Here is a 144,179-nt window from a genome sequence, read left to right as displayed (position 1 = left end):
TATCATACAATGATTACAGGCCATCTGGCCCTCTGTTTCTGACTATCAACCTTAGGGTATGTGTCCACGGGCCGTATTACATCCGGAATAGCTGCGTATTGAACACTGCGTAGAGCCGCAGCGTTCAATCCGCAGCGTCCAGATGTTACAGCATAGTGGATTTTATGAAATTCCGTCTCCACAATGCGTGCGAACACGCAAACGGCGGCCCTGCGTTTCCGGACATGCGGCGCGTCTTTTTAGAATGCAGGATGTCCGTTTACCTAGCGGCGCCGCTGCAAGGTAAAGCACAGGGCTTTATGTGTGGGGTGCGATGATTCGCGTCTACAGAAGGGGGCGGCGCTTTGGGCGGAGCTAATACTGCTAATGTGACACCGGCCTTATAGGGTCTTTATAGGAGTTCAGGTACAGCCATCGTACGAGTGGGGGCGCCAACCTCCGCATCTAGGTAGGTGCTCAGATAGAAGTGGTATCTAGGGAGAGTTCACTCATTTCTTCACATTGGTTTAGTGAGTTTGTTATGACATAGTTGCACTAATATTATTGTTAACCATTTAGGTGCTGGCAGTTCTGCTTGTTGAGATTTTTTGACTGCGCATACTTCTATCATATTAGAGGGATCTTTTTCCTAACATTTTTTCTAGTCTTTTCCGGTATATCATTATTCACATTGACTAGTCAGGTAGAGAACTTATATTTTTTGCTCTCTCGTATTTTTACAAGCCCATTTTTTCCTAGGCAATTCAATTATAAGGAACAAATCCCGCTGTTGGGATTCTTTTATCATGTTCACTTAATAAAGGTTATATTTTAATAGGGGTAGTTTTTCTTTAGTAAGCCGTTATTTACCCTTGCATATACTGAGTTGCAGTAACACAACAGGCATAGAGTTAGTTGAGGGTTAACAGCCAACCCAGTTTGAGAGGGGGAACTGAGTGTAAGGCCGGCGTCACACTAGAGAGTTTGACGGACGTATGAAAGGCGCAAAAACTACGCATTGCACACGGAGCAATGATTCTCTATGGGGCAGCTCCTATCTGCCGTATATTTCGCAGCTGTATTTTACGTGTGTAGAAAATCGCAGCACGCTGCGTTTGTCAGCGTATTGTGCAAAAAATCTGCCAATGAAAGTCTATGGGGGAGAGAAAAATACGGATTACACACGAGCGATCAGTGTTACTTGCGAGAAATACGCAGCGGTGTTCTATAGAAAAGCTGGTAATTCAGTGCGGTGTACAGTAAAATCACACTGACAGGTTAGAATAGATCAAATAAATGTCTACGTGGAAATGAACTCTATCGTGGGAATTTTTCTGAATATTTTCTCACGCTCGAGTTCATATGAGTTTATGCCAGCAGGGGGCGCAGCACCACAAGTCTAGGTAGCTACGTTCCCCTGCTTACCATTCATTCCCCAGTTTTTACAAGCAGGAGCAACAGCTGCATTAGCAGAGCTCCTGGTTGTAAAATTATTTAACCCCTTCAGATGGATTTACAGCGTGGGACATGACTGAGCGCCGGAGAGGTATGGGATATTGTTGCTTTTTTTTTTCTTTTACAGAACGAGGGTCTTCAGGTGGATTAAGGGTACAATAAAGATTTTACAACCCCATGTGTGTATTTATTTCATTAAAATACTTTATTCTTTGTGTGTGTGTATTAATAACCCTTTACTACTATTGGATTAATAATGGATAGGTGTCTTGTTGACATCTCTCCATTATTAACCAGGCTTAATGTCACCTTACATTAGCAAGGTGACATTAACCCTTCATTACCCCATATCCCACCGCTACTCGGGAATGGGAAGAGAGGCTAAGTGCCAGAATAGGGGCATCTTACAGATGCGCCTTTTCTGGGGTGGCCGGGGGCAGATGTTTTTAGCCAGGGGGCCCAATAACCATGGACCCTCTCTAGGCTATTAATATCTGCCCTCAGTCACTGGCTTTCCCACTCTGGCGGAGAAAATTGCGCGGGAGCCCACACCAGTTTTTTCTCGTGATTTAGCCCTTTATTTTAACAGCTAGAGCCCCAAAATTTTGCACACACACTCTACTAACATCATTAGTGAGGAATATGTAAAAAAAAAAAAAAAGAAAAGGGGTATGAAATGGTTTACTGTATGTAATTGAATAACCAGCTTTTAAGCTATCTAGCACTGTATGAAATATAAATACAGTACAGACCAGAAGTTTGGACACACCTTCTCATTTAAAGATTTTTCTGTATTTTCATGACTATGAAAATTGTACATTCACACTGAAGGCATCAAAACTATGAATTAACACATGTGAAATTATATACTTAAAAAAAGTGTGAAACAACCGAAATTATGTCTTATATTCTAGGTTCTTCAAAGTAGCCACCTTTTGCTTTGATGACTGCTTTGCACACTCTTGATGAGCTTCAGGAGGTAGTCACCGGGAATGGTTTTCACTTCACAGGTGTGCCCTGTCAGGTTTAATAAGTGGGATTTCTTGCCTTATAAATGGGGTTGGGACCATCAGTTGTGTTGTGCAGAAATCTGGTGGCTACACAGCTGACAGTCGTACTGAATAGACTGTTAGAATTTGTATTATGGCAAGAAAAAAAGCAGCTAAGTAAAGAAAAAATGAGTGGCCATCATTACTTTAAAAAATGAAGGTCAGTCAGTTCGAAAAATTGGGAAAACTTTGAAAGTGTCCCCAAGTGCAGTGTCAAAAACTATCAAGCGCTACAAAGAAACTGGCTCACATGAGGACTGCCCCAGGAAAGGAAGACCAAGAGTCATCTCTGCTTCTGAGGATAAGCTTATCCGAGTCACCAGCCTCAGAAATCGCAGGTTAACAGCAGCTCAGATTAGAGACCAGGTCAATGCCACACAGAGTTCTAGCAGCAGACACATCTCTACAACAATTGTTAAGGAGACTTTGTGCAGCAGGCCTTCATGGTAAAATAGCTGCTAGGAAACCACTGCTAAGGACAGGCAACAAGCAGAAGAGACTTGTTTGGGCTAAAGAACACAAGGAATGGACATTAGACCAGTGGAAATCAGTGCTTTGGTCTGATGAGTCCAAATTTGAGATCTTTGGTTCCAACCACCGTGTCTTTGTGCGACGCAGAAAAGGTGAATGGATGGACTCTACATGCCTGGTTCCCACCGTGAAGCACGGAGGAGGTGTGATGGTGTGGGGGTGCTTTGCTGGTGACACTGTTGGGGATTTATTGAAAATTGAAGGCATACTGAACCAGCATGGCTACCACAGCATCTTGCAGCAGCATTCTATTCCATCCGGTTTGCGTTTAGTTGGACGATCATTTTTCTACAGGACAATGACCCCAAACACACCTCCAGGCTGTGTAAGAGCTATTTGACTAAGGAGAGTGATGGGGTGCTACGCCAGATGACCTGGCCTCCACAATCACCAGACCTGAACCCAATCGAGATGGTTTGGGGTGAGCTGGGCCGCAGAGTGAAGGCGAAAGGGCCAACAAGTGCTAAGAATCTCTGGGAACTCCTTCAAGATTGTTGGAAGACCATTCCCGGTGACTACCTCTTGAAGCTCATCAAGAGAATGCCAAGAGTGCAAAGCAGTCATCAAAGCAAAAGGTGGCTACTTTGAAGAACATAGAATATAAGGCATATTTTCAGTTGTTTCACACTTTTTTGTTAAGTATGATTCCACATGTTAATTCATAGTTTTGATGCCTTCAGTGTGAATGTAGAATTTTCATAGTCATGAAAATACAGAAACATCTTTAAATGAGGTGTATCCAAACTTTTGGTCTATACTGTATATATACCGTGTCTCACTGACATATATATATATATATATATTGTAGCATGGCTAAAGGGTGTGTAGTCGATGGGAGGTATGTGCCACATAAGTGCCTTGTTGCTGTAATGTAGCCCGGACTATTTCTTTGTTGTATATAACCATGTATATATGTGTGTTCAGGACCTGTGGTGATGTCAGACCACATGGCTAATCATGTGATGGGTTACTGGGTGTGGTTAGCTTTATATAAGACAGGCTAATGCTTAACACAGGGGGATAGGTGTGGAGGTGAAACCCTCCTGAGTGTGTTAAGGCTATAGGACTAGCCTGAAGGACTGGAAACGTTATTTTTCTTTTCCTGAACTAAAGGCTATTTTGTTTGCTGTTATTTTTGCCATGTGGTTTATGAGGTAATAAACCTTTGAACTTTTGTTGGAACCTGCCTCCTACGTGTCAGCCGTCGCACCTGAGTGAGTGAAATCCCTACAATTGGTGGTAGACGTGCGGGCAGCGTTCCCAGCGGAGACGAAAGTCTGTGTTGAATGTCCTGGGTCAAGTCTGTTGTAAGCCAGCCGGGGAAAATGGAGGACCTGCTGAAACACTTGGTCCAGTTGCAGTCACAGCAGGAGCAACGGCAGCAAGAGACCAACAGGCTGTTGATGCAGCAGATACAACAGAGCCAGCAGCAGATACAACAGAGCCAGCAGGAGCAACGGCAGAGCCAGCAGGAGCAACGGCAGCAGATGCAACAGAGCCAGCAGGAGCAATGGGAGCAGATGCAGCTTCTGGCAACCGCCATCCAGGGCAAGACGAGTGCCCCAACCCCAGGTCTGGCTGATGACACCCACGTCCGGAAGACGGTAAGACGCGCATTGCAGAAAATGACCCCCGGGGATGATGTTGAGGCCTTCCTGACGGTATTTGAGAGGGTCGCTGAGAGGGAAAAACTCCCGCCAGAGCAGTGGGCAGAGGTACTGGCGCCATACCTGACGGGAGAGCCCCAGAAGGCGTACTATGATTTGACCTTGCAGGATGCCAAAGAGTATCACAAATTGAAAGTCGAGATTCTCGCACGTTTGGGGGTGACACTGACTGTCAGGGCACAGCGAGTTCACAGCTGGGCCTATCACCGGGACAAACCGCCTTGCTCTCAAATGTTTGATCTGTTGCACCTGGTCCAGAAATGGCTGCAGCCAGAGTCATGTACACCTGCACAGATGGTGGAATGAGTGATGATGGATCGGTTTGTGCATTCCCTCCCGAGGTCCATACAGACTTGGGTTGCCCAGGGTGATCCCCAGAATGCCGACGAACTGATCGGACTGGTCGAGAGATACCAAGGGATGGAAGGCTCCTTTGGGAGGCAGCCCGTGCCGTACTGGGGGTCAAGGAAACCTGCTGAGTCCCAAAAAGGGGTGGCGCGTCCAAGGTCACAAAGGGTGGGGGAGGTGGTGCCCAAGATCCCTACGGGTGATATTATTTGCTGGAGGTGCCACGGGCCAGGACATATAGCTGCCCGTTGTTCCCAGACCACTGAGCAGATGGACTGCAGCATGGGACGCCGTTGTTCATACTATGCGTATCCAGCCTGCAGTGTGAACTCTCCGCCCAACGAGGGACCTCAAGCGTGTCCCGTAAGGGTGAACGGTCGAGCAGCAACGGCGCTGTTGGACTCAGGGAGCTTAGTGACCCTGGTGAGCGCCACTTTCCCTCTCCACCTGCTCCCGGGAAAGAAGGTCGGCGTGCGGTGCATACATGGTGATGCCAAGGACTACCCTTTGGCCAGGGTGGACATTGAAACGGCATGTGGCACTGAGTCCCACATAGTCGGCGTCGTGCAGGACTTGTTGCACCCTATAATTATTGGCCGGGATTTCTGTCTGTTTTGGGATTTGTGGGGAAAAGGTTCTGAGCTCCCTAGCAAGTGTAGGGAACCAGTGAACCCTGGAAGGGTGTCACCACACCCAGAGACAGACAGGTTTCCTTTTTGTGTGCTGGTTGGGGATGAGGAGGAAGTATCCCCTGCATCTGACATTCTGGAGTTAGAGGTCACCGGTGAAAATTTTGGGACTGCCCAACATAAGGACCCCACTCTGAGGGAAGCTTTTAATAATGTCACAGTTATTGACGGGGTGGTACAGGAGCCGGGGGCAGACACAAGATTTCCCCATTTTCTGATGAGGGGGGAGTTGTTGTACCGGGTCACGAAAATAAGGGAGGAGTTGGTAGAGCAGTTGGTAGTGCCGGGTCCATATAGACGGAAGGTGTTGGACATGGCCCATTCACACATCTTGGGTGGACACCTAGGGGTGGAAAAAATGCAGGAAAGGGTTGTGCAGAGGTTCTATTGGCCTGGGTGTCACCGGGAAATAGTGAACTACTGCAGGTCCTGCCCTACATGTCAGCTAACTGCTCCCACTCCTCATTTCCGGAACCCCCTTGTGCCCCTGCCCATTATTGAGGTGCCGTTCGAGAGAATTGCCATGGACTTGGTCGGTCCCTTAGTTAAATCAGCCCGGGGCCATCAGTATATATTAGTCATCCTGGACTATGCCACACGCTATCCTGAGGCAATTCCTCTGAGAAATTCTTCCTCAAAGAGTATAGCCCACGATTTGGTCCATGTCTTTTCCCGGACAGGTCTGCCGAAGGAGATCCTGACTGACCAGGGGACACCTTTCATGAGCAAAGTGATGAGGGAGTTGTGCAAAGCCCTGAAAATCTCCCAGTTGAGGACCTCGGTGTACCATCCCCAGTCAGATGGCCTTGTTGAGAGATTTAACAAGACACTGAAGAGCATGCTGAGAAAAGCTATAGAGAAAGATGGTAGAGACTGGGATTGTCTCTTACCCTACCTGATGTTTTCCATTCGTGAAGTTCCACAGGCCTCCACAGGATTCTCACCGTTTGAGCTTCTATATGGCCGACATCCGCGAGGACTCCTGGATATAGCCAAGGAAACCTGGGAAGCCGAAGTCACGCCCCACAGAAGCGTCATTGAGCATGTGGCCCTGATGCAGCAGAGGATTGCAAAGGTGATGCCTATTGTGAAAGAACACCTACTCCAGGCACAAGAAGCTCAGGCCAGAGTCTACAACCGGTCTGCAAGAGTGAGGCAGTTCAATCCGGGAGACCGAGTTCTTGTGTTAGTTCCGACGGTGGAGAGCAAGTTCTTGGCCAAATGGCAAGAGCCATATGAGGTTGTCGAGAAACTTGGTGAAGTAAATTATAAAATTCACCAACCAGGAAGACGGAAACCATTCCAAGTATACCATGTCAACCTTATCAAGCCGTGGCAAGATAGAGAGCCGACAGTATCTCCATCGTTGTTAAGCAACCCAGGTGAGGTTGGAGCGGTTACTATAGCGGAGACGCTATCGAAGTCCCAGAAACAGCAGTGCCGGGAGTTACTCCAGAAAAACAGGGACCTGTTTTCAGAGTTGCCAGGACACACGAAGGTCATAGAGCACGAGGTCCTAACAGAGCCACATGTGCGGGTGAATGTGAAGCCCTATCGTATTCCTGAGGCTCGTCAAGAAGTTATCTCCAAGGAAGTGGAGCGTATGTTGAAGCTTGGAGTCATCGAGGAATCCAAGAGCGGTTGGTCGAGCCCAATTGTCCTGGTCCCAAAACCTGATGGAGAATGGAGGTTTTGCAACGACTATCGGAAGTTGAATGAGGTCTCCAAGTTTGACGCTTATCCCATGCCCCGCGTTGATGAGCTCATCGAAAGGCTTGGGCACGCCAGATATACAGGTCCTTCTCAAAAAATTAGCATATAGTGTTAAATTTCATTATTTACCATAATGTAATGATTACAATTAAACTTTCATATATTATAGATTCATTATCCACCAACTGAAATTTGTCAGGTCTTTTATTGTTTTAATACTGATGATTTTGGCCTACAACTCCTGATAACCCAAAAAACCTGTCTCAATAAATTAGCATATCAAGAAAAGGTTCTCTAAACGACCTATTACCCTAATCTTCTGAATCAACTAATTAACTCTAAACACATGCAAAAGATACCTGAGGCTTTTAAAAACTCCCTGCCTGGTTCATTACTCAAAACCCCCATCATGGGTAAGACTAGCGACCTGACAGATGTCAAGAAGGCCATCATTGACACCCTCAAGCAAGAGGGTAAGACCCAGAAAGAAATTTCTCAACAAATAGGCTGTTCCCAGAGTGCTGTATCAAGGCACCTCAATGGTAAGTCTGTTGGAAGGAAACAATGTGGCAGAAAACGCTGTACAACGAGAAGAGGTGACCGGACCCTGAGGAAGATTGTGGAGAAGGACCGATTCCAGACCTTGGGGAACCTGAGGAAGCAGTGGACTGAGTCTGGTGTGGAAACATCCAGAGCCACCGTGCACAGGCATGTGCAGGAAATGGGCTACAGGTGCCGCATTCCCCAGGTAAAGCCACTTTTGAACCATAAACAGCGGCAGAAGCGCCTGACCTGGGCTACAGAGAAGCAGCACTGGACTGTTGCTAAGTGGTCCCAAGTACTTTTTTCTGATGAAAGCAAATTTTGCATGTCATTCGGAAATCAAGGTGCCAGAGTCTGGAGGAAGACTGGGGAGAAGGAAATGCCAAAATGCCTGAAGTCCAGTGTCAAGTACCCACAGTCAGTGATGGTGTGGGGTGCCATGTCAGCTGCTGGTGTTGGTCCACTGTGTTTCATCAAGGGCAGGGTCCATGCAGCTAGCTATCAGGAGATTTTGGAGCACTTCATTCTTCCATCGGCTGAAATGCTTTATGGAGATGAAGATTTCATTTTTCAGCACGACCTGGCACCTGCTCACAGTGCCAAAACCACTGGTAAATGGTTTACTGACCATGGTATTACTGTGCTCAATTGGCCTGCCAACTCTCCTGACCTGAACCCCATAGAGAATCTGTGGGATATTGTGAAGAGAAAGTTGAGAGACGCAAGACCCAACACTCTGGATGAGCTTAAGGCCGCTATTGAAGCATCCTGGGCCTCCATAACATCTCAGCAGTGTCACAGGCTGATTGCCTCCATGCCACGCCGCATTGAAGCAGTCATTTCTGCAAAAGGATTCCCGACCAAGTATTGAGTGCATAACTGAACATTATTATTTGATGGTTTTTTTGTTTGGTATTAAAAAACACTTTTATTTGATTGGCCGGGTGAAATATGCTAATTTATTGAGACAGGTTTTTTGGGTTATCAGGAGTTGTAGGCCAAAATCATCAGTATTAAAACAATAAAAGACCTGACAAATTTCAGTTGGTGGATAATGAATCTATAATATATGAAAGTTTAATTGTAATCATTACATTATGGTAAATAATGAAATTTAACACTATATGCTAATTTTTTGAGAAGGACCTGTATATCCACCTTGGACTTGACAAAGGGGTATTGGCAGATCCCCATGGCACAGGAAGCCAAGGAGAAGACGGCCTTTTCGACACCTGATGGATGCTTCCAGTATGTCCGGATGCCGTTTGGTCTACAGGGAGCTCCGGCGACCTTCCAGAGGGCTATGGATAGAGTCCTTGCACCCCATAAGGCCTACGCTGCTGCATACCTAGATGATATCGTCATCTTTAGCCCAGACTGGGAGAGTCATCTGGAGAAAGTCCAAGCGGTGTTTGATGCTCTGAGAGAGGCGGGGTTTACAATAAACCCGAAGAAGAGTGCCTTGGGTAAGGAAGAAGCTAAATACCTAGGCTATATAGTGGGTCGTGGAGAAATAAAGCCCCAAATCAGGAAAGTGGAGGCAATCCAAACATGGCCGAAACCACTCTCCAAGAAGCAAGTTAAAGCCTTTCTGGGAATCGTGGGATATTACAGAAGGTTCATCCCGAACTTCGCCACAGTGGCTGCGCCTCTGACTGATCTGTTAAAGGGGACAAAATCGGTGATGGTTAAATGGTCCGAAGAGACAGATTCAGCCTTCCAAGAGTTGAAAGGGGCTCTATGTAAGCAGCCCGTTCTGATGGCTCCAGACTTTAATAAAGAATTTATTCTTCAGACAGATGCCTCAGATGTTGGGGTAGGAGCAGTTCTTTCCCAAGAGCTACATGGGGAGGAGCATCCTGTGCTCTATCTGAGTAGAAAGCTGTCCTCATCTGAGAAGAACTACTCAGTCGTGGAAAAAGAGTGTTTGGCCATAAAGTGGGCGGTGGACACGTTACGGCACTATCTGCTGGGTCGTAAATTCAGACTGATATCTGACCATGCCCCACTAAGATGGATGAGGGAAACAAAGGGTAGAAATGCTAGGGTCACCCATTGGTTCTTAGCCCTGCAGGACTTCAGTTTCCATGTGGAACATAGGGCCGGAAAGCTGCACGGTAATGCGGATGCCCTATCAAGAATCCCTTGTTTAGTGGGGAAAAGTGCCAAGCCCCACGGCTTTAGGCAGAGGGGGGAGGTATGTAGCATGGCTAAAGGGTGTGTAGTCGATGGGAGGTATGTGCCACATAAGTGCCTTGTTGCTGTAATGTAGCCCGGACTATTTCTTTGTTGTATATAACCATGTATATATGTGTGTTCAGGACCTGTGGTGATGTCAGACCACATGGCTAATCATGTGATGGGTTACTGGGTGTGGTTAGCTTTATATAAGACAGGCTAATGCTTAACACAGGGGGATAGGTGTGGAGGTGAAACCCTCCTGAGTGTGTTAAGGCTACAGGACTGAGCCTGAAGGACTGGACACGTTGTTTTTCTTTTCCTGAACTAAAGGCTATTTTGTTTGCTGTTATTTTTGCCATGTGGTTTATGAGGTAATAAACCTTTGAACTTTTGTTGGAACCTGCCTCCTACGTGTCAGCCGTCGCACCTGAGTGAGTGAAATCCCTACTATATATATAGACTCTATATGTTTTCAAGAATATTTGACCCCATGGATCCATTCTATGTCCATTTTGCAAGCCTGCGAGAAAATCTCGCTGTACGGATGCCATACAGAGGTTTACATGCGAAAAATACGCAGACACACCCTGCCTAACGATGACATAAGGATCACTGTTTTGGGATCATTTCTGCGTATTACGCCTGTAAAAAACAGACCGTATTTCCCTACGCTGAGTGTGACCCCGGCCTTAGTGGCCAGTCCAGGATGTGACAGAGCCAGTGAGTGAGTGGGCAGCAGTGAGTAAAGTCGCAGGTCTAGGAGGCTGCTAGGGACAGCATGAGCCTAATACTTGGGGTAGTGAAGCCGCAAAGGGGGCAAATTCGGTGTGTCTCTCTCTGAGGCACCTATCCACCCGGATAGAAGGGGCCATGGTGGCCTCCAGCAACCTAATAGTAGCATACTGCACCAAAATATCCTGAAGCCTAGCTGACAGACCCTGACAAAAATGGCTCCTAATTGCAGGGTCGTTCCACTGTGTGTCAGTGGCCCATCTCCTAAACTCTGAGCATTACTAATACCAGAATAGTAGCCAACGAAAGGAAGATGTATTAATGAAATAGCTTCACAGACCGGTGCTGAGTGACAAGGAAACTGTGCCTGACTGTGTGTCCTCACTGAGCCTGCATACACTGAGCCCAGTCCTCACTGAGCCCGCATACACCGAGCTCCTCTCTGAGCCCACATACACTGAGCTCCTCTCTGAGCCCGCATACACTGAGCTCCTCTCTGAGCCCACATACACTGAGCTCCTCTCTGAGCCCGCATACACTGAGCTCCTCTCTGAGCCCGCATACACTGAGCTCCTCTCTGAGCCCGCATACACTGAGCTCCTCTCTGAGCCCGCATACACTGAGCTCCTCTCTGAGCCCGCATACACTGAGCTCCTCACTGAGCCCGCATACACTGAGCTCCTCACTGAGCCCGCATACACTGAGCTCCTCACTGAGCCCGCATACACTGAGCTCCTCACTGAGCCCGCATACACTGAGCTCCTCACTGAGCCCGCATACACTGAGCTCCTCTCTTGAGCCAGCATACACTGAGCTCCTCACTGAGCCCGCATACACTGAGCTCCTCTCTGAGCCCGCATACACTGAGCTCCTCACTGAGCCCACATACACTGAGCCCGCATACACTGAGCTCCTCACTGAGCCCGCATACACTGAGCTCCTCTCTTGAGCCCGCATACACTGAGCTCCTCTCTGAGCCCGCATACACTGAGCTCCTCTCTGAGCCCACATACACTGAGCTCCTCTCTGAGCCCACATACACTGAGCTCCTCTCTGAGCCTGCATACACTGAGCCAGTCCTCACTGAGCCCACATACACTGAGCCTGCATACACTGAGCCAGTCCTCACTGAGCCCACATACACTGAGCTCCTCACTGAGCCCGCATACACTGAGCCAGTCCTCACTGAGCCCACATACACTGAGCTCCTCACTGAGCCCGCATACACTGAGTCTGTCCTCACTGTGCCCGCACACAATTAGCTCGCCCTCAGAGCCTGAATAAACTGAGCTCGTCCTCACTGAGCCTGCAAACACTGAGCCCCTCACTGAGCCCGCACAAGCTGAGCGCATTCCCACTGAGCCCGCACAAGCTGAGCTCATCCTTACTGAGCTTGCATACACTGAGCTCATCCTCACTGAGCCGCCTAGCCCTACACTGACTCAGCTCGTCCTCACTGCGCCCGTCCTATGGCAGTGGCACTGGTCTGGCACACACTGCTGCGCATCCCGCCCAGTCGCCCACTACAACGGCACACCACGTGACCACTCCCGCCTCAAGACGCGGAGTCACGACTTTCTTCCATAGAGGGCGCCGATTGAGATCACGTGACTCATTACAAGGCTCCTCCCTAGAAGGTCGGAAGTGCGCTCGCCCTATCAGGTCTTGACTTCCGGGAAGCGGAACTAGTACTCTCCGCGAGGCGGTTATCTGTAGTGACGCGTCCCGTCATGTCTGGTTACGGGGTGTCCAGCTTTTTCTCAGGGCCGGAGCTGCTGGAGGACCCGGCTCACGCCTCGGCCTTACTGGCCCAGCTAAAGTCATTTTACGACTCGAGTGTCCTGTGTGACGTTACCATCCGCGTCCTGGGCGGGAGCCCTGAGGAGCCGAGCGGCGCACAGGACCCGGACAACAGCCGCAGCTTCCAGTGTAACCGCAACGTGCTGTCCGCCGCCTGCCCGTACTTCCGGAGCATGTTCACCGGCGGCCTGTACGAGAGCAAGCAGCAGCAGGTGACGCTGCACGACATGAGCCCGGAGTCCATGGCGCTTATCATCGAGTACTGCTACACGGGGAAGGTGACGGTGACCGAGGCCAATGTGCAGCGCCTGTATGCGGCCGCCGACATGCTGCAGCTGGAGTACGTGCGCCAGGCCTGCGCCGGGTACCTGGCCCGGAGGCTGGACCTGCACAACTGCGCCGCCATCCTGCGCTTCGCCGACACGTTCGATCACTGCGAGCTGCGGAGCCGCGCTCTGGCCTTCATGGCTCGCCACTTCGAGCAGTTTGTGGCCAGTGAGGAGTTCAGTGAGATGAGCCTGGCCCAGCTGAGGATGGTGCTGAGCATGGACAACCTGGACGTGGGCAGCGAGCGGATGGTGTGCGGGGCCGCGCTGCGCTGGCTGGAGGCCAACCACAAGGACAGGGCGGACATGTGCCAGGAGGTGCTGAGCTGTGTGCGCTGGCAGCACTTCACCGACAAGGACCAGGCCTATGTGGAGAGCCTCCGTGCCAGGCCGTGGGTGCGCAGGCATTGCTTACCGTACCTGGACGCTGCGCTGCAGGACAAGGACGGGAAATCGAGTGTCGCCGTACAGGAGACGAGCCCCATGCGCAGGATTGGCATGCTCGCCAAGGAAATGGTCATCTTCTTTGGTCACCGCAAAGAGCCGTTCTTGTGCTATGACCCTTACTCTGGGGATATCTACACCATGCCTTCCCCTCTCAGTAACCTCGCCCATGGCAAGGCGGTGACCTCCTCGGCCGTATGTGTCTCTCCGGAGAATGACTTGTATTTGGCTACCCAACCTCTGAAACAGCTATGGGTGTATAGTCCGGTGCAAAACAGCTGGCAGCTCCTAGCTGAAAGGTTGTTGTGTCGTGAGGGCATGGACGTAGCTTACCTGAATGGTTATGTGTACATTGTAGGCGGCCATGACCCTTCTTCTGGTGCCAAGATCAAAGACGTGGAGTGTTATAGTGTGCAGAGGAATCAGTGGACGCTGGTGGCCCCATTGCCCCACTCCTTGTACTCCTTTGAGTTGGTCACAGTAAATGACCGGCTCTATGCCATCAGTAATAAACGGATGCTGTGTTATGACCCGGCCTGCAACCAGTGGCTCAACTGTGCCTCTATGAAGCGCTGTGACTTCCATGAAGCCTGTGTATACAACGATGAAATCTACTGTATATGCGACATTCCTATAGTGAAAGTCTACAATCCTGCCAGGGGAGAATGGCGGCGAATCAGTCCGATACCCTCTGAGGTCAATACGAACAACTACCAGATTGTGCTATATGGCTCCAAACTCCTCCTCATCTCCTGCACCATTGTACAGTGGAAGAAGAACCGTGTGACTGTTCACGAGTACGATGTGACTAATGACCGCTGGCTTAATATTGGCACTATGTTGGGCCTGCTGCATTATGACTGTGGATTCATGTGCCTGTCTGCCCGAGTGTACCCATCTTGCTTGGAGTCGGGGCAGAGCTATATCACAGAGGAGGATGATGTACGGAGCGAGTCCAGTACTGACTGGATGGATGGCTTCAGTGAGCTGGACTCTGAGTCGGACAGTCTAAGCTCATTTTCAGAGGATGAATGGCCAAGGGTATCTGCGGCAATACCACGGATATATCTAGAAGGCTCTTTCTAACCTACAGAAACGTTATTTGTATTTCCCTTTGAGCCAAACCATCTGCCTCTAAAACTGAAACGCTGCACTACTTGAAACCTAGTCTGGAGCATCGCCTCTTCAGCCACTTGTCACAAATCTAGCCCCGAGCTGTTTCCTTCTGTACATAGGCTCACTTTGTTGTGCAGAGAACTACCTTGGTGTTTTTTTTTTTTTTAGGCTAGGAATTTGTGTTTTTGTAATAGCAGCCATTGTATTGGTCAGGCAAAGAAAGCATTTTTTGTTTTTTGGGGCACAAGAAGACAATGTTTGTATTTTCATATTTTTTTTTTTTTTATGTTGCTTATAAAGATGAACAACTTTCAGTTTGTTTTTTAGGTATACCGTTTTGTTCCTTACTCTGCAAATGGGACTGGGAATTTTACATGAGTCAAAGGGGTTTAATTTAAAATTAAAATACTGGAACAGTTTGGGTTACATTCTGTCAAAATTTGTGATCAGATTTGAAAGATTTTGGATGTATGGGCATGATGTTTTACTACTGTCTGTAAACAGCAGGTTCCATAGATTTATTGTATACACCGGCTGTTGTAGGAGCTCCTTTAAGCAAGACTGGTCTGTCCTCCAGTCTCGGACGACATGCAGGTTTGTTGTAACAAGCTTATGCAATCAGTCATACAATTTGTGCATTAGAGGTGTGATGGCGTATGTTTGTGTGATTTACATGCAACTTTTTTTGTGTATTTGTACTGCAACAGTTGCATGTACACTGTTTACTCCTATGGACGGCCAAAGTGGCATTACTGAGCCTGTGTTCCAGATGCTTCTCCAGACATGTCTGATTTAGTAAATACCTATTTTCCTCATGAAATAACAATTCAGAATAATCTTTACGAAGAGAGGTCTCAAAAATGTGACCGCTGGGTGTATCTGCAAAGGGACATGCCCATTTGACAAAGATAATGACCGTTTTTAATAGAAACAATAGGGAAATTAGTAATTTTGCAAGAATTGATTCTCTAGAATTATTTCATGTTAGTTTCAAGTATTTAATAAACCACAAGTCAGGATTGGTGACAGATCCCTGTAAAGGTGGCTTCGGCATTCCTTGCTCTAGTCATAAAATCCTAAATAGACTCTGTGAGCACCGAATGACAGTTCAAACCCAAGTACAAGCACTCGGGCATCAGGCTGTGGCCAAACTTTAACGTGCACCATTCACCTGCTTGTTTTCCTCTCTAGCTTCACCCCCTCTCTTCTTTCATTGACAGCTCTGGCTTTATATATCCAGAGAAGGTTGGAGATACATGGGAAAGAAGCAGGTGGGAAGGTGTATATAAATAATTGGCCATGCCAAGGGTGCACTGAGCGCCTCTACTTGGTTTGTCATTCTGTGTTGACCGTCCCTTTTTAAGTGCTTCCAGACAATGCTTCTAGTAGAATTGTTTTGATGTCAGACATTTTCACAACCACAGGATATGCTATAAATGTCTGATAGCTGCTGTAATTGGAGAGTTGGTCATGTACACCTCCCATAAAAGTAAATTCAGACAGTTCTAAAAATAGTTGTGAGTGGCCTCTTCTCCATTAACAGCGGCACATGGCAGTAGACCCTGTTCTCAAGGTGGATGTGGGTCCTACTTTTGGGTCTGAACCGGTTACACATTTATTGGAGATCCATCCTGTGGACAATGTCTGAATTTGACCTACCACTCTGCTTATAGAGGAGTTTGTGTGTGCCAAATTGTGCTCCCTTATTTAAGTGTCTATCACATGTAAAACTCCCTTGTTAGAGAGACAGCGCCTGATTAGAGTCTTGTAGGAAAGTGGAACGCTGGATGGAGGCAGGAAATTAGAATAATCCTCATTTGTTAGGCTGACGGTATTTGGGGTTGGAAAGTTATCATTGGGTTGTACGTCCTCCCAGATTTGACTGTTCTCCCAGATTTGACTGTTAAATATACTTTAGATTTTTTTCTCCCTGATGCTCAATTAAAGGAAATTTACTGTCAAAATGTATTTATTTTAGGAATCATCTTTGATAGATTCTCAAGTTTTATACAACATTTCAAGTTTGTACAGCTGACAAAAAAAAAGCAATTTGATCAATAGAAATGATATCGTGGTGTTTATTTATTTTTTCTTAAATTTTACATCGTAATCCCTTTGATCAAACGAAATGTGTAGTCAGAAAGTGAGAAGTCCTATTTTTGCTGTTGCTTATGTGATGCTGTATGTTGCTTCCTAGTCTTTACTACTCGGAGGTCCAGTGCTGTATAAAGGCTTTTCCCAACTCAGTAATAAGGGAACAGGACTGTCAGGCTGCAGCTCCCTGTGTGTTAAGGGATATCTCTACAGCAGTCGAGCAGCAGAAAGTGAAAGTTCAGGATAGGAGATTTGTGTAACCCCAATAAAAACAAACTTTCACCTAGATGTTTTAAGGCTTTATTTAAAAAGGGTTTTCCCCACACCCAACATCAATGTATGTCCCCTGACCAGAGGTGTATTTAGGTTTTCTGGCACCTTGAGGCAAGCATTCAGTTTTGCCAAAAAACATATGCGATTTGCACACTTGTCACGTGCCGACAAGCTGCTCTCCCTAATTCAGTGGTCAGTGAAAAAATAAGAGAAGCTCGTTGTCATGTAACAGTGTAAGTATGAACATCGCATATGAGTGAAGCGGCCATGTGATGATTGCTGAAACCAGCAAGCAGAGCTGAATCCGGACAGTGAGGACATTACACACTGTTAGGATTTGCTGCAAGGCTTTATTTTATAATTAGTGTGCGTCCAGGTTTGAGATGAAAATCTGCAGTCACAATAGGTGACTGCAGCCTCTGAATTCTCAGTGCATGCACTGCACACTTTTAGGATTCTCCCATGCACATGTATGTGATTTGTATACTTCTGGCCACATTTCGACTAGACGTGCCCGGCCTCGCTCAATTCATTTTCATTGAGTGAGGTCACGCATGTCTAGTCAGCACGTGACCACGTACTCAAATCGCCGGCAGGAGAGAATCCTGGCAGTGTGCACTGTGAGAATTCAGAAGTCTGCGGCCACATAGAATGACGGCAGACTCATCATAAACTTGGACAACTTGTTTAATGCTCCTAACAAATAAAAATATGAATTAGTATCACAAAAAAATTTACATCCAGGTTGCTTATAGACGACATTAAAACCTACAAGAGAAAAAAGTAAGCAAAAAACCCTGATGTACTGATGTAACTAAGTAAAACAAGCAAAAGTGCATTTAAATAAGAGTTTTTAGTAATACTTTTTTTTATAAAAAAATAGCACAAAAGCCATCCCACCGCGTCAAGGTACCTCTGATCAGGATGGTCCTACACTGTCTATTAAAAGCTTACCATGTATCAATGTTGACCTCAGCGTGAATAAAGGCAGACAAAAGGACTGGGCCCAACCAGGGAACGCCAGACTGGGGAAGCCTTATATATAATCTCTAGCTCAGAAACAGGGAGGCCACACCCCGGCTTGCACAGAATGCAACAATACAGAGGAAAAAAAACACAAAAATTGAGCTTAACTTGAGTTGGTACACATGCAGAGGTTAAACGCATGTTCACATTGGCCATAAAACATTAAAACCTACAAGAGAAAAAAGTAAGCAAAAACCCTGATGTAACTAAGTAAAAAAAGCAAAAGTGCATTTAAATAAGTTTTTAGTAATACTGTTTTTTGTTCAAAAAATAGCACAAAAGCCATCCCACCGCGTCAAGGTAACTCAAGCTCAATTTTTGTTTTTTTTCTTCTCTGTATTGTTGCATTCTGTGCAAGCCGGGGTGTGGCCTCCCTGTTTGAGCTAGAGATTATATATAAGGCTTCCCCAGACTGGTGTTTCACTGGTTGGGCCCAGTCCTTTTGTCTGCCCTTATTCACACTGAGGTCAACATTGACACATGGTAAGGTCTTAACCCCTTCCCGACCTGTGACACAGCGTATGCATCATGAAAGTCGGTGCCAATCCGACCTGTGACGCATATGCTGTGTCACAGAATGATCGCGTCCCTGCAGTTTGGGTGAAAGGGTTAACTGTAATTTCACCGGACCTACAGGGACAGGGGGATAGTACTTCAGCCCGGGGGGGGTGGCTTCGCCCCCCCCCCCCCCCATGGCTACAATCTCTCTGATTGGCTGTTGAAAGTGAAACAGCCAATCAGAGCAATTTGTAATATTTCACCTATGAAACGTGAAATATTACAATCCAGCCATGGCCGATGCTGCAATATCATCAGCCATGGCTGGAAACCCTGATCTGCCCCAACCACTGACCTCCCCAGTCCTCCGTCCTGTCCTGTAATGTGCTCCTGTCCGCTCCCCCCGTGCTCCGATCCCACTCCCCCATACTTAACGAGCTCCGGTATCCCTCCCGGGTCCGTCCGTCTTCTCCATGGGCGCCGCCATCTTCCAAAATGATGGGCGCATACGCAGTGCGCCTGCCGAAATCTGCCGGCCGGCAGATTCATTCCAGGTACATTTTGATCACTGTGATAGGTTTTATCACAGTGATCAAAATTAAAAAATAGTAAATGAACCCCCCCTTTATCACCCCCATAGGTAGGGACAATAATAAAATAAAGAAAATATATTTACTTTTATTCTTCCACTAGGGTTAGGGTTAGAACTAGGGTTAGGGTTAGAACTAGGGTTATAATTAGGCTATGTGCACATGGTGCTTATTTGGCTGCGGATCTGCAGCCAATTGGCCGCTGCGGATTCGTAGCAGTTTTCCACCAGGTTTACAGTACCATGTAAACCTATGGAAAATCAAATCCGCTGTGCCCATTGTGCGGAAAATACAGCGCGGAAACGCTGCGTTGTATTTTCCGCAGCATGTCAATTCTTTGTGCGGATTCCACAGCATTTTACATCTGTTCCTCAATAGGAATCCGCAGGTGAAATCCGCACAAAACACTGTAAATCCGCAGGTAAAACGCAGTGCCTTTTACCTGCGGATTTTTCTAAAATGGTGTGGAAAAATCTCACATAAATCCACAACATGGGCACATAGCCTTAGGGTTGGAATTAGGGTTAGGGTTGGAAATAGGGTTAAGATTAGGCTTGTGGTTAGGATTAGGGGTGTGTTGGGGTTAGGGTTGGGATTAGAGTTAGGGGTGTGTTGGGGTTAGGGTTGTGATTAGGGTCAAGGCTAGAGTTGGGATTAGGGTTAGGGGTGTGTTGGAGTTAGAATTGGGAGGTTTCCACTGTTTAGGCACATCAGGGGTCTTCAAACGCAACATGGCGCCACCATTGATTCCAGCCAATCTTGCGTTCAAAAAGTCAAATGGTGCTCTCTCCCTTCCGAGCCCCGACGTGCTCCCAAACAGTGGTTTACCCCCACATATGGGGTATCAGCATACTCTGGACAAACTGGGCAACAACTATTGGGGTCCAATTTTTCCTGTTACCCTTGTGAAAATAAAGGGAATTAGACCTACCGGTAATTCGGTTTCCAGGTAGTCCCTCAGGACAGCACAATGGAGGACGTCCTTCCTTTGACCTATAGCGGGACAGGATCATAGAGAGGTTAAAAGGACCCTCCCACCTCCACCCTCCAGTGTTTTTTCAAAGTACCACAGAAGGATGGAAATAAATGGTCTAAACATGCCCTTACAAACACGTGTGTTATAATCCATTTAACGGCTTCATCTTAATTTTGAGCCATGGTGACTCAAAGGACGAACGATCTGCCGGTAGATTAATCCCGTACAAGCCTAAAAAGAGAAACATAAGGGAGGGAACTAAGGGTGCTGTCCTGAGGGACTACCTGGAAACCGAATTACCGGTAGGTCTAATTCCCTTTTTCCATTACGTCCCTCAGGACAGCACAATGGAGAATACCAAAGAAACTCTCCCAGGGTGGGTACAGAAGCCCAGGAATCAAAGTCCCAGGCTAAAACCAGACTAGATGTATAAATGATCTGAAAGATCAGAAAAACCATAGATATCTAAAGAGATCCGCAAAGAAAATCACCGTAGTGAGTGTCTGATATACATCTATAATGGCCAACTTCAGTATGAATGTGGTAAATGAAATAAGCATCAGAAACAGAGAGGGAAATTCACCCATTGTACTCCAATACCAATAATGAACCACAGCAAGTTATTTATTGTGATAGATACTTATAGACATCACCGCCCCAGAATATGGTTAGAGAACCTTACCGCCCAGCAAAATATGGTGAAAGTCACAGCCACCACACAATGAGGACTGTACCGACCAATAATAAACTGGATGTGCTTATAACAGGACTGTTCCTTCATCGGACCTTCTGGGCTCAGGTTAAGTCTTGGTTACCGACCAACTTACCGTACTACTAGGAGACCTGCAGGACAGAGGCCCTGGACTGGGAAAGATCAAACCAATAACAGTTAGTACATGGATAATGGCACAGCATTGGGATGTACACACATTACTCATCCAGGAGATCACGTCTATTCTAAATCCTTAGATGTCTAATCCCAAGTAAGGGTTATATATTATTGAAACTAAGGGATACACCATCCGGCAGGTAATATCTCCTGCCATTACCAATGCTGGGCTTCTATTAGAAGCGCTGAAAGAGAAACGTGGATCATCACTCCTGTTTTCCTTGATGTTAGACACAGGGAGTCCGGACTCTGAATCAATGAATGTGGTGGTGGTAGTGCTATTAAAAATCTTCCGACACTTGAAATTATTCTAAACTGCATTTATACGAGTCATTAGTCCAGACATTATAAGTATGTCGACTATTTGTCCATATATGCATATACGCACATACATATCCAAGAGGCAATCTTCTCAGGGATCTTTATACACCCAGACTGCCATTGTGGGAGTAACCATATTCCATGGCTACAGAAAAAGTAGGTCTCTTCCCCATTACGGAGGGAGATTATCTACTGTGAGGCAGTGAGACTATGGGGTCTTAACAGTAAGAGCCCTGGATACAGTATCATTTATCTTAGGAGCCGTGACTGCTGTAAGAGCCGCGAGTATGAGATCCTCTGCCACACGACAGTACTGCTACTTCACCACAAGGTACAGAAGGCAGTGCTGATGTCCCTGGTAAACAACGCAACAGACTTATGGGACAAGAATCTGTCTGATTGCCGAATGTAGAGTTTGGGAAGGATCAATAATAACAACAATAAACTTTATATAAAGTCAACATATTCCGCAGCGCTTTACAGCTTGACAGTTTCAAACGCAACAGTCATAAGTAACCACCATATAATAATTAAAGCAAAATAAAACGACCCTGCTCGTGAGAGTTCAATCTACAATGAGGCGGGGAAGATACAATGTACAAGTGTGTATTAACAATGTTGTATAACAATGATGTCACAGCCATCTTTAGGGGGTGGGGGATAGATGGAGATAGTGAATGGGCTACACACACACAAACACAAAATGACTGATTAGGGAACGTGATAGGCCGCTCTGAACAAATGTGTTTTGAGGGAGTGCCCAAAACTATGCAAATTGTAGATGGTCCTAATATTTTAGGGCAAATCATTCCAAGGAGGAAGGAATCCTTCCTTTCAACTCGTGGGATTTTTCCCATTCCCAGGACAGTAGTATGTCCTTTTATAGGATGTACCAAAATGACATATGTCATCTTTGAAAGCTAATTATGTAATAGACTTGCCTTTAGCACTCAAGGTAGAATCTACCTGACAGATCTGTTCCAAACAGAAGAAATGCAAATTCTACTAAGACAATTCAAGCATATCTGTTTGCTTGACTAAGCCCTGTTGTAAAGAATGAAGTAACAGAAGCTGGATCTGGGTCCAAAAACACAAGGACTCTATATCCAGAGTTGCAGCCCAAGACAAAATGTGAAGTGGTAGGCCGATGATACAATGTGCAGCCACACAAGGCACAAGACAGAAGGTCTAACACAGTGGTTCACCGCCAGAGGCGAAAAAAGCACCAAGCCTGACACACTAATGATACCCCCTGAGGCACAGGGCACCAAAACCCTATGATGCAAAATGATGCATATAGGAACTATGAAGCAATATAATGCAATATGTCCAAAGGCACTATTAAGTAATCTGATTCAATACGATGCAATATGATGCAAAGTCACTATGAAGCGCTATAATGCATATAGCAACTATGAAGAAATATGCACAAAGGCAATCTGAAGCACTATGATGCATACACGAACAATGAAGCAATATGATGCATATAGGAATAATGAAGCAGTATGATGCATGAAGTAACTATGAAGCGCTATGGTGCATATAGGAACAATGAAGCACTATAATGCATATAGGAACTATGAAGCAATATGATGCATGAAGTAACTATAAAGCACAATGGTGCATATAGGAACAATGAAGCAATATGCTGTAATATAATACACAAAGTCACTATGAAGCGCTATGATGCATATAGGAACCATGAAGCAATATGCTGTAATCTAATGCACAAAGGCAATATGAAGCGCTATGATACGTATAGGAACCATGAAGCAATATGCTGTAATATAATGCACAAAGGTAATATGAAGAGCTATGATGCGTATAGTAACCATGAAGCAATATGCTGTAATCTAATGCACAAAGGCAATATGAAGAGCTATGATGCGTATAGGAACCATGAAGCAATATGCTGTAATATAATGCCCAAAGGTAATATGAAGCGCTATGATGCGTATAGGAACCATGAAGAAATATGCTGTAACCTAATGCACAAAGGCAATATGAAGAGCTATGATGCGTATAGGAACCATGAAGCAATATGCTGTAATATAATGCTCAAAGGTAATATGAAGCGCTATGATGCGTATAGGAACCATGAAGCAATATGCTGTAATATAATGCACAAAGGCAATATGCAGCGCTATGATGCGTATAGGAACCATGAAGCAATATGCTGTAATATAATGCACAAAGGCAATATGAAGCGCTATGATGCGTATAGGAACCATGAAGCAATATGCTGTAATCTAATGCACAGAGGCAATATGAAGCGCTATAATGCGTATAGGAACCATGAAGCAATATGCTGTAATCTAATGCACAGAGGCAATATGAAGCGCTATGATGCGTATAGGAACCATGAAGCAATATGCTGTAATCTAATGCACAGAGGCAATATGAAGCGTTATGATGCATATAGGAACCATGAAGCAATATGCTGTAATCTAATGCACAGAGGCAATATGAAGCGTTATGATGCATATAGGAACCATGAAGCAATATGATACACAAAGGCAATATGAGCATTATGATGCATATAGGAACAGAGATGCAATATATGATGCAGAAAGGCAATATGAAGCACTCTGATGCATAAAGGAACCATGAAGCAATATGATGCAATATGATACACGAAGTAACTATGAAGCGCTATGATGCATATAGGAACTATAAAGCAATATGATGCCGTATGATAACCCAGAGGCACTCAATATGTTGCATCGATGTACTATGATTCAGTATCATGCACAGAGACCCTCCATATGATGCATAAAAGCAGTATGATGCAGTATTATGCACGGAGGCACTTGATATGATGCACAGAAAGACTAGGCCATGCTTGAAGGTGCCAAACAAGAGACCAGGCCTACACTTTTAAGCAAAAGAGCAATCTATCAGAGGTCCAGATAAATCTCCACTCTGAACAGTACCTCTCATTTGTCAGACTGACTCCACCCGAAGGAGCTAATTAATGAGCCGCAGCTGGAGGGCAGACTTCATGGAGACAATGTGCTGAATAAACACTTTGTGTCCTCCTACGGACTGAGTAGTTAAGTTGCAAAGAAAGGTGAAACACTTGTTTATTGAACCAAAAAATGGAAAGCATGCTTCCAAAAAAATCACTCTGAAGCCCAATCATAAGGCTCTGTGCAGACAAAACCTGCAACTAACTGAAGTCGTCATGAGATGTAGCCTGGACATATGGCCCTACCATAGCCTAGAGGTCCAAGGCCTAGCTGCAAATGGGTTCCAGGTACAGCTTTGACACAAAGGCATGAGACTAGAGTCAGCCCAGAGGCCCAGGCCATCAATGCAACATTTAAACCATGCACTCACCTGTGCTGGCTCCATACCTGCTAGAAGACAGGGGGAGCTGGTAACGCCGAAAGCCTACCGTGGAAGGAAGCGGCATCCCCATTACTCTTCTCCTGTGCCCCCTTCCGTGTTCCATCGTGGAACGCACGCCAAACCTATGTGCCGGCGCTCCTCTCTGGCATCACTGTAAGCGCCACGGCCTTCTCCAACACACGACTTTCGGACGTAGAGGTGTTTTGCCTGTTGGCGTCCGAGCCGAGAGCCCCCCACCGGGAGGAAGCGGCTCTACCCAGGAGCCCATCCGCTCGACTGGTCTCTGGTGCTGAGGGACTCCCCACCGGGGAGTTTCCACCCTGGGCTACTTGACAGGGGGAAGGATTGGACCAGCCGCACGATCCCCCTGAGCCCATTGCACAGGCTGACCGTTGGCTGAGGAACCTCTCAAAGAGGAGTCGGCCACGGTCCACTTGACAGGGGTGAGAGAATCCACAGGCTATCTTCGCTCTAGGAGCAACCTCTCATACAACCGTCCCCTGTAGGGACAGGAAAAACACTGGAGGGTGGAGGTGGGAGGGTCCTTTTAACCTCTCTATGATCCTGTCCCGCTATAGGTCAAAGGAAGGACTTCCTCCATTGTGCTGTCCTGAGGGACGTAATGGAAAAAAAATTGCTTGCTAAAACATAATTTTTGAAGAAAGAAAAATTATTTTTTATTTTCACGGCTCTGCGATACAAACTTCTGTGAAGCACTTGGGGGTATAAAGTGGTCACCGCACACCTAGATTAGTTCCTTGGGAGGTCTAGTTTCCAAAATGGGGTCACTTGTGGGGGAGCTCCAATGTTTAGGCACACAGGGGCTCTCCAAACGCGACATGGTGTCCGCTAACGATTGGAGCTAATTTTTCATTCAAAAAGTCAAATGGCGCTCCTTCCCTTCTGAGCCTTGCCGTGTGCACAAACAGTGGTTTGTGACCACATATGAGGTATCGATGTACTCAGGAGAAATTTCCCAACACATTTTAGGATCAATTTTATCCTGTTGCCCATGTGAAAATGAAAAAATTGAGGCTAAAAGAATTTTTTTGTGAAAAAAAAAAAAAAGTACTTTTTCATTTTTACGGATCAATTTGTGAAGCACCTGGGGGTTCAAAGTGCTCACTATGCATCTAGATAAGCTCCTTGGGGGATCTAGTTTCCAAATGGGGTCACTTGTGGTGGAGCTCCAATGTTTAGGCATACAGGGGCTCTCCAAACGCGACATGGTGTCCGCTACAAATTGGAGCCAATTTTTCATTGAAAAAGTCAAATGGCACTCGTTCCCTTCCAAGCCCTGTCGTGCGCCCAAACAGTGGTTCCCCCCCACATATGGGGTATCGGCGTACTCAGGACAAATTGTACAATAACTTTTGGGGTCCAGTTTCTCCTTTTACCCTTGGGAAAATAAACAATTTGTTGCTAAAAGATCATTTTTGTGACTAAAAAGTTAAATGTTCATTTTTTTCCTTCCATGTTGCTTCTGCTGCTGTGAAGCACCTGAAGGGTTAATAAACTTCTTGAATGTGGTTTTGAGCACCTTGAGGGGTGCAGTTTTTAGAATGGTGTCACTTTTGGGTATTTTCAGCCATATAGACCCCTCATACTGACTTCAAATGTGAGGTGGTCCCTAAAAAAAAAAAAAAAATGGTTTTGTAAATTTCGTTGTAAAAATGAGAAATCACTGGTCAAATTTTAACCCTTATAACTTCCTAGCAAAAAAAAAATTGTTTCCAAAATTGTGCTGATGCAAAGTAGACATGTGGGGAATGTTATTTATTAACTATTTTGTGTCACATAACTCTCGTTTAACAGAATAAAAATTCAAAATTTGAAAATTGTGACATTTTCAAAATGTTAGCCAAATTTCCATTTTTTTCACAAATAAACGCAAAAATTATTGACCTAAATTTACCACTAACATGAAGCCCAATATGTCACGAAAAAACAATCTCACAACCGCTAGGATCCGTTGAAGCGTTCCTGAGTTATTACCTCATAAAGGGACACTGGTCAGAATTGCAAAAAACGGCCAGGTCATTAAGGTCAAAAGAGGCTGGGTCATGAAGGGGTTAATATTAGACAGTGTAGGACTGTCCAGATCAGAGTTACTTTGACGCGGTGGGGTGGCTTTTGTGCTATTTATTTATCAAAAAACTGTATTACTAAAACTCTTATTTAAATGCACTTTTGCTTTTTTATTTAGTTACACCAGGGTTTTTGCTTACTTGTAGGTTTTAATGTTTTATGGCCAATGTGAACATGCGTTTAACCTCTGCATGTGTACCAACTCAAGTTTAGCTCGATTTTTTTTTTTTTTTTTAAGCAGCTTATAGACTACGTCTCTGGAGTCGTTCTTTCTTTTCTTCATCTTGCCCAGACTCCATGAGTTTTCACATCCACAGCCGTCTCTGCAGACTTCCATCTTCTCCGGTCTTGTGCAGCACATCCCCACATGACGCCCTTAAAGATAGCAGTGTCATTATAATGCTCACAAATAAAAATATTCGCTCTACGCTGAGCCCCTGAATAAATAATTGCCTTTCACTATATTCCCTGCACAAAATATGACCCCACGCTGTCCCTTTTATGGTACCCGCTCTCAGCACTGCTCCTTCCTTTCCATACTGGACCTCTCTTCACACTGTTCTCTCACACGGAGTCCTCCCTATAGGGTCCTGTCTCTAAACTGTGCCCCCCTCTTCAACCCCCCCCCCCCCTTGGTATACTGTCACCCCCTGGCTGTGCCCTTAGACCAGGAGCGGGGATTTTTTTTTTCTGCCAAGGGCCATTTGGATATTTATACCATCCTTTGGGGGCCATACAAACTGCGCCCACAAAGTACATCCAGACTGTGGCACTGATTTCAGGACGGAATCTTTCATTGCATGCCCTTCAATGTTCAGTATTGAACACTGCGTGTGTGTGCTAACAGAGCAAGAAGAAATTAATGAGCTGGTTGTAATCAAAATACACCTCCATGCCCAAGAATGCGGCCCCTGAGAATTTGCTCGGGGGCCTGATAAATGGTCATTGAGGGCTGTAAATGTCCCTGGGGCCTGAGGTTCCCCACCCCTGCCTTACACTGTTGCCCCATGCTACACCCCCAACACTACTTGGTTTCTATTCTGTGCCCACTTACTTTTTTCCTCCCATACTGTCAACTCGCACATTTCCCCCTCCCTCCTCATACATTTACCCTTTCACTTTCCATGCTTCCTCCTCACACATCCCTCCGACTTCCCATACTGTGTCCGCACCCAACACCCCCCATACTGTCTCTTCATACATTTTCCCCTCGCTCCTAATACTGTCTGCATCCATACCACCACTCACCATGTAGTGTCTGCATCCTTCCCCCATACATGCCCCCCATCTCATACCTTGCTTCTCATATTGTCTTCAAATTTCTCACTCCCCCATATTGTCTGCACCTGTCACTTCTTGCTCCCCAAATTTGAGTCCTCAAATCATACACCGTTACACAAAATGTCACCCAGCCCCGTTACACTAAACCCCCCCATCACCGTAACCCTCCCCACACAGTAAATACCCCCTCACACAACACAGTAAATACCCCCCCATACACACAGTAAACCCCCCCACACACAAACATATGCTAAATGAACCACCCAGTAACTACCCCCCCCCATCTTCGGTGTCTTCAGCTCCTGGAGCACTTATCACCCATCTGCGTCTCTACTATCTCCTAGGTTGTAGTGTAATCTGCAGACCTTACCTGTTAAAGGATTGGAGGTCATTTAATGGACCGTTTAAACAGGCCAATAAGAATTCTATGTGCACAGAATGATTGTTCTGCGTGGATGCAATATTGTAATTATTGGCGGCACTTTGTCCAGATTACACAGGATGATATGCTGATGATTATTTTAATGCCAGCATGAAGAATCCAGTTGCCCGATAAAAGCAGTTTTGTTAGTTGGGCGGATTACAGGTTTGTTTATACAAACCCATTATCTGTGAATGACATTCCCAATGCTCAGCTCCTCCAAATGGGTCTATGCTTTTCCTGGAGGATGACTGATGCCTTGTGTACATAATACTAAAGATATGTTGTTCATACTGTTGCTGTACCATACATGACTTTTGATGCTGCAATTTGACTCCTATGGGGAATTGCAGATCTGATAAACATATGGATAGGAGAATGTCCTATATATCGTGGAATTATATTGCTGATGGATACAGGTGCCTTTACAGCTAGATGTGATGGGGTTGTGGGTTATTCAGCCTATGGATGTGACTTGTACTGTCGGTAGGAGCTATTGGGTGTGAGAATACTGAAGAGTGAATGTGTAGACTAGATTGTGGCACAATTTATATTGGCGGCATCTCTGAATGTGTAAATTAGTGTACATGGAGGAGAGCTGTGTTTTAAAAGATCTGTGTGATTGTACTGAGGATGTGGGCACTCTAGATGGACATATGAAATTTACATTGAGTGGTGAGGAGAGTAGGAGCAGTATTATAGTAGCTGCTTTAACAGTAAAGGGATATGTAAGATTAAAAAAAGCCCAGAAAGCAGGGGAAGGTTTATAATAACTTGCACTAACCTGGTAAATCCTCAGGTGCAACTATGTGTCGGTTGTCATGTAGTGATAACACTCAGAACCGCTGCAGCCATCTACTGGCCCCAATAGTGATCGTAGTACGGTCAGTAACTCGCTGCAGATGTCATCTGATGGTAGTGAGAACATCATCCCTGCTGGACAACGAAGACCAGCAAATATTTTTAAGTGAGCTTATTTTAATACATACTCTACTTTCTGGTCTTTTTTTTTTTAGAGAGATTATACTACTATGACAAATTTTTCTTAAAGGACGGTCCACTATTATTTATTATGTGCCATCATCATTGCTGTCCCCATTGGGGCTTACAATCGAAATTCCATATTAGTATGTCTGTGGAGTGTGGCAGGAAACCGGAGACCCAGAGGAAACCCACGCAAACATAGGGAGAACATACAAACTCCTTGCGGATGTTGTCCTTGGTGAGATTGGAACCCAGTGGTGCAAAGCAACCGTGCCAGCCACTGTTCTGCGCTAATAACCCCTTAAATAATGTATTTTCCTGCGTAAAATAGAAAGACAAAGCGCACTAGCTCTGTTCCAGCTCATGACATTGACTGTAGCACTGATGTAGCATAACAATCAGCGGCCACTAATGGGCTGCAGTTCTTAAACTTCCTTCAGAGATCCAGGATTCATCTGAAGGAAGTGTGAGCGAAGCAGCCCGTTAGCGGCCGTTGACTGGATGTAACGCTCATGGCGCCACTCCAGCATTGTGTGGCAAGTATCTGTTATTTTACACTGGCGAACTCAGTATTTTAAGAAAGTTTTTGTCAGAGTAGTGGACAACAACTTTTAAGTGCAATGGCGCTCCATGTAAAATGAAAACTCCAGTGTGTGTATCAGATGTCAGAGGGAAGTGTGACTGCTGATAGGTTGCAACACTTATGTCATGCGAGCAGCGGGCAACGCGCACATTACATCACTTGACCAGTGCCAATGAAGCAGGTGACTGTATGGAACAAAAGCTTCAATTGATATTTCAGCTAAAAAGATGAAAAACAATCCAAAAACAACGGGTTTATAGTGTTTTCATTTTACATGGAGACCTGTTGCATTAAAGAGTTGTGTAGTGGAATTACTTAATTACTTGTAATTTAACGCTTTCTTCACATTATAGTAAATGTCTATTCCTTCATAACTTGCAGATTGGTGGAGTCTCATCTGTTGAGGCCCCTACAAATGCTACAAATGTGGGTCTGAAATGCCCCGTCAGTATAGAGCAGTAGCTTTGCATGCGTGCCCACACACTATTTGTTCTGTGTGGGACTGCCAGGGATTCGAGATGTCCATGAACAGCACTTGACCATCTCCAACAGCCTCATGGAGTATGAGTAGAGCAGTGGTGCACTTATAATCCACCGCTCTACTCCCAACAGGGGAATTTCAAGTCCCACTAATCTGAAATTTATCACCTGTCCTCTGGCTTGGGGATCTTTTAAAATGTTTGAAATAACCCTTTAAATTGCCTGACCCTTCTCTGTCTGAACAAGTGATGGTGGGAGAGTCTCTGGGGCTCTGTGGAGTTAGATACAGTTGTGGCCAAAAGTATTGACACCCCTGCAATTCTGTCAGATAATACTCAGTTTCTTCCTGAAAATGATTGCAAACACAAATTCTTTGGTATTATTATCTTCATTTAATTTGTCTTAAATGAAAAAAACACAAAAGAGAATGAAGCAAAAAGCAAAACATTGATCATTTCACACAAAACTCCAAAAATGGGCCAGACAAAAGTATTGGCACCCTCAGCCTAATACTTGGTTGCACAACCTTTAGCCAAAATAACTGCGACCAACCACTTCCGGTAACCATCAATGAGTTTCTTACAATGCTCTGCTGGAATTTTAGACCATTCTTCTTTGGCAAACTGCTCCAGGTCCCTGATATTTGAAGGGTGCCTTCTCCAAACTGCCATTTTTAGATCTCTCCACAGGTGTTCTATGGGATTCAGGTCTGGACTCATTGCTGGCCACCTTAGAAGTCTCCAGTGCTTTCTCTCAAACCATTTTCTAGTGCTTTATGAAGTGTGTTTTGGGTCATTGTCCTGCTGGAAGACCCATGACCTCTGAGGGAGACCCAGCTTTCTCATACTGGGCCCTACATTATGCTGCAAAATTTGTTGGTAGTCTTCAGACTTCATAATGCCATGCACACGGTCAAGCAGTCCAGTGCCAGAGGCAGCAAAGCAACCCCAAAACATCAGGGAACCTCCGCCATGTTTGACTGTAGGGACCGTGTTCTTTTCTTTGAATGCCTCTTTTTTTCTCCTGTAAACTCTATGTTGATGCCTTTGCCCAAAAAGCTCTACTTTTGTCTCATCTGACCAGAGAACATTCTTCCAAAACGTTTTAGGCTTTTTCAGGTAAGTTTTGGCAAACTCCAGCCTGGCTTTTTTATGTCTCGGGGTAAGAAGCAGGGGCGGATTATAAGAGGGTCAATATGGGCGGTAGCCCAGGGCCCAGTGGTGTGGGGGGACCCTGGGCTACCGCACAGATTGACCGCCCGAGTACTGTGAATGCCCGCCGCCGCCGGCATTTATGTGCCCCCAGACCCGGTGGGCAGAGAGAGGGGGCCGGCATCGGGCCCCTTCTCATCTGCTCACCAGGCCCCTTCCGGCGCTGCGGCGATTAACAACAGCCGCCAGCCAATTGGAGGCTGGCAGCTGAAGTCGGCCACAGCGCACGCGTCACCGGCGTCTGACGTCATTGTCAGTCGCCGGCGAGTGTGCGCTGCTGGAGGGAGCTGCTCGCCGCTGGAGCGCTGGTCAGGTGAGGAGAACTCTTTTTTTTTTTTTGCGAACGGCAATGCTGAAGACACTGGGGGCAATGCTGGAGGCACTGGGGGCAATGCTGGAGGCACTGGGGCAATGCTGGAGACACTGGGGCAGATTGCTGGACACTGGGGGCAATGCTGGAGACACTGGGGCAGATTGCTGGACACTGGGGGTAATGCTGGAGACACTGGGGCATATTGCTGGACACTGGGGGTAATGCTGGAGACACTGGGGCAGATTGCTGGAGACACTGGGGGCAATGCTGGAGACACTGGGGGCAATGCTGGAGACACTGGGGGCAATGCTGGAGACACTGGGGCAGATTGCTGGAGACACTGGGGGCAATGCTGGAGACACTGGGGGCAATGCTGGAGACACTGGGGCAATGCTGGAGACACTGGGGCAGATTGCTGGACACTGGGGGCAATGCTGGAGACACTGGGGCAGATTGCTGGACACACTGGGGCAGATTGCTGGAGACACTGGGGGCAATGCTGGAGACACTGGGGCAGATTGCTGGAGACACTGGGGGCAATGCTGGAGTCACTGGGGGCAATGCTGGAGACACTGGGGCAATGCTGGAGACACTGGGGCAGATTGCTGGACACTGGGGGCAATGCTGGAGACACTGGGGCAGATTGCTGGACACACTGGGGCAGATTGCTGGAGACACTGGGGCAGATTGCTGGAGACACTGAGGCAGATTGCTGGAGACACTGGGGCAGATTGCTGGAGACACTGGGGGCAATGCTGGAGACTCTGGGGCAATGCTGGAGACACTGGGGCTGATTGCTGGACACTGGGGGCAATGCTGGAGACACTGGGGGCAATGCTGGAGACACTGGGGCAGATTGCTGGAGACACTGGGGGCAATGCTGGAGACACTGGGGCAATGCTGGAGACACTGGGGCAGATTGCTGGACACTGGGGGCAATGCTGGAGACACTGGGGCAATGCTGGAGACACTGGGGCAGATTGCTGGAGACACTGGGGCAATGCTGGAGACACTGGGGCAGATTGCTGGACGCACTGGGGGCAATGCTGGAGACACTGGGCAGATTGCTGGAGACACTGGGCAGATTGCTGGAGACACTGGGGGCAGATTGCTGGAGACACTGGGGGCAGATTGCTGGAGACACTGGGGCAATGCTGGAGACACTGGGGGCAGATTGCTGGAGACACTGGGGGCAGATTGCTGGAGACACTGGGGCACATTGCTGGAGACACTGGGGCAATGCTGGAGACACTGGGGGCAGATTGCTGGAGACACTGGGGGCAGATTGCTGGAGACACTGGGGCACATTGCTGGAGACACTGGGAGCAATGCTGGACACACTGGGGGCAATGCTGGATACTCTAGGGCAATATGCTGGACATACTGGGGCATATTGTTGAATACACTGTCTGGGGGCAATGCTGGAGACACTGGGGCAATGCTGGAGACACTGGGGCAATGCTGGAGACACTGGGGCAATGTGTGGAGACACTGGGGCAATGCTGCACAATTGAACACACTGGGGCAGATTGCTGGACACACTGGTGGTAATATGCTGGACACACTGGGGCAGATTGCTGGACACACTGGGGGTAATATGCTGGACACACTGGGGGTAATATGCTGGACACACTGGGGCAGATTGCTAGACACACTGGGCGCATGACTGGAGGCATGGGCAGAATGTAGACACGCGGCATGATTGGAGACACGGGGCAGAATGAAAGACATGGGGCAGGATTGGATCATGGGGCAGGATGGATACGATGGAGACAGATGGGGCAGGATGGGGAGATCATATGGTGTAGAATGGATACTCATGAGGGCGGGATGGGAAAACATATGGCTGGAGCCAGGAATGAGACACACGGGGCCAGGGTGGGGAATATTATTACCATAGGGGCTAATTAAGGGATATTATTACTGCAGTGATGTATTTATTTTATTTTTTCAGTATACTGTTTTAAATGAGGGGGGGGGCGGTCCTGTTACTGTGCAGAGTGACACTATATCGCCTTTTTTTCTCCATGTGGTGTAATGTAGAAGTTGTGAAAAATTCAGTAATGTGTCCTGCGAGCAGAGCTCTAGATAACTATGTTATTTCCTGCAGAAATGAGTCCTGGCTGGAAGACATGATGGCGGTCTGTGCTGGATGAAAGATGGAGGACTTCACCCAGAGACGTCACTGGTGAGTCAGTGTTACCTATACACTGACACTATACACTGTATACTATATACAGAGGTCCTGTGTACAATGTCATCAGTGATCACTGTATTACCTGTACACAGACACTGCATACTAAGTACAGATCTCCTGTGAATACTGGCACTTGTGATAGTATTGTGGTTTTGTTTTTTTTTAATTACTAATCAGTATTGTAGTATTCAGTCACTATGTGGTGGTAATATGTGGTCTGGAAATGGTGTGGTATTTGTCCCTTGAATGTGCTATTTGGTTACCAAGTGGTGGTAATATGTGGTCTTGACATGGTGCGGTGGTATTTGTTCCTTGTATGTGATATTATTCGATCACTGTGGTTGTAATTTGTGATCTGGTCATGGCGCGGTGGTATTTGTTCCTTGTATGTGATATTATTGGTCAAAATATACCTAAATTGTATTGCAGATTTCAACAACAAATATTTAATAGGTTACAGTAGAGTAGGGCCCGGCCATTTTTCCGGAATAATCTGGTTCGGGTATCACATGACCCCCGTCACATGACCCCCGTCACATGACCCCCGTCACATGACCGGGGGGGGCCCACAGTGTCTGAACAGCCCGGGGCCCTGGCTACCCTTAATCCACCCCTGGTAAGAAGTGTGGTCTTCCTGGGTTTCCTACCATACAGTCCCTTTTCATTCAGACGCCGACGGATAGTACGGGTTGACACTGTTGTATCCTCGGACTGCAGGGCAGCTTGAACTTGTTTGGATGTTAGTCGAGGTTCTTTATCCAACATCCGCACAATCTTGCGTTGAAATCTCTTTTCAATTTTTCTTGATGACACTGCGCACGGTAGACACAGGAACATTCAGGTCTTTGGAGATGGACTTGTAGCCTTGAGATTGCTCATGTCTCCTCACAATTTGGTTTCTCAAGTCCTCAGACAGTTCTTTGGTCTTCTTTCTTTTCTCCATGCTCAATGTGGTACACACAAGGACACAGGACAGAGGTTGAGTCAACTTTAATCCACGTCAACTGGCTGCAAGTGTGATTTAGTTATTGCCAACACCTGTTAGGTGCCACAGGTAAGGTACAGGTGCTCTTAATTACACAAATTAGAGAAGCATCACATGATTTTTCGAACAGTGCCAATACTTTTGTCCACCCCCTTTTTTATGTTTGGTGTGGAATTATATCCAATTTGGCTTTAGGACAATTCTGTGTTTTTTCATTTAAGACAAATTAAATGAAGATAATAATAACAAAGAATTTGTGTTTGCAATCATTTTCAGGAAAAAACTGAGTATTATCTGACAGAATTGCAGGGGTGTCAATACTTTTGGCCACAACTGTATGTTTGATAACATGAATACCACTGTTTGTATCACATCTGGATAGCATATGCCCTGAAGTCTTGGACATCTGAATTTGCATAATCCTGCTACAGTATTTTGATGTTCTCTACAAAGAATGACATGACCCTTGATCATAGAACCTTTTATTTAACACTTAATTCTGATATTGAATAAAGGTACACATGGCAGGAAAGTGACGTACATGTAAAATCAAATGTTCTCTTCTTAAAATGATTCACTAATATATCAGTGGTGTAGCATAATCAGGGCACACATTAAACATATTTACGACTGAGTTGGTTAATTTTCTTTAGACCTTCTTTGTTGTTAATTGTTTTATGCACAGTGATGAGGAAGGGGAAGGCAGAAGGCAGCTCCACCCTGCTGCTTAGCTTCTGATGGCCCCAGTGCAGGCAGCGCAGCCTGTCAGCCAGGTCCTTCCGGCCGGCACGTTCCAAAGCATCCTGGAGAATCTTGGTCTTGTTCAGTTCATTCCATGCTTTCTCATACCTGCAGTCACAGACGTACACATTGAGTCTTGGAAAGGCATACGATGCACAGACTAGTTATGAAATGTGATTTCATTTCTATCACCTACAGTAAATAGTTTCTTGGCCTTCTTTAAGATGGTTTAATCGACTGTAATCACCACGTATGGACGTACAGCTGTATTGGACACCCATTGGCCATCCTGCATTTTTCTTACTTGTAAAAGTATTATATAAGCCATTAATATCAGATCAGCACCTCACCGTTGTGAGTACCAGGGCCGGACTGGCCATAGGGCATTTCTGGCAAATGCCAGAAGGGCCGGTCCCTGCAGTGGGCCGCTCGATCTGTCGCTCCCTTCATGCTGTCAGCTGGTGTTCTGTTCTTTGCAGCCAGCACACTAGGCAGCATCAGCTTGCCTTGTGCACAGGATCGCGCTGCACTTCTAACATCACTGTGGCCACCACGCTAGACAGGATGAAGTTGTTGGCCGCAGTCTGATGGTCTGAACCCCAGCTGTCATGAGGTAACATAGACGCAGGGGGAGGGGGAGAGGCACGCTCTGCTCTTCTTTGCTGCTGGGACCCTGCCACTTACTGCAGCCTGGAGTCAGGAGTCAGGACATCAGACGCCCACTTCCTCCTGTCCAGCCAGGCGGCAGGAACAGAAAGCATTTACGAGCTGCTGATAACCTTACCCTGAGTGCATGGAGCAGAAGCACAGAAAGCCCGGAATTGTACCTGGAGGCAAGCTCTAATAGAATTAAGAAAAAAAAGCTGTGTCCACTCTTCTTCCATGGCACTAGCTCAAAAAATCACCACTCCTGTGGTGAACTATACTCCCAGCATGCCATAGGACCTGCTGTACATGCTGGGAGTTATAGTTCTCAAAAGCAGGGAAAAGGCTATGTGCACACGTAGTTTTGATGGCTGCAGATTTTTCCGCAGCGGATTTCAGAAATCCGCAGGTAAAAGGCACTGCGTTTTACCTGCGGATTTATCGCAGTTTTTATGCGGATTTTGTGCGGATTCCACCTGCGGATTCCTATTATGGAGCAGGTGTAAACCGCTGCGGAAACCGCACAAAGAATTGACATGCTGCGGAATGTAAACTGCAGGGTTTCCGCTTGTTTTTTTTCCGCAGCATGTGCACTGCGGATTGCGTTTTCCATAGGTTTACATTGTACCGTAAACGCATGGAAAGCTGCTACGGACCCGCAGCGTCAAAACCGCTGCGGATCCGCAGCAAAATCCGCAACGTGTGCACATAGCCTAATAGTCAACCATGGGACATACAGTAGATGGCACCTATGGGATCTTAAAGGAAATCTGATGGCTGAGGGTATGTTTCCACTTGGTGTATTTGCTGTGGATTTGATGCAGTGTCCTATCCACAGCAACCAGATGTTACGCACAGTGGATAGGATTTTATGAAATCCCATCTCCACTAAGCGTGCACTGACACCTCCGCGACGTCATCCCAGGTCCTTCGCACACAGCATCCCACGGAACGGAAGGCGCCACGTGCACCACTGAGAGGCGGGAGGACTCCGGAGGCCATCAGAAGGTAAGTATATCAATATTTTTTATTTTAATTCTCTTTTTTTTTTTTACAGGGATATGGTGCCCAGTTCGTGGAGGAGGAGAGTCTCCTCTCCTCCACCCCAGGTACCAACCTCATATGATCCGCTTACTTCCCGCATGGTGGACATAGCCCAATGCGGGAAGTAAGCGGATCAATGCATTCCTATGTGTGCGGAATCCCCGTAATTCCGCAAAATAATGAACATGCTGCGTTTTTTTCCGGAATGATTTTCCGCTACGGAAAAAAATGCAGCATGTGCACAAAAATTGCGGAATGCATTCTAAAAATAGGATGCTTAATGTGAGTTTTTTTTCACGTTTTCATAGCGAAAAAACATGAAAAAAGTGAAAAATCCTGAACGTGTGCACTTAGCCTTAGTGTGTTACCACCATACGACAAGTGGGCCTATGTACCTTCAAATGCCAGGGCTGAATTTTTGTCCCAGTCCGGCCCTGGTGAGTACACAATGTACAAAAAAACTGGGATGGGATAAAGCTCCTCACTAGCTTGCCTCATCTGCTTGTTAAAATGACAGCTCAGTCTGTGAACTGGTACAACAAAGGATTCTGACCTGGGTTCCTCCATTCAACTGTATTTGTGTCTTTAGCCACAATGTGCAGCAGCATGATATTGCAAAGGCAGGGCATTGTATGCACTCCATAATGGAGCTGAGATTCAAGGAACTTATCCTGTAATTGAGGGGGGAGTGGATAATTTGAGGGCACAATATTGAGAGGGCAGCGTGGAGAGGAACAATGTGAGAGTACAGAATGAAGAGGGGACCCAATATGGAAAGCAAACAGGGAGAAGGAGGAGCAATGTGAAGAGGGAAACTGAATATGGGGCAGTATGGAGATAGACAGTATGAGGGAAACCTAAAGAGGGGACAGTGTCAAGTGCAGAGGCCTTAGTTCTCAAGGCAGGAACCATGTGGAAGGAAGGGAAACAACATACAGTTCATGAGGATAGTGTGGCAGTTATAGTTCATAAGGGGGACAATATGGAGACTAGTTCATAAATGGAGACTGTGGTGTTGCACTTAAAGAACCATATGGAGGAAATATTTTATAAGAGAAATGTTAGGCAGTTATAGTTCATAAGAAGGGACAGTATGGAGACAATATTTTACAGGAAAGGACAGTGTTGTGTTTATAGTTCATAATGGGTATGCTTTGGCAGCTGTAGTTCATAAGGGGAGGAAACGTGTCAAGGCAATGTACTATAAGAGACAAGTGTGGGAGTCATAATTTGTTCAGGGATCACAGTAGGTCTCAATTATTTATTCAAGGGCACATCATGGGCAGATATTTGTACAGTATTTATGAGGCAGTATAATGACTGCTATTTTTAAGGACACTTGCAGGATGTGCTGGAAAAGCGAGAAGTCAGCAGAGACAAGATTTGTATGTGAAAAGTCATCATGGCGCCTGAACCAGATGAAGTAGAGAGATGAGAATGTCTCCAATCAAAGAAGATGTTGCCTGTAACATGCCTGGATGTAAAAGTTTATTTGTGATACTGACTCCATCTTATCAGCATTATGGTTACTGTATGGTCTTCAGTCCTATAATGACCTGTAGCAACAAATCTCACAGTTGTTAAAGAGGGTGTCGGGTGAAAACAAGTTATCAGCTATTCACAGGGCAGCTAATAACTTATTGATCGATGGAGGTCCAACCACTTGGACATGCAACAACTGGCAGAATTTAGATTTTTTTCCCCGCCTCCTCATAGCACTTTTATCCCAATTAGAATGGGGGTGCAGTGTGGATACCCAACCGATGCTCCATTCATTTTCTGTGTGAGTGTGCTATATGCATTAAGTGGAAGGTAGGTTGAACATGTACACATCTTAAAAGACATACTGGGAGTTGGCGTTTCATGCAAATCCAATGTATATGGTGTGGCTAGACCTGACCTTGCAATTGATAACTGTACTAAGCTTTGTGCTGTATTCAAGTACTGATGTTGGTTCTGGTGCTGTGTTCATATAGAGATCATGTACTGATATTGGCTCTGATTCGGTGCAGGTGTAGCAATCCATAACTTGTCAGATGTCATTCTACATGACTGTTAGCAAAGTAGTGTGCCATTTGACAAGTTAACGCTGGTTTCACACTTACGTTGGGCAGAGCTGCGGAGGGCTGCATAGTTCCTCTGTTACGCCCTGCCCACTGCCGCACCTCTTCCATTCACCTCCGCTTACGTCGGCATGCGTCCTGCGTACCTATCTTTAACATTGGGTACACAGGCCATGCGAATGTATGTGGATGCCTCCGCATGCGTCGTTTTGACGCTGCGCCGACCGCAACAAAATGCAACATGATGCGTTCGGCGCCGTGTCAAAACGACGCATGCAGAGGCATCTGCATACATTCGCATGGCATGCGTACCCAATGTTAAAGATAGGTATGCAGGACGCATGCCGACATAGGTGGAGCTAAATGGAAGACGTGCAGCAGTGGGCAGGGCTTAATGGAGGACCTGCGCAGCCCTCCCCAACGCAAGTGTGAAATCAGCCTAAAAGGAAACTCAGCAGGTTTTTACTTTAACTGAGAGCAACATAATGTAGTCATTGATTCCAGGGATGTGTCACTTACTGGACTGCTTGGTGCTGTTTTGCAGAATACTTCTTTGTTTTGTTGTAAATGTAGCAGCGCTCAGATTGCTAAACTGTGTATAACCCCACCCACACCCCTGACTGGCAGCTTCCTGTGTTCACTATGCATTATGAGTAAACTGCAAATCAGTGTTGGGGCAGGGTGATACACATTAGCTGGTCTGGCATGCAGGTGAGACCTAGTCTTGTAGTGATAATCTGTTGAGAAAATACTCATTGTATTGAAATATAGCACACAGCCTAATAAGCGACACATCCCTGGAATCAGGCTCTCTTGCCGTATATTATGCTGCACTCAGATTAAATAGCAAAAACCCGATGACAGAGTCCTTGTAAGGATTACTATAGCTGTATTTATGTTCAAGCATTAAACCTATGTATTTGTTGGGGGGTAGGGGCAGAAAGATGCCAGTTCTACCTTGGTGTATTGTGTAATCTGTAGATTCTGAAATCTTGTGAAATACATGATCACTCAGTACATTATCTTAACAGCTTAAAGAAATATTACTGCGTGTTAACAATTACCGTACTTTAGATTTAATAGGTGAGGTAGAGGTATAGTTCCCCTCATGCAAAAAGAGAACCTATTGTTAAATTTTTAATCCTACCTCTGAGCAAAGCTCTGTACTCTGTGTAGTGGGATTCACAGGTGCTGCAGCTTAGCTCCAGTCCAAGTGAAATGAAGCTGAGCTTTAAGGGTATGTGCACACATATTTTTTTAGCTCTGCTGATTTTTTCCGCACTAGATTTCATAAATCCGCAGGTAAAAGGCCCTGCGTTTTACCTGCGGATTGACTGCGGAATTACCGCGGATTTTGTGTGGATTCCACCTGCGGTTTTACACCTGCGGATTCCTATTATGGAGCAGGTGTAAACCGCTGTGGAATCCGCACAAAGAATTGACATGCTGCGGAATGTAACCCGCAGCGTTTCCGCGCATTTTTTTCTGCAGCATGAGCACTGCGGATTGCGTTTTCCATAGGTTTACATTGTACTGTAAAAGCATGGAAAGCTGCTGCGAATCCGCAGCAAAATCCGCAATATGTGCACATAGCCTATCACCTGAGAACCCCACTACACCATGTGCAGAGCTATGCTGCTCTGGTTCTATGACTTGTGTACATCTCACCATAGGAGAAGCTGCAAACAGTTGATCTGTGGGGGTTGTAGGTGGCAGATGCTCATCAATATATAATACTTGGACAACCACTTTCACCTGAAAGGTTTTCCAATGTGTACCAGCTCAGGACATATGAAAAAGGTAGACATAAATGTGAGGTTGTACAGAACCTTATGAGGAGGAGATGGAAGTTTGATCACAAAGGTCACTGGCGTTGTAAACGATATGGCGCAATGAACTCTTCTGTAAATAATTAAAGAAACATTAAAGATGTATTCCCATCTCCAAGATCCCATCCCAATAGTAGAAGGTGTAATTATAATAATAGTTAACAATATTAGCAAATACAGTACAGACCAAAAGTTTGGACACACGTTCTTGCAGCGCCCCAGAGTCCTGGTCGTTGCAGTACTGTGGCTCCGCCACTAAGGGGAGCTGTGGTACGTCCAATGGTACTGAAGGAGTTCATCTGATCAGGTATCACAGACACCAATACATTTCACAGCCGGGCCTCCGGGGGGAGCTAAGGGTTCTATTCACTAGGCCAATCCCCACCATAGTGGGTAAACTGGGGGTCAGGCAGGAAGTTAGTGAGAAAGCTGACTGGGTTGGAACCAGGCAACACCTTGTGGCAGAGGGTGTTGTGGGGGAAGATACAGTAGGGTCTCTGTCAGGGGTGGGATCCTGACAGAGTCTTGGCAACTTGAACGAACGTAACGGGACCGTGCCTGCTCAGGATAGCGGCGGTGCCCAAGGAAGGACCAGAAGCGAGATAGATTGTGCTGAGTGAGAAACGAGATCAAGGCAATAAGAAGAATACCAGTAGGGGTCGTGCTGTAAGACCGAGGCAACACCCTACTGAGGCGCACTACCGGTGGCCGGAACGCCGAGGGAGTATTACAACATCCAGCTTCAAGCGATACTCTAAACAGCGGCAGGACAGTCAGTCTAAGGCGGGCTGTCTCACTTAAATCACCTATGCAGTCTTGGGGGGCAACTTGTGGAGAGGGGCGACTCTAGGGTCCCGGAAGAGCTCCGAGCCTACCCGTCAAACGGGTGCCGTCCCAACCATAACATCAGGAAGGGACGGAGGATTAGCAGAACATCATCTAATCGAGTTGTGAGGGAACTTAAGAAACAGACACAACAGTTGTGGGGACTTTCCGTAAGCACAGCAGGGAAGGACCGCAACACATAGCGCTAGAAGGAAGGCACAGATTTCCACCTGCTAAGAGAACTCTGGAGGTGCCATTGGACCGGCCGGACTTGCGCAGCCTGGTTATCCAGATTCTGGACTGAGGACCCAGAGATCTTCAGTAAAGAGGTAAAGAGACTGCAACCTGGTGTCCTTGTTATTTACTGCACCGCACCACTACAGCTTCACCACCATCATCCGTCATACTTATTTACTGTGCGCCCCTCGGCAGGGTCACGGACCGGGCCTAGCCACCGTGACAACCCCAGAGCAGAGACTCAGAGGCCCGGTACCGGGTACCCCTCGGCCCTGCGGCAGTGGGGGCGCTGCAAACTTGGCGTCACGAACAGGATCTACTTAAGCCTGAGGAATCGGGTCATGTGTGCCTTGGAACTGTGATTTGCTGTGCTTGGACTGTACTTTATTGCAAAGACTGTGCTGCGCCATTTACCGCCAAAATCCGCCGCTATTATAGCGCTGAGGAGAGCGCAGGAGAAGAAGAGGGGCGTGGAGTGGGCGTAGGCAAGCTGGAGAGCGCGAACAACAATGGCCGCCCAGTCTAAATATTGCTGTGTCCTGAGGACGTGTCCGTCAACAGCCGAGGTCCGCCTCCTGATCCTGTTTGGAGGGTGGAGACCATGGAGATGGGGCCGCCCACGAAAGAGACCGCGGGAAGAAGACACTGGAGAGGAGATAAAGATGGCGACACTAGGAACACCGCATGGGAATGACCAGACTCGGCGAGAGGCTGTACAACCTGATGCAGCCCAGGATACGCCGTCACTGCGAGAGCTGACCCTTGCAGAGCCAGCGATGGGCCGACCTCCCCGGCCGCCGTCCGAAGAGTGCGTGGCCGCAGCTGAAGCCCGGCGGATTGCCTACCGCTTGGAAGCCGATGCCCGCGTGATCGCTCGGCTGGGCCAGCCTACGGAGGTCCGCCTGTCTCCAGTGTCCCCTGCCTCCTCCATCCAGGCCGCGGCAGAGTGTGAGCTGCGCGCATCGGGCCTGAGGATCCTACCGGAGGCCGAACACCTGCGGCGCCTCATGGCAGCCTGGCGGAACAGACCTCAGCCTGCCGCTCAGATTGATCTAACCAGTGTGGAAGAAACCCCACCGTCCCACTGGGGTGTGGTGGTCTCCTTTAACTCCCGACATGGGAAGGGAGTTATCCAAGAGATCGGGGAGCCACTGCAGGTCCGCGTTGACCGTGAAGAAGTCGAGCCCTGTGGAGGAAGGTATGACGCCGACCTGGAACCTGGCAATGCCGTGACCTACACCCGGTGGAAGAGGGAAGCGGGTGGAACAGGTTGGATAGCTCGGGGTGTCCAGCGGTGCATCGCCCTGGAGGCTGCTACCGGAACGATGGAAGATGAGCCTTCTGCAGAGAAGAAGCCGGAACCAGCCCCCGAGGAATCTCAGGAGGTCCGGGTCCACCGCGTGCCTCTGGGTCACGCTCGACCACAAGCAAGGAGGGCATCCCGGCGTGGGATCCTGTCGCTGCTGGAGCCAGGATTGGCCCTTGTTACCCCAAGGCGACCCGTTGGCCGGGTGAGGCCTGGAAGGAGACCGTTCCCTGCACAAGAAGATTGAGTAAGAATAAATGCTTTATTAATGTAAATAGTTAACTGTTTTTTCTGCTGTTTTGCTGCTAAACCCGTTCAGGGTTAACTCTTAAAGGGATCCCTTTGTTGACCCGGGATCCCTATTGTTTTGTGTGTTTTTCAAGTTTTGCACAAAGTTTCCAGAACTGCCGCAATCATGAACAGTGCATGATACAAACTTTTTGTAAATAGTTTGCACCTTATTAAAGGTGCTCCCTACTGGTTTTACTTCAAAAAGGACTCTTTGTGAAGATACCACACTGGAACCTTTGCTGAGTATGGACTGGTAGCTTGAGAAGATATGCTACCTCATAGAGACTTGGTCCCCTCTTAAAGGGGATGTTCATTTGTTGCACTTAAATGGTGATATTGCTTTAAGACAGGTGGCAATAATGTTTTGATGAAAGAAAGTGATGATAATGTTTACATGAGAAAGTTATATGTATCCAACTAGTTAATTGTAAAGAAATGCTGATAATGTTCCTGAAAGAAAGTAAGAGCTAGAAGAAGGATGCAGTAGGCCCGTAGGGGTAGACGTAGTGTCCAGCATACATGTCAGTAAGAAGATAATGAGAAGGTTTAATGTTATATAGAAAATGTTTGATAATGTTGATAGACAACGAGGATAGAAGGTGAACCCTGAGTCCTCCTAGGAGCCATATAGAGATGGCTCAGTGCTCTTAAACTGAAAGTAATGTTATGTTCTATACTATGTATACAGGTCCTTCTCAAAAAATTAGCATATAGTGTTAAATTTCATTATTTACCATAATGTAATGATTACAAATAAACTTTCATATATTATAGATTCATTATCCACCAACTGAAATTTGTCAGGTCTTTTATTGTTTTAATACTGATGATTTTGGCATACAACTCCTGATAACCCAAAAAACCTGTCTCAATAAATTAGCATATCAAGAAAAGGTTCTCTAAACGACCTATTACCCTAATCTTCTGAATCAACTAATTAACTCTAAACACATGCAAAAGATACCTGAGGCTTTTAAAAACTCCCTGCCTGGTTCATTACTCAAAACCCCCATCATGGGTAAGACTAGCGACCTGACAGATGTCAAGAAGGCCATCATTGACACCCTCAAGCAAGAGGGTAAGACCCAAAAAGAAATTTCTCAACAAATAGGCTGTTCCCAGAGTGCTGTATCAAGGCACCTCAATGGTAAGTCTGTTGGAAGGAAACAATGTGACAGAAAACGCTGTACAACGAGAAGAGGTGACCGGACCCTGAGGAAGATTGTGGAGAAGGACCGATTCCAGACCTTGGGGAACCTGAGGAAGCAGTGGACTGAGTCTGGTGTGGAAACATCCAGAGCCACCGTGCACAGGCGTGTGCAGGAAATGGGCTACAGGTGCCGCATTCCCCAGGTAAAGCCACTTTTGAACCATAAACAGCGGCAGAAGCGCCTGACCTGGGCTACAGAGAAGCAGCACTGGACTGTTGCTAAGTGGTCCCAAGTACTTTTTTCTGATGAAAGCAAATTTTGCATGTCATTCGGAAATCAAGGTGCCAGAGTCTGGAGGAAGACTGGGGAGAAGGAAATGCCAAAATGCCTGAAGTCCAGTGTCAAGTACCCACAGTCAGTGATGGTGTGGGGTGCCATGTCAGCTGCTGGTGTTGGTCCACTGTGTTTCATCAAGGGCAGGGTCAATGCAGCTAGCTATCAGGAGATTTTGGAGCACTTCATGCTTCCATCGGCTGAAATGCTTTATGGAGATGAAGATTTCATTTTTCAGCACGACCTGGCACCTGCTCACAGTGCCAAAACCACTGGTAAATGGTTTACTGACCATGGTATTACTGTGCTCAATTGGCCTGCCAACTCTCCTGACCTGAACCCCATAGAGAATCTGTGGGATATTGTGAAGAGAAAGTTGAGAGACGCAAGACCCAACACTCTGGATGAGCTTAAGGCCGCTATTGAAGCATCCTGGGCCTCCATAACATCTCAGCAGTGTCACAGGCTGATTGCCTCCATGCCACGCCGCATTGAAGCAGTCATTTCTGCCAAAGGATTCCCGACCAAGTATTGAGTGCATAACTGAACATTATTATTTGATTGTTTTTTTGTTTGTTATTAAAAAACACTTTTATTTGATTGGACGGGTGAAATATGCTAATTTATTGAGACAGGTTTTTTGGGTTATCAGGAGTTGTATGCCAAAATCATCAGTATTAAAACAATAAAAGACCTGACAAATTTCAGTTGGTGGATAATGAATCTATAATATATGAAAGTTTAATTGTAATCATTACATTATGGTAAATAATGAAATTTAACACTATATGCTAATTTTTTGAGAAGGACCTGTAGTAGTTGAAAAGACAGAAGGCACGGGCTGAAAGGAGCGGTCCTGTAAGAAAGGAGAGGCAGTAGGTCTGGTGCCGTTAGGACAGGCGGTCCTGCAGATTTAAAGAAGGAGAATGTAAAAGTTAAATTGCCTTATAATGTGATTATAAGAAGGTCTTTAGCGGATTCAGAGTGTACATCCTTAAAGGCAATGTTAAACTATTGTTCAACAATTTTGCACTTAGTAGAATACCCGGTTGGGTGAAAGAAAGTTATTTATAGCATGTTGCTATGATATTTAACCGTGTTTGTAACGTTCAAGTGTCCTCACCTCCCATCAAGGGAAGCTCTGTTCAAGTATACTTATTGTTATTGCACTCAACAAAACTGTATGTCTTTTTGCTAATTTGTATTGTTGTTTTCTTCTCAGTTCCGGAGTACTGTGTTTAACCAGGGGGGAGTGCAGCGCCCCAGAGTCCTGGTCGTTGCAGTACTGTGGCTCCGCCACTAAGGGGAGCTGTGGTACGTCCAATGGTACTGAAGGAGTTCATCTGATCAGGTATCACAGACACCAATACATTTCACAGCCGGGCCTCCGGGGGGAGCTAAGGGTTCTATTCACTAGGCCACTCCCCACCATAGTGGGTAAACTGGGGGTCAGGCAGGAAGTTAGTGAGAAAGCTGACTGGGTTGGAACCAGGCAACACCTTGTGGCAGAGGGTGTTGTGGGGGAAGATACAGTAGGGTCTCTGTCAGGGGTGGGATCCTGACAGAGGCTTGGCAACTTGAACGAACGTAACGGGACCGTGCTTGCTCAGGATAGCGGCGGTGCCCAAGGAAGGACCAGAAGCGAGATAGATTGTGCTGAGTGAGAAACGAGATCAAGGCAATAAGAAGAATACCAGTAGGGGTCGTGCTGTAAGACCGAGGCAACACCCTACTGAGGCGCACTACCGGTGGCCGGAACGCCGAGGGAGTATTACAACATCCAGCTTCAAGCGATACTCTAAACAGCGGCAGGACAGTCAGTCTAAGGCGGGCTGTCTCACTTAAATCACCTATGCAGTCTTGGGGGGCAACTTGTGGAGAGGGGCGACTCTAGGGTCCCGGAAGAGCTCCGAGCCTACCCGTCAAACGGGTGCCGTCCCAACCATAACATCAGGAAGGGACGGAGGATTAGCAGAACATCATCTAATCGAGTTGTGAGGGAACTTAAGAAACAGACACAACAGTTGTGGGGACTTTCCGTAAGCACAGCAGGGAAGGACCACAACACATAGCGCCAGAAGGAAGGCACAGATTTCCACCTGTGAAGAGAACTCTGGAGGTGCCATTGGACCGGCCGGACTTGCGCAGCCTGGTTATCCAGATTCTGGACTGAGGACCCAGAGATCTTCAGTAAAGAGGTAAAGAGACTGCAACCTGGTGTCCTTGTTATTTACTGCACCGCACCACTACAGCTTCACCACCATCATCCGTCATACTTATTTACTGTGCGCCCCTCGGCAGGGTCACGGACCGGGCCTAGCCACCGTGACAACCCCAGAGCAGAGACTCAGAGGCCCGGTACCGGGTACCCCTCGGCCCTGCGGCAGTGGGGGCGCTGCATTCTCATTTAAAGAGTTTTCTGTATTTTCATGATTATGAAAATTGTGCGGCATGCGGTCACCAATGGCAACTGGACAAAGTAAGGTCCAGCATGTTTAGTGTATGCGAGATGAAGCCATATATGAAGTGATGTAATGAACTGTTTGTGGTTGCGGTTTATGATACCTGAATATACCGGATAGACTGTTTTGTGTTAATAACCGTGCCCGAGAACATATATCCTGTTGCCAAGTGAGTATTCCCCTACCCGTTAGAGAACGCTATCTCACACCCTTTAAAGAGACTATACTTTACAATTACAATATCATCCATTAACCAAAAACAAATATGTTCACATATACAGTACAAACCAAAAGTTTGGACACACCTTCTCATTTAAAGATTTTTCTGCATTCTGAAAAGAATGCCAAGAGTGCGCAAAGCAGTCATCAAAGCAAAAGGTGGCTACTTTGAAGAACCTAGAATATAAGACATAATTTCAGTTGTTTCACACTTTTTTGTTAAATATATAATTCCACATGTGTTAATTCATAGTTTTCATGCCTTCAGTGTGAATGTACAATTTTCATAGTCATGAAAATACAGAAAAATCTTTAAATGAGAAGGTGTGTCTAAACTTTGGTCTGTACTGTACCTCCAGTTATAAATGTGGTATAGTTTTTCTGATGTGCTATGACTCTTTCCTCATGTGCAGGCATTGCAGGACCTTAGGTATCCATGGTTACGACCATTAGCAGCTAGCTATCACTATATCAGTGGTCGTAACCATGGATACCTAAGGTCCTGTAATACCTGCACATGAGGAAACAGACTTAGCGAATCAGAAAAACTATACTGCAATTCTAATTGGAGGTGTTTGATAATATTATTATTATAACACCTACTACATATTGGGATGAGATCTTGGAGATGGAAATACCCCTTTAACCCCTTTCTGCCATTGGACGTACTATTCCGTCCATGTGGGGTGGGCCCTAATTCCCAAGGACGGAATAGTACATCCAGCGCGATCAGCCGCGCTCACGGGGGGAGCGCGGCCGATCGCGGCCGGGTGTCAGCTGCCTATCGCAGCTGGGTGTCAGCTGCTTATCGCAGCTGACATCCGACACTATGTGCCAGGAACGGTCTCGGACCTCCCCCGGCACATTAACCCCCGGCACACCGCGATCAAACATGATCGCGGTGTGCCGGCGGTACAGGGAAGCATCGCGCAGGGAGGGGGCTCCCTGCGGGCTTCCCTGAGACCCCCGGAGCAACGCGATGTGATCGCGTTGCTGCGAGGGTCTCTTATCTCTCCTCCCTGCAGCAGGCCCGGATCCAAAATGGCCGCGGCATCCGGGTCCTGCAGGGATGGAGGTGGCTTACCAAGTGCCTGCTCAGAGCAGGCGCTGGTAAGCCTGCAGCACTGTAAGTCAGATCGCCGATCTGGCAGAGTGCTGTGCAAACTGTCAGATCAGCGATCTGTGATGGCCCCCCCGGGACAAAGTAAAAAAGTATTAAAAAAAATTTCCACATGTGTAAAAAAAATTAAAAAAAAAAATCCTAAATAAAGAAAAAAAAAATATATTATTCCCATAAATACATTTCTTTATCTAAATACAAAAAAAAAAATCAAACAATAAAAGTACACATATTTAGTATCGCCGCGTCCATAACGACCCCACCTATAAAACTATATCACTAGTTAACCCCTTCAGTGAACACCGTAAAAAAAAAAAAAAAAAAAAAAAAACGAGGCAAAAAACACCACTTTATTCTCATACCGCCAAACAAAAAGTGGAATAACACGCGATCAAAAAGACGGATATAAATAACCATGGTACCGCTGAAAACGTCATCTTGTCCCGCAAAAAACGAGCCGCCATACAGCATTATCAGCGAAAAAATAAAGTTATAGTCCTCAGAATAAAGCGATGCCAAAATAATTATTTTTTCTATAAAATAGTTTTTATCGTATAAAAGCGCCAAAACATAAAAAAATGATATAAATGAGGTATCGCTGTAATCGTACTGACCCGAAGAATAAAACTGCTTTATCAATTTTACCAAACGCGGAATGGTATAAACGCCTCTGCCAAAAGAAATTCATGAATAGCTGGTTTTTGGTCATTCTGCCTCACAAAAATCGGAATAAAAAGCGATCAAAAAATCGAACATGTTACCAATAAAAACGTCAACTCGTCCCGCAAATAACAAGACCTCACATAACTCTGTGGACTCAAATATGGAAAAATTATAGCTCTCAAAATGTGGTAACGCAAAAAATATTTTTTGCAATAAAAAGCGTCTTTCAGTGTGTGACGGCTGCCAATCATAAAAATCCGCTAAAAAACCAGCTATAAAAGTAAATCAAGCCCCCCTTCATCACCCGCTTAGTTAGGGAAAAATTAAAAAATTAAAAAAATGTATTTATTTCCATTTTCCCTTTAGGGTTAGGGCTAGGGTTAGGGTTAAGGCTACAGTTAGGGTTGGGGCTAAAGTTAGGGTTAGGGTTGGGGCTAAAGTCAGGGTTAGGGTTTGGATTACATTTACAGTTGGGAATAGGGTTGGGATTAGGGTTAGGGGTGTGTCTGGGTTAGAGGTGTGGTTAGGGTTACCGTTGGGATTAGGGTTAGGGGTGTGTTTGGATTAGGGTTTCAGTTATAATTGGGGGGTTTCCACTGTTTAGGCACATCAGGGGCTCTCCAAACGCGACATGGCGTCTGATCTCAATTCCAGCCAATTCTGCATTGAAAAAGTAAAACAGTGCTCCCTCCCTTCCGAGCTTTCCCGTGCGCCCAAACAGGGGTTTACCCCAACATATGGGGTATCAGCGTACTCGGAACACATTGGAGAACAACTTTTGGGGTCCAATTTCTCCTGTTACCCTTGGAAAAACACAAAACTGGGGGCTAAAAAATAATTTTCGTGGAAAAAAAAAAAAAAATTATTTGCACGGCTCTGCGTTATAAACTGTAGTAAAACACTTGGGGGTTCAAAGCTCTCAACACATCTAGATGAGTGCCTTAGGGGGTCTACTTTCCAAAATGGTGTCACTTGTGGGGGGTTTCTACTGTTTAGGTACATTAGGGGCTCTGCAAACGCAATGTGACGCCTGCAGACCATTCCATCTAAGTCTGCATTCCAAATGGCGCTCCATCCCTTCCGAGCCCTCCCATGCGCCCAAACGGTGGTTCCCCCCACATATGGGGTATCCGCATACTCAGGACAAATTGGACAACAACTTTTTGAGTCCAATTTCTTCTGTTACCCTCGGGAAAATACAAAACTGGGGGCTAAAAAATAATTTTTCCGGGAAAAAAATTTTGTTTTATCTTTACAGCTCTGCATTATAAACTTCTGTGAAGCATTTGGTGGGTCAAAGTGCTCACCACACATCTAGATAAGTTCCTTAGGGGGTCTACTTTCCAAAATGGTGTCACTTGTGGGGGGTTTCAATGTTTCGGCACATCAGGGGCTCTCCAAACGCAACATGGCGTCCCATCTCAATTCCAGTCAATTTTGCATTGAAAAGTCAAATGGCGCTCCTTCGCTTCCGAGCTCTGTCATGCGCCCAAACAGTGGTTTACCCCCACATATGGGGTATCGGCGTACTCAGGACAAATTGTACAACATCCTTTGGGGTCCATTTTCTCCTGTTACCTTTGGTAAAATAAAACAAATTGGAGCTGAAGTAAATTTTTTGTGAAGGAAAGTTAAATGTTCATTTTTATTTAAACATTCTAAAAATTCCTGTGAAACACCTGAAAAGTTAATAAACTTCTTGAATGTGGTTTTGAGCACCTTGAGGGGTGAAGTTTTTAGAATGGTGTCACACTTGGGTATTTTCTACCATATAGACCCCTCAAAATGACTTCAAATGAGATGTGGTCCCTAAAAAAAAATGGTGTTGTAAAAATGAGAAATTGCTGGTCAACTTTTAACCCTTATAACTCCCTAACAAAAAAAAAATTTGGTTCCAAAATTGTGCTGATGTAAAGTAGACATGTGGGAAATGTTACTTATTAAGTATTTTGTGTGACATATCACTGTGATTTAATTGCATAAAAATTCAAAGTTGGAAAATTGCGAAATTTTCAAAAATTTCGCCAAATGTCCGTTATTTTCACAAATAAACGCAGGTAATATCAAAGAAATTTTACCACTATCATGAAGTACAATATGTCACGAGAAAACCATGTCAGAATCACCAAGATCCGTTGAAGCATTCCAGAGTTATAACCTCATAAAGGGACAGTGGTCAGAATTGTAAAAATTGGCCTGGTCATTAACGTGCAAACCACCCTTGGGGGTGAAGGGGTTAATATTTTTTTAATTATTTACATAAGAGTTCATTGTGACTTAATTAAATTAAACAGTGGCCCAAGGGCTGCACCATGCCCTCCTTCGCCACCCGTCCACTGTCTCCGCTATCCACGTCCTAGGGATGCAGACAGTGGTGAATACTCGAGCTGCCGACTCATTCCATCAATCAGCGTGCGTGACTGAGCCAGCAGATGCGATGACATCACATCATTATGTCTGCTATGCAGAGGCTCCGAGCACTGGAGACAGGAGCCGAACACTGTGGAATGGGAGCGAGATGAGTATGTATTATTTATTTTTTTCATGTGTATGGGATGTATACAGGAGGCTATACGGTGGCTCATATTGTATATAGGCCGCTATGTGATGGCTCATACTGTATAGAGTGGCCATATGGGGGGCTTGCATTGTATATAGGAGGCTATGTAGGGGCTCACACTGTATATAGGGGCTATGTGGGGGCTCCTATGGTATATAGGGAGGCTGTATGCAGGCTCATATTGTATATAGGGCTATGTGGGGGCTCATACTGTATTTAGGAGGCTGTGAGGGCTCATACTGTATATAGAGAAGCTATGTGGAGGCTCATACTGTATATAGGGGGCTATGCTCATACTGTATATAAGAGGGAAGGTAATATCCAGCATTATGTCCATTAAGTGAATAAAAAGTAGTTTTCTTTATTTAAACCATATTAACCCCTTCACCCCCAAGGGTGGTTTGCACGTTAATGACCAGGCCAATTTTTACAATTCTGACCACTGTCCCTTTATGAGGTTATAACTCTGGAACGCTTCAACGGATCTTGGCGATTCTGACATTGTTTTCTCGTGACATATTGTACTTCATGATAGTGGTAAAATTTCTTCAATATAACTTGCGTTTATTTGTTAAAAAAACGGATATTTGGCGAAAATTTTGAAAATTTCGCAATTTTCCAACTTTGAATTTTTATGCCCTTAAATCACAGACATATGTCACGCAAAATACTTAATAAGTAACATTTCCCACATGTCTACTTTACATCAGCACAATTTTGGAACCAAATTTTTTTTTGTTATTGAGTTATAAGGGTTAAAAATTGACCAGCAATTTCTCATTTTTACAACACCATTTTTTTTCAGGGACCACATCTCATTTGAAGTCATTTTGAGGGGTCTATATGACAGAAAATACCCAAGTGTGACACCATTCTAAAAACTGCACCCCTCAAGGTGCTCAAAACCACATTCAAGAAGTTTATTAACCCTTCAGGTGTTTCACAGGAATTTTTGGAATGTTTGAAAATGTTAATTTTTATTTACACAAAATTTATTTCAGCTCCAATTTGTTTTATTTTACCAACGGTAACAGGAGAAAATGGACCCCAAAAGTTGTTGTACAATTTGTCCTGAGTACGCTAATACCCCATATGTGGGGGTAAACCACTGTTTGGGCGCATGGCAGAGCTCGGAAGGAAAGGAGCGCCATTTGACTTTTCAATGCAAAATTGACTGGAATTGACATGGGACGCCATGTTGCGTTTGGAGAGCCCCTGATGTGCCGAAACATTGAAACCCCCCACAACTGACACCATTTTGGAAAGTAGACCCCCTAAGGAACTTATCTAGATGTGTGTTGAGCACTTTGACCCAACAAGTGCTTCACAGAAGTTTATAATGCAGAGCCGTAAAAATAAAAAATCAGATTTGTTCACAAAAATGATCTTTTCGCCCCCATTTTTTTATTTTCCCAAGGGTAAGAAAAGAAATTAGACCACAAAAGTTGTTGTGCAATTTGTCCTGAGTACGACGATACCCCATATGTGGGGGTAAACCACTGTTTGAGCGCATAGCAGAGCTCGGAAGGGAAGGAGCGCTATTTTACTTTTCAATGAAAAATTGACTGGAATTAAGATGGGACGCCATGTTGCGTTTGGAGAGCCCCTGATGTGCCTAAACATTAAAACCCCCCACAAGTGACACCATTTTGGAAAGTAGACCCCCTAAGGAACTTATCTAGATGTGTTTTGAGAGCTTTGAACCCCCAAGTGTTTCACTACAGTTTATAACGCAGAGCCGTGAAAATAAAAATTCCTCTTTTTTTTCACAGAAATGATTTTTTAGCCCCCAGCTTTGTATTTTTACAAGGGTAACATAATAAATTGGACCCCAAAAGTTGTTGTCCAATTTGTCCTGAGTACGCTGATACCCCATATGTGGGGGGGAACCACTGTTTGGGCGCATGACAGAGCTCGGAAGGGAAGGAGCGCCATTTGGAATGCAGACTTAAATGGATTGGTCTGCAGGCGTCATGTTGCATTTGCAGAGCCCCTGATGTACCCAAACAGTAGAAACCCCCCACAAGTGACCCCAAATTGGAAATTAGACCTCCCAAGGAACTTATCTAGATGTGTTGTGAGAACTTTGAACCCCCAAGTGTTTCACTACAGTTTATAATGCAGAGCCGTGAAAATAAAAATTATTTTTTTTTTCACAAAAATGATTTTTTAGCCCCCAGTTTTGTATTTTCACAAGGGTAACAGGATAAATTGGACCCCAAAAGTTGTTGTCCAATTTGTCCTGTGTACGCTGATACCCCATATGTGGGGGTAAACCACTGTTTGGGCGCATGGCAGAGCTCGGAAGGGAAGGAGCGCCGTTTGGAATGCAGACTTAGATGGATTGGTCTGCAGGCGTCACGTTGCATTTGCAGAGCCCCTGATGTACCTAAACAGTAGAAACCCCCCACAAGTGACCCCATATTGGAAATTAGACCCCCCAAGGAACTTATCTAGATGTGTTGTGAAAACTTTGAACCCCCAAGTGTTTCACTACAGTTTACAACGCAGAGCCGTGAAAATAAAAAATCTTTTTTTTCCCACAAAACTTATTTTTTAGCCCCCAGTTTTGTATTTTCCCAAGGGTAACAGGAGAAATTGGACCCCAAAAGATGTTGTCCAATTTGTCCTGAGTACGCCGATACCGCATATGTTGGGGTAAACCCCTGTTTGGGTACACGGGAGAGCTCTGAAGGGAAGGAGCACTGTTTTACTTTTTCAACGCAGAATTGTCTGAAATTGAGATCGGATGCCATGTTCCGTTTGGAGAGCCCCTGATGTGCCTAAACAGTGGAAACCCCCCAATTATAACTGAAACCCTAATCCAAACACACCCCTTACCCTAATCCAAACGGTAACCCTAACCACACTCCTAACCCTGACACACCCCTAACCCTAATCCCAACCGTAAATGTAATCCAAACCCTAACCCTAACTTTAGCCCCAACCCTAACTGTAGCCTTAACCCTAGCCCTAACCCTAGCAATAACCCTAACCCTAGCCCTAACCCTAGCAATAACCCTAGCCCTAACCCTAGCAATAACCCTAGCCCTAACCCTAGCAATAACCCTAGCCCTAACCCTAGCCCTAACCCTAGCCCTAACCCTAACCCTAGCAATAACCCTAGCCCTAACCCTAACCCTAGCCCTAACCCTAACCCTAATGGGAAAATGGAAATAAATACATTTTTTTTTATTTTTTATTTTTCCCTAACTAAGGGGGGTGATGAAGGGGGGTTTGATTTACTTTTATAGCGGGTTATTTAGCGGATTTTTATGATTGGCAGCCGTCACACACTGAAAGACGCTTTTTATTGCAAAAAATATTTTTTGCGTTACCATATTTTGAAAGCTATAATTTTTCCATTTTTGAGTCCACAGAGTCATGTGAGGTCTTGTTTTTTGCGGGACGAGTTGACGTTTTTATTGGTAACATTTTTGGGCACATGACATTTTTTGATCGCTTTTTATTCCGATTTTTGTGAGGCAGAATGATAAAAAATGGGGACCCCGGTAGCATGCACTTTCGCGAATTTGTTCTTGGGAGCTTTTGAGGAAAGATTTGTGTATTCGGAGAGCAATGGTTTCCTGCAGCACATAAAATATTACCGACGGTTTGTGGACGACATAGTCCTTATTTGGGACGGGTCACAGGCAAGGTTTCAAGATTTTGTGACGCATCTGAATTGTATAAATAATTTAAATATGACCTTCACGTCCGTTTTTGGGGGAGAACGGCTGGAGTTCTTAGACGTGCTGGTAGAAGTAAAAGAAGGGAGAGTTTGCACTTCGTTGTATCGCAAGCCGGTGTCAGCTAATACTCTGATGCACTACAAAAGTTACCATCCTGCACACACTAAACGAGCGTTGCCATATAGCCAGTTTCTAAGAGTTAGCAGAGTCAACAATACAGAAGAAGGTTTTCTCAGACAGACTGGGGAGATGATGGATCGTTTTGGAGAGAGAGGTTACCCGGAGAAATTATTAACGTCAGCCCTAGATAGGGTACGAAATGATAGGATCATACAATCGGGTACTGGAGTTCCACATCCACCCCCTCGGAAACAGGATAATAGGAGGTTTAATTTCTGTTTCAAATTCAGCAGTATGGACCAACAGATAAGGTTGGCCATAAAAAAGAATTGGCACCTGTTGGAGAGAGACAAAGAATTGATGGAAGTAGCGGCCAGGGGTCCCCTAATAGCGAACAAGAGGAGTATAAGATTGCGGGATAAATTGGTAAAGAACCGTATAACTAAACCTAATACTAATTGGTTAAAAGGGGTGTCCCCTAAGGGGAACTTCAAGTGTGGCCATTGTTCTTGTTGCCAACAACATTTGACTGACCGCTGCATTAGAATGGGGGCGGTGTCACACGTAGTTAAAGATTTCATTACCTGCAAAACCGATCACGTCGTTTATGTACTATTTTGCACTTGCAGATTCTTCTATATTGGTAAGACCATCCGGCCCATGTACGTGCGATTTCGGGAACATTGTAGATCGGTTACATCCGGGAAAGGTGTCCCGCGGTTTATTACACACATGAGAGAAGTGCATGGGGGTAGGGTAGATGGCCTCACCTTCGCTGGCATTGAAAGGGTGGTTCTACCGTCACAGGGAGGAGATTTGGACAATCTTCTATTGAGGAGTGAAGCCAGGTGGATCCTGCGCAGCAATGCAATGGGTCCTCTTGGCTTCAATGACCGAGTCGATATGTCCATTTTCCTATAGAGGGCGTTGTACCGCCCAACCTGATAGGCGAGGCAATTGCGGTGTCAGATTGTTCCGTATGTAGTATGTGCCCAACAGTTTGTTGTATAGCTAGATTCCCTGGCGTTATGCATGTAACATCCAAGAAGCCTATGTATTAGCTCTTTTGTTTTTAAACAAATGTTTTTAATATGTGTTCATTGTATTGTTTTATGCATTGTGGGTGGAACTTAGAGTGGGGGGGTGTGTCGATCTGGCACACTATATCCGCCGCCGGTTTCATACACAATTCGACCCGTAGAAGCACAATCAGGTGCGAAACGGCCGTCGTCCATTTCCCCTGCTCACACGGGCTGAGGCCCCCTCTCTCTCTCCCCCGGCCATAACGGCCCTCTGGATGTTGTGTCGTGAATAAAGGAATCATTTTGTGGAAACTGGTGAGTGCTCTCTCTGCATTTTCTTATGGGATTTTCTATTTAAGAGACTATTTTCCAAGATGGAGCACCTGAAAGTTCCCTCTTTGAGTGGCTGAGTAGGATACACGTCTGTAATCCCCACTGATAAGCCGGCATTCAGCAAGACAGTGCCGCCTGCGATTTTTCTGTTCTTTGTTTGTGCTATTGGAGAATGATAAAAAACCAGCTATTCATGAATTTCTTTTGGGGGAGGCGTTTATACCGTTCCGCGTTTGGTAAAATTGATAAAGCAGTTTTATTCTTCGGGTCAGTACGATTACAGCGATACCTCATTTATATCATTTTTTATGTTTTGGCGCTTTTATACGATAAAAGCTATTTTATAGAAAAAATAATTATTTTGGTATCGCTTTATTCTCAGAACTATAACTTTTTTATTTTTTTGCTGATGATGCTGTATGGCGGCTCGTTTTTTGCGGGACAAGATGACGTTTTCAGCGGTATCATGGTTATTTATATCTGTCTTTTTGATCGCGTGTTATTCCACTTTTTGTTCGGCGGTATGGTAATAAAGCGTTGTTTTTTGCCTCTTTTTTTTTTCTCACGGTGTTTACTGAAGGGGTTAACTTGTGGGACAGTTTTATAGGTTGGGTCGTTACGGACGCGGCGATACTAAATATGTGTACTTTTATTGTTTGGTTTTTTTATTTAGATAAAGAAATGTATTTATGGGAATAATATATTTTTTTTTCTTTATTTAGGAATTTATTTTTTATTTATTTTTTTACACATGTGGAAATTTTTTTTTTTTAACTTTTTTACTTTGTCCCGGGGGGGGGACATTACAGATCGGTGATCTGACAGTGTGCACAGCACTCTGTCAGATCGGCGATCTGCTGTGCAGGGCTGCAGGCTTACCAGCGCCTGCTCTGAGCAGGCACTCGGTAAGCCACCTCCCTCCCTGCAGGACCCGGATGCCGCGGCCATCTTGGATCCGGGACCTGCGGCGAGGAGGGAGGTAGGAGACCCACGGAGCAACGCGATCACATCGCGTTGCTGCGGGGGTCTCAGGGAAGCCCGCAGGGAGCCCCCTCCCTGCGCGATGCTTCCCTATACCGCCGGTACACCGCGATCATTTTTGATCGCGGTGTGCCGGGGGTTAATGTGCCGGGGGCGGTCGGTGACCGCTCCTGGCACATAGTGCCGGATGTCAGCTGCGATATGCAGCTGACACCCGGCCGCGATCGGCCGCGCTCCCCCCGTGAGCGCGGCCGATCGCGTATGACGTACTATCTCGTATGACGTACTATCCCGTCGGTGGTCATACGGGCCCACCCCACCTCGACGGGATAGTACGTCAGATGTCAGAAAGGCGTTAAAAATATAAAAATATAACATTCCTTGAAAATGGAAGTAAGTACAGGCAGAGATCTTAGTACTAAGAACATCTTTGTTTGAAACGCGTAAGGTCTCTCCCTGGCCACTCCTTATTTCCTTTTTCGAGGAATTTTATATTTTTGTATTTTTAATATGGTTTAAATAAAGAAAACTACTTTTTATTCACTTCAAGGACATGATGCTGGATATTAGCTTCCCTGTCTTGTCTGCTGCCGACACAGCATTCCGTGCACCACCCAAGATTATGTCCGCAGACTGAATTGACATTAGGTGAGCTGGATTTCTTTTTCTTCATTTGTTTATAGGAGGCTACATGGGAGCTCATACTGCATATAGAGAGGCTATGTGGGGGCTCACACCAAATATAGGGGGCTCTGTGGAGGCTCATACTGTATACAAAGGAGACTTTATGAGCTTATACTGAATACAGAGAGGCTATGTGGGGGCAAATACTGTATCTAGGTGCTATGTAAGGGTTCAAATTGTATATAGGGACTGTGTGCTGGCTCATACTGTACAGTGGATTGCAAAGTATTCCCTCTTGGTTTTTCCTTATTTTGTTACATTACAATCTGTGTTTAAATATTTTTGTAATCCGATTTATGTGTGATGCATCAGTACTAAATAGTCTAAGTTGGTGAAGTGAGAAAAAAATAAGCATAAATTAAATTTATTGGGATCAAATAACAAAATGGGCATGTGTGTATGTTTTCACCCATTTTGCGATGAAGCCCTTAAAAATTCCTGGTGCAAGCAATTATCTTTATAAGTCACATGGTTTGTGAAAGGAAATCATTCTGTGTGCAATCTAAGTGCCACAGGGGCTGTCAGTATACACACACCTTTTCTAAAAGGCCACAGGCTGCAGCACCATTAAGCAATAAGCACCACTAACCAAACAACACCATGAAGACCAAGGAGATCTCCAAACAAGTCAGGGACAAAGTTGTAGAGAAGTGCAAGTCAGGGTTTGGTTATAAAAATAATGTAGAAATCTCTGATAATCCCTCGAAGCACCATCAAAACCATTATCAACAAATGGAAAGAACATGGTACCCACAACAAACCTGCCAAGAGAGGGCCCACCCACCAAAACTCTAAGCCTGAGCAAGGAGGGCATTAATCACAGACCGGACAGAGACCAAACGCAACCCTGAGGCTATGTGCGCATGTTTGGATTTGCTTGTGTAAATTTCTGCGCTGAAATTCCGCACGGTTTTTGATGCGGATTTTCATGCGCTTCTGTAAACTAAATAAAGATATATTTAAAAAAAAATTAATTAATGTCATTTCCTTGTTCAACCTCTTCAGCCTGATACCCTCATTAATATTAAATAAAGACACACCCACACACCAGCCTATATAGGAGCATTAACATAATTAACCTACATATGCTGTAACAAAACAGCAACTGTTAGTAAAATCTGCGTGGAATGCAACATCTGTTTATATATTGTTTTACCAGCAGAAGTAAAGCTGACGGCTGATGTTAATATTCTGGGAAGGAGCCAATAGTCATAAAGGTTCCCAGGCTATTAATATCAGCTCACAGCTGTTTGCTTAGCCTTTACTGGCTAGCTTACAGTGGAACCCCAGAAAAAAATTGACATGGGGTCCCCCTTTAAAATCGAACCAGCCAAGTCTAGGCAGACAGCTGCAGGCTGACATTAATAGCCTGGGAAGGTGCCATGGATATTGGCCCTCCCCCAGGCTAAAAACCTCAGCTCTCAGCTGCCCCAGAAATGGTGCATCTTATAGATGTGCCAATTCTGACACTTAGCCTCGCTCTTCCCACTTGCCCTGTAGCAGTGGCAAGTGGGGTTCATATTTGTGGGATTGATGTCACCTTTGTATTGTCAGGTGACATCAAGCCCACTGCTTAGTAATGGAGAGGCGTCTACAAGACACCTCTCCATTACTAATCCTATAGTTATATGGTAAATAAACACACAGCCAGAATAAAGTTCTTTATTTGAAATAATCACACAGACTCCTTTATTGAATCTTAATTTACCATACTTACTGAACGCCTAATCCCTGATGCCCTCGTCTCCTGCAAAGAAAAATAATAAACTAACATATAATACTATCCTGTCTGACGTAGTCCATTTAATACCGAGTGTCCCATGGCGATCTCATGTGTAGAACAGTCATATTAGGAGATGTGACTGCTCTACCCAGCCTCCGGCAATACACTGACAGGAGGTAATCGCTCCCGCAGTATATCACTGAGCTGCCATGAGAGTTCACTGGAGCTAATCAGCTCTGGTGCTCTCACTTATGGCACCGCTGCGTGAGAAGTTTCCCACGCAGTGCCATAAGTGAGAGCACCGGAGCTGATCAGCTGATGAACTCCGGTGATCTCTCACGGCGGCTCAGTGATACACTGCGGGAGCGATCGTCTCCTGTCAGTGTATCGCTGGCGGCCGTATGAGATCGACGTGGGACACTTGGTGTTAAATGGACTACGGCAGAAAGGTGAGTATATGTTGGTTTTCTCCCATGATTCGCTCATGCTGTCTCTGTCATATGTGACAAAAGATGTAGCTGGATGGGAGTTGTAGTCCCATCAGACAACGCCTGGATACACACGTCACATACAGACACACACGCACATATTCTCTGCCCACACACAGGCATACACATTTCTCTGCCCACACAGACACACATTCTCCGCCCACGCACACACACATATTCTCCGCCTACACACACATATTCTGCGCCCACACATTCTTCCTCCTGCCAATTTCCCTTTGACAAACCACAGTGTTTTTGGCAGCAAATCTGCAGCAAATCCGAAAACCTTTTTACACCTGTGTTTTTGCTGCGGATTTGACTGACTCAATGGAAATCAATGGGTGCAGAAACGCTGCAGATTTGCAAAAAGAATTGACATGCTGCGGAAATTAAAATGCATCAAATAAGGATGGAAATTTTCAGATCATGTGCACAACACTTCAGGAATGTCATTGATTAAGATTGCTTAAGTAATCCTTTGCATTTTTGGAGCATTTCTGAGTGGAAAAAATGCTGCAGAAACGCAACAAATCCGCATCATGTGCACATAGCCTGAAGGTGCTGCATAGTTCTCAAGCAGAGACTGGAGTATCAGTCCATAAAACCACAATAAGTCATACCCTCCATAGAGGTGGCTTTTATGGAAGAGTGGGTAGAAAAAAGCCTTGTGTGCTTGCGCTTGTCGGCCGGACCGGCTAACATGGTAACGCCTCCCGCCGCGTCATCCTTCCTTCCCTCCCTCCTTCTGACATGTCAGAGGTGGGCGAGAACTGATGACGTGGGACGCCAGACCCACCGCTTCCGGTGCCCTGTATGGCGAATGCAAGCGCCATACCTCCCTCTATTTAATAGCCGGCACCCACACTCCATCACAACTACGACTCCCCAGGAAGAAGCAAAACGCGCGTCAGGGTTTTTCTCTCCCTACAATCCCCACACTGCTGGTAAAAACAGCATGGTGTTACCACTTGTTTAGCATCAGGCACATGCAATATGGCACTAGTCACTTTTAGCTCTCATAGGATATTTTTCTTTAGACCTTGATTTTTGGACATATTTACTTGCTATGCACTTGCACTTTAGTCTTTACACTGGTATTTCTGAAGGTTGGATTACCTTAATATCCCAGAGCCTGCTGCTGCACCTGTATTTATATACACTAACACCACAATATACTTTGACTTTTTTAAGATACATTGGCCTTTATGACTCTATTGTGGTTGTTAATATTTTTGTGGATTGTTTGGAGCTCATTTTGCCTTGTTTGACTCCCTTATTTATATTGATGATCCTTGATTTTAATCAATTGTGAATAAACTTTGTTTAGTTTTACTTTTGGTCTTGTACTTCCCCTCTTTTTGGGCTATCTTACTTTAGGAAGTGTACCGTATCATTCTCTTTTGGGCTTCAATTTTTGGGTATTTTACTTACAAAAATTGTTAAGGCTTGTTTGAGTTTGCCAAATGACATGTGGGAGACTCTCCAAATGTATGGAGGAAGGTGCTGTGGTCAGATGAGACCAAAATTGAACTTTTTGACCACCAAGATAAACACTATGTTTGGCGCAAAAAACAACATAGCTCATCACCCCATGAACACCATCCCCACAGTGAAACATGGTGGTGACAGCATCATACTGTGAGGATGTTTTTGGCAGCAGAGACAGGGTGGTCAGAGTCGAAGGGAAGATGGATGGTGCAAAATATAGTGATATTCTTGAGTTAAACCTGTTTCTGTCTGTCAGTGATTTGAGACTGGGATGGAGGTTCACCTTCCAACAAGACAATGACACAAAGCATACCGCTAAAGCAACACTCGAGTATTTTAAGGGGAAATGTGTAAATGTGGGAGCTTGCACTGTATACATGGGGAAATGTGGGGACTCATTGTATATAGACAGGCTATGTGGAGTCTCATACTATATATAGGGGGTTACGTGAGTCTCACTGTATATAGAGAGGCTATGAGGGGGCTCACACTGTATATAGGGAGGCTATGTGGTGGTTCATACTGTATATATAGAGACTAAGTGGGGACTCAGTGTAAATAGGAGGCTATCTGACATAGATGAGTTAACAAAGGATAAGGCTACATCATCAATATCTAAGTTCTGGACAACCCTCCTTTGATTAGTATGTACAATGTACATCTTTGGATAAGTACCGTACATGTAAAATAGAAGCTATTTTATATGAATAGCAGCTTGGTGTCAACCCAAATTTGAAATGTGATACTGTTTGCAGAGAGATTGCATATAAGGCTTTGTGTTCATTGAATGTTTTTGAGGCAGGCAAAAATGCCAAGTGTTGTAGTTACAAAACAACTCGATCCTGAGAACAGGGCTTTGTAGGGCCCTGTATGTATACAGCGGAGGTTGAGCAAGCGAACATTCACTCCATTTATTCTTACATTTATTCTTAATGAAAGTGCTAAAAAGAGGCGAGCGCAGCACTCAGTTATCTCCGGTACTCCCGCTGGAATTGGATGGAGGGTAGATGATCATTCCCAACCGCAGCTCCATTCACATGGGTCTCTTCAGAGCCCCATTTCTCAGGATTGGTGGGAGCCCCAGTGCTTGGACACGCAACAATCGACAAATTATAGCCTATAGTGATGAGCGAATATACTCGTTACTCGAGATTTCTCGAGCACGCTCGGGTGTCCTCCGAGTATTTTTTAGTGCTCGGAGATTTAGTTTTTATTGCCGCAGCTGAATGATTTACATATGTTAGCCAGCATAAGTACATGTGGGTGTTGCCTGGTTGCTAGGGAATCCCCACATGTACTTATGCTGGCTAACAGATGTAAATCATTCAGCTGCGGCAAGAAAAACTAAATCTCCGAGCACAAAAAAAATACTCGGAGGACACCCGAGAAATCTCGAGTAACGAGTATATTCGCTCATCACTAATAGCCTATCCTTCGATAGGGGATATCTTTCAAGCTTGGTAAAACCCCTTTAATTTCCCCCATAGACACTGGACAGCTGCAGGATTATATTGTTTGGCCAAGCACTACTACTGTATGTTCTCTGTGAGACAGCTGCTGTCAGACTCCCTTACCCCCTCCAGATTCTTCTGTCAGCGACTTATCACCCAGAGAATAAAAGAATCAGCCATTGCAAATCTGACTCGCCTTATCCTTGTCCTAGAAACTCCAATTCACATTTGACTGTTGGCTGATCTAATGTGTTAGTAAACTTTTACGGATCTAAGAAAATGGCTAGATAAACAAAGTTTCTTCTTTGCAAAGTTCAGATTTTGTTAACCACTAAAATATAAAATAAACCTTATGGTTGGTATCACCATAATATACCGTATATACTTGAGTATCAGCCGACCCGAGTATAAACCGACCCCCCTAATTTTGCAACAAAAAACTGGGAAAACTTAATGACTCGAGTATAAGCCTAGGGTGGGAAATGCAGCAGCTACCGGTAAATGTCAAAAATAAAAATAGATACCAATAAAAGTAAAATAAATTGAGATATCAGTAGGTTAAGTGTTTTTGAATATCCATATTGAATCAGGAGCCCCATATAATGCTCCATACAGTTCATGATGGGCCCCATAAGATGCTCCATACAAAATACGCCCCCATATAATGCTCCATAAAATTTATGATGGGCCGCATAAGATGCTCCATATTAAAATATGCCCCATATAATGCTGCACAAATGCTGATTATGGCCCCATAAGATGCTCCATACGGATATATGGCCCATATAATGCTGCACAAATGCTGATTATCGCCCCATAGGTGCTCCATATAACAATGTGCCACATGTAATGCTCCATACGGTTCATTATGGCCCCATAGATGCTCCATATAACAATTTGCCACATGTAATGCTCCATGCAGTTTATTATGGCCCCATAGATGCTCCATATAACAATGTAACAATGTGCCACATGTAATGCTCCATGCAGTTCTTTATGGCCCCATAAGATGCTCCATATAACAATGTGCCACATATACACTGTGTTCCAAATTATTATGCACAAAGAGTTTAGGAGTGATAAGGTTAGAATTTTTTTGTTTGTCATTTAAACTCATTGATGGTGATGTGTGTCAGGGCTCTTTATATCACTGAAAGCAACTGCAGATACCTGTGCACATTAGTTTGGCAGGTGTGTCCAAATAAAGGCAATACTACACAACATTGCCAAGACACTTCATCGTGATCATCGCACAATCAAGAAGTATGTAGCTGATTCCCAGTACACACGTGTGCGTGCTGATAAGGAAAAATTGAGGACTCTTTCCAACAGGCAATTGCGTAAGGTTAAAAGAGCAGCTGCAAAAATGCCTTGTCATAGCAGCCGACAAGTTTTTGAAGCTGCTGGTGCCTCCAACGTCCCCAGAACAACAAGATGCAGGGTCCTTCAGAGGTGCATAAGCCATCCTGTCGACCACCTCTATCCACTGCACACAAGCAGAAACGGCTCCAGTGGGCCAAACGATACATGAAGACTGACTTCCAAACTGTTTTGTTCACTGATGAGTGCCGTGCAACGCTCGATGGTCCAGATGGATGGAGTGGAGGATGGCTGGTTGATGGACACCCCATGAAAACACGGCTAAGGCGCCAACAAGGAGGAGGTGGAGTAATGTTTTGGGCTGGAATCATGGGGAGAGAGATTGTCGGCCCCTTTATGATCCCTGAAGGGGTAAAGATGAACTCCATAACCTATGTGGAGTTTCTAAAACAACACTTCCTGCCATGGTTCAAGAGGAAGAACCGTGCTTTCTGCAGCAAGATCATTTTCATGCATGATAATGCACCGTCTCATGCTGCAAAAAACACATCTGCATCTCTGGCTGCTATGGGCATAAAAGAGGACAAACTTATGGTGTGGCCACCATCTTCCCCTGACCTCAACCCCATTGAGAACCTCTGGCGCATCATCAAAAGGAGTGTCTATGATGGCGGGAGGCAGTTCACATCTAAGCAACAGCTCTGGGAGGGTATTCTGTCCACATGCAAAACAATTGAAGCAGAAACCATCCAAAAACTGACAAATTCAATGGACGAGAGAGTTCAGAAGCTTCTTTCGAACATGGGGTCCTATGTGCAAATGTAACATCACTTAGAATAAAGTTTTCACTTGAAAACTGTTTGATTTCATTTTGTAATAAGCTGATAATGCTTCTAACTTCACAATTGACCATTTTTTTGTTCAAAATAAAAAAAAAAGGTTGAAAACTCTGCTGTGCATAATAATTTGGAACATGCATTTTGAGTGTTTTTTTTTTTTTTTTTTAAATATACTGTTTTCATAGGCAGTTTGTTCCAAAACATTGCAATTATACTAGAATAGTAGATGACTGGAAAATAACAATGACTGCAATTCAGATAGGTAATTTAGAGAAAATATGAGGAAATATTATTTGCATAATAATTTGGAACACAGTGTAATGCTCCATACAGTTTATTGTGGCCCCATAAGATGCTCCATATAACAATGTGCCACATACTCACCTCTAGTCGCTGCCCGCTGCTCCTCAGCGTCCCATCTCTCCACAGTGACTGTTCAGGCAGAGGGCGGTACGCTCACTAATACGTCATCGCGCCATCTGACCTGAACAGTCACTGCAGAGGAACGCGGAAGACGGGGAGGCGGTGGAAAGAGGGAAGGTAAATATGAAATACTCACCTGCTCCCGGCGCGGTCCCTGGCAGCTTCCCCCGGACAGATGGTCTCCGGCGCCCGCAGCTTCTTCCTCTGTTCAGCGGTCACGTGGTACCGCTCATTACAGTAATGAATATGCGGCTCCACTCCTATGGGAGTGGAGTCCATATTCATTACTTTAATGAGCGGTACCACGTGACCGCTGAACAGGGGAAGAAGACCATGGGACATGCAGGGACCGCGACGGGTGCAGGTGAGTATGTGACCGTCGTCGCTCCCCCTCACCCGCCGACCATGACTCGAGTATAAGCCGAGAGGGGCACTTTCAGGCCATTTTTTTGGGCTGAAAATCTCGGCTTATACTTGAGTATATACGGTACTTAGGCCTCCTTTACACATCCTGGTGATTCCTGTACTTGAAAAACATGAATAGAAAACTCCCCCCATCCCCCCACGATAGAAGAATTGAAATCCAAACTATTATGTTCCATAATTGGAATCCGCAGGTGCAAAAACACAGGTGAAATCTGCACAAAATCCGCAGGTAATCCGCAGGGCGTTTTACCTGCGGATTTTTCAGAATCAGCGAGGAAAAATCCACAATGGAATCCGCAACGTGTGCACATACTCTAAAAGTAACGCCTTTAAAAAATGTGTACAGATATGGGAACAATGGTTAACTACTCCGGGGATAATAATAATAATCTTTATTTATATAGTGCCAACATATTCCGCAGTGCTTTACAGTTTCAAACACAACAGTCATAAGTAACAATACAATAATTAAAGCGAAATAAGCCGACCCTGCTCGTGAGAGCTTACAATCTACAATGAGGTGGGGGAGATACAAAGTACAGGTGTGTATTTACAATGATGTTTTTAAAATGATGGTCCAGCCATCTTCAGCGAGTGGGGGATAGATGGAGATAGTGAATGGGCTACACACACAAACATAAAATGACTTTGATTAGGGAACGTGATAGGCCGCTCTGAACAAATGTGTTTTGAGCGAGAGCCTGAAACTATGCAAATTGTGGATGGTCCTAATATCTTGGGGTAGAGCATTCCAGAGGATTGGCGCAGTGCGGGAGAAGTCTTGGAGTCGGGAGTGGGAGGTACGGATTAGTGCAGAGGTTAGTTGAAAGTCATTTGCAGAGCGCAGATGTCGGCTATGCCGATAGACAGAAATGAGGGAGGAGATGTAAGGGGGTGCAGCACTGTGGAGAGCTTTGTGGGTGAGAACAAGTACTTTGCCTAAGGGTATGTTTCCACGTTCAGGAAACGCTGCGTGTTTGACGCTGCGTAGAGCCGCAGCGTCAAACATGCAGCGTCCAGATGTTACAGCATAGTGGAGGGGATTTCATGAAATCCCGTCTCCACTATGCCGTAAAACACGCAGGTGGCACACCCGCGTAAACGGACATGCGGCGCATCTTTTCAGAACGCAGCATGTCTGTTTACAAATCCACGACGCTCCGTAAATTTACCATAGACTATCATTAGATGCGATAAAATCGCATCTAATGATTAGTCACATGCGTAGAAACTGCGTACACGCAGCTTACTACGCATGTCTGCCGGCTCACCTGTCCCGCCGCCGGAAGTCCCTTGTCCACTGCAGTTCTCACGATAACTTATGTTATGAGAACTGCCGTGCACGTGACCGGGAGTTATCTCCGGTCACTAGTCTGGTTCTCGCAAACAGCTGATCAGCTGATTGTGAGAACGCTGCAGTGCAGGTGATCACTGGAGAGTTATCTCCGGCGATCATCTACCGGCTCTGCTACATCTGGATGTCAGGCATCCAGATGTAGCAGAGCTGGACTCGTCTACACAACATACACCATACAACATACACCATACAACATACACCATACACCATACAACATGCGACAACTTGCAACATGCGACGACATGCAATGAGCAACATGCGGCATGCAACATGCGACGACATGCTGCAACATGCGACATGCAACATTTGGCATGCACCATACAACATGCAACATACACCATACAACACATACATACAGTACATACATATAGACATACAGTACATTAAACATAGATTACATACTCACCATCACTTGTCACTTTGATCCCCGAAGCCAGTGTCACCTATAAAAAATATTAAAATAATAAACAAACACTATACTCCCTGATCCGCAAAAGTTCCAATTAAAATGAGTGTCCCACGACGATCTCCCGTGGAGAGCAGCAGCATCAGCTAATGCGACCGCTCTCCAGGGGCTCCAGGAATACAATGAAGGAAGGTATCCTTCCGCACTGTATTCCTCCACCACTGTAAAAAATAGTCCCTACTCTCACTTGTGGCACTGCTGTGTGAGAAAGTTCCCACGCAGCAATGCCATAAAGTGAGACCCTGAACTGAGGTAACCTCAGTGATACACAGCAGGAGCCATTGTCTCCTGTCAGTGTGTCACTGGAGGTCCTATAGAGCAGTGACATCACCCGATGTCACTGTTCTATAGGGAAGATCGTCGTGGGACACTCGTTATTAATTGGACTACGGCAGACAGGTAGTATGCGGTTTATTATTTTTAATTTTTTGCAGGTGATCGAGTATGGTAAGTATGGTTAAAATAAGAATATTAAAATACTTTTTTCAAGCTGTGTCTTTATTTAGTTTTTTTTAACTCTTTCACTACTCTAGGATTAATAATGGATAGGCGTCTTATTGACGCCTCTCCATTATTAACCCAGCTTAACCCAGCTTAATGTCACCTTACAATAGCAAGCCCCTTATTACCCCATATCCCACCGCTACCCTCAGAGTGTGTCCACGTTAAGGATTGCATCAGGATTTAGTGCAGGTAAAATCTGCACCTGAGGTCACTGGCAGGTCACCTGCGTTTTTCTTGCGTTTTTGACACGTTTTTTTCATGCGGATTTGTGTGTGTTTTTGTAAGCTCAATAAAGATATACAAAAAAAAAAGGGTGATGTCATTTCTTGTCCTACCTCTTCATTTACATACTCCATTGAAGAATAATGCTTACACACACAGACAGATAGATGATAAATAACAGATAGATCGATAGATAGATAATAAATGATAGATGATAGATAGATAATAGATAGATCTAACGTATCTATCGTATCTATTATCTATCTATAAATATATCTATCGATAGATATATCTATAGATAGCTAGAAAGATATATCTATAGATAGATAATAGATAGATAGATAATAGATAGATAGATAGATAGATAGATAGATAGATAGATAGATAGATAATGCCAAGCCCGATGTTTAGTATATCTATGTACAGTATCTATAGATATATCTATCTATAAATATAATATACGGCTATCTATAAATATATCTATAGATAGATTATCCATCTATCTATATAATCATCTAAGGGGTACTTCCGTCTGTTTGTCTATCTGTCTTTCTGTCTGTAACGGAAATCCCGAGTCGCTGTTTGGTTGCGGCTGCCGGCCGCGAATTGGCCCCTCCCTACTCCCCATCCCTGACCAACTTTTTTACTATTGATGCTGGCTATGCTGGGAACTTTCTCACACAGCAGTGCCACAAGTGAGAGTATGGACTATTTTTTTACAGTGGTGGAGGAATACAGTGCGGAAGGATACCTTCCTTCATTGTATTCCTGGAGCCCCTGGAGAGCGGTCGCATTAGCTGATGCTGCTGCTCTCCACGGGAGATTTGTCGTGGGACACTCGTTTTAATTGGATTTCTACGGATCAGGGAGTATGGTGTTTGTTTATTATTTTAATATTTTTTACAGGTGACACTGGCTTTGGGGATCAAAGTGACAAGAGATGGTGAGTATGTAATCTATGTTTAATGTACTGTATGTCTATATGTATGTACTGTATGTATGTGTTGTATGGTGCATGTCAAATGTTGCATGTCGCATGTTGTCGCATGTTGCATGTAGCATGTTGTCGCATGTTGTAGTGTGTTGCATGTCGCATGTTGTCGCATGTTACATGTTGTCGCATGTCACGTGTTGTCGCATGTCTTCGAATGTTGCATGTCGCATGTGGCATGTTGCATGTCGTCGCATGTCATGTGTTGTAGCATGTCACATGTTGTTGCATGTATTCGCATGTTGCCGCATGTTGCATGTGGCATGTTGTCGCTTGTTGCATGTTGTCGCATGTCACGTGTTGTTGCATGTTGTTACATGTCGCCGCATGTTGCATGTCACGTCATCGCATGTTGTCACATTTTGCATGTCGTCGCATGTTGCATGTCGCATGTAGCATGTCGTCACATGTTGCATGTCACATGTTGTCGCACGGTGTATGTTGCATGGTGTATGTTGTATGTGCACACAGTGTAGACGAGTCCAGCTCTGCTACATCTGGATGCCTGACATCCAGATGTAGTAGAGCTGGTAGATGATCGCCAGAGATAACTCTCCAGCGATCACCTACACTGCAGCGTTCTCACAATCAGCTGATCAGCTGTTTGCGAGAACCAGACTAGTGACCGGAGATAACTCCCGGTCACGTGCACGGCAGTTCTCGCGATAACATAAGTTATCGCGAGAACTGCAGCGGACAAGGGACTTCCGGCGGCGGGACAGGTGAGCCAGCAGACATGCGTAGTAAGCTGCGTGCATGCAGTTTCTACGCATGTGACTAATCATTAGATGCGATTTTATCGCATCTAATGATAGTCTATGGTAAATTTACGGTGCGGCGACGGAGCGTCGCCGCTTTGTAAACAGACATGCTGCGTTCTGAAAAGACGTGCCGCATGTCCGTTTACGCAGGTCTGCCGCCTGCGTGTTTTATCGCATAGTGGAGACGCGATTTCATGAAATCCCCTCCACTATGCTGTAACATCTGGACGCTGCATGTTTGACGCTGCGCCTCTACGCAAACACGCAGCGTTTCCTGAACGTGGAAACATACCCTTAGATTATTGGTACGGTGCAGTGCAGCTGGGTTGGTGCAGTGTGACAGACAGGCAGTGACCCAGGAAAGTTCAAAGTAAACATAGTTTAATCTCCAAAACGCACACTATAAACAGCATACGGTATCCTCGAGATCACAGCCGGGAAACAAGATAGTCTGTAACCGGGACCGGTTGCCGTGGGTGACTGCACTGCCGTGTACGCTGAGGGGTGCCAGGCCTGTTGGCTCAGCTTGACTCTGTGTTGCTTCACACAGGTGGAGATCTGCAGAACCTCTGCTGTAGAGGTTATTACAAGGAACCTGTGGCCGTAGGCTACATTGAAGACACGGCTGGGAAGGAATCTGACCACCCCACTACCTGTAGTTCGTTTAAAAAATAAAAGCCCATGGCAAGTTTTCCTGACTCTGCCTTGGACAAATAGCTTGCCCAAGACCAACACATACTTTTATTTTGCATTCCAATCACAGCTATGCCTGTGACTGCAATGCACTCCCGCGGCCTCAATATGCTTGTGTACGCATCCTGGGGGACACATAGTTACATAGTTACATAGTTATTAAGGTTGAAGGAAGACTTTAAGTCCATCTAGTTCAACCCATAGCCTAACCCAACATGCCCTAACATGTTGATCCAGAGGAAGGCAAAAAAAAAACATGTGGCAAAGAGTAAGCTCCACATTGGGGAAAAAAATTCCTTCCCGACTCCACATACGGCAGTCAGACTAGTTCCCTGGATCAACGCCCTATCAAGGAATCTAGTGTATATACCCTGTAACATTATACTTTTCAAGAAAGGTATCCAGTCCCCTCTTAAATTGAAGTAATGAATCATTCATTACAACATCATGCGGCAGAGAGTTCCATAGTCTCACTGCTCTTACAGTAAAGAATCCGCGTCTGTTGTTATGCTTAAACCTTTTTTCCTCCAGACGTAGAGGATGCCCCCTTGTCCCTGTCTGATGTCTATGATTAAAAAGATCATCAGAAAGGTCTTTGTACTGTCCCCTCATATATTTATACATTAAAATAAGATCACCCCTTAGTCTTCGTTTTTCCAAACTAAACAGCCCCAAGTGTAATAACCTATCTTGGTATTGCAGACCCCCAGTCCTCTAATAACCTTGGTCGCTCTTCTCTGCACCCGCTCTAGTTCAGCTATGTCTTTCTTATACACCGGAGACCAGAACTGTGCACAGTATTCTAAGTGTGGTCGAACTAGTGACTTGTATAGAGGTCAAATTATGTTCTCCTCATGAGCATCTATGCCTCTTTTAATGCATCCCATTATTTTATTTGCCTTAGAAGCAGCTGCCTGACACTGGCCACTGAATATGAGTTTGTCATCCACCCATACACCCAGGTCTTTTTCATTGATGGTTTTGCCCAGAGTTTTAGAATTAAGCACATAGTTATATATCTTATTACTTCTACCCAAGTGCATGACCTTACATTTATCCCCATTAAAGCTCATTTTCCATTTATCAGCCCAAGCTTCTAGTTTACATAAATCATCCTGTAATATAAAATTGTCCTCCCCGTATTGATTACCCTGCAGAGTTTAGTGTCATCTGCAAATATTGAAATTCAACTCTGAATGCCCCCTACAAGGTCATTAATAAATATGTTAAAAAGAAGAGGGCCCAATACTGACCCCTGTGGTACCCCACTGCTAACCGCGACCCAGTCCGAGTGTGCTCCATTAATAACCACCCTTTGTTTCCTATCCCTGAGCCAGCTCTCAACCCACTTACACATATTTTCCCCTATCCTCATTATTCTCATTTTATGTATCAACCTTTTGTGTGGCACCATATCAAAAGCTTTTGAAAAGTCCATATACACTACATCTACTGGGTTCCCTTGGTCCAGTCCGGAACTTACCTCTTCATAGAAGCTGATCAAATTAGTCTGACATGAACGGTCCCTAGTAAACCCGTGCTGATACTGGGTCATGAGGTTATTCCTCTTCAGATACTCCAGTATAGCATCCCTTAGAATGCCCTCCAGGATTTTACCCACAGTAGAGGTTAAGCTTACTGGCCTATAATTACCGAGTTCAGTTTTTGTCCCCTTTTTGAATATTGGCACCACATTTGCTATACGCCAGTCCTGTGGTACAGACCCTGTTATTATGGACTCTTTAAAGATTAAAAACAATGGTCTATCAATGACTGTACTTAATTCCTGCAGTACTCGAGGGTGTATCCCATCTGGGCCCGGAGATTTGTCAACTTTAGTGATTTTTAGACGCCGACGTACTTCCTGCTGGGTTAAGCAGGTGACACTTAATGGGGAATTTTTGTTATCACTGATCATATTGTCTGCCATGGGATTTTCTTTTGTAAATACTGATGAAAAAAAGTCATTTAGCATATTGGCTTTTTCCTCATCCTCCTCCACCATTTCCCCCAGACTATTTTTAAGGGGGCCAACACTTTCATTTTTTAGTTTCTTATTATTTATGTAGTCAAAGAATATTTTGGGATTATTTTTACATAGCGACCCTCACATATGACACCGGTCACTGCCTTACAGCAGGTTCAGCTGACTTTAATCTAATGTGTAGGGAAGCCTTCAGTGTTACATCGTATAGTCCCTCAGTCGCCATAGGATGTGCAGACTGATACACTGGGTCTTGCGATATCATAAAGACCTTACTGTGGCAGCACCGTGGCAGCACCGTCCCAAGAGACCTCAGTAGGAAAAGCAGGTCTCTGAAGTAAGAGTGATCTCTCAGTCGACACAGGAGGCGGGTGAAGAATAGATAGGGAGGGCAGGAGGACTGCAGGTGCAATGTTGCACTTCACTTGCGGCTCATTTGCATATGATTTCAATGCTGGATTTCTCAAACTGCAAAATGGATTTCTATAACCAAGTTAAGGATTTCATGAGCATGAAGGCCCCTATACATTCATGTCATTCGTGTGAGGTATAAATATCTCATGACAGGTTCCCTTTAACCCCTTCCCGGCATGGCCAATTTTCGTTTTCGCTTTTCCTCTCTTTCTTCCAAGTGCCATAACTTTTTTACTTTTCTATCCACATACTTATATGGTGCTTAGTTTTTTGCAGGACTAGTTGTTCTTTTAAATTACCCCATACATTTCACCAAATAGCATACTGGAAAATGGGGAAAAAAATTCCAAGTGCGATGAAATTTCAAATAAAAATCACAGTTCTGACATTGTCTTTTGGGAATTGTTTTTACAGTGTACACAGTGAGGTAATAATGACCAGGCAGTATAACTGTCCTCATCAGAGCGATTACAGTGATACTAAACTTGTGCAGTTTTTAAAAGATTTTTTATTGTGGAATAAAATTGGAAATGTGTAAAAAAAAAATAAAAAAAAAAAATTGGGGGGTTGGGGGGTTGTGTCTCCATTTCCCCAGACCTATAAAGGGTGTGTTTCCACGTTCCGTAAGGGCAGCGCTTTGGACGCAGTAGATAACCGCTCCGTCCAAAGTGATGCTGGCTTTTATACGCATGGTGATTCGGCATGTGTTCATTGACCACATACGCAATCACCGCATCCTATACATAGAATGGTGCTATTTAGCTTATGGAGACTGAGCGTTTCCGCAAGATAAATAGACATGCTGCAGTCTATAAAGACAAGCCGCATGTCCGGACACGCAGGTTTGCCACCTGCATCTTTGAATGCATAGTGGAGATGGGATTTCATAAAATCCCCTCCACCATGCTGTAACATCTGGCAGTTGCGGATTGGACGCTGTGGCTGTACGCAGCATCCAATCCACAGCAAATACTGACCATGGAAACATACCCTAACGTTTTCATTTTTCAGTCGATGGAGCTGCGCAATAGCATATTTTTTACAAGGCAAGACTAGGTTTATTTTAATACCATTTTGGGATAGGTAAGACATTTTGATGACTCCTTATTGTAATTTTTTGCAGTGTTACGACGACTAAAATGTTCTAGCTCTCATAGACTCCCATTTAGAAGTGACTTCCGGCTCTCCCAGCAAACACTGGAGCGATCTGACAGGTCACAACCTGCAGAAGACGACTGGAGCGGTGCCAATAAAAGATGAAGTATAATACTGGGAGCAGGGAGCTTAGATTAGTGGCACCGGTCCAGCGCTGCAATAAAAAAAATGCTGGAGTGGTGCTTTAAGTTTATATATTGATAGATCAGACTTTTATGGACGTGTCGATACCTCATACGTGTATTTTATATATATATATATATATATATATATATATATATATATATATATATATATATATATATATATATAGGAAAAATTGGGGGTGATTTCAATTTTTTTATATTTTTACATTTTTTTATTGCATTTATTAGTGTCCTTAGGGGACATGAACCTGCGATTGTCACATCGCTTGTGTTATGTATGGTAACATCACAGTACTGCTGTATATAGCAAAAGTCTTGTTTGAAGCCCAGACACGGCTGAGTTTCATCAGAGCTCTGTGATGACAGACCTGGGGGTCTTCTCAGGGTGACCGATCGGCACTTAGAATTACGTGCCCCTGTGCAGGCACATAGTTAAAGGAGTTGTCCAGTCTCCAGATTTCTGAATCCTTACAGAGTGTATCACTTACTTCACCACGTACTTACATCCATGCTTCCAGCCACACAAAATACAAATCTAGTTGGAATGTGGCCGGAAGCAAAGAAATCACATACTTGTGGTCACATGACAGCCCACTTTCACCATGAACATTGAACATTCCTCACGCATGTGATGAAGATTCAGAAGTCTGTAATCACAAAGAGTGACTGCCGACTTTTTAGCAAAAGAGTGGACAATCCCTACAACTGAACTGAGCCGCACTATTCCCAGCAGATAACATATTACATAAAGTGAGTTATCTTCTGGGTATAGTGCAGGCTCAACCTGTGAGCCAACTTCATGCATCCGCTCATGTCTTGCACTGTACATTGGCAGCGGACATAATGCTGATGCAGCTGCACCGGGTCCCGGAGGTGGAGGAGGGCTATTGAGTCGTGGCCTGTGAGTCGTGGGGGTCTGGGTGCCAGTGCCCTCCTGTGCTTTAAACTATTTGAAATACTTCCCTCTCCCTGTTGCTCCGCAGGTCCTATCTCTTCTGACTCTTTGAAGTCTCAGGGCAGGCAGGTCCTATCTCTTCTGACTCTTTGAAGTCTCAGGGCAGAGGGCACGATGACGTCACTACAGAGCATCCTCTATCCTGTTCCTATGGAACTCATGGAAATAGTCAAGCGCAGCACTCAGCAGCTCTATAGATAACTAGCTGAAGATCCCGGCGTTGCCTGGGCATAGTAACTAACTGTGGTTATAACAAATTATACACAGCCTCATACTGCAACAACACCTCACTTCTCTCATTTTCCCATCACGCCTCTCATTTTCCCCCTCACATCTGTAATTTTCCCTCTCACATCTCTATTTTCCCCCTCACACTTCTCATTTTGACCTCACACCTGTCATTTTTTGATCACTCCACTATTTTCCCCACACCTCTCATTTTCCCCTCACTCCGCTATTTTCCCATCATTGCAGTATTTTCCCCTCACTCCTCATTTTGCCCTCACTCCTCTCATTTTCCCCTCATGCCTTTCTTCCCCTCACACCTATACAGCAACTTCCTGTTATGAGCACAGCGGTGTAATCCATGAGGCTCCTCCCTTTCCCTTGACATCATGCCTCCATTTTAGACACGACGGAGCTAGCTGTGGCCTGTTTCTGCCGCGCACTGATACTCTGAAGGCGGCGGCCCTGATTGTAGCTCACAGCGGCTGGAACATTGCAGCCAGTGAGTTTTACAGGGTGGCTTTCGAGGTGAATGTGTCTCCGCCTGTGTGCGCTAATAACGTGGGCCGCGTGGACGGGGCTTTGCGTGTGGAGTGAGTGTGGCTATACGGAGTGGGTGGAGCTATGTGGAGTGGACGGGGCTTGATACATACGTATACATACACTCAGCTTTATATATATATATATATATATATATATATATATATATATATATATATATACAAGCTTTGTTATACTGAGAATGTCCTTTGTTGCCTATATTAACCAATCAGAGCTTAGATTAATTAACTGTAGCAAAATAGAAGCTAAGCTGTGATTGGCTGCTATTGGCAGCCTGATAAATCCCCAGCCGACAGGAAGCCCTCCCCCCTGGCAGTATATAATAGCTCACACATACACATAATAGACAGGTCATGTGACTGACAGCTGCCGTATTTCCTATATGGTACATTTGTTGCTCTTGTAGTTTGTCTGCTCATTAATCAGATTTTTATTTTTGAAGGATAATAGCAGACTTGTGTGTGTTTTAGGGCGAGTTTCATGTGTCAAGTTGTGTGTGTTGAATTGCGTGTGGTGACATGTGTGTAGCAACTTTTTGTGTGTCGAGTTGCATGTGACAGGTTAGTGTAGCAAGTTGTGTGCAGCAAGTTTTGCGCATGGCGAGTTTTGCTCGTGGCGAGTTTTATGTGTGGTGCGTTTTGAGTATGTGCAAGTTTTGTGTGAGGCAACTGTTGCATGTGTTGCAACTTTTGTGCATGTGGCAATTTTTCCGCCTGTGCAAGTTTTGCGTGTGGCGAGTTTTCCATGAGGTGAGTTTTGCACGTGTGGCTAGTTTTGCGTGAGTCTAGTTTTGCATGTGGCGCATTTTGCGCGTGGTGAGTTTTGAGTGGCGACTTTTGTGTTTCGACTTTTATGTGGCAAGGTTGGTGTATGTGTGGTGAAATGTGTGCTGAGGGTGGTATATGTGTTCAAGCACATGGTAGTGTGTGGCACATTTTGTGTGTGTGTTCATATCCCCGTGTGTGGTGAGTATCCCATGTCGGGGCCCCACCTTAGCAACTGTATGGTATATACTCTTTGGTGCCATCGCTCTCATTCTTTAAGTCCCCCTTGTTCACATCTGGCAGCTGTCAATTTGCCTCCAACACTTTTCCTTTTACTTTTTCCCCATTATGTAGATAGGGACAAAATTGTTTCGTGAATTGGAACGCACGGGGTTAAAATTTCACCTCACAACATAGCCTATGACGCTCTCGGGGTCCAGACGTGTGACTGTGCAAAATTTTGTGGCTGTAGCTGCGATTGTGCAGATGCCAATCCCGGACATACACACATACATACACACACACACACATTCAGCTTTATATATTAGATGGAGAGAGCAGAGGCCAAGCACACACAACACTGCTCCATTCAGGACGAATCTGCAGGCCCCTGTTCTCAGAATCTCTGAGGGGCCCAATGGTTGGATCCTATGGATCAGAGATAACTTGATTATTTGGTGAATAACCCTTTAAAGAGACTATTCTTTACAATTACAATATCATCCATGAACTAAAAACAAATATGTTCACTATGTGATGCAGCGATCACTAACGGGTTGGGGAATACTCGCTTGACAGCAAGATTTAAGGCACACAGGAACACTTTCCACTTTAAACAGTCTAAGTGGTTTATTATACAGTCATAAACTGTACCACCAACAGTCCATTACACACTGTATTGGAACATGACATTAAGTTGCGTTCACTAAAAATGCTGGATCTTACTCCGTCCAGTTACCATGGGTGACTGCACAGTTCATTAACTGACCCTCGTCAGTACACACAGTACCCCAACTCTGGGTTACCTTCCTGGAGCTCCTGCTCCACACACTGACCTCCTGTCAGTCCTCTCTCTTGGGGAAGCTGCCGAACTGGGATCACCCTCCCTGTGACCAGAGCACTCCCGACAGTCTAGATCCTCAGACGGGCGGATAGCTCCCCAAAATGCAGTGCCAAAACTGACTCTGCAAACAAGGCCTCTCTGTGTGCTGTTCAGGATGTCCGTCCCCACTTGGAACCGTCCAACACACAGGCCACCAAGTCCAAAGCCTCAGCATGTGCTCTTCAGGAGGTTAGCACCTCCAACACATAGGCCTTATACACGGACCAATGAGGTCCATACACTCTCTCCCCATGTGACCCCACCATGGTCATATTATATATTTGTATCCACTCCCATAGGTGGGAGGTGTGTGTGGTTAGTCAGACCCACCCAGCTCTCCAACTAACTCTGTAAGGCTGCTTTCACACATCAGGTTTTTTGTTTCAGGCTAAATCCGGCTCTTCGGAGAAAAACCGGAATTGGAAAAGTGAAAAAACGGATCCGGTTTTCCCCCCATTGACTTGTATTAGCGCCAGATTGCGCCGGATGGCCCAGCGTTCCTTTCGGTTTGATGCCGGATCTGGTGTACAATCTATTCCGGCGTCTGGAAAAAACGTCTACTGTAACGTTTTTTGTCTACGGCGAAAAAGCCAAAAGGGCCAGATCCGGCTTTTCGCTACAATGCACGTCTATGAACGCCGGATAGCGCCGGATCCGGAAAAAGGCGGATCGGGCGGCCTGATCCGGCTTTTTACACTGAGCATGCTCAGAAACTATGGGTCTGCCCCCAGGACACATATATAAAGCAATGCCATTGAGGCCTTCACTCATTTCCAGCCATACTGCCAGCCAGCAGAGAGACCACAAGAGAGACACACCCTGCCAAGACAGAAGAACAAAGGAGCCAGAGAGCGGAGCCAGCTACAAACCTGCCACAGAGGCCTGCCAGCTACAAACCTGCCACAGACGCCAGCCAGCTATAACCTGCCACAGAGCCCAGCCAGCTCTCCTGCCACAGAGCCCAGCCAGCTCTCCTGCCACAGAGCCCAGCCAGCTCTCCTGCCACAGAGGCCTGCCAGCTCTCCTGCCACAGAGGCCTGCCAGCTATAACCTGCCACAGAGGCCTGCCAGCTATAACCTGCCACAGAGGCCTGCCAGCTATAACCTGCCACAGAGGTCTGCAAGCTATAACCTGCCACAGAGGCCAGCCAGCTATAACCTGCCACAGAGCCCAGCCAGCTCTCCTGCCACAGAGCCCAGCCAGCTCTCCTGCCACAGAGGCCAGCCAGCTCTCCTGCCACAGAGGCCAGCCAGCTCTCCTGCCACAGAGGCCAGCCAGCTCTCCTGCCACAGAGGCCAGCCAGCTCTCCTGCCACAGAGGCCAGCCAGCTCTCCTGCCACAGAGCCCAGCCAGCTCTCCTGCCACAGAGCCCAGCCAGCTCTCCTGCCACAGAGCCCAGCCAGCCAAGCCATACCAGAGCAGCCATGTCTTCTTCTGGGAGCCCTCCTCCCCGTCGGCTTTCTGAGGTAAATATGTTTTTAACATAATTTTGCTCTCTTTCTCTCTCGCTGTCTTGAGTGTGTGTGGGTGTGTGTCTGTGTGTGGGTGTGTGTATGTGTGTCTGTTTGTGTATGTATGTCTGTGTGTGTGTATGTGTGTGTGTGAATGTATGTGTGTGTGTGTGTGTGTGTATTTGTGTATGTATGTGTATATATTAATGTATTTTGTCATTTTGCATCTTTGTAGGAAGCTGCTGAAGCTGCTACCATAGTCCAAGAGGTGCTCCCCGAAGAAGAGGGAAGGGGTGGAGAAAGACATGGAGAGGGATCACAATTGGTATGTTTCTTTCATGTATTGCGGAACCACAACCTAACACTACACACAACACATAACACAAGATACTTACAGATAGAACACAACACATACAAACTGATACATTCAGACATCACACAACACATAAAAAAGTTATCATTATAGATATCACATGGCACACAACACATAGAAAGGCTACCTACAAGCACATAATTTTTATGTTATTTTTCTTCTAGAGTTTGGATTCTGGTGCTCAATCGAGAGGTCCTTCCAGTGGCTCCCAGGGTCGTCGACGTGAGAGTCGTGGTGGCCGTCGTCGTGTAAGCATTTTTTTTTTTTTTGGAGGTTTTCTATGTTTACAATTTTGTGTTAATTTATTTTTCCCTTTTTTATAACAGGTTTCACAGCGTTCTCCTGATTCTGACGGTGAGGAGGTCGGCCTTGATATTGACCTCCTCATCGATATTGTCCGAGACAGGGAGCCGCTGTGGAACATGGGTGACCGCCGCCATGCTGATATCTCAGTGACCCGTCGACTCTGGGAGCAAATCTGCCAAGAACTTATAGCGAGATGGGAGGACCTTGATGTTCAGGCCCAGAATCAAGAACGTAAGTATCCACAGTTCAGTTTTGTTGATGCATTCTACAGTAAGTATTGTTTCTAACCAAGTTGTGTTTCTCCTTTTTTAACAGGTGAGAGGATTGTGAAAAGGTGGCGGTCGATCAGGGATCGCTTTAAGAAGGAGTTCAACAAAGAGATGCAGGCCCCGAGTGGATCTGGAGGATGCAGGAGCAAATACAAGTATGCCCAAGCCCTGTCGTTCCTCAGGTCAACGATGGTGACACGAAGGTAAATATTACCCAACACATGCACTAACAAATGTTTAACATGTCTAAACCTCTTTTGCTCTTTCAGCCAGGGCCATGCTATGACAATATATTAATTGTTTGTTTTTCTCTTTTGTTCCACAGCACCATCGGGAGCCTGCAGCACAGTTGAACCCTTCTGCGGCGATCCCTCAGGAGGCCGCCACCGAGGGACACTTTGACAGTGAGGAACCCTCTGCACCTTCCCACTCTGCACTTTCCCACTCTGCACCTTCCCACTCTGCACCTTCCCACACATCGGATCCCTCTGTCCCATCCACGAGCGCTGGAGCATCCTGGCCGGTTCCATTGCATGTATCTGCTGGTGAGGATATAGCGTTTCCTGTACCCCACCCCTCTGCTGCAGCCACCTCTAGTACACCTGTAGCATCGGGGCACCTTTGGCAGAGGGGTCAGGTACAGAGTTATGTGCCCGAGTTCTTACACCTGAACGCATTATTCCAGAACTGTCTGAAAGTTTTGTCCGAGCAAATGGCTGCAGGTTTTAATTTAATAAATAAAAGTATACTCGAGATGCATACACTTCTGTTAACGATGCGTTCAGAGGCAAGACAGTCACCGAACAACACTTTTTTCCAGTCGGTACTTGAGCAAATGGAGACGCTATCTGCTTCTCAGCAGATGCAAGTAATGGAATCCTGCCAGTCTACTCTAGCGCTCATTGCCTGAAGAGCAGAGAGTCTTGCCACCCATGCTGCAACTGCCCCCCCTTCCTCCACTGTCCATCACTACAGCCACTACCATCCTCCTGACCCGTACCACCAAACTGTCCGTGCCCCATCCCACCAACCTCACCATCACCCACATCGTGTCCGTGCCCCGTCCCAACAGCCACACTTCCAGCGTTCCCATGCCCCTTCCCACCAGCCACACTATCAGCCTCCCGCCCGTGCCCCTTCCCACCAGCCACACTACCAGCCTCCCGCCCGTGCCCCTTCCCACCAGCCACACTACCAGCCTCCCACCCGTGCCCCTTCCCACCAATATGATGATCCTGACCCATACCACTTAGCATCTACTTCATCCTCGCCTCCTCTCCTTGCCCACTTCCAACAGCCTCTATCACCTCCTTCCCAACCCTCTTCTCCACCCACAACTGCTTTTGCCTCCCAATCCTCCCAAAACATCACCTACACCCCCTCCCATCCTACCAAATTCCTAACCCCAATCCCACTTTCTTGTCCACCCGCTCAATTGCCTTCTCCACTCCTTCACCACTACCTATTGATCCTTCCCCACCACCAACACATTCCTCTCTCCACACTCCCACTGTCGAAGTGTCCCTATCCGACAGCCCCTCGAGCACTATCTACACCCCAACTTATTCCAATCTCTAGTTTGTTTTGTATGCTGCAAAATTTATTTATTTTTTGTTTGTTTCAAAATAAGTTTGATTTTGATATTTAAATTTTTTTTTTTAATAAAACTTTGTTGTTTACAGCTATCTTGTATTTATTTTTTATAAGGTATAGATTAACACACTTTGGTTAAACAAGGTTTATTGGTCAGAGGTAAAATACTTTGGGTACAACCCAAACAGATGCACAACTTGGGTAAAAGGTAAAACCAAACAGGTACACATCTTGGGTAAAAGGTAAAAACAAACAGGTACACGACATGGGTAAAAGGTGAAAAAGTTACTAGGTTCAAGACAAATTGTTTAAACTCTCTCATCCTGCCAGTGTATTCTTCCTTCGGGTGAAATAAAATATTCTGCAACGTGATCCCGTATTCTGGAAACAGTGGCAGAACTTCTATACGTTTGGTTGCTATAATCAGCCAAGGTGGTCTCTGCAGAGTGGTCCTCAATGGAAACCTGTTCCTTGGATATAACATAATTGTGCAGGACAACACACGCTTTCACTACCTCATCCACAGTGTCTGTCTTCAAGTTAATGGATGTCAGGAGAACTCTCCATTTGGCGGTTAAGATCCCAAATGCACACTCCACCATTCTCCGTGCACGTGTGAGTCGGTAGTTGAAAATTCTTTTAGTATTGTTTAAACGATGGCTGGAGTAGGGTTTCAAAAGATGTTCTGAAAGCTGAAAAGCTTCATCCCCAACACACACAAAAAAGCATTGGTGGCCTGGTGGTTTGAGGCAGTGGTCTAGGGGGTGGGCGGGAATTGAAAGGTTTGTCCATACAAATGCCGCCCCATAGAAGACAGTTTGAAAACTTGCGAATCATTAGAGCGGCCATACGCCCCAATATCCACCGCAACAAATTTGTAATCCGCATCGGCGATGGCCATCAGCACGATGGAAAAGTACTTTTTATAGTTGAAAAACTGAGATCCAGAACCAGCCGGTTTCACGATACGGATATGTTTCCCATCCACCTCGCCCAAGCAATTGGGAAACTGACACACTTCCTGGAATCTGTCAGCAACTTCCAACCAAGTCTGCATTGTGGGATGTGGAATGAATTCGTCGTGCAGAGAGTCCCACACAGTACGGCAAGTGTGCCTCACTATTCCAGATATGGTTGAAATTCCCAGTCTGAACTGAAAATGTAGTGAAGACAGGGATTCTCCAGTTGCTAGGAATCTGTGAACAAAAGCAAGGCAGAAATTACTGCAAATTCAAAATATCAATCAATGAAAGTGCGCTACAAGAGTAGATCCAAAAAGAATGCTTACCGAAGAGTGACCATCAGATGCTCAGCCGGTGTAATGGAGATTCTGCAATAGGTATCACTCCTTCTTATTAGATGTTCAACCCGCTCCACCAATACATCAAAGTTCTCAGCTTTCATCCCCACATAGCTGAAAAACTTGTCAGGGTCTCCTCGTAGCTCCATGTATAAAGTAGAAAAGACTCCCTGCGTCATTCTCTGTGCCGTGATGGGGTGGATCCACAAACGGCGTCGGCGCAGACGCATGACGCGCTGTCTCTCTCGCTCCTTCTCAAGAACAATTGCTTTCAATCGATTCGCCTCCACGATGAAATCCACGTTGTTCTGCAGAATCTTCGCAATAATGCCGTCCATCTTGCTCCTCTCAAACCTGTCACAGATGGGCTGTAGGAACACTGTATATATAGTTTCCGCGGGCCAATCACATTTTTAGCCTTTCAGGGGGCGTTTTTAGAAACCGGATCCATCAAAATCCGGATGGAAAACCGGACGAAACGGACCCGGACACCTGATCCAGCTAAAAAACGGATCCGTCTCATCCGGTTTTTACAAAATAATCCGGATTCGACGCTGCGGTACGACACTGGAACCGGCATGCGGCGAAAAACCTGATGTGTGAAAGCAGCCTAAGCCTCCCTTTAAAGCTGCACAACAATACTTGTGGGACTAAAGGTTCCAGAACAATAATACTGGCTTACAGTGCAGACTCCCTCTGTGACACATACCGGTCATTTTCAATCATGCCGGACACAATCTCACCATCATAGTTATGCCTGCAACTGCCATGCGTTCCCATGGTCTCAGTATGCGTCCGTGCATATTCTGAGGAGACCATGCAGTGCCCCCTAGCTGTAACAGGGTCACTGCATCACAACATATACATACACACACATATGTATACATACACACACACACACATATACTTATGTATGTATATATATATATATATATATATATATATATATATATATATATATATATATATATATATATATATATATCTATAATTGTCTAAGGGTTTTTCTGTCTGTCTGTCTGTCCTGGAAATCCCGCGTCTCTGATTGGTCGAGGCCGCCTGGGCCTCGACCAATCAGCGACGGGCACAGTATCGACGTAGAAATCCCGCGTCTCTGATTGGTCGAGGCCGCCAGGCCAGGCGACGGGCACAGTATCGACGTAGATGTCATAATGGTTGCCATGGCGACGATGATGTCATAAAGGTTGCCTCGACCAATCAGCGACGGGCACAGTCTGCCGTGAATTCGCCTCGACCAATCAGCGACGGGCACAGTATCGACGTAGATGTCATAATGGTTGCCATGGCGACGATGATGTCATAAAGGTTGCCTGGACCAATCAGCGACGGGCACAGTCTGCCGCGAATTCTGGAATCATCATTGTCCATATACTACGGGGACATGCATATTCTAGAATACCCGATGCGTTAGAATCGGGCCACAATCTAGTATATGTATATATATATATATATATATATATATATATATATATATATATATATATATATATATATATATATATATATATATATATATATATATATTATTATCTTGTAATGTCTTCACATACTGTTCCATCCAGATGTGTCCGGATCCCAGAATTCCAAGCGGCGGAAGTTCACCGACCACCATATTGGGACACCCAAGTGATGGGTGTCTCAATATGAAAACTGCTGGTGGTACCAGCCTCTTGCGCAGTACCACCAGCGGAACACTGTCACACCACACGCACACACTGTATACACCGTACGCACCACACACACACACACAAACTGTATATGCTGTACGCACCATACACACACTGTATACGTTGTGCGTACCACACACACTGTATGTGCCGTACACAACACACACACACACTGTATACACCGTACGCAACACACACACACACACACACACACTGTATACTCCGTACGCACCACACACACACAAACTGTATGAATGAAAGTTCATTTAAAAAATTGTCTGTGTCTGACCGTGTACGGAGCATACCACAGCTCCTGGGCAGGGGAGGAGGCAAAATACAATATTGACATTACAGCAGGGGATCACAGAGGATTCATTTAGTGAGGTAAAATATTTCACTGACTGTTTTTAAACAATATTTTACCTCACAAAATGTATCCTGTGCTATCTCCTGCTGTAATGTCAGTATTGTCTTTTGCTTCCTCCCCTGCCCAGGAGCTGTGGTATGTTCTGTACACAGTCACACACAGACAATATTTAAAGTGAATTTTCGTTCGTGGGAAATTTCAATGCCAACATGGCTCCTCCTAAAAAGTACGCCAATTACAATGAAAGGAAAGCAGCAAAGGCACAACGTCGAAGACAACAACAGGCAAATGAGACAAGAGAGATAGCACATGGGGCAGACAGGTCAAAGAAGAGATCACAGATGGGAGAAGTCTGCACATGGGGAAAGAGAGAATGGATAGGTGGGTGAGCACATGGGGGGGAGATTCTCAACGCGGCAAAGCCTGCCCCCATCATCAGGGCCGTATTTAGAGTTTCTGCTGCCCTAGGCACTTTTAGTGCTGCCTCCCCCTTTGGTGAGTATGACATTATCGGCAGTGACTTTAGCAAGAATCGCTGACGGTGCAACGGTGTGGTCCGGTCCTGGTGCCAGTGTGTGGGTAAGAGTCCGGGGTGGGGATTTATGGCCTAACTAGCGAGATACGAGTCAGTGTACAAGGCTCACGATACCGTTCTATATCGTTCCACATGCCCCCCCGGGTTTATACCTGTACTATACTCTGCACTATGCAGGTGATTTTTATGTATATGGCATCAGCCTGAGTGCTGCACCGCTTTTTTGTCTGTGCTACCCCCCATCTCTAACTATCTTGATTTTTACCTTAGTGTACTGTTACATGTTGTTGGTAAATTATTGGTATGTTTTGTAAAAATTTAATAAAATATTATGTAACTTTTTTGGACATGAACTCCATTTTTCTCTGTTCTATGATATTGGCTTTGGGAGTGTCCTTATCATATTAAATATGTCTTCCCGTTAGACTCCCCCATTGTGGTTGTGAGCATGTGGAAGAATATTAGATTGTTTTCTTTCATTTTGGGTTTGATTTATTATTGTGTGGTATAAGTGATAACACAGCTTTATTTTTTGGCTCGGCACGATTACAGCAATACAAGATTTATATTTTTTTAATGCTTTGCTACTTTTTACACACTAAAAACTATATTTTATAAAAATGAATTTGTTTTTGCATCATCATATTCTGAGAGCTGTAACGTTTATTTTGTTGTTGAATGAGCCATATTAGGGCTTTTTTTGCATTTTCATTCATACCATTTTTTTTTACATAATACCGTTTAATTGTTTTTTTTTATTAATTTTTTGTGTCAGTATGATGAATAAGCGACATTTTTGGAGTGTTTTTTATTTCTTCTCCAGTGTTCATCATACGGAATAAATACCTTACCAATTTTATAGTTTGGGTCATTCCAGATATGATTATTTTATTTTAACAGAAAGGCTTCATTTTTAGTTGCAAAATATGGTTTTTTTGTGATTTTTGTGTGCTTTTTTGTGTTTTTTTTAATTTATTTCATACTATATTTAACTTTTTTTACTTTTTCACTTAGCCCCACTGTGGGATACTGAATGTTGATCTCATGCACTGCAATATGCATGAGACCTGTCAGTTTCTCACTGACTCACTGTGTTAGAACTGGGTTATAGTTGTGTCTAACAACCCACAGTTACCCTGGGGTCATCAGATGATCTCGGGGTGTGATGAGAACTATCGACACCTTGGATGTACTGGGTATGTCCTGGCTAAAATGCGACACCGCGACCGCAGTTGCACTGATTGCATTAAGGTTCCTGCTGTTTCCTTGGCTGCTACACAGTTCATAAGCTGGATCCTAGTAACAGAATAGTCACCAGCACCCAGCACTGATTGGAGCGATCAAACGATGACACCGATTGCACCAGAGTGCCCAGTATGACCGCCCGGTACTTACTCATTCTAGCTTCGGACGTGTGAAGCAGGTACCAGGATGCAGTAATGGTCGGCGGCAGAACAAGGATTAACAGAGCGATTTAATGTAACAGCGTTACTCCACACAGGGAAAGGATAAATGGAGGGGAGGATGAACAAGTTATACTTGGTAAACTTAAGGGCAACAGTTGTGGGATTGAGTAGGGGAGAGTTCAAAGGTATCAAAACTTATCGATCTGACGTAGATGAGGAACAGTCTCAGCGACGATGGCGGTGACATCCCGGCTTGAACACTTGAAGGATCCAAAGTCGTCCTAGTGCGGAAGAGGTCCTGGGTCCCGATGTCATCGGTGGCCCTGAGATGCTCAGTCGTGGGTCCTGGATCCAAGAGAGGAACCGCTGGAAAGGTGACAACCCCTTCTTAAAGGCGCCAGCAGAGCACTGCAGTATGCAGGAGCAGATATATCAGACAACCGTATTCGGTCTGTGGCCTGGTTGCCCTGTCTCGAGGTACGTCCCCTGTGGTCGGGTTATGAAGAGGAATCACTCACACTCAGTGGCGTTACAAGAATCGAAACTGTCCGGGATACCGGGAGGAGTCTGCCTTTCGTCTCCGGTATGTCTTCTTGGGTTCCTCGGGCTTGGGACCGCTTTGTCCTGACTACACAGCAAGGGAGGACTCACAGTCTACCTCTGTGCACTACAGCTTCCCGCCGCCACTCTGCCTGTTCCCGAGCACTGTCGCCCTTTTATATTCTTCACGCCCCCCGGTCTCAAGTTCAAAGGTCTGTCCAGAGTACTAAGCTTACCCCCCTGCAACTCGGGTGACAGCACCGATGGTTCCGGACAAGGCACACCAGGGTCGACTCTCCTCCTTACATTCTCCCTTCCTTTGTGCTCGCCATCCCACGGGCGAGATTTCTTGCAACAAGTGTTTGCATTCTCTTATTTCTTGCACAATTTGTCGCCAAACAAAATGTTCTTGGTCAAAACGGTTAGGGGGTCTTCCTGCAGTTGAGCGTTCAGAGCGACGTAAACTGGGAGTCTCTGTCGAGTCCTGGGAGGTAACTGGATTTGGTTGGAACGACAGGGTTGGGGACACGCCCGATTCAGACAGAACAGTCCTTTCTGGAACTACAGGAGTCTCAAGAGTCTCAGGTGTCCGTTCTTCTTTCTCTCCCTCTGGCAATAGTTCAGCATATTCCTCTTCCTCTACTTGAATCAATGGAGGGCTTCCGGGTGGAGGTGTCTCTTCTGCTTTTACAATTGGATTGTGGGATACACACGGCCGGGGCATATTTCGATGCACCACATGGGAAGGGGCACCTTCCACTTCTTCGGGTCGAATTTCATAGACTGGCCCTCCAGGGCGGACCCGATGTACAACCCAGTGTGGTGTTTCTTCCCACCGATAACCAAGTTTGTTTCGCGGACATTTGACTCTAACTAGTACCCAATCCCCGGCCTGTAGAGCTGTCCCTCGCAGGGGGGCCGCTGCAACATGTTCCAATTCTTGAAACCTAGTCCGTACTAGGCAATGAAGAGTCTGTGTCCGATGTCGATGTTCTCGCACCCAATTGGACACCCCCGTCAGTGGCTAGTTCTCCTCTCGGTCCAGCTCCAGCTCAGAGATCTTTTTGCCGGCCCTTCCGAAGAGTAGGGAGTAAGGTGTGTGTCCTGTGGTGTTATGGACTCTGTTGTTATATACTCACACCAGCTCTGACACAAATTCCGGCCAACGGGCCTTGCAATCCTCTTCCAAGGTCCTTAACATTTGAAAGAGGGTGCAGTTGAAACGTTCACAGGCCCCGTTGCCCTGAGGATAGTAGGGGGTTGTCTGCGACTTTTCAACCTGGTATAAATGATGCAGCTCTTCCATTACTTTCCCCAGAAAGCAGGCTCCCTGATCTAAATGTATCCTCTTCGGGCATCCGTATACTTGAATGAAATTTTTACAGATAGCATGGGCTGCTGACTCTGCAGTTTGGTCTCAAGTCGGGGTCACCACTGCAAATTAAGAAAAATTATCCACCATCACCAGACAATGTTTGTATCCATGACAAGCTGGTCCAATCGTTACATAGTCAATCATCAGCACATCCACCAGGGCTAAGGTCTTCACCATCTGGATAGGAGCTCTGTGCTCAGGGGGCTTGGACAGCTCGCAGTTCCTGCACTGTCGACACACTTCTTCAACCGCCATCTTCAACAGGGGATGATAAATGGTTTTCTGTAACCAGTGCAAGGTTTTTCTGGGACCAAAATGTGCTCCTTTTTCATGGGCCTCTCTTTCTACTTCATGCACTAGGGTTTCGGAAACACCACTTGCCAGACATCAGGCAAAGCTCTCTGCAGTTGAATCTTCCGGTACAGAAGTCCATCTCTCAGATAGAGTCTTTCCCACTGTCGAAGGATTTGCAAGGCCCCAGTGGTTCGGGCTTCTCTCTCGTTCTGGCTGGGCAGTTGTTGACGGGCCACCCAAGACCGAATCTGTGTGGGTTCTCCATCTTCTTGTTGAATCCTTACCCACTCATCACGAGGCTGTCTCAGTATACTCTTCAAGACGTCCATCATCACCTGATCCTGCGCTGCGGTCAACATCCTGACCGTACCCCAGAAAACAAGAATTTCCTCATCCTCGAATTCTTCATCCCGATTAGGACCAGGCTCCTCGTGTGTGACTCTGGACAAGGCATCTGCATGGGTATTTTCGGCCCCGCAAAGGTAAGTAATTATATATCGATATTTTGCCATTCTTGCTACCCAGCGTTGCTCTAGGGCACCTAATCTCGCATTTTCCAGATAGCCCAACAGGTTATTGTCAGTATGTACCAGCACTTCGGACCCGGCCAATTATTCCTCAAATTTCTCTGTCATAGCCCACACCAGTGCCAGTAGCTCCAACTTGAATGAGCTGTAATTGTCGGGGTTTCGCTCGAAGTCGTGGTGGTAGCAACTCGCATAGGCAATTACACGTTCTTTTCCATCTTGGATTTGTGACAATACTGCTCCTAGTCCTTGCAGGCTGCCATCTTTTTTAAGAATGAAGGGCTGTGAAAAGTCGGCGTAGGCCAATACTGATGCTTCCATCAGGGTAGCTTTCAGAGTTTGGAAGGCCTGTTCTTGCTGTTCTCCCCATTGTACCTCCTGATTCTTGGCTGCGGACAGGACGCCTCTCAGCAGTTCCAGCAGTGGGTTCACGATGTGTGTGAAATTCTTCACAAACCATCAGTAGTAGTCAGTTAGTCCCCGGAAGGTCCTTACATCTTTTACTGTCTTCAGGATAGGCCATTCTTGTACCGCTGCGATCTTCTCTGGGGAAGGTTTTACCCCTTCAGCCGAAACCATGTGCCCTAGGTACTCAATCTGGGTATGGAACAGGTGGCATTTGGAAGGCTTCACCTTTAGGCCATGTCCTTGGAGCTGGCTCAATACTTGCTCTAACCATTGCAGATGTTCATCAAACGTACCACCATAAACGATTATGTCATCCAGATAGGTGAGGGTGGCTTCAAAATTCAGGTCCCCCAGACACTTCTCCATAAGCCATTGAAAAGTTCCTGGTGCATTTGTCATCTCAAACAGCATTCAATTAAATTCAAACAACCCCATTGGTAGTATAACGACCGTCTTTGCTCAGTCGTCCTCCGACATTGGCACCTGCCAGTAGCCACTCGCCAAATCCAGTCCAGAGAAATATTTTGCGTGTCCTAGGGCGGAGAGAGACTCTTCTACTCAGGGCAGTGGATAGGAGTCTCGAACGGTGCAGGCATTTAACTTGTGGTAGTCTACGCAAAATCAAAGAGTTCCGTCTTTCTTTCATACAGGGACAATCGGAGAAGCCCACGGGCACTGGCTTTCCTGTATCCCGCCGTTCTGTGTCATCTGGGAGAGCATCCCCTTGACTTTCTGATACAGCTGTGGAGGAATCTGTCAATAGCGCTCTCTTATAGGCGCCACTTGCCCCATTGGGATCTCGTTGGTGATGGCAGTGGTACAGCTAAAGCTATCTTCATGCTGGGCGAACACGTCCCGATAGCGCCCCAGCAGAACTTCCACTTGTGGTATCTGATTAGGTGTATGCCCGGTAAGTTCAGCCCACATTTGGTCAAGTATTTTCTGCCCCTCTTTCTGCTGTAACGGTTCTGATGCAGAGAGAGCTTCTACTGCTACAATGCAGGGATCTTCCCATTTTGCAGTCAAGTGGACAGTCTGAGGTAGTATCAATTCTTCTGGCATGCCGATAACTTGGGCTATCTCACTCTTGGGAGACAGGGTGAGCGGTTCTTCTCTGAGATTTTTACAGCGTACTGGTACCTTTCCTTCGCACACTGTAGCCATCATTCGTGCGACCAACAACCCTGGTGGTAGGTTCTCCCATGACGGCTGGCTCCAGTTGGATCTCTACCCCTTCCAGGGGCGTGCAAGCTCGGACCAGCAAGGGTAGCACAGTCTATCCAGGAAGTATTTCCAGTCTGCCTGTAGATGGGGTGACTACTTTTCCCACCACTTTCCCTTCTCCGGAGGCTTCTTGGGCCTGTGCCGACCGAATCAATTGCTGGAATAGTTTTCTCTGGGGTGTTTGCGGGCTCCACTGTCTCAGGAATACATCCGGGGACTCGTTCACCAGCACACTTCCGAACTCCTTCAATACATTCATCCCCAGGGTGACCGTGTATCCCCGTTCTGTGTCCCCAGAAGTCAGCACTACCCCTTTATGGCCCAGATATTTCCCACAGACTTTGATTTGCATCCACGCCACTGCGGCGTCCTGGATGGAAAGCTGATTGGCGTCCGTTAATCTTATCACCTGTCCCCATTCAGGCCTCATTGCTTCAGCAAAATGTCTTCAATAGTACACCTCGGGCATCGTGGTCACTTGAGAGCCAGTATCTACCAGGCAGCGCACAGCCTGTCCATCAATTTCGGCCCAAACTAACGGACACACTGAAACTAATTTAGTGGGACTTCTGGTTCTTCTCACTGACTGCTCTGGCTCCGGGCGGCATCCCCCAGCCTTGGAGCCTCCTAGTTTAACGAGCGGCGCTATGGAGGCCGTCCTTGCTGTGGGCAGGCCTGAGCCATATGTTCGAGCTCACCACATAGAAAACAAGTAGGGAATTCTTCCCGCCGAGCTGTCCTTCCTCCCCGTCTCGACTCCGAGTAAGCTCTAGTCCCAGGTGCACTCAAAGAATACACTCTTCTCTTAGTTTCCATCAAATCCTCTCTCATAGCTAAGATTTCTCTACGTAGGTCTTCGGCCCAGCCTGGTTCAGTCACCGAGCCCACGGCTACCTCTCCACTCCGAACCTTCACCACCGGCACTGTCACCCCGTGCTCCTGCTCTCATGCCCATAATTTTCCTCCCACCTCTGCAAACGTCATGTTTGGGTCACTCCCAAGAGCTCTCATAGGGCCTGTTTTAGCAGGGCGCCTCTCAGTCTGGTCACCAACCTGATCCTGGAGTACCACATCAATGGGGCCTAGTCCCACCCGCCTTTCCTGGTTACGGCTGTGTGAATCTCCTGTAACACATTCATGTCCTGGTTCACTGTCTCCCCCACCCTTTGCATCCAACTAAACAGATGTGACCTCAACTCTCCTACATCTGTGGGATCCCCAGGTGTCTCCTCTAATATATGTAGGATCTTGTCAAACGTGTCACACTGTCGGGCGGGTCTAATCATCACCGAATCTTTGGCCTCTCCCTCCAGTGCGGGCACCATAGGGTGCATTTTAATCATCCCCCTAATATATTCAGTCCAGCTCCACAACATGGTATTGTTCTCATTAAACTTTGGCAGATTAGTTAGCATAGCCCCTAGGGAGATATTGGAGATATTGGACCTGGGGAGTGCTCCAGACGATTGGTCTGCCCCCTCCGAATCTGAAGACTGCATCCTGCCAACTACGCCAAGTGAAGCAGGTACCAGGATGTAGTAACGGTCGGAGGCAGAATAAGGATTAACAGAGGGATAAAAGAAGGGGAGGATGAACAAGTTATACTTGGTAAACTTAAGAGCAACAGTTGTGGGATTGAGTAGGGGAGAGTTCAAAGGTATCAAAACTTATCGATCTGACATAGATCAGGAACAGTCTCTGCGAGGATGGCGGTGACGTCCCAGCTTAAACACTTGAAGGATTCGTATTCGTCCTGGCGCGGAAGAGGTCCTGGGTCCCGATGTCGTCAGTGGTCCTGAGATGTCCGGTCGTGGGTCCTGGATCCAAGAAAGGAACCGCTGGAAAGGTGACAGTCCCTTCTTTTAAGCGCCAGCACAGATCTGCAGTATGCAGGAGCAGATATATCAGGCAGCCGTATTCGGTCTGCTGTCTGGTTGCCCCGTCTTGAGGTACGTGCCCTGCGGTCGGGTCGTGAAGAGGAATCGCTCACGCTCAGTGGCGTTACGGGAGTCGGAACAGTCAGGCATACCAGGAGGAGTCTCTGCCTTTCGTCTCCGGTATTTCTCCGTGGGCCCTTTGGGCTTGGGCCTACTTTGTCCTGACTATACAGCAAGGGAGGACTCACAGTCGACCTCTGTGCACTACAGCTTCCCGCCGCCACTCTGCCTGTTCCCACGCACTGTCGTCCTTTTATATCCTCCATGCCCCCGGTCTCAAGTTCAAAGGTCTGTCCAGAGATCTAAGCGTACCCCCTGCAACACGAGTGACAACTCCGATGGTTCCGGTCTCGTCCCGGTCAAGGCACACCAGGGTCTGCTCTCCTCCTTACATGTGTGCAGAGTGCTCATACTGCTGTTCTATCATGCTGTGTTGGGGCCTGTGATGCCACAGACTTTTTGAAGCCTGTGCCACCACTATTGCTGGTGTTCCTGCAATTCCAGAAAGAGGAAAGAAGAAAGAACATGTTTCTGATACGTTTCTGATACGTTCCCGATCCTTACCTTTTCCTAACCCACCCCTCTTCCCCCTCTTCCCCCTCCTTTTTCCCCTATTCCCCTCTCCCTATGCCCCACCCCACTCTCCCATCTGCTGCCGAGCCCTGATAAGTACTTGATCACTTGATTTTTTGCAAGTTTTTTCTTTTTGTGCGTTCAACAGAAAATCACTGATCAGCGTCCATGCTCGCTATTTTCCAGGAATTTTTTCATCCCCCCCACCTTTGCACCACTGCCGTGCATCCTGCAGCCAATGAGCGCTGATCAGTGAAAAAAATCACTGATCGGCACTCGTGCTCACTGTTTTCCAGGACACCCCCCCACTTTGTACTACTCAGTGCGTATATCCTACAGCCGTCTCTGAGATGACCCCAACTTTGACCAACTTTTCAAAGTTGTGCTGTTCATTGATCACTTCAGCAACAAGTTTGCCGAGGTGTACATTTCCCAAAGGGACATCTGCGCGGATGAATCGCTATTACGCTTAAAAGCTCAAATTGCGACAATACCTACCAAGTAAGAGAGCCAGGTGCGGAATTAAATGGTACAAGCTATGTGAGTACCTCAGGGTACGCACACAGGTTTGGAGTTTATGAAGGGAAGGACACTCAGATTCAACACCCTGAATGCTCCCCCCTGTCTTGGGAGTGAGTGGAAAATTTGTGTGGGATTTGGTGCACCCACTGCTGGATCAAGGTTATCACCTCTACATAGATAACTTTTATACCAGCATCCCACTTTTCAAATCCCTCTCTGCGCTAGCTACGGTCCACAAAAATCAGAAAGGTCTCCATAAGACACTAATTGGACAGCTGCTCAGAGAGGGTGAGTGCACAGCCCAATGTAGTGACAACATGTTGGTGGTCAAGTATAAGGTAAAGTGGGATGGCCATTTCTTTTATGGGGTACCTCTACACAGGTCCACAACCAAACTGTGTACTGGTCGTACAGTGCCATAAGAAAAGCCAAGGTGTGGTGCAAGAACCTGGCCTTGCATATCGTGCAGATGGCAATGTTCAATGCTTTCGTATGATCACAATATCTAAGCCAGACCAAAACGTTGTACCTTTGGTACCATGAGGTAGTAATCAAGGCCCTAATATTTGGCAGTCAGGAAGAAGCAGGCCAGGGTGCTCCTGGAACTGAAGGTGCTAGTATAGTACAGGCCAACATTTCCTCTGTGAAGTCCCTCAAACTTCAAAGAAAGGAAGGTCGCAAAAAAGGTGCTGAGTGTATTACAGAAGGGGAATGAGAAAGGACACTATTTGGCAATGCGACACCTGCCCCGACAAACCTGGTCTGTGTATAAAAGAATTCTTCAAACTGTACCACACATACATGGACTACTAAATTAATTTTTGACTTACACAACTCACGTATGCCAACCTGATACCCTCTACACTACTCACGTAAAGGTACCGTCACATTAAGCGACGCTGCAGCGATATAGACAACGATGTCGATCGCTGCAGCGTCGCTGTTTCGTCGCTGTGTGGTCGCTGGAGAGCTGTCACACAGACAGCTCTCCAGCGACCAACGATGCCGAAGTCCCCGGGTAACCAGGGTAAACATCGGGTTACTAAGCGCAGGGCCGCGCTTAGTAACCCGATGTTTACCCTGGTTACCAGTGTAAATGCAAAAAAAAAAAAACAAACAGTACATACTTACATTTCGGTGCCTGTCGCGTCCCCCGGCGTCCGCTTCCCTGCACTGTGTAAGCGCCGGCCCTAAAGCACAGCGGTGACGTCACCGCTGTGCTCTGCTTTACGGCCGGCACTGACACATTCAGTGCAGGAAGCTCTGAGCAGCAGCGCGGACGCCGGGGGACGTGACAGACATCAGAAGGTGAGTATGTAGTGGTTTTTTTTTTACCTTTACAATGGTAACCAGGGTAAATATCGGGTTACTAAGCGCGGCCCTGCGCTTAGTAACCAGATATTTACCCTGGTTACCATTGTAAAACATTGCTGGCATCGTTGCTTTTGCTGTCAAACACAACGATACACGCCGATCTGACGACCAAATAAAGTTCTGGACTTTAAGCTCCGACCAGCGATATCACAGCAGGATCCAGATCGCTGCTGCGTGTCACAACGATATCGCTATCCAGGACGCTGCAATGTCACGGATCGCTATCGTTATCGTTGGAAAGTTGGTCAGTGTGAAGGTACCTTAAGCCAACCTGATGCACTCTACACTACTTACATATGCCAACCTGATGCATGCTACGCAACTCACGTATGCCAACCTGATGCATGCTACACAACTCATGTATGCCAACCTAACGCACTCTATATTACTTCTGATGCACTGTATACTACTCATGCAAGTCAACCTGATGCACTCTACACTACTCATGTATGCTGACCTGATTCACGCGACACAATGTATGTATGCCACCATATTATGAAATTGATATACAAGTAAAACACTAGATCAAGTCCAACATAGGGTAACTTGTGAAGTGTGTGTGGGGGGGTTTCTTCTGTTTAGGCACATCAGGGGCTCTCCAAACGCGACATAACGACCATTCCATAAAAATCAGCATTCCAAACCATCACTCCTTCCTATAGGGTATCTGCTGTGATGCAGTGACCCCTGCTGCAGCTAGGGGGCACTGTGTGTACTCCTCAGGATATGCATGGTGTCATGTCGGACGCTATTCACACCAGGGCGTCCGACAGACAGCAGTAATTCCACATTCGTCCACTATACGTTCAGTGGCGCCGGCTAGACTTTATCCAGGTTGTCCGGGGTTAATCTAGCTGGTAATCGGGTTGGAGGCTGGGTCACGCCCGTGGCCTTTAAATAGTTATTCTGGACTTTGGGCGTCACCGATTATAGCTTGTTTCTTGTGCCTGGTGATCTCGGTCTGGAGTGGTGGTCTAGGAGAAGAAATATTGTATCTGGTGGTGTATTATCCTTTGTCATATTTCTCCTTCCTATATTTGTATTTGTTTTGCCCTATGCACATTTTAGTGTTTTCCTGTGTGTCTGCGGCGTGGTGCGTTTTTAGTTTTTTAGTTTTAGTTTAGTTTTAGTTTAGTTTTAGCGGGTGGAGGTTTCAGCATAGGACTGAAACAGGAGTCAGGGTCAGGCCTGGCGGCCCAGACAAGCACACCATCAGTGTAAATTCTGGGAGAGGGACAGACAGGGTTTTCCCTAGTCTGAAGGATATCACAGGGGCCCGGGTAATCAGCTGTAGTCTACCCAGTACCCGCATGACATTATAAACAGCCTAAATAAATTTTGGATGCCATGGATCCCATGACTTCCATAACCCGCCAGTTGGAGGTGCTGTCCTTACAGGTCACTGAGTTGAAGGGGGCAGTTCAGCAACAGGGTCTTGTAGTATCTAATGTGCAAGCTGAAAATGCAGGTAGAGTTGCAGAGCCAAAGATTCCTTTACCTGAGAGGTTTGCTGGGGAACGCAGTAAATTTGTTGTTTTTCGTGAAGCTTGCAAATTATATTTTCATATGCGCCCAGTTTCCTCAGGTAATGAGGCTCAGTGTGTGGGCCTGATATTGTCATTACTGAACGGAGACCCCCAAGCATGGGCATTTTCATTACCATCTGATTCAGCTGCATTTAACTCAGTGGAGTTTTTTTTTTTTCTGCTCTTGGGCTCATATATGATGATCCTGACAGATTGGCTCTAGCAGAATCAAAAATACGCGCTCTCCGCCAGGGGGAGCGAATGGCGGAGGATTACTGTTCTGAATTTCGCCGCTGGGCGGGTGGACACACAATGGAATGACCTGGCGCTGCGGAGTCAGTTTGTACATGGGGTTTCGAGAAGGGTTAAACAAGCCCTCCTGATGTCTGCTTCTCTAGAGTCTGCTATGAGTCTTGTTGTCCGCATTGATCGCCGTTTGCATCAGGGGGAGCAAGAGACGCCGCTTATGGGAGAGGGCGTAGGTGCACGTGAGGTTGCTGCAGGTGAGCCCACAGAGCCTATGCAAATCGCAGGGGTGTCACATCATCGAGCCCCCTCACTCAGGAAGCAGGAAGCCTGTTTTTGCTGTGGTAAAAAAGGACATTATGTTAATGCTTGTCCTCTGTTTTCTAAGAAAAGCGCAATGGCGGAAAACTACTAAGCTCAGAGGGTGTGGAGGAGGCCAATCTGAGCTTATGCATATCCTCCATGGTGGTCTCTCAATGTATGCTTCCTGCCAGAGTTATGGTCGCTGGCAGAGAGCTGCCAATCACTGTTTTTGTGGATAGTGGGTCGGCCACTAATCTCATTGATGAGGAGTTTGCGCGCACGGCCGGGTTCACGGTCGAAAAACTGCCTCATCCTATCCGGGTGGTCACCATCAATGCTACTCCACTCCCACAGGGGGAGATTATTGAGTTTGTGGCTGAGGTTAAACTCCACATTGGGGTTCTACATTCTGAGCAAGTTTCATGTAGGGTGCTCAGTAATCTTCCTGCACAAATGGTTCTGGGTTTTCCTTGGTTGTCTATGCACAACCCGGTGATTGACTGGAAAACTCAGGACATAGTTCAGTGGAGCAGTTTCTGCCAGGAGAATTGCCTGGACACGTGTGTCCGCTGTGACTTCTAGCATTCCTGAGTCACTGCTGGATTTCGCAGATGTGTTCTCTGAGAAGGGTTGCTCAGAATTGCCACCACATCGACCCTATGACTGTACTATTAGGTTTAAACCATAGGCCAAATTGCCGAAAGCTAGGATGTTTAACATCTCTGGTCCTGAGAGGCAAGCTTTAAAAGACTACATTGCTGAGAGTTTGCGCAAAGGGCACATCAGGCCTTCGTCCTCGCCGGTGGCAGCGGGGTTCTTCTTCGTTAAGAAGACTACACCCGTGTCTGGATTTCAGGGAGTTAAACCAGATTACGGTTCGTGATCCATACCCTATGCCACTGATACCTGATTTGTTCAACCAGGTGGCTGGTGCTAAGTGGTTTTCCAAGCTTGACCTCAGGGGGGCGTACAACCTCATAAGAGTCCGTCAAGGTGATGAGTGGAAGACGGCTTTTAATACTCCTGAGGGTCATTTTGAAAATTTGGTGATGCCATTTGGTTTGACAAACGCGCCTGCTGTATTTCAACATTTCATAAATGATGTGTTCTCGCATGTACTGGGGAAATTCGTTATTGTGTACCTAGATGACATTTTCATTTATTCATGCGATCGTGATACTCATTTAGAGCATGTGAGGCAGGTGTTACAGCTACTCAGAGAAAATAAGCTCTATGCAAAACTGGAGAAATGTTTTTTTTCGGTTCAGGAGCTGCATTTTTTGGGTTATACTGTGTCTGCTTCAGGGTTTAAAATGGACGCCGCTAAGGTGCAAGCGGTGCTGCATTGGGAACGGACTGATAACCTAAAAGCACTCCAGCCGTTCCTTGGATTTTCTAATTATTACAGAAAATTTATCAAAGATTTTTCTACCATTGCTAAACCGCTTACTGACATGACGAAAAAGGGTACCAATTTCTCCGCCTGGCCTGAGGCGGCTGTGCGCGCATTTGAATTTCTGAAGAACAGTTTTGCTTCGGCCCCCATTCTGGTGCAACCGGACGTATCAAAACCGTTTACCGTGGAAGTCGATGCGTCTGAGGTTGGAGTGGGGGCAGTGCTGTCACAAGGCTCATCCTTGGGCAAGTTGCGTCCATGCGCCTACTTTTCCAAGAAGCTGTCGCCCGCCGAACGTAACTACGATATCGGCAACAGGGAGTTGTTGGCTATCAAGTTGGCTTTTGAGAAATGGTGACACTTCTTGGAAGGGTCGGTCCACCAGCTTACAGTTATCACCGACTATAAAAATCTGCTTTATTTAGAGTCAGCCAAGCGTCTGTCCCAGGGCCGGCGTCAGCACCCGGCATACCCGGGCAAGTGCCGGGGCCCTGGCGAGACAGGGGGGCCCATTTACGGTGCGCAGCTGCAGCCGAAATACTCACCCTCCGGGAGTCGGGACCGTCCGTCACCATGGATACGACGCAGCCAGAGTCACTTCCGGGCCGGGCCTGCTGCTGAAACACAGCTGCACCTGCAATACTCACCAGTCACCGCCGGCGCCGCCATCAACATGGATGCGAGTCACTTCCGGGCCGGCGGTGAGAAGAGATCCGGCTGCTGTCATCCAAGCATCCACCTTCCAAGGACAGGTCCAGGCGTCCAGCGGCAGCACAGGCACAGCGGCAAGCAGAAAGAGGAGAGGGCAGGAGCAGCAGTCAGGTGCACGGACGGTGCACCTGGTCCCAGGCTGTGTCCACACAACGGAAGCAACGGCGAGTGAGTCTTCCTCCAAGTTCCTGGACCTGGTCCCAACGCATTGCGGGGGCGGGCGGGGGGTCGTAATTGCAGCCTGCTGTGAGCCAGGCCTGGTTGACTAGTCCTAGCCTAGACTGTCTGTCTAAATGGCTGGCAGTCTGTGCTACATACTGCGTGGGCTGTGTGTGTTATATACGGTGTGGGCTGTGTGTGTTATATACGGTGTGGGCTGTGTGTGTTATATACAGTGTGGGCTGTGTGTGTTATATACAGTGTGGGCTGTTATATACGGCGTGGGTTGTGTGTGTTATAAACTGCGTGGGCTGTGTGTGTTATGTACGGCGTGGGCTGTTATGTACGGCGTGGGCTGTGTGTGTTATATACGGTGTGGGCTGTTATATGCTTCGTGGGCTGTGTGTGTTATATACAGTGTGGGCTGTTATATACGGCGTGGGCTGTTATATACGGCATGGGCTGCGTGTGTTATATACGGTGTGGGCTGTTATATACGGCGTGGGTTGTGTTATATACTGCGTGGGCTGTTATATGCTTCGTGGGCTGTGTTATTTACTACATGGCTGTTCTATATACTACGTGGGCTGTGTTATATAATATGTGGCTGTGCTATATACTATATGGGCTGTTATATGCTACGTGGGCTGTGCTGTATTATACTACATGGCTGTTCTATATACTACGTGGGCCGTGTTATATACTACATGGCTGTGTTATATGCTACGTGGCTTTGCTATATACTACATGGCTGTGTATATATGTAATCATGAATCGTGGTATGTGTTAAAGGGGGGGCCCACTGAGACTCTTTCGCCCGGGGCCCTCAAAAACCTGGAGCCGGCCCTGGTCTGTCCCCCAGGCAGGCTCGCTGGGCATTGTTTTTCACGCGATTCAACTTTTTTGTTACGTACCGACCGGGGTCTAAGAACACCAAGGCAGATGCTTTATCCAGGTGTTTTCCGGGGGGAGAGCCTCGGGAAGATCCGGTACCCATCCTCCAAAAGGGTGTAGTGGTCTCGGCTCTCACGACAGAGGTTGAGGCTGAGATTGCCGAGGCTCAGGAGGAGGTACCACCAGAGCTTCCCATTAACAAATCATTTGTACCGCTCCATCTTCGCCTAAAGGTGTTGGGTGAGCATCATGATGCTGTTCTGGCTGGCCATCCAGGGATTAGGGGTACCTTGGAGTTGGTGTCGCGTCGGTTTTGGTGGCCCCAAATCCAACAGGACGTGGTCTCGTACGTGTCAGCATGTACCACGTGTGCTAGGGCTAAGACGCCTCGCTCCCATCCTGCTGGCTCGTTACATCCTCTAGGGGTACCCAGTAGGCCATGGACGGAGATCTCTATGGATTTTATTACAGACCTACCCTCCTCAGCTGGGAACACGGTCATCTTGGTGGTTGTTGATCGGTTCTCAAAGATGTCGCACTTTGTGTCCTTGACTTCGTTGCCTAACGCGAAGACTCTGGCTCAGGTTTTTGCGCAGGAGGTGGTCAGACTTCACGGGGTCCCGTTTGACAGTGTCGGATAGGGGTACTCAGTTTGTGGCAAAGTTTTGGAAAGCAATTTGCTCACGGCTGGGGATCAAGTTGTCGCATTCTTCGGCGTTTCATCCTCAGTCAAATGGTCAGACCGAGCGTATGAACCAGAATTTGGAGCAGTATTTACGCTGTTTTGTTTCTGACAATCAGGAGGAGTGGTCGACGTTCCTTCCTTTGGCTGAGTTTGCCATTAATAATCACCGCCAGGAATCGTCTGGGGAGTCCCCGTTCTTTTGTGTTTACAGGTACCATCCTCAATTTTGTACTCTGCGTCAGGGTGGCTCTGCTGGCGTTCCGGAGGAGAACCAGCTAGGAGCACAACGGTCATCCGTTTGGAGGAGAGTGAAACAGCGCTTGCTGAGTGTGGGTGCAAGGTACAAACGAGTGGCTGACAGTAGACGTGTGCCAGGTCCGGACCTGAGTGTGGGTGATTGGGTGTGGTTGTCCACAAAAAAACATAAAACTCAAAGTACCATCCCTGAAATTGGGTCCAAGGTTTATTGGTCCATTTAGGGTCGCCACCATCATTAACCCGGTAGCCTACCGATTGGAGCTTCCTACGGTTTATAAGATACACAACGTGTTTCACAGATCTCTTTTAAAGAAGGTGGTGGGTTCCGTGGACGCGGCGCCGATGCCACCTCCAGTCTTGGTAGATGGCAATTTGGAGTTTGAAGTCTCCAAGGTGGTTGACTCTCGTATAGTGCGCCGCACATTACAGTATCTGGTACACTGGCGTGGTTATGGGCCGGAGGAGAGGTCTTGGGTACCAACTTCGGACATACATGCGGACCGGCTGGTCAGTATGTTTCACCGCCGCCATCTGGACAAGCCGGGTCCTATAAGTCGTGAGGGCCCTGGGGTCCCTCGTAGAAGGCGGGGTACTGTCATGTCGGACGCTATTCACACTAGGGCGTCCGACAGACAGCAGTAATTCCACATTCGTCCACTATACATTCTGTGGTGCCGGCTAGACTTTATCCAGGTTGTCCGGGGTTAATCTAGCTGGTAATCGGGTTGGAGGCTGGGTCACGCCCGTGGCCTTTAAATAGTAATTCTGGACTTTGGGCGTCGCCGATTATAGCTTGTTTCTTGTGCCTGGTGATCTCGGTCTGGAGTGGTGGTCTAGGAGAAGACATATCGTATCTGGTGGTGTATTATCCTTTGTCATATTTCTCCTTCTTATATTTGTATTTGTTTTGCCCTGTGCACATTTTAGTGTTTTCCTGTGTGTCTGCGGCGTGGTGCGTTTTTAGTTTTCCCTGTCTGTGCTTTCTGTAGGGGTTGGTGTGTGGTCTAATCACTGGGTGGCGGGTGGAGGTTTCAGCATAGGACTGAAACAGGAGTCAGGGTCAGGCCTGGCGGCCCAGACAAGCACACCATCAGTGTAAATTCTGGGAGAGGGACAGACAGGGTTTTCCCTAGTCTGAGGGATATCGCAGGGGCCCGGGTAATCAGCTGTAGTCTACCCAGTACCCGCATGACACATGGAGGCGTATCTGTGGTTATAATGGTGATAATGAGATAGTGACTGGCAGGATTGTAAATGGCTGGTGTATGTCGCAGAGGGAGTCTGCGCTGTAAGCCTGAAGTAATGTTGTTGTTATAGGACATGCAGTCCCGCAAGTGTTTGTATAATTGTGAAGGGAGTCTTACAGGGATAGTTATGAGAGCTGGACGGGTCGAACTAGCCACACACACCTCCCATCTATGGGAGTGATTACAACTACATAATGTGACCAGGGTGTGGGTCACATGGTTCCTGTGGTCTCTGCAATGGAGTCTGTAATGGTCTCTGTGCTCTCTGTAATGGAGAGTGTGTGGGTCCTGCATGGCTTGTGTGTTGGGAGGTCCTGTGTGTGTGGACCAGATCCCTGAACAGCGCACTGAGAGGCCGTGGATCTGGAAGACTGGTGTGTTGGGATATCCTGGGAGTAGGATCGGATCCCTGATAAGCGCACTGAGAGACTTCTGTGTTGGACGGTCCCAGGTGGGGATGGATGTCCTGAACAGCACACGCAGTGGCTGTGTTGGAAGTCCTGGGAGTAGGACTTCCTGAACAACACAACCTTTGTTGGAGGTCCTGGGAGTAGGGCTTCCTGAAGAGCACATGGGAAGGAGTGTATGCAGAGTCTGTGATGGCACTGCATTGGGGGAGCTTCAGCCCGTCTGAGGATCTGGGCTAACTGATATGTGCCTGCCAGGCAAGTTGGTGATCTCGGTTTGGAAGTTTCCCTAGAGGAGAGAGGACTGACAGGAGTCAGCGTGTGGAGCAGGAGCTTCTGGAAGGTAAGGGTATGTGCACACGTTGCAGATTTGCCTGCAGATTTTTCTGCACTAAATCCGCAGCTCTTGGCAGAAAACGCAGGTGCGTTTCTGATGCTTTTTTTGCGCGTTTTTTACGCATTTTTGTATGCGTTTTTGAAAGCTAAATAAAGATGTATTATTGGGCAAAAAAAAAAAAATTGTGATGTCATTTCTTGTCCAACCTCCTCTTTTACATTTGTCCAACCCACACTCCATTACAGACAGACAGACAGACAGACAGACAGACAGACAGATAGATAGATAGATAGATCTATAGATATATGAATAGATAGATCTATGTATCTATCTATAGATATATCTATGGATAGATGTAGATAGATATATGGATAGTTAGGCTACTCTCACACATCAGTTTTTTTTCCGTCAGGCAGGATCTGGCGAATTTTTGAAAAAACGGATCAGTTGCAAATAGTGAAAAACTGATGCAACTGATCCGTTTTTTTTTTTAGATAGAAGGGAAAATGTGCATTATTTGAATGGAAAAACATTAAAAACCAGATTCGGAGGCCAGATTCATCATTTCACATCTCAGTTTCATACGTTTTTCGCCGGATCAGTCGCTGGGCGTTTTTTCGCCGGACAGAAAAAAACCTTCCTCTGTACGTTTTCTCCGTCCGCCGGAAACAGTTTTTTTGCCGGATCCCACAAAAAACTGATGAAACGTGTGGCCATCAGGCGCAATCCGGCGCTAAGATAACTCTAAGGCTGTGTGCACAAGTTGCGGATTGTTCTCTTTTTTTTCGCGTTTTTTCGCTATAAAAATGCATAAAAAACGCATACATTATGCAACCCATCATTTAGAATGCATTCCGCAATTTTTGTGCACATGATGCGTTTTTTTCCGTAAAAAAAACCGCATCGCGGTAAAAAACGCAGCATGTTCATTAATTTTGTGGATTTTTTCACGTTTTTCACGCTATTTAACCCCTTTCTGACATCGGACGTACTATCCCGTCGAGGTGGGGTGGGCCCCCATGACCACGGACGGGATAGTACGTCCAGCGCGATCGGCGGCGCTCACGGGGGGGAGCGCGGCCGATCGCGGCCGGGTGTCAGCTGCCTATCGCAGCTGACATCCGGCACTATGTGCCAGGAGCGGTCACGGACCGCCCCCGGCACATTAACCCCCGGCACACCGCGATCAAACATGATCGCGATGTGCCGGCGGTGCAGGGAAGCATCGCGCAGGGAGAGGGCTCCCTGCGGGCTTCCCTGAGCCCCCCGCAGCAACGCGATGTGATCGCGTTGCTGCGAGGGTCTTACCTCCCTCCCTGCCTGCTCCAGACCCGGATCCAAGATGGCCGCGGATCCGGGTCCTGCAGGGAGGGAGGTGGCTTCACAGAAGCCTGCTCAGAGCAGGCACTGTGAAGCAGCCTGCACTTCTCTCAGATCGGTGATCTGTCAGAGTGCTATGCAAACTGACAGATCACCGATCTGTATTGTCCCCCCCTGGGGCAAAGTAAAAAAGTAAAAAAAAAATTTTCCAAATGTGTAAAAAAAAATAAAAAAAAATATTCCAAAATAATGAAAAAAAAAAATATATTATTCCCATAAATACATTTCTTTATCTAAATAATAAAAAAAAACAATAAAAGTACACATATTTAGTATCGCCGCGTCCGTAACGACCCGACCTATAAAACTGGCCCACTAGTTAACCCCTTCAGTAAACAACGGCAAAAAACAACGCTTTATTATCATACCGCCGAACAAAAAGTGGAATAACACGCGATCAAAAAGACGGATATAAATAACCATGGTACCGCTGAAAACGTCATCTTGTCCCGCAAATAACGAGCCACCATACAGCATGATCAGCAAAAAAATAAAAAAGTTATAGTCCTGAGAATAAAGCGATACCAAAATAATTATTTTTTCCATAAAATAGTTTTTATCGTATAAAAGCGCCAAAACATAAAAAAATAATATAAATGAGGTATCGCTGTAATCGTACTGACCCGAAGAATAAAACTGCTTTATCAATTTTACCAAACGCGGAACGGTATAAACGCCTCCCCCAAAAGAAATTCATGAATAGCTGGTTTTTGGTCATTCTGCCTCACAAAAATCGGAATAAAAAGCGATCAAAAAATGTGACGTGCCCAAAAATGTTACCAATAAAAACGTCAACTCGTCCCGCAAAAAACAAGACCTCACATGACTCTGCGGACCAAAATATGGAAAATTTATAGCTCTCAAAATGTGGTAACGCAAAAAATATTTTTTGCAATAAAAAGCGTCTTTCAGTGTGTGACGGCTGCCAATCATAAAAATCCGCTAAAAAACTCGCTATAAAAGTAAATCAAATCCCCCTTCATCACCCCCTTAGTTAGGGAAAAATAAAAAAAATGTATTTATTTCCATTTTCCCATTAGGGCTAGGGTTAGGGCAAGGGTTGAGGCTAGGGTTAAGGCTACAGTTAGGGTTGGGGCTAAAGTTAGGGTTAGGGTTGGGGCTAAAGTTACGGTTAGGGTTTAGATTACATTTACGGTTGGGAATAGGGTTGGAATTAGGGTTAGGGGTGTGTCAGGGTTAGAGGTGTGGTTAGGGTTACTGTTGGGATTAGGGTTAGGGGTGTGTTTGGATTAGGGTTTCAGTTATATTTGGGGGTTTTCCACTGTTTCGGCACATCAGGGGCTCTCCAAACGCGACATGGCGTCCGATCTCAATTCCAGCCAATTCTGCGTTGAAAAAGTAAAACAGTGCTCCTTCCCTTCCGAGCTCTCCCGTGTGCCCAAACAGGGGTTTACCCCAACATATGGGGTATCAGCGTACTCAGGACAAATAGGACAACAACCTTTGGGGTCCAATTTCTCCTGTTACCCCTGGGAAAATACAAAACGGGGCTAAAAAATAATTTTTGTGGGGGAAAAAAAAAGGATTTTTTATTTTCACGGCTCTGCGTTATAAACTGTAGTGAAACACTTGGGGGTTCAAAGCGCTCACCACACATCTAGATAAGTTCCTTAGGGGGTCTACTTTCCAACATGGTGTCACTTGTGGGAGGTTTCTACTGTTTAGGTACATAGGGGGCTCTGCAAACGCAATGTGACGCCTGCAGACCATTCCATCTAAGTCTGCATTCCAAATGGCGCTCCTTCCCTTCCGAGCCCTTCCATGCGTCCAAACGGTGGTTCCCCCCCACATATGGGGTATCAGCGCACTCAGTACAAATTGGACAACAACTTTTGGGGTCCAATTTCTCCTGTTACCCTCGGGAAAATACAAAACTGGGGGCTAAAAAATAATTTTTGTGGGAAAAAATGTTTGTTTTATTTTTACGGCTCTGCATTATAAACTTCTGTGAAGCCCTTGGTGGGTCAAAGCGCTCACCACACATCTAGATAAGTTCCTTAGGGGGTCTACTTTCCAACATGGTGTCACTTGTGGGGGGTTTCTACTGTTTAGGTACATTAGGGGCTCTGCAAACGCAATGTGACGCCTGCAGACCATTCCATCTAAGTCTGCATTCCAAATGGCGCTCCTTCCCTTCCGAGCCCTTCCATGCGTCCAAACGGTGGTTCCCCCCCACATATGGGGTATCAGCGCACTCAGGACAAATTGGACAACAACTTTTGGGGTCCAATTTCTCCTGTTACCCTCGGGAAAATACAAAACTGGGGGCTAAAAAATAATTTTTGTGGGAAAAAATGTTTGTTTTATTTTTACGGCTCTGCATTATAAACTTCTGTGAAGCCCTTGGTGAGTCAAAGCGCTCACCACACATCTAGATAAGTTCCTTAGGGGGTCTACTTTCCAAAATGGTGTCACTTGTGGGGGGTTTCTACTGTTTAGGTACATTAGGGGCTCTGCAAACGCAATGTGACACCTGCAGACCATTCCATCTAAGTCTGCATTCCAAATGACGCTCCTTCCTTTCCAAGCCCTCCCATGCGCCCAAACAGTGGTTCTCCCCACATATGGTGTATCATCGCACTCAGGACAACTTGGACAACAAATTTTGGGGTCCAATTTCTCCTGCTACCCTCGGGAAAATACAAAACTGGGGGCTAAAAAAAATAATTTTTGTGGGAAAAAATTTTTGTTTTATTTTTACGGCTCTGCATTACAAACTTCTGTGAAGCCCTTGGTGGGTCAAAGCGCTCAAAACACATCTAGATAAGTTCCTTAGGGGGTCTACTTTCCAAAATGGTGTCACTTGTGGGGGGTTTCAATGTTTAGGCACATCAGTGGCTCTCCAAACGCAACATGGCGTCCCATCTCAATTCCTGTCAATTTTGCATTGAAAAGTCAAACGGCGCTCCTTCCCTTCCGAGGTCTCCCATGCGCCCAACCAGTGGTTTACCCCCACATATGGGGTATCATCGTACTCAGGACAAATTGTATAACAACTTTTGGGGTCCAATTTCTTCTCTTACCCTTGGGAAAATAAAAAATTGGGGGTGAAAATATAATTTTTGTGAAAAAATATGATTTTTTATTTTTACGGCTCTGCATTACAAACTTCTGTGAAGCCCTTGGTGGGTCAAAGCGCTCAAAACACATCTAGATAAGTTCCTTAGGGGGTCTACTTTCCAAAATGGTGTCACTTGTGGGGGGTTTCAATGTTTAGGCACATCAGGGGCTCCCCAAACGCAACATGGCGTCCCATCTCAATTCCAGTCAATTTTGCATTGAAAAGTCAAATGGCGCTCCTTCGCTTCCGAGCTCTGTCATGCGCCCAAACAGTGGTTTACCCCCACATATGGGGTATCGGCATACTAAGGACAAATTGTACAACAACTTTTGGGGTCCATTTTCTCCTGTTACCCTTGGTAAAATAAAACAAATTGGAGCTGAAGTAAATTTTTTGTGAAAAAAAGTTAAATATTCATTTTTATTTAAACATTCCAAAAATTCCTGTGAAGCACCAGAAGGGTTAGGCTGGGTTCAGATTGCGCTAGGTGTGTCCGTCTAACGGACTCGTTTTTAAGTAGTAAAAACGCAATGTAACGCACTTACTAACGCGCCCATAGACTTGCATTGTAAAACGCATCGTGACGCATCCCTAAATTGGTATGCGTTTGTCACATAACGTTTTTTTTCTGACGGACCTTCAACGCGGCTTGCAGCGTTCTCGGGTCCGGTCAAGCTAACGCACTACTAACGGAAGCGTTCATTCTGCCATAGAAGGCTATGGCAAACGCAGTCAGACGCAAATCATGAAAAATTTCCAAATAGGACCACACGTTTTAATAGCGTTTGAGGGTGGTCACATGTGTCATGTGACAGGAAATGTGATTTCGGCCATTAAGAGGAATATACCACCCACAATAGGACTACTGCACGTGACAGAGTGTTGCAATACCTCTCCTGAAATGTAAGTACATTTCTATATATATATCTCAGTATACATCATGGGAGTCTGTAAAATGTCCGTCGGATGTGTGTGTACTAAACATGTTGCTTTGTTGCACACAGATGTCGGACACAGATGTCAGCAGCAGCAGCAGCAGCAGCGTGTCTGCGATTTTTTCGTCACAGTCGGTAGGCTTGCACTTTAAAAAACCACTATAATGTTGTGTGAAACTCCATTGTATTGAGCTAGGCATAACAATCCTGTTTATTGTTTTATTGTGAATAGGAGTCTTCTGAGCCCAAGGCTGCTAGACCACCCCCCAAAAAACATGCTAAAAAAACAAAGGTACATAGCACACATGTTGAATTTTTCAGGCATAAATTTATTGATCCAATGAATGTTAACATAATTTAATGTTAAAATGTTTTTTTTTTACATTTTACATACACAATAGGTGGTGCAACACGGAGGACAAAAAAGAAAGAAGGTCCCTAGCCGTCTGTCGTCGCCACAACTGCCAGTGGTAAATATCAAATTAGAAATATTCTATCCAATATTTATCAACAATCTATCTATTCAATTTCTATCTACTATACCTGTAAAATATCAACTATCTATCGCTCCATCTATTTTTGTCAATCTATATCTATGTATATATCTATATCCATGTATCTATCTATTTATCTATCAATATCTATGTATCTATCTATAAATATGTATCTATCTATGTATCTATCTATCTATATCTATGTATCTATATATCTATCTATATCTATCTATATCTATGTATCTATTGCTATATCTATGTATCTATCTATCTATATCTATGTATCTATATATCTATCTATATCTATCTATATATATGTATCTATCTATTGCTATATCTATGTATCTATCTATCTCTGTATATATGAATATGGCCATCCAGTGAAATTGAAACTATCAACCTAAATTTTTTGGGTTTACCTAGTCCAAGTCAGCGGCCCAAAAAAAAAAGGATTGTCGTTGACGAAGAGCCATTGACTATCCACAACGAGACACTGATCAACCTTGTTGAAGCCAACCCCTCCATATGGGACCAGAGCGACAGCTCCCACCATGACATCGTGAAAAACCGGAAGTTGTGGGATCAAATAATCTGTCACTTTGATCCCCGATACATGGAGAAGTCTACAACTTCAAATAAAAAAATTGGTAAATATTGGTGACGTAACATCGGAAAATGTAAACCCAAAAAAAATTTCTATCCTATCAACCTATCCACTTGTTGTCTATCTCTCAATTATGAACTATCTGTACACTATCTATCTATACACTATTTCTAAAAACTATTTCTTAACTATCTATCTACTATTTATATCTCAACTATCCTAGCAAACTATGAAAAATGTTTCCTATATCTTCAAACTATCTGTCTACTATTTATTTATTTTTTTTTTAATTTAAAGCCGATGCTGTCCATACCCGTTGGAAGTCCATCCGCGATCGCTTTGTCCGTGACTACCGGAACAATCAAAATGCAGCAAGTGGATCCAGTGGTAAACGGGTGACCCCGTATGTGCATTACGACCAACTGCTCTTTCTTCAAAAAACATTGTCTCAGCGCTCGTAAGTACAAAAACGTCTGTGTGCGAGACAAAATTGTTTAATAAAGGTAACTAATTTACTTTATTTATATTAATTTTTTTTTTGGGTTACAGCACGATATGCAGTACCGCTGCTCCGAGACCGACAGAGGAACTGGAACCTTCTCCAGTGGAACCAACACAACCTGAAGATGTGTCTGGCATCAGCGAGCCACGATCTGCGGACAGAAGCACTGTTGCTGCAGGTGTGAGTGCCCGGTTGCAATCACAGCGTGGACGCAAGCGAGCAACCCAAAAAGATGAAGCTGATGCAATTATCGTGGATGGACTCCAACGGGTAGAGGACATGTGTCGCAGTGAGCTGAAAGACGTGAGGCGCGAAATTACCGAGCTGCAAGCACGCGAGTCTGTCTACTCTGCTAATGAGTGGAAGCTACTTTTCTTATCCTATGTGCCTGTTGCCCAAAATATCCCGGCACATAGAAACTTTATGTTTAGACAAAGACTGAACGAGCTTGTAGAGGAATTTGTGGGACCACAAGAACCCGCTCCATCGGGAACTAGAAGAATGGACTTGCCGGCCTACAACCCTCAATATAGAGGCCGGGGTGAAACGAGCGTGGAACCTCATAGACATAGTAGCAGTCCATCATATAGTTGGGCAGACAATACGCCCGTGCAGTACCAAAGTCTTTAGTACAGTTCAGTGTCCCCAGCCAGGTGCAATAACCACGTTGCAAGTTTTCTATTTTTTTTTTTTTGTTATGTTTTTTGTTGTGAATTTCTATTTTCCTTTTTTTTCTTCCCTATGGGATATCATATGTTAAACCTGTGTACCAAAAGTTTGTTGGAAAAACCCATAAACATGTTGTAAACTGTTTCAAATTTAATAATCTTGGATGACTTTAACTTTTAACACAACACAACTTTATACACGACATAAGGTAATTTTTAACACGACATCTGGTTAAAAAACTTTTTACACGCCATAAGGTAACTTTTTACACAACATCAGGAAGACTTTACAATATTTTCACACGTATCTGTCTTGCCATGGAACATGGCCTTCATGTGTGAAGTAGTGTGCAAACTGATCACGAATCCTCATTATTTGTGCTGTTGACCGAACAGCAGTAGATTCAATGCTCATGAGGTTCGACTCACAATCATCAGGGTCTACCACCTGGGTTTCATGTCTCGCCACAAAATTATGCAGACAGATGCACGCCTTCACAACACGGTCCACATTTTCTGGTTGCAGTTGCATGCAGGTTAGTAAAATCCGCCATTTCAATGTCAAAATCCCAAAGGCACACTCCATATAACGTCTAGCCCGGCTCAAGCGATAATTAAAAATGCGCCTGCTGGAGTCTAGACTACGGCTTGAGTAGGGCTTGAGGAGATTTTGTCCTAGTTGGAAGGCCTCGTCACCAACTAAAACATAGGGCAAACTTGGGCCTTCGGTCCCCGGAAGAGGTCTTGATGAGGGTATGTTGAAACTTTGGCTGTACAAACATCGGCCCATGTTGGAGTCTCTGAATACTCTGGAATCGTTAGTCCGGCCATAAGCACCAATATCCACAGCAACAAAACGGTACCTGGCATCCGCAATAGCCATCAATACTATAGAAAAGTATTTCTTATAGTTATAGTACAGGGAACCACTATGCGCAGGTTTCTAAATCCGTATGTGCTTGCCGTCCACGGCACCAATACAATTGGGGAAATTAGCCACATCCTCAAACTGTTGGGAAATCGCTAGCCACATTTCTGATGTCGGGGTTGGTAGCACAAGTGGTTGCAAGTTATTCCAAATGGCATCACAAGTTTCCCGAACCAGTTGGCAAATTGTTGACTTCCCAAGTCTAAACTGATAATGCAGTGATGCAAAAGTTTCTCCGGTAGCCAGATATCTGTCGACATTTAAATAAAAAAAAAAAAATTAGGATTGTTAGTGATCATCTAAAGCCTAGTTACAATAGAATATACAATTGCAAAATGAACATTATGCCCCACGATACCTACATCTAGTGTTTGTCAATAGAATGCTAAAAAAAATGTATAATTACCTCACAGTCACTACTAGACGTTGCTCCGCACTGATGCTTTCACGAAAAGTGCTGCGATGATGATGTATCTCATCCGTCACATGCGAGAGCAGAACATCAAAGGTCTCAATGGACATCCTGAGATAGCGTTGGAATTTGGAGGGGTGATCCCGAAGCTGCACATACAGGGTGTGAAAGGCACCATATGTACTCCGCAAGAAATTCACTTCGTGGATCCAATATCTCCTTTGCGAACTGCGCTTTCTCTGACGAAGTCGCAACCGCATCAAGCGAAATCTGACGAGCTCAGACACAAACATCTTGCTAGCAGAAGTTCACTCAATGCTTTCAAAATGGAGAATGAGTCTGTGCCCACACCCGACAATGACAAAAGGGAAAAAAAAAAAAAAAAAAAAAGAACAACTTTATTGACAGTGACAAACGCAGACAAACGGATACGGACATCAAAATGAAAAACGCGATCACATGCGTTAACGCTAGCGTTACTGTGACGACGAATTTCACATATTTTTTGCTCCTTTTCTGTACATGCGTTTAACGCATCCGTTTAACGCCATGTACTTGACGCAATGTGAACCTAGCCTTAATAAACTTCTTGAATATGGTTTTGAGCACCTTGAGGGGTGCAGTTTTTAGAATGGTGTCACACTTGGGTATTTTCTATCATATAGACCCCTGAAAATGACTTCAAATGAGATGTGGTCCCTAAAAAAAAATGGTGTTGTAAAAATGAGAAATTGCTGGTCAACTTTTAACCCTTATAACTCCCTAACAAAAAAAAATTTTGGTTCCAAAATTGTGCTGATGTAAAGTAGACGTGTGGGAAATGTTACTTATTAAGTATTTTGTGTGACATATCTCTGTGATTTAATTGCATAAAAATTCAAAGTTGGAAAATTGCAAAATTTTCAAAATTTTCGCCAAATTTCCGCTTTTTTCACAAATAAACGCAGGTACTATCACAGAATTTTTACCACTATCATGAAGTACAATATGTCACGAGAAAACAATGTCACAATCACTGGGATCCGTTGAAGCGTTCCAGAGTTATAACCTCATAAAGGGACAGTGGTCAGAATTGTAAAAATTGGCCCGGTCATTAACGTGCAAACCACCCTTGGGGGTGAAGGGGTTAATGCATTGGGAAGCTCCGAAAAAAATGCACAAAAACGCGCAAAAAACGCAAGCGGATTTCTTGCAGAAAATGTCCGGTTTGGCTCAGGAAATTTCTGCAAGAAATCCTGAATGCGTGCACATAGCCTAAGAGGAAAAAACGGATCTGGCGGAAAAAAAACGGATCAGTTTTTTTCAAAACTTGCCGGATTGTGCCTGACGGCAAAAACCTGATGTGTGAAAGTAGCCAGATAGATATATGGATAGATATATCCATAGTTATATCTATAGATATATCCATAGATATATCCACAGTTATATCTATAGATATATCCATAGATATCCATCTATAGATATATAGAGATATCCATAGATATATAATAGCAAGGCTGATGTTGATTAATGAACATGTTTAATAAAAAAATAATAATAAAAAAAAAAAACGGAAAAAAATGGCGTGGGCTCCCGCGCACTTTTCTGCTCCAGATGGGGAAAGTCGATGGCCGGGGGCCAATATTTGTAGCCTGGGAAGGGGGTAATACCCATGGCCCCTTCCCAGGCTATGAATATCAGCCCGCAGCTGTCTGCGTAGCCTTTACTGGCTATTAAAATAGGGGGACCCCCCCAAAAAAATGACGTGGGGTCCCCCTATATTTTATAGCCAGAAAGGCTACACAGACAGCTGCGGGCTGATATTCATAGCCTAGAGAGGGGCCATGGATATTTCCCCCCCTGGCTACAAATACCAGCCCCCAGCCGCCCCAGAAATGGCGCATCTGTAAGAAGCACCAATTCCGGCACTTTGCCCCTCTCTTCCCACTCTCCTGTAGCTGTGGGATATGTGGTAATAAGGGGTTAACCCCTTCATGACCCTGGGATTTTCCGTTTTTCCGTGTTCGTTTTTCGCTCCCCTCATTCCCAGAGCCGTAACTTTTTTATTTTTCCATCAATTTGGCCATGTGAGGGCTTATTTTTTGCGGGACGAGTTGTACTTTTGAACGACATAATTGGTTTTACCATGTCGTGTACTAGAAAACAGGAAAAAAAATCCAAGTGAGGTGAAATTGCAAAAAAAGTGCAATCCCACACTTGTTTTTTGCTTGGCTTTTTTGCTAGGTTCACTAAATGCTAAAACTGACCTGCCATTATGATTCTTCAGGTTAGTACGAGTTCATAGACACCTAACATGACTAGGTTATTTTTTATCTATGTGGCAAAAAAAAAATTCCAAACTTTGCTAAAAAAATAAATAAAAATATTGCGCCATTTTCCGATACTCGTAGCGTCTCCATTTTTCATGATCTGGGGTCGGTTGAGGGCTTATTTTTTGCGTGCCGAGCTGGCGTTTTTAATGATAGCATTTTGGTGCAGATACGTTCTTTTTATCGACCGTTATTGCATTTTAATGCAATGTCGCGGCGACCAAAAAAACGTAATTCTGGGGTTTCGAATTTTTTTCCCGCTACGCCGTTTAGCGATCAGGTTAATGCTTTTTTTTTATTGATAGATCGGGCGATTCTGAACGCGGCAATACAAAATATGTGTAGGTTTGATTTTTTTTTTAATTGATTTATTTTGATTGGGGCGAAAGGGGGGTGATTTAAACTTTTTTTTTTCACATTTTTTTTTACTTTTTTTTTTTACTTTTGCCATGCTTCAATAGCCTCCATAGGAGGCTAGAAGCTGGCACAACGCGATCAGCTCTGCTACATAGCAGCGATCTGATGTTCGCTGCTATGTAGCAGAATTGCAGGTGTGCTGTGAGCGCCGACCACAGGGTGGCGCTCACAGCTGCCGGGGATCAGTAACCATAGAGGTCTCAAGGACCTCTATGGTTACTATTCTGAAGCATCGCCGACGATCATGTGACGGGGTCGGCGATGCGATCATTTACGGCCGCCCAGCCGGAAGCGGTAGTTAAATGCCGCTGTCTGCGTTTGACAGCGGCATTTAACTAGTTAATAGCCGCGCCTATTACGGGCACATGTCAGCTGTTCAAAACAGCTGACATGTCCCGGCTTTGATGCGGGCTCACCGCCGGAGCCCGCATCAAAGCGGGGCTTCTGACCTCGGACGTACTATCCCGTCCGAGGTCAGAAAGGGGTTAATGCCACCTAGCTAAAGTAAGTTGACATTAAGCCCGGTTAATAATGGAGAGGCATCAATAAGATGCTTATCCATTACTAATCCTATAGTAGTGAAAAGGTTAAAAAAAAAAAGACACAACCAGAAAAAAGTATTTTAATATTCTTAATTTCACCATACTTACCATTCTCTATCGCCTGCAAAAAATTAAAAATAATAAACCAACCATATACTCCCTTTCCGCCGTAGTCCAATTAATAACGAGTGTCCCACGACGATCTCCCCTATAGAACAGTGACATCAGGTGATGTCACTGCTCTATAGACCTTCAGTGACACACTGACAGGAGACAATGGCTCCTGCAGTGCATCACTGAAGAAGTTACCTGAGTTCAGCGTCTCACTTTATGGCAAATCTGAGTGGGGATTTTCCCACACAGCAGTGCCACAAGTGAGAATAGGGACTATTTTTCACAGCAGCGGAGGAATACATTGCGGAAGGATACCTTCTGTCATTGTATTCCTGGAGCCCCTGGAGAGCGGTCTAATCAGCTGATGTGGCTGCTCTCCACAGGAGATCATCGTGGGACACTCGTATTAATTGGATATCTGCGGATCAGGGAGTATATTGTTTATTATTTTAATATTTTTTACAGGTCACAATGGCTTTGGGGATCAAGGTAATGGTGAGTATGTACTCTATGTTGTATGTACTGTATGTCTATATGTATCTACTGTATGTCTATATGTATGTGTTGTATGTACTGTGTGTATGTGCTGCATATCATATGTTGTATGTACTGTTGTATGTTGTATGTACTGTATGTCATATGTTGTATGTACTGTCGTGTGTTGTATGTTCTGTTGTATGTGCTGTTGTATGTTGTATGTACTGTTGTATGTACTGTATGTCATATGTTGTATGTTCTGTATGTATGTTGTATGTACTGTTGTATGTTCTGTATGTCATATGTTGTATGTACTGTTGCATGTTCTGTTGTATGTTGTGTGTACTGTTGTATGTTCTGTATGTCATATGTTGTGTGTACTGTTGTATGTTATATGTACTTTTGCATGTTGTATGTACTGTTGTATGTTATATTTGTATGTTCTGTTGTATGTTGTATGTACTGTTGTATGTTCTGTATGTCATATGTTGTATGTACTGTATGTTGTATGTACTTGTCAAATGTTGTATGTACTGTATGTGTTTTTTTTCTTTTTTTTACATTCAACACATTAGCCAGATGATGGGACTTTTACTCTCCCATCATTGGCTAATGTGTCAATCACTGTCATTGTAGCAGGCATAGCCCAATGGGACTTGTAGTCCCATCAGACGATGCCTGCACTCACACACACCCCCCCAAAGACCCCCCCGCACATCCCCGCAGACCCCCAGACAGCCTGCAGACCCCCGACAGCCCCGCACAGACCCCCGACAGCCCCGCACAGCCCCCGGCAGCCCCGCACATCCCCCCGGCAGCCCAGCACAGACCCCCCGGCAGCCCAGCACAGACCCCCCGGCAGTCCAGCACAGACCCCCCGGCAGTCCAGCACAGACCCCCCGGCAGTCCAGCACAGACCCCCCGGCAGTCCAGCACAGACCCCCCGGCAGTCCAGCACAGACCCCCCGGCAGTCCAGCACAGACCCCCCGGCAGCCCCGTACAGACCCCCGACAGCCCCGCACAGACCCCCGACAGCCCCGCACAGACCCCCAACAGCCCCTGCAGACCACAGACAGCCCCACACAGACTCCCGACAGCCCCGCACAGACCCCCGCAGACCCACTGAAAGCCCGCAGACCCCGCACACACATACACGCACAGTCACCGCCCACACACTTCCCTCCTTCCGATCTGCAGCGCTTCACCCGCAGCTAAACAGTAGATCTTGTTTACATCTGCGGTTTTGCTGCGGATGTGTCAGACTCAATACAAGTCTATGGGTGCAGAAACGCTGCAGATCCGCACAAAGAATTGACATGCTGCGGAAAAAACAACGCTGCGTTTCTGTGTGTTTTTTTCCGCAGCATGTGCACAGCAAATTGCGTTTTCCATAGGTTTACATGGTACTGTAAACCGCATGGGAAACTGCTGCAGATCTGCAGCGTAAAAAACGCTGCGGATACACGGTAAAATCCACAAGGTGTGCACATGGCCTAACCCAGAGTATGGGGAACTGTGTGCACTGACAGGGGGTTAGTAATGAACGGTGTGGTCTTCCACGGTAACTGGACGAATTGAGGTCCAGCGTGTTTAGAGAGTGCAAACAAATGTCGTGGGCGTTATATGACTACACTGTGTTCCAAATTATTATGCACAAAGAGTTTAGGAGTGATAAGGTTAGAATTTTTTTGTTTGTCATTTAAACTCATTGATGGTGATGTGTGTCAGGGCTCTTTATATCACTGAAAGCAACTGCAGATACCTGTGCAAATTAGTTTGGCAGGTGTGTCCAAATAAAGGCAAGACTACTTAAGAAGGCTGTTCCACATTATTAAGCAGCCTACATTTTTTGCCAAAATGGGAAAGAAAAAGGATGTGTCGGCTGCTGAGAAGCAACAAATTGTGGAGTATTTAGGTCAAGGCATGACTACAATCAACATTACCAAGACACTTCATTGTGATCATTGCACAATCAAGAAGTATGTAGCTGATTCCTAGCACACACGTGTGCATGTTGATAAGGAAAGATTGAGGACTTTTTCCAACAGGCAATTGCGTAAGATTAAAAGAGCAGCTGCAAAAATGCCTTGTCATAGCAGCAGACAAGTTTTTGAAGCTGCTGGTGCCTCCAACGTCCCCAGAACCACAAGATGCAGGGTCCTTCAGAGGTTTGCAGCTGTGCGTAAGCCATCCTGTCGACCACCTCTATCCACTGCACACAAGCAGAAACGGCTCCAGTGGGCCAAATGATACATGAAGACTGACTTCGAAACTGATTTGTTCACCGATGAGTGCCGTGTAACGCTCGATGGTCCAGATGGCTGGTTGATGGACACCCCATGAAAACTCGGCTAAGGCGCTAACAAGGAGGAGGTGGAGTAATGTTTTGGGCTGGAATCATGGGGAGAGAGATTGTCGGCCCCTTTATGATCCCTGAAAGGGTAAAGATGAACTCCATAATCTACGTGGAGCTTCTAAAACAACACTTCCTGCCATGGTTCAAGAGGAAGAACCGTGCTTTCTGCAGCAAGATCATTTTCATGCATAATAATGCACCGTCTCATGCTGCAAAAAACACATCTGCATCTCTGGCTGCTATGGGCATAAAAGAGGACAAACTTATGGTGTGGCCACCATCTTCCCCTGACCTCAACCCCATTGAGAACCTCTGGAGCATCATCAAAAGGAGTGTCTATGATGGCGGGAGGCAGTTCACATCTAAGCGACAGCTCTGGGAGGGTATTCTGTCCACATGCAAAACAATTGAAGCAGAAACCATCCAAAAACTGACAAATTCAATGGACGAGAGAGTTCAGAAGCTTCTTTCAAACAAGGGGTCCTATGTGCAAATGTAACATCACCTAGAATAAAGTTTTCACTTGAAAACTGTTGGATTTCATTTAGTAATAAGCTGATAATGCTTCTAACTTCACAATTGACCATTTTTTTTGTTCAAAATAAAAAAAAGGTTGAAAACTCTGCTGTGCATAATAATTTGGAACATGCATTTTGAGTGTTTATTTTTTTTTAAAAGATACTGTTTTCATAGGCAGTTAGTTCCAAAACATTGCAATTATACTAGAATAGTAGATGACTGGAAAATAACAATGACTGCAATTCAGATAGGTAATTTAGGGAAAATATGAGGAAATATTATTTGCATAATAATTTGGAGCACAGTGTAGAGACATTGATACGGCGTATGGACACCCCCGGTAACTAGTCAAGGAGGGCTAGCGCGTGTAGTGTCTGAACTGTGAGTTAAAGCCGTAAGTGAAGTATCTAAGTTAAAGCTGCAACTTAATGTCATCTGTTGGTGCCTATTGTGTTCCATGAAGTGTAATGGACTATGCATGACCAGGTTTATGATGCCATAATAAACCGCATGCACTGTTTTTGTGAGAAAAACGTGCCTGTGTGACTGAGTCCCGTTGCTAAGTGAGTGTCCCCCAACACATGCGGTAAGCGCTATCTCACACTACATACTCAGGAGAAATTGCACAACAAATTTTGGGGCCATTTTCTGCTGCTATTCTTGTAAAGTGAAAAAAAAAATGGGGCTAAAACAACATGTTTGTAAAATAATCCATTTCTTTTTATTTTCACAGTTCATCATTGTAAAATTCTGGTAAGTACCTGGGAGTTCAAGGTGCTCACCACACATCTAGATAGATTCCTTGAGAGGTCTAGTTTAAAAACTGGGGTCATTTGGAGGGGGGGGGGGTGTTTCCACTGTTTAGGCACATCAGGGGCCTCTCCAAACGCGACCTGATGCTCGCAGATCATTCCATCAAAGTCTGCATTCAAATCATCACTCCTTCCTTCACGAGTATGGGGTATCGGCATACTCAGGAGAAATTGCACAACAATTTTGAGGTCCATTTTCTCCTGTTACCCTTGTGAAAATAAAAAAATTAACATTTTTGTGGGAAAAAATTTGATTTTTTTATTTTCACAACTCCGTGATACAAATTTCTGTGAAACATCTGGGGGTTAAAGGTGCTCACTACACATTTAGATAAGATCCTTGAGGTGTTTAATTTCCAAATTGGGGTCACTTGTGGGGAGTTTCCACTGTTTAGGCACATCAGGGGCTCTCCAAATGCAACATAGCATCCACTCTCGATTCCAGACAATTTTGCATTCAGAAAGTCAAACGTTTCTCCTTCCCTTCCGAGCCCTGTCGTGTGCCCAAACAGTAGTTTTCTCCCATATATAAGATATTGGCGCACTCAGGAGAATTTGCACAACAATTTTTGTCATCCACTTTTCCTGTTACCCTTGTGAAAAAAAATAAATTGTGGGTCTAAAGTAACATTTTTGTGAAAAAAAAATAAAAGTTCATTTTTCCTCCAACTTTGCTTAAGTTCCTGTGAAGCACCTGAAGGTTTAAAAAAACTTTTGAATGTGGTTTTGAGCACCTTGAGGGGTGCAGTAGTTAGAATGGTGTCACTTTTGGGTATTTTCTGTCATATCGGCCCCTCAAAGTCACTTCAAATGTGATGTGGTCCCTAAAAAAATGGTTTTGTAAATTTTTTTGGAAAAATGATGATTGAGAGGCGTCTGACCGGGATCCAAGAAGTATTGTTTCTCATTGCGGAGAGTGACATGCTAAGCATGTCGAGGTGAGGAGACTTAAAGCCGCAATGCTCCTCTGGGACATATGCAAATTGTCTCCTCACCTCGACATGCTTAGCATGTCACTCTCCGCAAGGAGAAACGATACTTCTTGGATCCCGGTCAGACGCCTCTCAATCAGCCAAACCAGATCTCCACTTTGCACTGACGAGAGGCAGTACCCCGAAACACAGTGTCTGCAAACTGAGATTCTGGTTTGGCTATTATCCTAAGTCATGTGACAAGGCTCGTTAAAGGGTCGACATTGACTGTTAGGATTGCTACTTCCAATAGGTGGCACTAGAGTTCTAGTTCTCTTCCTCTCTGAAGAGACAATTTGCATATTTCCCAGAGGAGCATTGCGCCTTTAAGTCTCCTCACCTCGACATGCTTATCATGTCACTCTCCGCAAGGAGAAACGATACTGCTTGGATTTGGAAAAATGAGAAATTCGCTGGTCAACTTTTAACCATTCTAAGTTCCTAATAAAAAAAATTGTGCTGATATAAAGTAGACATGTGGGAAATGTTATTTATTAACTATTTTGGGTAACATAACGCTCTGGTTTAAGGGGATAAAAATTAAAAGTTTGAAAATGACAAAATTTTAAAAATTTCCAATTTTTCCACAAATAAATGCAAGTCATAATGAACAAATTTTACTGCTATCATGAAGTAAAATATGTCACAAAAAAAAAATCTAAAAATCAGTGTTCCAGAAATATTGCCACATAAGGGGACACTGGTCAGAATTGTAAACTTTGGCCTGGTCATGAAGGTGAAAACGAGCTTGTGTGTTAAAGAGATTAATAGATCTTTCAGAAGGGCAAATAATATACTGTAATAATCTGAACTGTCGGATGCTGGACCAAAGGAATTTAATTTAACATGTATGGCAAAGGAAACATAACGTTTATAGTCTGACCATAAGGACCCCAAAATTCTCAAGCCCTCACTCTCAACTGGTGTCTTGTGAAGGTACAGAAACAGCCCTGTTTGCACACCATAAATCTTAATTTTAGGAAAACATTAAATTATCTGTTGATAAATTAGGATTTTGTGTTGGGGCAGTAGCTATTTGTGCCAGCATCATAGCAAGGATTTCAGGTACAGAAACTGATGCAGAACGCAGAAATAAAGCCTGCCTAACCATTATGAAACCCTTCAAATAAATGTGAAAGGCAAACTGTATAATCTGTCTTCATAGGTTCCTTTACTGATGACTGGTACTCAAGTGTATCACAAAATTTGTTGGTGACTAGGGAGCCATCACAAGTACAATATAAAAAATTCCTTAGAAAATATCACCTTTATTGGGCATGCTTTAAAATTGAAAACCATACAAACCAAAAACCAACAAATTGAAAATAGGAGTCACTCAGTGTCAAAGTTGGTTACAGTGAAAGATATCGTATTCTCAGTTGGGGGTTAGGAAATAGGTCCTAAGGGGCTGATATTCCCTAGGTGAACCTATGTAGTTGCCTGCCTAACTGGAGAGGTTGGCACTTTAAGTTGTTAGAGACTGACTCCCCCGCTCCACGAAGGCTGTCCCTACTATAACTATTTGTTAACAGGCAAGGTAATTATTGAGAAAAATCCTAAGCACCTCCCAAATTACATCTATAGTAGAGTGCCCTCTAAAAGCATTAAAGTGACATTGTGCAGATATATATGTAACTTTCCATACGGGGTAAATTCTCCGGCTGTCATGTTGCCCAGGACGTGATATGGCAGTGACCACTAGGTGTCGCAGCGGTGCCAGACAGAAGAGTCTATGGAGCGAGGACCTGTCAGGGAGCAGGGATGATGCTGCAGGCTTATAGCGCAACACGGGCGGTGAGGTGAGCGCCAATGTCCAAGGCGCAATCCAGCCAGAGAAGGGAGCGCCGATGTCCGGGACCTGAACCAGGGAATGAGAGCGCGCCCAACAAGAATGAAGTGATCTGACCTGCGGAAGTGCGCGACTGCCGAGACGAAGAGACGGAGGACCGGACTCAAGTTAGTCTGCAGTTAGCTATTAGTTATTAGTTAGCTATTAGATTTTCATGCATGGTGAATTAGCTATCCGATTTTCATGTATGATGAATTATACATAGAGTGGATATTGTTTTGGTAAAATTTTGTTCTTTGACTACTTGTGGTCCTGGGTTATTCACGTAAATCGCTTATTTATGTCGCGTATGATCAAATGTACTCAATCGCACATAACTTCAATTTGAAAAGAGGTACCCTGGACAACTAGCACTCAAAATGACCAGTTCAATGTCCTGAATAATATTTGCCAAAACAATGATCAACTCTATGTGTGGTTCAGAAGTTATTCACGTAAATCGCACATAATCAAACGTACGCAATTGAACATAAGTTAAATTTGAAAAGAGGTACCCTTGACCACTAGTACTCAAAATGACCAGCTCAATGTCCTGAATAATATTTGCCAAAAAAATAATCAACTCTATGTGTAGTTCAGAAGTTATTCACGTAAATCGCTTATGTCGCGCATAATCAAACGTACGCAATTGAACATAAGTTAAATTTGAAAAGAGGTACCCTTGACCACTAGTACTCAAAATGACCAGCTCAATGTCCTGAATAATATTTGCCAAAAAAAATCAACTCTATGTGTAGTTCAAAAGTTATTCACGTAAATCGCTTATGTCGCGCATAATCAAACGTTCTCAATCTAACAAATTTTGCCCCAAAAATTCACAACTCTATGTATAGTTGAAGTATTATACAAAATATGCTAACTCCACATGTGAAACATTTTATAGGTACCTCACTGTTTGCTATCACAACTTACTTGAAGTTTCCATAAGGGCTTAACCCACTAATCTATGTTTAATTCAAGGGTTGTTGAACAGATGCTAAGTTTGTGTGTGAAATTACACTTAATAAAGTTTTATGTCATCAAATTATTTATATGTAATTGTAACGTCATTATTAACCTTTTTTTAACTTTTCTTAGTGGTTCTTGTGTAGACACGGGGGTCAGTGGGTGCTCTCGTCCGCTGGCCCGACCGCCTTTACAAAGACAGCATGGACCATGGCTCATCCCAACTGAACGCCCGACCTCCTCAACAGTGGGTGGATCACTACTCAGACAACACAGGGTGAGGGAATCACAATATTAGGACTTTCTTGGATCCCCAAACAATTAATGGCATATATCACACAACCAGCAAAACACAAAATGTAACAGGCAACAGTTTCTCACGCTTCCACTCGCTCACCAGGGATTATAATATCCATTCAGCAGAGCTTCCAGGGCTACTTACTCCAAGCCAGCAGCACCCCGCTTTCTGCGGGCACCCACCGAGAACGGAATAATGCCAGATTTAGGAAGCTGACTGAGTACCGCAAATTCTGTGGTCAGGTGACTGGATTGTCCCAAGCTGTATACCATCCTTATGTAGTCTTTGATATCTCAGCCGAATCCTTGCATTCGATGCTGAAGTCCATGTAGTCTTATAATCCATGTTCGGTTATGGCCTGCCAATCGGATCCGCAGATCCAAAATTGGTACCATGCAGCAAGAGAGACTTGGTCACTGGACAGTCCTTCTATACCCCTGAGCTCTCAAATCAGACCCTTGGGGCTTCATGATTGGTGGAATAAGAGTGTGCTAAATTGGCTAGATTCCAAGCTGCAAACATACTATCCCTAGTAGTAAGGCCATGTGCACACGTTAAGTATTTTTCGCGTTTTTTTCGCTATAAAAACGCGAAAAAAACGCTTACATATGCCTCCTATTATTTTAAGTGTATTCCGCATTTTTTGTGCAAATGTAGCCTTTTTTTCCGCAAAAAAATCGCATCGCGGAAAAAAAAAGCAACATGTTCATTAAAATGCGGAATTGCAGGGGATTCCGCACACCTAGGGGTCCATTGATCTGCTTACTTCCCGCACGGGGCTGTGCCCACGATGCGGGAAGTAAGCAGATTATGTGCGGTTGGTACCCAGGGTGGAGGAGAGGAGACTCTCCTCCACGCACTGGGCACCATATAAGTGGTCAAAAAATAAGAATTAAAATAAAAAACAGTCCTATACTCACCCTCGATGTCTTCCCGCCTCCACTGCACGCTGTCGCTTCGGTTCCTGTAGCTGGTGTGCGGTGAAAAGACCTGCCGATGACGTCACTGTCCTGTGATAGGTCGTGAGCGGTCATGTGACCGCTCACGTGACCGTGACGTCACAGAAGGTCCTGTGCGCACACACTAGCTATAGGAAGAGGAACGGACGCCGCTGAGGAGATGTCTGGGTGAGTATAAGCATTTTTTTATTTTTTTTATTATTTTTAAACATTCTATCTTTTACTATAGATGCTGCATAATCTGCATCTATAGTAAAAAGTTGGTCACACTTGTCAAACGCTATGTTTGACAAGTGTGACCAACCTGTCAGTCAGTTTTCCAAGCGATGCTACAGATCGCTTGGAAAACTTTAGCATTCTGCAAGCTAATTACGCTTGCAGAATGCTAAAAAAACCGCGAAAAAAACGAAAAAAAAACGCAAAAAAAAAAAATGCGGATTTCTTGCAGAAAATTTCCGGTTTTCTTCAGGAAATTTCTGCAAGAAATCCGGACGTGTGCACATACCCTAATGGTGTCTAACAGAGATGAGATAGAGTCAGCTAATTTACATAAGGCCCCGTCTCACACAGCGACGCTGCAGCGATACAGACAACGATGCTGATCGCTGCAGCGTCGCTGTTTTGTCGTTGTGTGGTCGCTGGGGAGCTGTCACACAGACAGCTCTCTCCAGCGACCAACGATCAGGGGAACGACTTCGGCATCGTTGAAACTGTCATCAACGATGCCGAAGTCCCCCTGCAGCACCCGGTAACCAGGGTAAACATCGGGTTACTAAGTGCAGGGCCGCGCTTAGTAACCCGATGTTTACCCTGGTTACCAAAAAAAACAAACAGTACATACTCGCCTTTCGGTGTCCAGGTCCCTTGCCGTCTGCTTCCTGCTCTGACAGTGCCGCTGTACACTGAGAGCAGAGCGCAGCGGTGACGTCACTGCTGTGATCTGCTCTCACTGTACGGCCGGCAGTCAGAGCAGGAAGCGGACGGCAAGGGACCTGACGGACACCGAAAGGCGAGTATGTACTGTTTGTTTTTTTGGTAACCAGGGTAAACATCGGGTTACTAAGCGCGGCCCTGCACTTAGTAACCCGATGTTTACCCTGGTTACCAGTGAAGACATCGCTGGATCGGTGTCACACACACCGATTCAGCGATGTCAGCGGGGCCTCAACGACCAAAAAAAGGTCCAGGCCATTCCGACACGACCAGCGATCTCACAGCAGGGGCCTGATCGCTGGTACGTGTCACACATAGCGAGATCGCTATGGAGGTCGCTGTTGCGTCACAAAACTTGTGACTCAGCAGCGATCTCGCTATGTGAGACGGGGCCTATAGAATCGAGCAATACAATGAAAGGTTAGCATAATTGATTTGTCTGAGTCTGTGACCTTCCCTGGCAAAGGTAATTACATGAGTCAACAGGAACTGTAAACCTTAAGGTACCATCACACTCAGCGACGCTGCAGCGATATAGACAACGAGCCGATCGCTGCAGCGTCGCTGTTTAGGTCGCTGTAGAGACGTCAAACACAGCAGCTCCAGAACGATGCAGGAGTGATCCTGTGACGTAACGGTGACTCACTTATCGTTCTCACAGGTCGTTAGCTCCATGTAAAACATTGCTGGCATCTTTGCTTTTGCTGTCAAACAAGACGATACACGCCGACCTGACGACCAAATAAAGTTCTGGACTTCTAGCTCCGACCAGCGATATCACAGCGGGATCCAGATCGCTGCTGCTTGTCAAACACAACGAGATCGCTAACCAGGACGCTGCAACGTCACGGATCGTTGTCGTTCTCGTTGTAAAGTTGCTGAGTGTGAAGGTACCTTTAAGCTGGAGTCACACTAAACGACTTACCAATGATCACGACCAGCGATATGACCTGGCCGTGATCATTGGTAAGTCGTTGTGTGGTCGCTGGGGAGCTGTCACACAGACAGCTCTCTCCAGCGACCAACGATCAGGGGAACGAGTTCGGCATCGTTGAAACTGTCTTCAACGATGCCGAAGTCCCCCTGCAGCACCCGGGTAACCAGGGTAAACATCGGGTTACTAAGTGCAGGGCCACGCTTAGTAACCCGATATTTACCCTGGTTACCATTGTAAAAGTAAAAAAAAAAAACACTACATACTCACATTCTGATGTCTGTCACATCCCCCGCCGGCGTCCACAGGGTTAAAACTGCTTTCGGCAAGAGCGCTGCTAATATGCACGCGCTGCTGCCGAGAGCTTCCCTGTACTGAATGTGTCAGCGCCAGAAGACAGCGGTGACGTCACCGCTGTGCTCTGCTTTACGGCCGGCGCTGACACAGTCAGTGCAGGGAAGCTCTCGGCAGCAGCGCTTGCATTAGCAGCGCTCCCGCCGAAAGCAGTTTTAACCCTGTGGATGCCGGGGGACGTGACAGACATCAGAATGTGAGTATGTACTGTTTTTTTTTTTACTTTTACAATGGTGACCAGGGTAAATATCGGGTTACTAAGCGCGGCCCTGCGCTTAGTAACCCGATATTTACCCTGGTTAAAAGTGAACACATCGCTGGATCGGCGTCAAACACGCCGATCCAGCGATGACAGCGGATGATCAGCGACCAAAAAATGGTCCTGATCATTCCCCAACGACCAACGATCTCCCAGCAGGGGCCTGATCGTTGGTCGCTGTCACACATAACGAGATCGTTAGCGGGATCATTGCTACGTCACCAAAAGCGTGACGTTGCAACGATATCGTTAACGATATCGTTATGTGTGACTCAGCCTTTAGAGTCTTGTAGAAACAATGAGGGGCTTATCACATGGTAATAAACAGAATACCATCATGTGTGACCAAATTTTAATAAACTTAACCCATGCTAGGCTTTGAAAGAGTCTATGTCATCACTGTTCTGTTCTGAAGTGATACACTCACTTGGAAGCCATGGAAGTATGCCCTAGAGTGGCCCTACTTGGAGGATTGTCTGTGAACGTCATCTGTCCATGGTAAGGATTTGTGTTGAATTGGCATACTGGAGTTAACTTACACTGTAACCTCAAGTCTGAATTTCAGTGTTGTTGTGTTTGTCCTGTTTGAAAGCTATATTTATATTTGGGTATATAAAATATTTAATATGTTTAAGAATAAAAGTAAATGATGAGATCAGTCTCAATATTTTACTTAAAAATGTACTTGCTTAATGTAAATTTTTTTAATCATTTTTGTTTTGATATCTCAAAAAGGTTAGATATTGGAGGTCTTGCTATAAAATTTTTGTCTTAATACGAAACTGCTACAGTGTATGTATAAATATTGTTGACAAGTATCATCTTGTCAACTAGTGTGCAAGGACGTAGTGCTTCAAATAGATATTTATACTCTATGTATTATAGGCACAAATTATGTGAAATTAAATTAATTGATAATAATATTAGAAAGTTTACATATTATAAATGCTTATTATATTCATACAGGAAAGATATATATCTTGGTAACGTGTTAGCCAGTAGATAGAAAAATGTTTAGAATTAAGAGTCCTCAGTGGTTGATACCTTTTAATGGCTAACTGAAAAGATGGTAACAAATTGCAAGCTTTCCAGACTACACAGGTCTCTTCATCAGGCATAATTTGTATTAGTCTGTGCCTGATGAAGGGACCTGTGTAGTCTGGAAAGCTTGCAATTTGTTACCATCTTTTCAGTTAGCCATTAAAAGGTATCAACCACTGAGGACTCTCAATTCTAAACATTTTTCTATTATATTCATGTCACTGACAATAATTTCAAAATATGTGGATTATTAAGTGTTATGTACCTGATCAAGGTTGTTGATTTAGTAGTATGGTTTTAGTAAACTATGATAATTAGACATAAATTTTAGTTGTTACCAATCCTTGTAATATCTATGAAATGCAACTAAAGTGAGTTGTGTCATTGTGAAAAGTGGAACATTCATACATTTTAAATACAGTGGATAATTTAAATGCGCATGCAATTTTTAGGTTGTTGGCTTAGGAATGTTTTGATGTACGAAGAGCAGCCATAGTCACATTAAGATTTTTAAAAGGCAGATAACAGACTTTAGCTATGTCTCAGTGGTTGAGTCTATACCCATCGTTGAACTAATAGGTTTGAGTTTACTAAACATTACAACGTTAGCTATTGCAGGGCGTAAATTTGTGTGGCTATCTTGCATCAGGCTTGTATGATTGGCGCTCTAGTTGGCTTAGGCGTGAAAATATGTGTGGTCTGTTGTCATGTTTATAGTCTTTGTGATAGGGAATGTTGTTGTAATAACATTACATGCAGTTACATTTAAATTATAACCCTAATGTGGCACACTGAGCACTTAAAAAAAACATTACATACACTTACATTAAAATATTACACACCTATGCCACTCTGAACACGTAATAAAAATATAAATGACCTGGTTAGCTTGGTAATACAAAATTGAGATTTCATAAATACAAATTAAGTGTTGTGTCTGTCATTGTCCATTAGAATGTTTTTTTTAATTTCCTAAGTAACCCAAGTATGTTTCCATGAAAATGATAAATGGCACAGAATAATAATCTTTGGGTCTGAATTGGTCATTTGTGAAATTAATTAATTTGACTTATTTCATAGGGGAAGATCGTACAATCTGCTTTCTATGTTTATTACATTGTTTGTTGAATATGTTACAGGATATACCTTAAATCACAGGTTATAAATTTGCCCAAAGAGGAGAGTGTTATTCATTTGGAAACATACTTGTTTTTGTTTTCTATCAGTGTTAAATGTAAAAATAACCACACCACGCCATGACATCTAATGTCTTCTTATAGACAAATAAGCTCACTGTCCATTGCACTTCAGACAGTGATCTTTGTTTCCAGCATTCCGATACTGCAATATCGTGTATCGGCCGATATTCGCAGTATCGGAGTTCCGATACTTTTACAATATCGAATACCAGAATCGGAAGTTCCCATAATGCAATGAGCCAGTTTTATTCTATTCAGCCAATGAGGATCCTAAGAAGTGTGGGCACATCCTGTTAGGCATGTTAGCCATGTTAACTAATGGCATGGCTGTGATTGGCTGCTCAAATGATGTCATGATGCACTATAATGGAGTGTGGGCGGTGCGTGGGCAGAGACTGCGTGTCTGTGTGTGCGGGCGGGGTCTGTGCGTGACCGTCGGCGGTCTGTGCGGGCCTGCCGGGGGTCTGTACGGGCCTCTTGGGGGTCTGTGCGGGCCTCCCGGGGGTCTGTATGGGCCTTTTGGGGGTCTGTGTGGGCCTGCCGGGGGTTTGTGAGGTCCTGCCGGGGGTCTGTTCGGGCCTGCCGGGGGTCTGTGCGGGCCTCCCGGGGGTCTGTACGAGCCTGCCGGGGGTCTGTGCGGGCCTGCCGGGGGTCTGTGCGGGCCTGCCGGGGGTCTGTACGGGCCTCTCGGGGGTCTGTGCAAGCCTGCCGGGGGTCTTTGTGTCTTTGTGCAGGCATCGTCTGATGGGACTACAAGTCCCTTTGGGCTATGCCTGCTACAATGACAGTGTCATCTGCAAAAAACATAAAATAATAAACCGTATACTCCCTGTCCGACGCAGTCCAATTAATAACGAGTGTCCCACGACGATCTCCCCTATAGAACAGTGACATCTGGTGATGTCACTGCTCTATAGGACCTCCAGTGACACACTGACAGGAGACAATGGCTCCTGCAGTGCATCACTGAGAGGTTACTGTAGTTCACTGGTCTCACTTTATGGCAAAAGCTGTGTGGGAACTTTCCCACACAGCAATGCCAAAAGTGAGACTAGGGACTATTTTTTACAGTGGCGGAGGAATACAGTGCGAAAGGATACCTTCCTCCCATCATTGTATTCCTGGAGTCCCTAGAGAGCGGTCGCATCAGCTGATGCTGCTGCTCTCCACGGGAGATTCTCGTGGGACACTCGTGGATTTCTGCGGATCAGGGAGTATATTGTTTGTTTGTTATTTTAATATTTTTTACAGATGACACTGGCTTCGGGGAACAAAGTGACAAGTGTGGGTGAGTATGTACTCTGTTATATGTACTGTATGTCTATATGTATGTAATGTATGAATGTATTGTATGTATGTATGTATGTATGTATGTATGTATGTATGTATGTTGTATGTGTGTAGTATGTATGTAGTATGTATGTTTGTGTTTTTTTTTCATTCAACACATTAGCCGGATGATGGGACTACTACTGTCCCCTCATTGGCTAATGTGTCAATCACTGTCATTGTAGCAGGCATAGCCCAAAGGGACTTGTAGTCCCATCGGACGATGCCTGCACAAAGACACAAAGACCCCCGGCAGGCCTGCACAGACCCCCGAGAGGCCCGTACAGACCCCCGGCAGGCCCGCACAGACCCCCGAGAGGCCCGTACAGACCCCCGGCAGGCCCGCACAGACCCCCTGCAGGCCCGCACAGACCCCCGGCAGGCCCGAACAGACCCCCGGCAGGCCCAAACAGACCCCCAAAAGGCCCGTACAGACCCCCGGCAGGCCCGCACAGACCCCCAAGAGGCCCGCACAGACCCCCAAGAGGCCCGTACAGACCCCCGGCGGCCCGCACAGACCGCCGACGGTCACGCACAGACCCCGCCCGCACACACAGACACGCAGTCTCTGCCCACGCACCGCCCACACTCCATTATAGTGCATCATGACATCATTTGAGCAGCCAATCACAGCCATGCCATTAGTTAACATAGCTAACATGCCTAACAGGATGTGCCCAAACTTCTTAGGATCCTCATTGGCTGAATAGAATAAAACTGGCTCATTGCATTATGGGAACTTCCGATTCTGGTATTCGATATTGTAAAAGTATCGGAACTCCGATACAGCGAATATCGGCCGATACACGATATTGCAGTATCGGAATGCTGGAAACAAAGATCACTGTCTGAAGTGCAATGGACAGTGAGCTTATTTGTCTATAAGAAGACATTAGATGTCATGGTGTGGTGTGGTTATTTTTACATTTAACATTGATAGAAAACAAAAACAAGTATGTTTCCAAATGAATAACACTCTCCTCTTTGGGCAAATTTATAACCTGTGATTTAAGGTATATCCTTTAACATATTCAACAAACAATGTAATAAACACAGAAAGCAGATTGTACGATCTTCCCCTATGAAATAAGTCAAATTAATTAATTTCACAAATGACCAATTCAGACCCAAAGATTATTATTCTGTGCCATTTATCATTTTCATGGAAACATACTTGGGTTACTTAGGAAATTAAAAAAAACATTCTAATGGACAATGACAGACACAACACTTAATTTGTATTTATGAAATCTCAATTTTGTATTACCAAGCTAACCAGGTCATTTATATTTTTATTACGTGTTCAGAGTGGCATAGGTGTGTAATATTTTAATGTAAGTGTATGTAATGTTTTTTTTTAAGTGCTCAGTGTGCCACATTAGGGTTATAATTTAAATGTAACTGCATGTAATGTTATTACAACAACATTCCCTATCACAAAGACTATAAACATGACAACAGACCACACATATTTTCACGCCTAAGCCAACTAGAGCGCCAATCATACAAGCCTGATGCAAGATAGCCACACAAATTTACGCCCTGCAATAGCTTACATGCATGTTGTAATGTTTCGTAAACTCAAACCTGTTAGTTCAACGATGGGTATAGACTCAACCACTGAGACATAGCTAAAGTCTGTTATCTGCCTTTTAAAAATCTTAATGTGACTATGGCTGCTCTTCGTACATCAAAACATTCCTAAGCCAACAACCTAAAAATTGCATGCGCATTTAAATTATCCACTGTATTTAAAATGTATGAATGTTCCACTTTTCACAATGACACAACTCACTTTAGTTGCATTTCATAGATATTACAAGGATTGGTAACAACTAAAATTTATGTCTAATTATCATAGTTTACTAAAACCATACTACTAAATCAACAACCTTGATCAGGTACATAACACTTAATAATCCACATATTTTGAAATTATTGTCAGTGACATGAATATAACAGAAAAATGTTTAGAATTGAGAGTCCTCAGTGGTTGATACCTTTTAATGGCTAACTGAAAAGATGGTAACAAATTGCAAGCTTTCGAGACTACACAGGTCTCTTCATCAGGCATAGACTAATACAAATTATGCCTGATGAAGAGACCTGTGTAGTCTCGAAAGCTTGCAATTTGTTACCATCTTTTCAGTTAGCCATTAAAAGGTATCAACCACTGAGGACTCTCAATTCTAAACATTTTTCTATCTACTGGCTAACACGTTACCAAGATATATATCTTTCCTGTATGAATATAATAAGCATTTATAATATGTAAACTTTCTAATATTATTATCAATTAATTTAATTTCACATAATTTGTGCCTATAATACATAGAGTATGAATATCTATTTGAAGCACTACGTCCTTGCACACTAGTTGACAAGATGATACTTGTCAACAATATTTATACATACACTGTAGCAGTTTCGTATTAAGACAAACATTTTATAGCAAGACCTCCAATATCTAACCTTTTTGAGATATCAAAACAAAAATGATTCAAAAAATTTACATTAAGCAAGTACATTTTTAAGTAAAATATTGAGACTGATCTCATCATTTACTTTTATTCTTAAACATATTAAATATTTTATATACCCAAATATAAATATAGCTTTCAAACAGGACAAACACAACAACACTGAAATTCAGACTTGGAGTTAACTCCAGTATGCCAATTCAACACAAATCCTTACCATGGACAGATGACGTTCACAGACAATCCTCCAAGTAGGGCCACTCTAGGGCATACTTCCATGCTTCCAATGAGTGTATCACTTCAGAACAGAACAGTGATGACATAGACTCTTTCAAAGCCTAGCATGGGTTAAGTTTATTAAAATTTGGTCACACATGATGGTATTCTGTTTATTACCATGTGATAAGCCCCTCATTGTTTCTACAAGACTCTAAAAGTACCTTCACACTAAGCGACGCTGCAGCGTTATCGACAACGATGCCGATCGCTGCAGCGTCGCTGTGTGGTCGCTGGAGAGCTGTCACACAGACAGCTCTCCAGCGACCAACGATGCCGAAGTCCCCGGGTAACCAGGGTAAACATCGGGTTGCTAAGTGCAGGGCCGCGCTTAGTAACCCGATGTTTACCCTGGTTACCAGTGTAAATGTAAAAAAACAAACACTACTGTACATACTTACATTCGCGTCCCCCGGCGTCCGCTTCCCTGCACTGTGTAAGCGCCGGCCCTAATGCACAGCGGTGACGTCACCGCTGTGCTTTGCTTTCCGGCCGGCACTGACACATTCAGTGCAGGAAGCTCTGAGCAGCAGCGCGGACGCCGGGGGACGTGACAGACATCAGAGGGTGAGTATGTAGTGTTTTTTTTTTTTTACTTTTACAATGGTAACCAGGGTAAATATCGGGGTACTAAGAGCAGCCCTGCACTTAGTGACCCGATATTTACCCTGGTTACCATTGTAAAACATTGCTGGCATCGTTGCTTTTGCTGTCAAACACAGCGATACACGCCGATCTGACGACCAAATAAAGTTCTGGACTTTCAGCAACGACCAGCGATATCACAGCAGGATCCAGATCGCTGCTGTGTGTCAAACACAACGATATCGCTATCCAGGACGCTGCAACGTCACGGATCGCCGTCGTTATCGCTGCAAAGTCGTTTAGTGTGAAGGTACCTTAAGGAGTCTAGGTTTACAGTTCCTGTTGACTCATGTAACTACCTTTGCCAGGGAAGGTCACAGACTCAGACAAATCAATTATGCTAACCTTTCATTGTATTGCACGATTCTATGTAAATTAGCTGACGCTATCTCATCTCTGTGACACCATTACTACTAGGGATAGTATGTTTGCAGCTTGGAATCTAGCCAATTTAGCACACTCTTATTCCACCAATCATGAAGCCCCAAGGGTCTGAATTGAGAGCTCAGGGGTATAGAAGGACTGTCCAGTGACCAAGTCTCTCTTGCTGCATGGTACCAATTTTGGATCTGCGGATCCGATTGGCAGGCCATAACCGAACATGGATTATAAGACTACATGGACTTCAGCATCGAATGCAAGGATTCGGCTGAGATATCAAAGACTACATAAGGATGGTATACAGCTTGGGACAATCCAGTCACCTGACCACAGAATTTGCGGTACTCAGTCAGTTTCCTAAATCTGGCATTATTCCGTTCTCGGTGGGTGCCTGCAGAAAGCGGGGTGCTGCTGGCTTGGAGTAAGTAGCCCTGGAAGCTCTGCTGAATGGATATTATAATCCCTGGTGAGCCAGTGGAAGGGTGAGAAACTGTTGCCTGTTACATTTTGTGTTTTGCTGGTTGTGTGATATATGCCATTAATTGTTTGGGGATCCAAGAAAGTCCTAATATTGTGATTCCCTCACCCTGTGTTGTCTGAGTAGTGTTCCACCCACTGTTGAGGAGGTCGGGCGTTCAGTTGGGATGAGCCATGGTCCATGCTGTCTTTGTAAAGGCGGTCGGGCCAGCGGACGAGAGCACCCACTGACCCCCGTGTCTACACAAGAACCACTAAGTAAAGTTAAAAAAAGGTTAATAATGACGTTACAATTACATATAAATTATTTTTATGACATAAAACTTTATTAAGTGTAATTTTACACACAAACTTAGCATCTGTTCAACAACCCTTGAATTAAACATAGATTAGTGGGTTAAGCCCTTATGGAAACTTCAAGTAAGTTGTGATAGCAAACAGTGAGGTACCTATAAAATGTTTCACATGTGGAGTTAGCATATTTTGTATAATACTTCAACTATACATAGAGTTGTGAATTTTTGGGGCAAAATTTGTTAGATTGAGAACGTTTGATTATGCGCGACATAAGCGATTTACGTGAATAACTTCTGAACTACACATAGAGTTGATCATTTTTTTGGCAAATATTATTCAGGACATTGAGCTGGTCATTTTGAGTACTAGTGGTCAAGGGTACCTCTTTTCAAATTGAAGTTATGTGCGATTGAGTACGTTTGATTATACGCAACATAAATAAGCGATTTACGTGAATAACCCAGGACCACAAGTAGTCAAAGAACAAAATTTTACCAAAACAATATCCACTCTATGTATAATTCATCATACATGAAAATCTAATAGCTAATTCACCATGCATGAAAATCTAATAGCTAACTAATAACCAATAGCTAACTTCAGACTAACTTGAGTCCGGTAGATGGAGGAGCCAGAGGTACGTAACTAGCAAGGGGTCAGGAACCAGCCGGGAGTGGAGATACCAGAGGATGAGGCAGAAAGCAGAGTCAGGAACGGGCAGAGGGTCAGAAGCCGGAGATGACGCAAAGTACAAAATCAGGAGACGAGAAGACAAGTTAATATACAGAGCCGGGTCATGCACGTAGAAGCCAAGTATAAACAAAAACTTAGGACAGGGGTGCAGGGAAAGCAGGGCAGACAGAAAACAGGGAGCATAAGGGACAGGAGAATAACACGGATAAACCAAGGTCAGCTGCTCAAGCCGAGGGACCGGAACTATAAACTACACCGGACCTAGGCAGAGACAACACTAAATAGCCGCCCCAGAGCCAAAGAGAGGAGGATGAAATTAACCCAGATCTGACCAGGACGGGAATGAAGCAAAACCCCGTCCTGGATCAGAACACCGGCAATAAGGAAATATATGGCCTAATAATTCACTATGAAGTCTCAATTATTCTGGCCTCCTTTCTGCAGAACTTGGCACCATAAATAGCAACGATAGAGGTGCCCCCGCTTGTCGATGATTGACCCTTGGTAACCCTAGGTCACCCTGGTAATATTAGTGGAACAGTTACCCTTAAGTTATATTGTAAGGCATAAATGATAAGGCCATAAGAAGACAGGTACTTATCTTATGATGTCAAGGCTGTTGCTAAAAGTACACCTCAATGCGCTTCCCCATATCAAGGTTCCTCAGGAGGCTGATAATTATAATGCTGGGCTCATAATCCTTTTGACATATCATAATTATCAGCCTAACCTACTGTGTACGGGGGCATTTAGGTATCATTCAGACGTCTGTGTAACATTGTGTATAGACGGTGATTAACATACTGGCTCTCAGTCTCCTCACAAGAACTTGACAGCTTCATGGGACTATAAGTCAAGTTCAGGTCAGGAGGCTTGCGGCCAGTCCATGCATCATGGTCCATATACAGATCGTGCTACACAGATGTTTAAATTTGTCCTCAGGCTAAAACCCCTGGACACTATTGATGAAAATGGGCTCTGAACAATCAATCATTGATGGTCCGAAACATATCACAGACTACGTTCAACCAACATTAGATTTTTGTTTGTCAAAAATTGAGCCTGCGCTTATCATTGTCAAAAAGAATGCAACACGGCCCACCGGTGTTTTGAATGATTATAAACATTTGTCAGCCGGACATATTGATCATTCCACTGAACCAATCGTTGATCTTTCATTATGGTCAAAATCGGCCATTTTATTTTAGTTTCTTCTAATGTGTATTGGCTTCATTAGTCAGCAATACCAATTGTACACGATGCTCTAGGGGGCAATTACATTTACAAATCCCATCATACAGTAGATTGCAATTAACAGCAGCACAATTTATCAAACTCAATGCCAGAGGTCAAGCAAAACTAATCAGCACATGGTGGACAGCCGGTAATTCACAGAAATCAGGCTGGTGGTCCCACTATCCTGCAGTTGGAATTAGTAAGCTTTATGTATAAGGCTGCATGATCCTAGCGGCTCATAATGCCAATGCAATTAAAGTGAGTCAAAATGACACATTAAAATCCATATTTGCTGATTTACGTTCTACGTGTTACTTGTAATGATGTTTTGTACATGAAGAAGCTAGACTTAATATGTTTATCTTGGAAAGTAGAAACATCATCTCTCCTTATCTAGACACACAGGCAACTCCTCCTTGAGGCTGAAAAGCCCTGATAAAAAAGGCAGAGTACTTACCAGCTCTCCAGCATCTTCTGTGCCTGAGTCTTCTTGTCCTCAGAGCCTGTATGGAATTGTCTGATTTCTGGTCTGCTGAATCCTAGTTCACGGGCAACTATAGTCCACTCAAAGCCCAGCTGGCTCCCCAGATCCTGGACGGACTTTAGGTTGATCACTGCATCCTAAGAAATTGCAGACAGAGTGCATTTACCTATTGGACCGATATGTACAAAACCAGACAGAAAAGAGCTTGGGTGCAAGAACAATATTTAGATCCTTTGTAGCTGAAATCTCATGATAAAGGACAATTCCACTTGCTTTGGAGGTGGAAGTGGCCCCCTTACTCCTTGATGCACAGGGTACACCAATGGTATGCCCACCCCTGGCACAAAGCCCGTATGCCAGCATAGTACAAAAATATTCTGCCATAGCAATGCTCCACTGGACATGTCATATTGTTATATATGGAAAAACAGCTGAGGAACGCAAAAGCACAGCATGGTCCCAGCAGTGTCTGTTTTATGGCCTCATACAACATGGAGGTTGAACAGAGCCAAATTTCCATCCTGCATAGTACAGATATGGATACTATATATATCACTTACCTCTTGTGCTTTATTGGGCATCTTAATATGGTTTCCACTTATACATCTGCCAGTGATCTTCGACTGGCTCAAAGAAATATCTAAAATTACAGATTTCATATTTTACATAGTTTTGTAATTATTATTGTTCCCTGACAATAAAGTATATCAGATGTTTGCGATTAAATTTTGTCTCCCAAAAAAGAAAGTGTCAGGCTATGTTCACACGTTTCAATACACATGCCCAGACTCATTTTTCAGAGTGTCCAGGAACCATATCCTGGCAACTACATATACTACTCCCAACGAATACTTATGCAACAAGGAGAAAAACAGGAACTTTCAATATTGTGTAAAACATGATATACAAAAGTTTATTTAGAAAAGTTCAGACATAAAACACACATATACATACATAAAATCAGGACACCAAGCTGACCTCCCGCAACACCTTAAATACCTTAAGTTGTAACCGGCCCATAAATAGCTTATCTTTAGATAAGAAGGTATACCCCATCTGCAACCCCTATACAGATCAATATATAATATACTATCCGTAGTAAATACTTAGTCTAACATTTTTTAGACCTATATAGGTCAAATCGATCCAGGGTTCAGAATGGACTGTGGAAAAAATCCTCATGATATAATATAAGTAACGTGCCAACTGGCGTGAAAAATGTCATGGGAACACCATATTCGCCTTCTTACCAATTGCAGGAGACAGGTAGGATTGGGAGACACATTGGTGTCTGGTGTCTGATTTTATGTATGTATATGTGTGTTTTATGTCTGAACTTTTCTAAATAAACTTTTGTATATCATGTTTTACACAATATTGAAAGCTCCTGTTTTTCTCCTTGTTGCATATGTTCACACGTTACAGAAAACTTTCCACTTCCCCAATAAATCCGCAGATGAAATCAGCATGTGTTACTTGGGGACTTCAGCCGTGTCCATTTACTAGTCTTGAATGGGGTGAAAATTGCAATGAAAATCGGCATAATAAAGAGCATGCTATAGAATTGAAATCTGCGCCAAGCCTTCATTTTCATGCAGATTTTTAAAAACCCATTTACTTTTATTGTACTGTAAGTTGCTACTACACAGTAAATCCATGACGTGTGAACTTGGCCTTACTATTTAATCACTGTGTTGCTGTCAATCTTTTCCCTTTGTGTAAGTTGAGTTTTACGATGTAAGGAATTGAAAACAAGTTTGATGCTTACCTTTGTGTCGGACTGAGCTCAGTATCGACAAATCAAGCGTCCTTATGGAAAGACATATAGGCAATAACGCATATGTCTTTTTACACAGGTATAATAGGTTGTTAGGAGGTTACCACAACAAATGCAAGAATTCCTTCCGTTAAAAATTAAAGAAATTCTCTGATGCCTAACTGTTCCTCATGACTGGAGCCCAGAGCTCAGGAGCGATGGCCTACAGACTTAGCAACTTTTAAGTAGTTTTATGTCCCTCTTATCAAAACCAAAAGAACATTATGTTTATGTTACACCAGACTCAAACATTAGGCTTTAGCTTTTCAGTTCTCAAAGATTTTAATCACATTCTCCATCCCTTAAAGAGGACCTTCCATCTGTTTGAACATGTTAAACTGACCATATTATGTAATAGTAACTTCAGAGCTGAATAAAGCATAGATTTATTTTATAATTTCTCATCTCTCACAGAGATATTAGCTTGTAAAGTTTAGGTATAATTTATGATAAGTATGGGGGCATGTACTTTGTTCCCTGCAAGGCATTGACCAATCATACTCAGAAGGCATCATGCAGGGGTAAAAACACCCCTTGGAGATTCAGAAGAAACTGCATTGTCCTGTGGGAAGCAGTGATACACAGGACAGCACTGTTCTCTGCAGCTAATGTGTAGTATAGATCATAGCCGAGTGTGATTATAAATAGTGATAAGTGAACGTGCTCAGATAAGCTGTTATCTGAGCATGCTCGGGTGCTGAGTGACTTCAGCGTGCTCCAATATGTTAGAGTCCCTGCGGCTGCATGTCTTGCAGATGTTCGAAAGCAACAACACATGCAGGAATTGAGTAACAGGCAATCCCTGCATGTGTTACGGTTGTCAAATGGCCCACGTGAGATGCAGCAGCAGGGGCTCAAACATATTCGAGCATGCCGAAGTCACTCGGGTAGCACATGAGCATGCTTGGATAATAGCTTATCTGAGCTCGTTCGCTCATCACTAATTATAAACACTTCTAAGAGCAGTCATGTGGTGGGCAGGAGGGAGAATATAGCTGAGCTAAATGTGATTAAAAACACTTCCATATCTACTCTTCACGCAGCATCAATGTGGGGTGTGCTGACAAAGCTTTGAGATAGCTGTAGTTGCAGATATTTATAATGACACTCAGCTGCTTTGCTATATTTATTTCTTCCCCACACTGACTGCCATGACAGGTGACCTGGAAGTGTTTGTAATCGCATTCAACTCCACTGTATTCCTCCCTATCATCCTGACTGCATTAAAAGATGTAAAGCTATTTGTAATCAGACTCAGCAGCTGCAAGAGATCAGGGCTGAGAGCATGGCTGTCTTAATAAATCTCACAGGGAAAAGCATATTCTTCTGACCTTCTGGGGGAGTATTATTTTTTTCCCCTGCATGACACCACCTGCTTATTATAATATCCACTACTGGTAACTATCATGCAGGAAATAAAGTACATGCCACTAGAGACAAAGCTCTGGTAACAACCAGTAGAGTTGATCATCAATTATAATCTAAACTTTGCAAGCTAATATATTCATAACAAAGAGGAGAAATTATAGGGTTGTCCACTACTAGGACAACCCTTTCTCATTCTACGTTTGGCCCTGTTAAAAAAAACCCAAACACCTATACTCACCTACTGTGTTGGCACCGTTC

At 45.1% G+C, this 144,179-nt stretch overlaps 2 protein-coding genes across 3 annotated transcripts; one reads left to right on the top strand and one right to left on the bottom strand.

The window, feature by feature from the left end:
• The first annotated feature begins 12,518 nt into the window (after positions 1-12,518).
• Positions 12,519-15,399, top strand: KBTBD7 (kelch repeat and BTB domain containing 7). The gene has a single exon (XM_077297306.1). It carries the CDS (start codon positions 12,618-12,620, stop codon positions 14,541-14,543), a length of 1,926 nt encoding a protein of 641 aa, XP_077153421.1. The 5' UTR covers positions 12,519-12,617; the 3' UTR covers positions 14,544-15,399.
• Positions 15,400-35,455: 20,056 nt separating this feature from the next.
• Positions 35,456-142,551, bottom strand: LOC143818429 (uncharacterized). Of its 2 annotated transcripts, XM_077299733.1 has the most exons (4): positions 142,506-142,551; positions 141,298-141,377; positions 140,711-140,874; positions 35,456-35,983 (listed from the first exon to the last, which is right to left on the bottom strand). In XM_077299733.1, the coding sequence occupies exons 2-4, from the start codon at positions 141,316-141,318 to the stop codon at positions 35,749-35,751; spliced, it is 420 nt and encodes a 139-aa protein (XP_077155848.1). In that variant the 5' UTR covers positions 141,319-141,377; positions 142,506-142,551; the 3' UTR covers positions 35,456-35,748. The 2 variants fall into 2 exon arrangements, with proteins under 2 accessions (XP_077155848.1, XP_077155846.1); XM_077299731.1 differs by lacking the exon at positions 142,506-142,551 and having other exon boundaries at positions 141,298-141,499.
• Positions 142,552-144,179: the final 1,628 nt, after the last annotated feature.

This window comes from Ranitomeya variabilis, chromosome 3 (genome assembly GCF_051348905.1).
Source record: "Ranitomeya variabilis isolate aRanVar5 chromosome 3, aRanVar5.hap1, whole genome shotgun sequence".
In the NCBI taxonomy this organism is placed as follows: Eukaryota; Metazoa; Chordata; class Amphibia; order Anura; family Dendrobatidae; genus Ranitomeya; species Ranitomeya variabilis.
The sequence above is the reverse complement of the archived record's forward strand: the minus strand, read 5'-3'. Positions and strand labels throughout refer to the sequence as shown.

Excerpts from the sequence above, each read along its gene's own strand:
- KBTBD7 (XM_077297306.1), top strand. The coding sequence starts at position 12,618 with ATGTCTGGTTACGGGGTGTCCAGCTTTTTCTCAGGGCCGGAGCTGCTG.
- LOC143818429 (XM_077299731.1), bottom strand. The coding sequence starts at position 141,396 with ATGAAATCTGTAATTTTAGATATTTCTTTGAGCCAGTCGAAGATCACT. Across the intron at positions 140,875-141,297 it reads TGCCCAATAAAGCACAAGAG|GATGCAGTGATCAACCTAAA; the intron begins GTAAGTGATATA and ends GCAATTTCTTAG. Across the intron at positions 35,984-140,710 it reads CAGAAGATGCTGGAGAGCTG|GTATGAGAAAGCATGGAATG; the intron begins GTAAGTACTCTG and ends CTGTGACTGCAG.